The sequence below is a fragment of the Trachemys scripta genome, chromosome 4, assembly GCF_013100865.1.
Source record: "Trachemys scripta elegans isolate TJP31775 chromosome 4, CAS_Tse_1.0, whole genome shotgun sequence".
Lineage (NCBI taxonomy): Eukaryota > Metazoa > Chordata > Testudines > Emydidae > Trachemys > Trachemys scripta.
The window spans coordinates 135,742,613-135,863,544 of record NC_048301.1 but is presented as its reverse complement, the minus strand read 5'-3'; the positions used below and the strand labels follow the sequence as shown (position 1 = coordinate 135,863,544).

The 120,932-nt window shown below is 48.8% G+C and overlaps 2 protein-coding genes across 7 annotated transcripts in view; both read left to right on the top strand.

Moving 5' to 3' along the window:
- The first annotated feature begins 3,245 nt into the window (after window positions 1-3,245).
- KDM2A (lysine demethylase 2A) lies at window positions 3,246-90,691 on the top strand. 6 transcript variants are annotated; one of them, XM_034767742.1, is made up of 22 exons: window positions 3,246-3,337; window positions 4,080-4,107; window positions 7,122-7,226; window positions 48,662-48,800; window positions 50,640-50,718; window positions 53,097-53,143; window positions 53,591-53,769; window positions 55,331-55,437; window positions 56,120-56,213; window positions 60,925-61,078; window positions 63,797-63,912; window positions 64,902-65,028; window positions 66,206-66,606; window positions 77,435-77,518; window positions 79,443-79,709; window positions 79,932-80,063; window positions 80,170-80,259; window positions 81,714-82,420; window positions 83,617-83,780; window positions 84,358-84,516; window positions 84,982-85,197; window positions 86,405-90,691. In XM_034767742.1, the coding sequence occupies exons 1-22, from the start codon at window positions 3,318-3,320 to the stop codon at window positions 86,584-86,586; spliced, it is 3,597 nt and encodes a 1,198-aa protein (XP_034623633.1). In that variant the 5' UTR covers window positions 3,246-3,317; the 3' UTR covers window positions 86,587-90,691. The 6 variants fall into 6 exon arrangements, with proteins under 6 accessions (XP_034623633.1, XP_034623635.1, XP_034623637.1 ...); XM_034767744.1 differs by lacking the exons at window positions 3,246-3,337; window positions 4,080-4,107 and adding an exon at window positions 6,603-6,655; XM_034767746.1 differs by lacking the exons at window positions 3,246-3,337; window positions 4,080-4,107 and adding an exon at window positions 32,523-32,557 and having other exon boundaries at window positions 7,183-7,226.
- A 23,678-nt stretch (window positions 90,692-114,369) lies between these two features.
- GRK2 (G protein-coupled receptor kinase 2) overlaps window positions 114,370-120,932 on the top strand; it is a 20,434-nt gene continuing 13,871 nt past the window's right edge. Inside the window, exons 1-2 of the mRNA XM_034767741.1 lie at window positions 114,370-115,149; window positions 120,440-120,516. Coding sequence (XP_034623632.1) covers window positions 115,037-115,149; window positions 120,440-120,516 — 190 coding nt within the window. The 5' untranslated portion in view covers window positions 114,370-115,036. The remainder of the gene's footprint in view (window positions 115,150-120,439; window positions 120,517-120,932) is intronic.

Genomic DNA, 120,932 nt, shown 5'->3' with positions numbered 1-120,932 from the left:
TGGGGCAGTCAGGGGACAAGAGGCAAGGAGGCTTAGATAGGGAGTGGAGTCCCGGGGGGCAGTTAGGGGCAGGGGTCCCAGGAGGGGGCAGTCAGGGGACAAGGAACGGGGGGAGGGTTGCGGGTTCTGGGGGGGCGGGAAGTGGGAGGGGCAGGGGCGGGGCTAGGGCGGGGCTCCTCCCATCCTCTTTTTTGCTTGTTGAAATATGGTAACCCTACCATGTACCCCCATTCTTGCCATTCATAAAGACAGCAGAGGGTGATTCACTATCCTTGCAGGCCAGGGGAGAAGGAGAGCAGAAACATCCAGCAATGCAGATCCCACAATCCATAGATGGGAAGAAATACCCCTGCTGCTTTTCATATGGGTTTGTCTTCACTGGGTTTTTGTACCTTAATTGCCAATTAACTAAAGGTACTTAGCCCATTTGTAGCTGCTAATGTGAACACTCTCCACCCTTTTGTTCCAGGCTACAGATGGTCAGGCCCAGATCATCAAAGGCATTTACGGTCCTACCTTCTGTTGAAATTAATGTAAGTGGGGAGCGTAGGCCCAGATTTACAAAGGGACTCAGGTCATGTCTACACTGTGGGTGCTGTAGCGCCGTAGCGTAGACATTTCCTACATTGACAGAAGGGGTTTTTCTATCCCTGTAGGAATTCCACCTCCCTAGGAAACAGGAGCTAGGAGGCTGGAAACATTCTTCTGTCCAGTAGCTGTGTATACATTGGGGGTGAGGTTGACATAGCTACAGTACTCAGGGGTGCAGATTTTTCACACCCCTGAGCACTGTAGTTATGTCGACCTAACTTTTAAGTGTGGACAGACACTTAGAAAGTCACAGGAAAATGCTGTGATCCACAAAGCCCAAGTGGGGCACCTAGGCTCCCCGTACGATGAATGGGGAGAAATAAGTGCCTTAGAAAGCAATCCACAAAAGCCAGCATGCCAGGTGGGGAGCCACATTGGCAATAAGAGATACACAGTCCAGCCTGCCGGACCCGCTTGGTACAACCTCAGCTCTGGCCTTCCAATCTCCAACACTGAAGCCCGTGGAGCGCCCCAGGATCTGCCCATCTCTTGATGGGGATTTACACCCTTCCACACAGAAGGGGGCTCTGACATTTGCATTGCACCGTCCACCCTCTTTGCAAGGGGCTGGCTGGTGGCCAAGAATCAATGCACGGGGAAGGGGCTGGCTGCTGGGGACACCCTGTGGGAATCGCTACAGCCTCAGTACTGTGGGCCCTCCTGTGTGGGTGGATCTCAGGGACAACAGTCTGTGCTGAGGTCCTTCCATCGGGATGGTTCCACATCCCTAGCAGACTCCTTGGCTTGGGGTCTGTATAGCATCAGGGAATCCAGGCGGCTTTGGGACTCAACCACCTGCTTCTTCCTTCCAAGTCAGTTCTCTGACCTAGGTGCAAACAAAATGTTACAAGGGCTGGAAAATATTGATGGCACATATTTTAGGGGCATTGTATCTCAGGGACCTCTTTATGTAACAACCCCAATTTGGCTCTCTTAGCCGACTCTGGAGCCCTATGAGGCACGGGCATTTTCAAGACAATCTGAGTAAGCGTGGATGTTAGGGCACTTTGAAAAATCATCTGTTAAACAGCAAATCTCAGCTTTAGCTAAAGCAGAGCAGTTGGTCTGTTATCTTAAAGAAATCTTTAGGATACCTGGCTCTTCTATAGCACTTATCATCCATAGATCTCAAAGCACTTTACAAAGGAGGTCAGCATCATTACCCCCTTTCACAGATGGGGAAACTGAGACCCAGAGAAACAGCACAACTTGCCCAAGGTCATCCAGCAGGGCAGTGACAGAGCTGGGAATAAAACCCAGGCCCCAGATCAGTGCTCTGCTCATGGCCTCTCTGCACCAGTTACAGATAGTCACGTTTTCAAGGTTTATTTGTGACAGCTAGAAACTCTAGTTCTGTTATTTTCTCATGAGAGCTGAGATTCTGATGAACAAGAAAGCAGATTGGGAGACTTACTGGTTTCCTGTCCCAGCTCCAACTAGCCCTAGGCAAGGAGTGGGATGGGGAAACTATTCCTACATGGGTGCCTTCGGGGTGTGGGGTTGGAATCTGAGAGGGCAGAGGGGATGATACAGCGTGACCTCCATGCCAGCATCTGGGGAGGGGGAGTGATACTGTGTTTATCCCCAGAGCTCTAGGGAGAAGGGTCTCAGAGGCGTTCTACTGTGTGTGCCCCAACTGTGCGGGGAGCAGGGTCTGCAGGGATTATACTGTGGACATATACCGTGGGCACCCCAGGGCTTTGTGGGGAATGGTCTTTGGGGGATTATACAGTGGACAGTCCTAGGGCTCTGTGGGGAAAGTTCTTTAGGGGGGATTATACTGGGGGAACCCCCAGGGTTGTGTAGAGAGGGATCTTGGGGGTGATATGCTGTATGCCCCCCAGGGCTTTGTAGGGAGGGGTCTCAGGGCCACCTAGAGTTCTGTGGGAATGGGTCTTTGGGATGGGTATATCCCATTCACCCTCAGGGACCTGTACAAATAGGTGGCTGAAGGGTTATAGTGTGTGTCCCCAGAGCTGTGTGCGGGTCACACTGGGGGAGCGCTCAAGCTGTGTGGAGAGGCGTGGGGGGTCACATGGCTATGTGCAAAGCAGTGGGGTCACACTGGGGGAGTCCCATAGCTATGTGGGGAGGGGTGCTGGGTTTCTCTGGGGGCGTGCCCCAGGTCTGTGTGGGCAGGGTGAGGGGTCACACTGGAGGAGCTTTGTGGCTATGGGGGGTGTCACACTGAGGATGCCCCGTGACTGTGTGGGGCGGCGTGGGTGGTCACACTGAGAGTGTCCCAGGTTTGTGTGGGGAAAGGTGGGGGAGTCTCACTGGGGGAGCCCCTAGCTCTAGTCCACTCCCCCTCCGCTGTCACCCGCTGTGCCTTTTCTGAGCCCTTCGGAGTAAAGACTGGCTATTGCTACTACGCATGCGCACGGATTTCCGGGCGGATTAAGCTGATAGACCCAAGACCGGAGTCGGACTCGTGGCGCAGCTTTTGCGCATGCGCCAAAGTGTAGCTGCGAAGTGGAGCCAAAGCGCCTGTGCCGGCGTTCTCGGCCGGAGGACGTGAGGTTCGTGCGCGTGCGCCGCGTGGGAATGCCCGTCGCTCTCTCGGTGCCGGGGGAGGGAAGTCGCTGCGCGTGCGCGGCCAGAGGAGCCTGCTCGGAACGGGAGGGAGGGAGGGAGGAAGCCGCTTGGGAGGAGGTCGCGGTCGCGCAGGCGCAGTGTAGTGGCCGGGCCGATTCTGTGTGTGTATGTGAGAGTCTGACGGGTTCAAAATGGCGGCGACTGCTCCTGTGTGAGGAGGGGAAGCGAGTCCGGGCGGGGAGTGGGGGGATGGCAGCGGGGTGCCGAGCCCGCCATCGCTGAGGCAGAGCCGGGCGGGGCGCTGGGGACGCTCGGCCTTGGGGTGTCGGGTCTGGACGGGGAGGCGGCGGCGGCGGCCGCGGCCGGGGGGCAAGTTGGGGAGAGGGGGGAAGGATTAGGGGCGAGTTAGGGGAAGGGTACCCCCAGAGTGACTCCCTCATAGTCCTGGGGCACCCGCAGTGTGACCTCCCTTGGGGTGAGTTTAGGGGGGGAGATTTGAGGTGGGGTGATTGAGGGGTGGGGCAGGGGATTTGGGCTGTGGGTGGGGTGAGTTAGGGGGTGGGTGGAGATTTGAGGTGGGGGGCTGGGGTGAGTTGGGGCTTGGTGGTGTGGGGGGCTGGGATATGTTGGGGTTGGTGGGGGTTGATTTGGGGGTGGGGTGACTTTCCCCCGGGGCATTGCCTGTAACTGTCTGTGAGTCTGTTCACTGGGTGTGTGAGGATTTTATTGGGGTGGGGGGGTGTCTGTGTGGCTGCTCCCAGCCATGCTGAAAAGGGTGAGCGTTGCAGGCACCCTGAGACTGTCCTGATCCCCTTCTACGAGCAGAGCTGTTTTCCTGGAACTTGCCATCCCTTTTGGATACTAGGATCCTCTGAGCACCCAAGATGAAGACAGCCATGTGTGGGATTTAATTTCTCCTCTCTTTATTTTTCTGAATCTTTTTTCATCCCTAGAAAAGGACAAAGGAGAAGAAGAGACCTGGTGAGAGACTTGATTTTCTTCATATCCCCCTGCTTTTGCCAACAGTGATGAGTCTAGTGACCTCTCCAGTGCCCAGGGTCTCCCTGCTCCTCGACCCCTCCAACTTTATGTAACTCAGTGAACCACGCATTTTATTGTGGCTTCTTGGGAGCAGCCAGTCACTGGCATTATCTCTCCTTTGCCTTTCTCCCCAGAGATGAGCTGGGATTTGTATGTAGGCATTGTTTAATCTCTTTACTACATTGCACTGTTCTCATTTGTTTCATGTTTTTAAAAACATTTTTGGAGAGAGGGAGCAAGGCACTGGGTGGGGTGAGGGAAGAGGTTGGTTTTATCCCAGAGGTAGGGAGAAAGAGTTGTTGGGATTTCTTTCCCGCTTGTCTTTTACTACTCTTAAATACAAAACTTTGTAAGGGGTTTTTCCCTGACTCCTGAAGAGGGAGATTAGGTTAAGACTTATTGTTATTGGCAAGTCAACTGACATCTGTCAAACTTCTGTTTTAATAATTTGTGCAATTTAAAGCGAGTTCTGTGTTACTGAAGGATGCTGGATTGACAGTTCCCCAGAGATTGACATCCTGAATGTCTTCCCAGCACAATCAAACCACGGCAGCAGCCATGCTATCTCCTTTCACCAACCCAACCAGCTGCCTCTCTGCCCAGGCCCAAGATCGCTTCTAAGAATGAGGAGTGGAGAGTTAAGTCTGTAGGCCAATATCTGAACTGACCTGCTCTGATGAGACTACTAGGGTTGGGGGTCTGTTAGACCACAACTACACTATGTAATTTACCATGTGTTGTTGCACTCTTATTATGTACTAGTGCGCTGGTTATTCTACCGTAGCTTGTCTGTGCACAAGAAAAAAACTGACTATGTTATTAGACCACGCTCAATCCATGTAAACTGTCTATAACAGCAGTTCTCAAACTGTGGATTGGGACCCCAAAGTGGGCCACAACCCCATTTTAATGGGGTCACCAGTGCTGCCTTAGACTTGTTGGAGCCCAGGGCCAAAGCCAAAGTTTGAGCCCTATTGACCAGGGCTGAAGCGAAAGTCCAAGGGCTTCCACCCTGGGCGGCAGGGCTCAGGGTACAGGCCCCCTGGGCTTCAGCTTTGGCCTCCCTGCCCGGGGTGGTGGGGCTTGGGCAGGCTTAGGCTTTGGTCCCCACTCCTGGTCTCGTAGTAACTTTTGTTGTGAGAAGGGGATCACGGTGCAATGAAGTTTGAGAATTCTTGGTCTATATAAACTTTAAGTCACTGGTGGTAGCAGTGGCAGAAGAGTTAGTATAAACAGGGCACTGGCACTTTAACTACCGTGTTGTCTGATCTTGCTCATAATGGGTAGATATGACTTGGTGGTGAAAACATCAATTGCTGCTTGAGCTCTTTTTATGCTATCACTCCTATTGCTACCAACCGTGGGAGATTTCCCCAAACAGCCTAGGAAAGACAAGTCCATAAAGATTGGGCTTTTTAACGTAGTTATAATACAGCATTATCTTGTCCGTATAGAAAAGATGAAACAGTGTTATATCAGAGCACCTCCATGTGATAGCACTACAGTGAGGCAAATTCTGAGTTGTGGAATCTGTCCACACTGGAGTCAGTCATGTTATCCGCAAGTATGTTGAAATACTGTTAGAAGAGTTTCTGCACATTTTCCCTGACAAGAGTCCATGTGGATTTGTTGTTGAAGGGTAGGGGGGAGCTGCAGAGAACCACATTACAAACTATCAAGAGGCGGAGTCTACAGCACGATTTAGGAGACGTGCTTCTCGGACACACACATCTGATTCTCTGGGAAAACCATTCTACAGCCCTGCTGCCACCAAATATGTTTAAATATACATTTGAAGCCAGCATGGTTTTGATCCCAAAGTGGAATGGCTTAACGATGACTCTAATGTGGAGGCATCTCCCTGAACTGAGAATATGAACTCACTTCACGTAGACCAGAAAATGATAATGACTCCAGATTACTAGTCACCTGGGGCCAAGCTAGAACCCCAAGGAGTTAATGGAGAAAGGGGAACATAAGAATGGCTATGCTGGGCAATTTCAAGTGATCCATCCTCTGTCATCCAGTTCCAGCTTCTGGAAGTTGAAGGTTTATGGATACTCGGAGCATGGGGTTGCGTCCCTGACCATCTTGACCAATAGCCATTGATTCTTTTCTGAACCCAGTTATACTTTTTCCCTTCACAACATCCCCTTGCAATGAGTTCGCACATGACTGTGCGTTGTGTGAAGAAATACTTCCTTTTGTTTTGAACCTGCTGCCTATTAATTTCATCAGGTGACCCCTAGTTTTTGTTTTGTGAAGGAGTAAATATTAGCTTTCTCCACACCATGATTTTATAGACCATGAGTATATCCCCACTTTGTCGTCTCTTTTCTAAGATGAGCTGTGCTAGTCTTTCTAATGTTTCCTCATATGGAAGCTGTTCCATACACCTAATAATTGATGTTGCCCTTCTCTGTACTTTTTTCCAGTTCTAGTACAGATTTTTGAGATGCGGTGACCAGAACTGCATGCAATATTCAAGGTGTGGGCATACCATGGATTTATGTAGTGGCATTATAAGATTGTTTGTTTTATTATATATCCCTTTCGTAATAGTTCCTAACATGTTAGCTTTTTTGATTGCTGCTGCATATTGAGTGGGTGTTTTCAGAGAACTATCCATGATGACTCTAAGATCTTTCTAAAGTAGTAATAGCTAATTTATACCCCATCATTTTGCATGTATAGTTGGGATTGTTTTCCAACGTTCATTACTTTGCACTTATCAGCATTGAATTTCACTTCCCATTTTGTTGCTCAGTCGCCCAGTTCAGTGAGATCCCTTTGTAACGCTTTGCAGGAGCTAGCCCATTGCTGTTCTGTGGCCTCTATACATAGTATTTCACAATGTTACAGAATCATTCACTTACAAATGAAGAAATGAAGGCTTAAAGGAGCGTTTCTAATATCTGTGTGTAATCTTTCACTATTTCATTCTGGTTACTAAGGAGGAAGAGGAGGAAGACAGTAGCCCTGGAGTATCCTTCTCACTCTCTTCAGAAGAGTCAGAGATGGAGCCTGAGGAAGAGAGGATCCGTTACAGCCAAAGATTGGTCAGTATTCACTTTTACCCATCAAATTCTCACTGTTAATCTCTTTATTTGCCTTTCAACCCCCAAAAAACTCCCTGGCTTTATAGTGGGAGCAGGCTTGTTACCGTCCCATGTAGCAATGAGACTAGCATCTCCAGCTTATACAATGAAACATATAACCACTTAGGTGGGCAATCAATCAGATCATTTGATGTCTCCAGTTCACATCATACAAGTGTGTCTTATTGTGGGGGACATTATAACCATGGTTTTTACCAGCCCAATACATGGCTATTTAAGCTTCAAAAACGGAAAAGTCACAGGTCAAAGAATATGCTTTCAGACATAAGAAACTGGCATAGTTGTTACTTGTGACAAAACAGGCATCTCTTAGTATTTGGGGCAGATGGGGAGAGGAGGAGTTGGGATGCTGTGTACGTTAAACTGGGGCGGCTTTCCGTTGGTATTACATTGGCCCAAATCTGTCTTGAGTATACTTTGAACCAGTGACTGTCAACATTTAAAACACTACAGCAGCACAGCTGCACCACTATAGAGCTTCATTGTAGAGGCTGTACAACAACAGGAGGTGCTTTTCTTCTCACTTAATCATCTACCTCCTTGAGTCAACAGAAGAATTCTTCTGTCAACTTAGCACTGTCTACACTGGGCTTAGGTTGGCATAGCTTCAGCCTTGAGAGACATAGCTATGCCAATGTACTTTTTCGGTGTAGACCAGCCCGAAGGAAATAGGCTCTACGCTGAAGTTAGTTGGAACTGGTGGTGTGTGTTTGTCTTATTTTAGTATTCGCACTCCAGAGGCCAGATCTATACTAGGAAAGTAGGTCGCTATAACTACATTGCTCAGAGGTGTGAAAACCCAACACCCCTGAGCGACACAGATGAATTGACCTAACCCCCAGTGTAGATAGTGCTAAATTGATGGGAGAATTCTCCCATCAGCATAGCTCCCACCTCCTGTACAGGTGGAGTACCTATACTGAGAGGTGAATCTCTTCCATTGGCATAGGTAGCATCTTCTCTGTAGTGCCACAGCAGCACAGCTGCAGCATTTTAAGTTTAGACCTTCCCTTACAGAATCTGAGATTTTATTAATGGTGTCTGTGTCTGAGACATAGTTCCCATCAAGAGAAAAGAAAAAAAGCTGGTGTTCTCTTTCATTCCCACTTCATGGAGAAGTCATGCTAAGCTGCATGGTCAGCTTGGTCTCTCTGCCCTAACTCTCAGGCTTTTGACTATTGCAATTAAATCTTTATCCTTTAACGTTTTGAAATAAAATCAGTTGGCATGAAGTCTAGTGAAGTGGTGCACTGATCTCTAGGATTAGGTTTCCCAGAGAGGGGGAATGGTCACTTTCCTTGTCATCTAGTCAATCGCTACTTCTGTGCCCTAACAGCCTACAGAGAGCACTAGTGCTCATCTTGTAAAGGTGAGGTAGCAATTGTAATCTCTAGAGTAACTGATTTCATTCCCACTAAAGAATTTGTTCCTAAGAGGAAGGAGAAGTTAGGGCCATGTTTCATCTTGACTTAATGATAAAGTTCTAGTTTGAGGACTGTGTATAGCAGGGGATAGTGTCTGTTGCATCTTAAATTTTGTGGATATAATCTGCAGGCTAAACATCTGGTGCAGAAAACATCTTAGTGAAAGACACAAATTCTTCATACTTCCAGCCCCTTATGGCTTCTGTGGGAAACTCTGAAGTAACTGCTACAGGCTGTATAGTTGTCATTGTTTGCCAGCCATGCCTGTTAAAAATGGCTGTAGTCATCAAACTTAAAATTACTATGAACTATGGGCTCTTTTACCTATAGCTGTAGTAGTATTGGTGGTTTAGCTCCAACAAAATGTTATGAGCTGAATAAACAGCAGTGTTGAACTAAGTTCAGACCACAGGAGAAGGAGCATGGCTGGGAATTAGAGCAGAGGACTGAGTCATAAGCTTGGTTCTCTACCTGATTTTGTTGGTCTTCCTGTGGCCTTAGGGTAAGTAAGTGTAGTTTTGCCAGAAAAATCACACCCACAACCAACATTAGCTAGGTGAGCAAAAACCCTACTATAGATGCAACTATACCAGCAAAAAGTCCTTTTACCCCTATGGCTTATTCTGATAGCGTTAACTGATGTAAGCAAAAGGAGTTATTTTGCCGGCATAAGCTGCCTCCACTGGAGGGGGCGGCTTGTGTAGCACTACTGGTATATCTATACTGGCAAACCCTTTGTCTCACAGGGAGATCTGTTACATGGGGGTCATGATGTTTAATTTACTAACGTTTTGTAAATGTCTGCCGCTTTCTCCTCTGTAGCGACTTCCAATTTACCACGCTACCACTTTATTTGGGCTTCATTGCCACCCCCTTCCTAATCTCCTCTGCTAAAAATGATCAGTGGTTGAAGATCTGTTGGGGTTAACTCTTTATTGCCAGCATTAACTATTTAACATGTTGTTGAGATGAATGGGCTGGAAAAGTAATTCTCCTATCCCAGGGGTTCTCAAACTGGGGGTCGTGACCCTTCAGGGGTTCACGAGGTGTCAGCCCCCATGCATGCTAGGGTTTCAGCTGTGAGCCATGTGCAGGGCTGACAGTCCGAGCCCTTCAGAGCTAGGTGGCCAGAGAGCAGCTGCTGCTGGCCATGCACCCAGCTCTAAAGGCAGTGCTGCCCCCAGCAGCAGTAAAGGTGGCATGGTATGGAGAGGAGGGGGAGTCACTTTTTTGGGCCAATCATCACAGTCTGAAATATTTTCAAAGGGGATCCTAGCAAAAAAAAGTTTGAGAGCCCCTGTCCTAGCTAATGTCTCGGGCTGTAGCAGACTCAAGAAGACTGCACTTCATCAGTTAACTTTACAGATAAAACCAGAACGTAATCATGGCTGCAAAGAAGGCTAGAAACTCTTCTAATTGCAAGCTTTGATTCTGAGGAGTCCGAGAGCATGTCTGTGCTACAGCAGCCCAGCTAGAATGCTGGAGCACCATAGTGTAAATGCTTCTTACATCGATGGAAGGGGTTTTTCCGTTGCTGTAGTTAATCCACTTCTCTGGGAAGTAGTACCTAGGTCGATGGAAGAATGCTTCTTTAACCTAGCTGTGTCTACAGTGTGGGTAGGTTGACCTAACTACATCGCACAAGACACACAATTTTTCACAGCCCTGAGCGGTGGGGGTAGGTCGACGTAACTACATCACACAGGGGGCACAAGTTTTCAAAAACGCTGAGTCATGTAGGTGACTCCCTCTAACTTTTAGGTGTAGAGCAGGCCTGAATGTATTTGAGTGAGCAACATGACACCAAGTGGACGTCAAGTCTATGGGTCAGGCATTTGACCACCATGGAGACTGAACTTCCTACTTGGCGCCTGCATGGCCATGCTGGCAGGAATGGCAGTTTGAGTAGGAAGCATGAACTGCAGATGTTTAGGCTCTACTTATGAAGAATGAACTGAAAAATTCATTCTCCTGGGGCTGTGAATCCAATACTTTTCATACTCAAAGACACCGCTTAATTCTGTTTTCATGCAGACATGTACAGATGGACATTGTAGGGAGTACATGAGTTAAGGCTTTCCAGTTAGTCGTCTGGTCATTTTGAAGAGTCTGATTTGTCATATTGCATCAGAATATTTGTCCAACTAGTCGAGGATCATATCTTCAGCAGCAACCAGTATCTGATGCTTCAGATGGAAATTAAAACTCTTTCCATATTGCACTTGGCCACTTGTAGAATGCTGTATAAGAGGAAGATTCCTCTATGATCATCTTATTGGCTGAAACATGAGACTTTATTACCCTTGCATCACTATCTGAGTTCACAGAACCACAAATGTGTTTAGTTATCATGTGCTCTCCCAAAGCTGTACTTGTCTCCGTGGTCCCTTCTGATAGTGAGTTCCACAGTTTGTCCTGGAGAGAAATGGATCTAGTTTGAAAAGCTACTGCCCCTTACTCTTGTGGTATGGAGCCAAGGTATTGTTAGTTCTGGAGATTCTTTTCCTGTCAGTGGAGCATCATTGGTTTCAGTGCACAAGAGCAAAGTAATCCCAGCTTCCCACATCAGTTTGGTTAGATTCAACCATACTTTTAAATAGCATTGGTATAAAAAGAATTTCTGTACTGGCTAATGATTTATAGCAGTGAAAGGGGAATTCAGTCTCCAAGGCCTACTCAAATCTTGTCTTCTCTGATGTCAGTAAGAGCATGGGATGGTAACTGTAGTTTTAATAGTGTAAAAATGTTCCACTGGAAACACAAGTAAGTGCCTTTCGTATACTGTCAGTTGCAAAAATAGTCATTGGTGGGAGCTATATGCAGTCAGTACTAGAAGGGTGGATTAGAACCAATGTGTGAAAGACTCCATATTCTTAATCCTTTCAGCAATCTAAGGATGCTGGGGGGGAATATTTAAATCACAGGAATGAGAAGTCTCACCCTCTCATTAGTCAGTGGAACTCAAAGCATTATCCATATACACACGAATTAAGACTTGCAAGACCCTTGGGAGAGAAATTAGGGATTGATTCACCCACCGCTGAAATTGTTCTACAACCATTCAGTAATGAAGTTTAAGTTAGGAAATGAAGAGCAATAACATTGTATCTAGTCAAAGCAGTTTGACTAGAATGTAGAGCAATAAACTGTCATTACCTTAACTGGAAATTCTGCAGGTCACTGGGTCTTTTATGTTGTCAAGTCATCAAGGCCAAGGGTCTTTGTCTCAGACTATCTCTTTGTGTTTGTACATAGTCTAACACGATGGGTGTCTTGATTGCTGATTGGGGCCTCTGGACCCTACTGCAATACCTATAATTTGAAAGGCTGCATTTCCTTTTGTACATTGTATACATCCCATGCTGGCTGTTTTGTCATAGTTGAAAATGCCTCCTATTGAATCACCGATACTGCTTCCCACCTACTCTCCTCCCACTGACCCTAGGTGTTGTTGGAGGTCTCCCATTTAAGTACTGGCTTGGCCTGACCTCTTGACTAGATCCACATGTGAAATCTGCAGATGCTCTGCATGAGAGAAACTGTGTCCCCACCCGCACAAAGTGAAAGCTCTTCCATGCAAAGTGTGAACCTGCTTTGATATGTTTGATGTCCGCAGTATCCCTCCAGACACTAGTTCAGATATGCTTTACAGTGTGTGGAGTCGTAGAATAAGGGAAGGTGCTCAACCACAATTCCTGACACTGATCTCCATCGTGCTGTAGGAAGGATCATAGTCTGTGTTTTGGGGAAGCACTCAAGGCAGGGGTGAGAGACAGACTTTTCTCTAGGAAAATGCCCTTTGCAGCAGAGTAAAATATACGAGTATAGTAAGTTTTATACTTCCTGTTTTTGAGTAGCAGTGAAACTGGCTAGACCACTGTAACTCAGAATGCTATGCTGGGAGTTGGGAGCACGAAAAAGGGCAAAATCTTATTTCACCCCAAGGGAGGAGAAACAGAAATGGAAGAGTGGGCACAGCCCCATCCTTTACAACAGGGGTTCTCAACTTTTTTCTTTCTGAGGCCCCTCAGACATGCTGTGAAAACTCCATGGCCCACCTGTGCCACAATAACTGGTTTTCTGCATATAAAAGCCAGAGCTGGCATTAGGGGGTAGCAAGCAGGGCAATTTCCCAGGGCCCCATGCCACAGGGGGCACTGCAAAGCTAAGCTGCTCAGACTTCTGCTTCAGCCCCAGGTGGTGGGGATCAGGGCCCCAGGCTTCAGCCCCATGCAATGGGACATCGTCTTTCTGCCCTGGACCCCAGCAAATCTAACACTGGTCCTACTGGTCCCCCTGAAACCTGCTTGCAGCCCCCTAAAGGGTCCTGGAGCCTTTGTTGAGAACCACTGCTCTACAGCAATCATAGCTATAGGGAGTTAAGAGTGAGCAGGGTCTTCTACTCTAAGGGTATATTTACACTACCTGCCAGATCGGCGGGCAGCAATCGATCCAGCGGGGGGTCGATTTATTGCATCTAGTCAGCCCCCCGAATGCTCGCCCGTCGACTCCTGTACTCCTCCGCCGCGAGAGGTGGAGTCGACGGGGGAGCGCCAGCAGTCGACTCACCACGGTGAAGACACCACAGTAAGTCGATCTAAGTACGTCGACTTCAGCTATGTTATTGGCGTAGCTGAAGTTACGTAACTTAGATTGATTCCCCCCCCCACCCCCACTCTCCCTCGCAGTGTAGACCAGGCCTCTGTCCTCTGGAGGCTCTAAATTGATCAGACCTAGGCTAGCATCAAAATATAAGCCCCAATGGGTAGGAAGCCAAGTAGCCCTTGGCTTCCTAGCAGTGGGGGATGTTGGGGTGATCCTTCATCAGAATAATTTCTCTGGCTTCTGTTGGCCTTAGGGTCTCTTGTATTGGCCTGTACCAAGTAGTAATAGCTAGCAATTGACTTTAGATCTCAAAGTGCTTTACAAAAGAGATCAGTGTCATGGGTGGTAGCACTTCAAGTCCTGATCCCAGTTATTCAAGTGCTTGCAGCTATGGCTGTCTGGGGTGGGGGTGGGGGGTGGCTTGGATCGCCAAATGCATGCAGCTGTGGATGCTTGGGGGTGAGAGGTGCCAAATATACTTGCATGTGAATCTGGAAGGGTTGCATTCACCCCATATTCATATTCTAGGACTGCCTCCCAGTTTGGGAACAGATGCTCTGTGAGCACCTACCTTGACAGGCTATGCTTTGTTAAATTACCTAAGAGGACCAACTAAAGTGGTTCTCCAGCAAACTAGGTGAAATCTTGTGTGGCTGAATGCTCTTCAGCTGTAATGTGATCATAGCTGCTAAGCACACCTTACTTTCCTAGTCTAGACAGGACTTGTGAGACTAATCACTTCAATCAACTCACTCCTTCCCTTGGCCTCAAAAAATGGGTTTCAGGCTCACTTCACTAACAATGTGTGAGCAGCAAACTATCTTGTCTTGTAGAGACTGCTCATATTTAGCCCCAAACTTAGTTTTTGGACATATTTTTAATGGAACCTAATATCAGTAGAAATGACTACTTGGAATGCTCTGAAATGTCAGTGGAACAGTTATGTTAAAAAAGCATTTCCATGCAGCATTTGCATCCTAAACATTGCAGCCCTGTGCTAACCCATGAGAGAATCTGAAGGAAAAAGACTAAAATGTGACTCAATTGTGTTCATTTTCTCTCAGCTGAGATGTGCAGGAGATAAATGCCTTTAAACAAACCTTTAAAAGGCTCATTTGCTCTATTATTTAACATAGCTGTTTTAAAAAGCTGACTATCCCTTTAACATGATTTGTAAGCTGCAGTGCTGACTGAGCTGAAGGGTACTTCCACACTACCCACCGGATCGGGGGTGGGGGGAGCGATCGATCTATCAGGGATCGATTTATTGCGTCTGACGCGATAGATCGATCCCCGAAACGCGTTCCCCGTCAACTCCGGAACTCCACCAGAACGAGAGGCGGAAGTGGAGTTGACTGGGGAGCCACGGCCGTCGATCCCGTGCCATGAGGATGGGAGGTAAGTTGATCTAAGATACGTCAACTTCGCTGAAGTTGCGTATCTTAGATTGGTTTCTCTCTTCCCCCCCCCCCTTCCCCCCGCCCCCCCAGTGTAGACCAGGCCGAAGAGACTAGTAGTACAGCAGATAAGCACTTCCAGTTGCCTGTCCATACTAAACAAAGTTTGCAAGTAGCATCAGTATTTCTTCTTAATGAGCATGAATATTTGAATATTTTTATGGAGTTATCCCTGCTGGAGGTGTTACTAACTCGTTAGGATACCTGTTCCTCCCCATTGGCTTTTTATTATTCACTAATCCTTATTTGTTAGTCCCAACTCTGGGTCTGCAGTTCAGCAAGTGGCCCTTTGGGACAGTACTTCATGTGATGGGGCAGTGGCACTGTGTTTAGAAGAAAAACAAAAGCTCTTACCTCAGACTGAATTAGGTTATTGTCTGTGCAAACATTTGGGGCAATTGCTCCCTGCCACTGGGGAAAGCTGTTAGAACTCGTGATGCACAGACCATATTTGCTGATTCCAGTGAAGGAGAGGACGTGGATGAGCTTAGTGGAGGGCTCTAAATGGCTAGTATGAACTCTGAAAGTTAATTCAGTGGCCGTTGTTGACCTTTCAGTTCATTGGCTTTCAGAATTATGCAGTCATTGTTTTGTTTGGATTTGTAGTTAAATCCTATGATCACATGACAATGCCCAGAGATATTCATCACTGTGAAAGAGAAGGAAATTAGGGATCTGAGAGACCTGCCATAATCAGTGTTGTATATGTGCAATAATGGGGGTGGGCAAACTTTTTGGCCCGAGGGCCACATCTGGGTGTGGAAATTGGATGCAGGGCCATGAATGTAGGGCAGGAGGTTGGGATGCAGGGTGTATGGGGGGGGGGGTATGGTGTGCAAGAAGGGGCTCAGGGCAAGGGGTTGAGTCAAAGGAGGGGTGCGGGGTGTAAGAGGGGGCTCAGGATGGGGTTGGGGTGCAGGAGGGGTGCAGGGTGCGGCAGGGGGCTCAGGGCAGGAGATTGGGGTGCAGGAGGGGTGCGGCAAGGGGCTCAGGGCAGGGAGCTAGGGTGTGGGGTGCAGGAGGGGTTTGAGATTTGAGATGCAGGCTCTGGCCTGGTGCCGCTTACCCGGAATAGCTCCGGGGTGGCAGCTCCCTGCCTGTCCTGGCTCCGCGCTGCTCCTGGAAGCAGCTGGCACCATGTCCCTGCTGCCCCCGGGGGAGGGGGGAAGAGGGCTCCGCGCACAGCTTGATGTGGGTACCTCCTCCAAAGCTCCCATTGGCTGCGGTGCCTGGACAATGGGAGCTGCTGGGGGTGGTGCCTGCAGGTGATGACAGTATGCAGAGCCCTCTGCCTCCCTCCTCCCCCACAAGGGATGTGGTGCCAGCTGCTTCCGGGAGCAGCACGCGGCCCGCAGTGCCAGGGGAGTGGCAATCCTGCGTGCCAGATCCAAAGCCCTGATGGGCCAGATCCAGCCCACGGGCTGTAGTTTGCCCACCCCTGGCAATACTGAGCTCTGCTCTTATTTATGGTCTCTAATATATTAATACAGCACTATTGGCCAGTTCCTGATTAGTGTGCCGAGGTGCCACTAGACTGACATGTCTGGAATACCTCCCTTCTAGCAGTATAAGAATTTCCATAGTAGGTCAGATCTCTGGTCTATCTAATGTATTTAACATGTTTATTATGGTAGTGCCTAAGGGCAACTCAATGTAGGGGACCCATTGTGCTAGGTATTGTGCATAGAAAGTAGTAGATGGCCCCTGCACTGAAGAGCTTACAATCTAAATAGATGATTCACTCACATGATGGGAGAAGGGATATAACGCACAAAGAGAGTGTGCCATGTAATGGCAGCAAATGACAGGTTAGTCCCATGATTATTTTGGGGGTGGGTTTAACTAGAAGGGGATCATTTCTGTTGATATGAGGCTCCATTAAAGATATGCCCAAAAAACTAACTCTGGGGCTAAAGAAAACAAAAAGGGCAGAGGGGGACAGGGCAGGAGAGAAGAGGATGAGAGGACACTGTGGAGGTGAAGCTGAGGGGAAGACTCTGTGAGGAGGTGGGAGTGGGAAGGTTGGAGTAAACAGCCAATCAGCATGGGGCAGAGAAAGTCCAGTCAAAACTGTAGACAGTTCTCTGAAAGTCCAAAGGTCGCTGCTTTGGCTGCTTCTGCCCCTGCTGGCTGGAGTCTCTCCAGCCTCTGATATTTGCCCATTCTCAATACTTCAGAGCAGGAAGACAGGAATAGGAGACAGGCACCCTAATGCTAAATAGGTTTGAGGGAGAATGAGTTGGAATGGATCGAGAATCAGCTGGAGTGGAAAGGTGATGCACATAATGAACAAGTGTGGATTGTTATCTGCCTTTAGGGGGAGCATTCAGGGAAGGGCACAAGGATTTGGAAATGGGATATGGAATTTTTTTCTCTCATCATTCAGTTCCAGTATGGCCCAACTTGGTAGTGTCTGAAAGTGGTTACCTCCCACAACTGTTCAATGGTCTGAGACATGAGTCAGTCTTAGTCCAGTTCCTAGTGAAGCAATAGTTATATCGAGAGGGAAAGATGGCTGGTTAAGGCACTGGTCTGCAACACTGGCGGTCTAGTTCTGTTGATAACTTCTACCAGAGACCTCTTGCTTGACTATAGGCAAGTTACTGAATTTCTTTGTACCTCAGTCTTACCATCTGCAAAATGGGAATACTAATGGATTTGTCCTAAGCACCTCTATATGAGGCACTCGCACAATGAGTGTCAGTCTATAAATGAAACCTAAAACTACCACCACAATTGGGTTCCATCTCAGCAGAGATGCCAAGATCTAGATGGTCCTTAGGAACTGAGAGCTCCCTTCACCCTAGATGTGTGGCTTAATCCAGGGCATACAGAAGGGGAAAAGGTAGGCTCATAGAAATTCCTTTAGGTCGGTGTCTACTCTAGATCTCCTTTTAGCTGTACCCCTGCAACTGTGAACAAGGAGACCTTTGAAAGCAGTGGTGGAAAAGGGAGAGACTTCATAGCAGCCCACAGGCTGCTCATAGCACTTCTGTCGATACCTCAGATGGTTCTGAAAAACTTGGGGACAAAACCTAGCATGTAACTTGAACATCAGGAGAGAGGGAGTAATGTGTATAGGCAGCAGGAAAAGATGCTGAGTCCGCTTGATTGGATTTCTCTCACCTTCAGCTCTGAAGGCCTCTCTTAGAGAGGACTATACCTGTTCAAATTCTGTGCAGGTGTTCCCTAAAAGAGAACTGAATAAGGGCAATGTTTGTGTCTTTATGCTCTGCTTGTCTCTGTTGCTGTAGAAACTGTACTGGCAGTAAACAGTGTGAGCTCTCTGTGCAGGGACTCTGAATCTCGGTGGAGACTCCAGGAGCTTAACTAAAACAAACTGGATTGAAGTATGGTGATGTGAAATGTGCTACAGGTTACAGTATGGCAAAGCTTTGGTAGTAAATAACAGTTCTGTCAAACACAGGTTCTTTAAACTGAATAGAAGTTTTAAGGAGAGGTGTCTTTCTTTGTTATACATCTGCACAAGTTGTGCACCAGGGAGGATGCAGAATTCAGGCTGTCTCTTCACTGCCAAAATAGGTAGTAGTTATGCTGTTAAAAAACGAACGCATGTTAGCTATCCCACTATAAAATTCTAATGGAGATGAGATGCGGGTAGGTTTTACTGTGACGTAGCTAAGCAAGGCCAGTACTAATACTTCACCCAGTTGTATCACAATAAAAACTGTCTGTGCCTTATCCCCACTAGGATTTTGCAGCGGGGTAGCTTACACCCTTTTTTTTTTTTTTGGTGGCGAAGAGGCAGCTCCACAGAGGGTATGTCTACACTGCAATTAAACACCTGCAGCTGGCCCAGGTCAGCTGACTTGGGCTCTTGAGTCTGTAAAATTGCAGTGTAGATGTCTAGACTTGGGCTTGAGCCTGGGCTCTGGGGCCCCGCGAGAGGAGAGGGGGATCCCAGGGCTTGGGCTCAAGCCTGAGCATCTACACTGCAGTTTTACAGCCTCATAGCCCAAGTTCCATGAGCCTGAGTCAGCTGACATTGCCAGCCACAGGTGTTTAATTGCTGTGTAGACATGCACAGTGTGATAAATGCCTGTGGCTTTTACTGCTGCTGATCATAAAGACTGGGTACAGACTGGAGAAACTACTGTTTTTACTCAACATCCAGTCTCCTGAGGGTTTGGGAGAAGAGGAGGAGGAGAGGTACAAGGTCCTAGGCAACAGATTTGGAAGCTGCTGAATTTAACTGTTGGCTAGAATGAATCATAATATGCCCCACTTTCCTCTATTCTCATGCAGTCCTTCCTCCCTGCAGCTAGCTTCTGATGGTTGTGCTTCTGGGAGTCAAGTGCAGGAGCTAGCACTGGAAGGTTTTAGCAGCTGTAAGTAGAGAGGAGAGGGCTGAGAAGTGTGTAGCTTGAGTATTCAACTACCATAACTTCTCTAGCATGTTTCACCTGAGTGTTTCCAAGTGCTTTATAAATGCTCACTAATCTGCTTAGTACCCTTGTGAAGTAACGAAGGGATGTATAGCGAATGCTTCACCTAAAGATAAAATGCAGCTACTTCTGGGATGGAACATGACAGCTACATAGTAACACTATACATAAGGCAATGTGTGTGAGATTCTCATTCCACATGGGGGGGGAAGCTGAAGGGCTCCAACTACGTGAGTGTAACTGGCCATGTTCATGCAATTTGAATTTGACAAAAACCCTGAGGTTAGTTCCCCTACTTCAGTTAAAAAGCACCACGGATGGGCCCTTTAAGCAGAAGTGGTAAGGGCCTTGGGATGTCTTGTCTAATGGATGGACTTGATTTGGAGGGAACAGCAACCCAAATTTTCCCATGCTGTTGACATCTTTCAACATCTACTGTCCAAATACTGTCCTGGTCCAGCCTTGTCTAGCTTGTGAGATTTGAGAGCATTGCAACTTAGTTATCAAGGTGTCATGAGAGAGGACAGGCAGTGAGTAATTTAAGCTTACACATTTTTACTTCCCTTCTGGTTTATTTGGAGAAGTCTGTCTGATCACTCTTAAGGTGCTTTGTCACCAGTACAGAACAAGAGCCAACAAAGAGACATGCTGTTGATTGGGTCTAGTGCATAGTGCATATACTGGGGACACTCGGGGAGAGTAGTGATGCAAAGCCTCAGTGAGTCCTCATCTAGGTCTGAGAAATTCAGCATGGATGCTATGTCTTAACTCCAGTATGCTGTCATTCATAGACCTTCTTGTTTGGTAGTCTGGTTTCTCAGCCCTTGTTTGGTAGCACTGCCAATGAATATTTAACTACTAGACTAGGCTGAGGCATACAGGTGGGGTATTATGGAAGAAGGTTGTGTTACCTGTCCTGTTACTAGAGGACATCATCTCCAGGGCAGTCTTTCATAGTTTACTTAAACTTAAGCTGTCAAATGTAAGCAAAAAAAACGCTTCACAGTAAAGGGAGTATGTTTCCATGAGTGAGTGATTGTTCTTATTTCCATAGGCAGAATATTGTTTCTGAAGTGATAAGCCAATCAGGAACACGGGTGACATTGTGGAAGAGGGTATAAAGTACAATGCAGCCAGCAGCTTGTGCAGAGCATGGCACTGCCACGTTCCTTGTTGGGAACAGCATTCCTGTGTCAGAGGCAGCTGCCAAGAACCTGTTTTTGACCTGGCCAAAAACTCATCATGGGTCCTAGTGTTAAACAGTGTTTCCCATCAGTACACATTGTGTAAACAGCTGCTGAAGTCTTCTTCAGCCTGTGGGTACTGAAGAGCCTGACTATGCCCCGCCCCTGAATTGTCCAGCTACTCCTTGGCACTATCAGCTATAACTCCCGCAGAAAACATACAAACCACACACTCTCCTCCCCACTTGCTCTGAAACTGTGCCAGCCCTGCTTGTGATAGGAAGCCCTCCTGGAACTTTAAACCCTGGAAGGTCTCCAGGTTTTGACTATATTCCTGCTAAATCATGAGCCTGGTACTTGAGTCTGTCCTATTCTGGATAAACACCTACTGTATGAAATGCCAGTTAGCTTGTATAGGACTTTGAAAGCATAAAGCAGTAAGTAGTATTATTAGACCTCGGGAAAAATCTACGGATTAGTTCTAGGGTTCTTCATGTTAAACCAGCCAGTCAGTGTTAGTTTAATATGGCTTTCTCTCCAGAAACCCTTCTTTGGAGGATGGGTTGTGCAGTACTACTAAAATTAGCCACCTGTCTTTCCCAGTGTCAGGCTGCACTCCAGATTAAGGTCAGCATTCAGATCTATGCAGTAGTTGGCAGAGTATATCTAGGGTCACTTGTATGGAGGGTTGCATGATTTATTATGCTAAGGTTTGAAACCTTCAAGTTGGACAGAGGTAACATAACACTGCTGTATTAATAAATTCCCTCAAGGGTCCAGTCGTTTTGGTTGAGCCAAATTGCCATGGGGAATCAGGATATTATTAACCTTACAACACAAAGTTCAGCTGTATAAGGTCCTTCACACACCCTTTTGCAGCGAGAGACATAGTAGCACATGCCTTGCAGAATTTTGTGTAACTGTTCCTACAGCTAAGGAGGGAGAAGAAGAATAGAGATGGAGTTCAGGAAAAGCAGAGCTGAAACTATAAAAGCTCTAGTGCTGGAAAGAATAAAGGGTGCTTGGATGACTATACTGTCCCCCACCAAAGCTGGCAACACAAGATGTGGTGTTGTTTGGACTCTAGAAGGCAGGTCATTGTGATCAAGGAACAGTGGGTGGAGGTAAATTGTGGAGGAGCTGAGGGAAGGATTAGAGATGAGGAAAAATGGTCTTGTGGTTAAGGTTAAATAAGACTTGGGAGATTTGGGTTTAATTCTTGAAATGCCACATAATTTTTGTGCAACCTTGAGCAAGATGCTTAAATCTCTGCCTCAGTTTCCTATTTTTATAGATAATACTACTTTGCCTCATCAGAGGACTTGAGTTTAAATCTACATATATTTGGGGGTGGGTATATGGATGCCAAAGTACTGTAAAAAGATCCAAATTTAGTTAGAATGGGGTGAAAATGAAAAGAGGTGAATAGGAGTGTGTGTGGCTAATGAGGGTGTTGCTTATGAACAAAGCAACAGCTACTAGTTCTCATGCATGCTTTCTTGTAAACATCATGTGAAGGTAGAGGTGTGATGTATAGGTAGAGGTGTGGTGGTATATATATGCAGGTTAGTTTTGAAGGAGAGAGTTCAGAAAAGTATGCACAAATGAATGAAAAATTCCTTTTTGTGGAAAGGAGATATGAAGATTAAAGAAATGCAGACTGTGTGGGTGTATGGGGAAGGGAGAGAGTAGTAGGGAAGTTCATGGAATAAGTTTGTGTAGAGTTTCAAACCAGGAGAGCTGTTCTCAATTGAAAATAAAAGATAAGCTAGGGAAGGTGACATGTTGGGGGGGCGGGGAGGAAGAGAGGTGCATGTTGTGCTCCTGTTTCCTATGATAGAGAGAACTTGGGGGCAGCATTCTGGATCCCCTGAAGTTTCAAGAGCAGAGATTTAGGAAGATTATGGAGGAAATTGCAACAAATAAGGCAGGAAGTGACTAAAGCATTGTCGTGTTCACTGGCTTCATTCCTAAAACATAAGGTGGGTTGAGCAAGCTTGATCCGTTTTTAAATGTGACCTTGTGTTTAAAAGAACACAACTCATAGTTTGTTTCAAAATCTGGATTTTCAATTCTCTTCCATATTAGAGATGGGTCTGACACTTGGAAGGCGGAAATAGCCAGTAGAGGGGTGATGTGGGTATCAAAGGAAATAATGTCTGAAGAATTCCATTGTGCAGACAGGTGTAAGCCTCAGACTTGCCATCCTTAAGGAGATTAGATGGGAAGTGGAAGGATCAGCATGAGTAGGGAGAGCTGTAGTTCTGTTATCTGTGTAGAAGTATTATCTATGCTTTCCATTTCCTTAGAGTATATTACCTCTAGGAATAAATGGGGAAGGGGCATGTAAAAGGTATCTAAGAGGTGACCACTGGCTTCTGAGTGTTTGGGATTAATGGAGAATAATGTGTAATTGTCATTATTTATCCTCCTCTAACTGATTCAAGCTTGGACTCTGCTGCAGTGAGAGCTGCTTTGTTGGGCTTCAGTCCAGCCCCTCATTACATGAGCTCTCATTAGTATGAAGAACACTCAGATGATATTGTGCTAACAAAACTGAAATACTTTTACAGCAATCCTCACTTGATGCTGAGATCTGTTAAATGTCAAGGTAATGCAGCAGCTATAGGCAACATGCCTAACTAGTGAAGTTCTCTTGCTCCCTAGTCGTTGAAAGCTCTTTGGTGCGTGGTTTCTACAATCTGTATGTGTAGAGTGTCTTAGGTTTGGGGGCACCTTATGCAAAAATATGCACATGGGATCCCAAGCTGCCTGTTGTGAGTAACATTGTGGGATGGAAAGTAGAATAATTGACAACTTGGTGGGTGAGGAGAGTAGAAATCTTGCCACTGCTGGAGAGGTGTGTGGTGTGAAGAAGTGAGTAAGGCAGGGGGCTGGAGAGAGTTCCATAGACATGGAGGGGAATGACAATAGGACATGTTAATGGCTGGATGGATTTAGCTGGGTTGCTCAGTATTGGAAGGCAATTAGAAGATTGGATTGAGGGGGGTATGTCATGAGAGGTTCCTGAATTCTCTAGCTTTGCCCGTCCTATGCAATGGCTTCCAGCATGCCTGTCCACCATGGTACCATAAACATGCATTTTTGTCCCATTAAAAATTGGCCTCCCTAGTAAATTGTGAGGATTCTGACTGCCAATGGATTCAAATACTCCAAACAGCAGAGCACCAAATGTGTAGGAAAGTTTTATCTGCTTCAAGATTTGGAGCTTCCAGTCTCTGTTGTGCTGAAGCAAAGGAGTGGGCTGGCCAGGATGTATTTGATTTAAATAATGATTTAAATCACTAGTCAGGAAGACTCGATTTTAATCATGGATTTCTACATAACAGTGCATTCTTGTTGGTTGTTATAACCTTAATACATATTCTTCACAACTCAGAGATGGATGTAGGTTTCATTTTTAGAAAGTACACACTATACATTTTTAAAGTGATTTATTTTGAAAACTTTTCAGATTCATTTTCTGATATAGCTATAAAAGTAATGATTGTTTAGTTATTTCATTTACCAAAGGTAATTATTTATGAAGTCATTGGGAGGTGAACTATCTCCAATTCAACAGGTCAATCATTAATATTTGGAGGATTTTCTTGCCATGCTGTATTAGGAGGAGAACATCACCAGACAGACATTTCAATTGTTTTATTTAATTAAAACAACAACATTGTGTATTCTGGATTTTTTTCTTCAACAGCAAACATATAATTTAACAAAACAAGCATATGAATTTTTGAATTTAGTTAAACATTCAAGTTTTTTTTAAATTGGTTTGTTTTTGTTAAAATTGTTTTTAACTAAAATAGTTAAATGAAATATTAAAAAAAAAAATAGACTGTCAGCCAGGTCAACATGAGAAACTTAAAATATTGACTTCTGCAGCTAACTCCGTTGTCTTCTCCTTCATTTTCCTGTTTGTTCATAATCTGGAAAAGAAAAACAAGCTTTCCTGCTTTTTCAGGTCCCAAATGATTTCTCAGTTTGGAATGAATTAGTCCAAAAGAGGAAAATATTCTTTCTACACCAGCAGAAGAAGCTACAGCCGTTAAGTGAGATTGTTACTTCAACAGTCTCTGAATCCAAGTGCTTAAGTGACTTCCACCAGTTCACTGGTGTGACTTTCTTTAAAACATCATCAGCAAACATATATTTCTTGAATGGTTCACCCTTAGCTCAGAAGTTTATTATAGTTGGCGTTATGGAGGGATGATTGCTGGATGTCCATGTCATAGCCAACTCCTTTTCTTCAGCAGTTAAGGTTTGACCCTGATACCGAGTATTGAGAATATTTGCAAGAAAAGGAGCTGGAGATAGTGCTTGTCCCATTCATTTATTTTTAATGCTTGTAATTTAACTCTGTCATTGCATATTTCTCTCTTTAAGATCTCACTCCGTTCGTTCCAATTTTCAGCAGCGTCCGCAATAAAACAGCTATTTCCCTGCATTTTGTTCAAGACTACAGAAATAGGCTTCAGGGTATTCAGCATGTGTTCAACATTTCTCTTAAACCCAATGTTGAGAACTTTGGTTGTGACAGTGCCATCTATTTTTTCACGAATTTGTTCACAAACTGTCATCAGATTAGGCCAGTTCTTGATAAAGTGCTCAGAACATTCAACTACTGAATTCCATTGCACGTCTTGTGGGAGAGTTAGCTTGGGTTCTCCCACTTTTTTCATAGCAGCTGGTGCAAAGTGGTTGTTATGGCAGTATTTTGCAATTTCAACAACATTACTCTTTGTTTCTGGAACACTGAAGTCTTTGGCTAGGAGGTGCATCAAATGAGCACTGCAACCGTATGTTATTAGCTTGAGACTCTTCTAAAATTCTTCTCATCTTGGATACATTTGCAGCATTGTCTGTGACCAAGCTGCATACTAGACATTTGAATTTTTTTGACAGTTTGTTATAGCTTTTACTGCTACTTCTTGTAAGTATTCTGCTGTATGCGCATTTCCTGATGTATCAATTGTTTCTGTAAGGAAGACATTCCCTTCTGTTGTCACACAAGCACATACAACAGGATCATTGTGGACATTGCTTCCCTTCTAGTGACAGAATGGTATGGTAGATCTCAAATCAATGAAGGCTACACTCAGAAAGACCTCAAGATTTCTGGAATATGCTGCTCAGTTTCACTTTTGTTTCTACTGCCTGTCCCTCCCTTCTCACATTTATCTCCAGACTTCTTCTCCTTGTCCATTCTGTTCCCCCCCCCAACAATCTTCTATTCACTGAACTTTTTGAAACTTTGCACTTTTAGAGAGAGGTAAGGGATTGACTCTGTATGCAAATTTGCAGAGGGACAATAGGGTTGAGGTCTGTTATTTCTCTTTATTTATTAAAAACATTTTTGCTGTTAACAAGCATGTTCTCTCTGGAGACACAAATCCACAGTTTGAGAACTGCAAAATTAAGCATCTCTGATGGCATCTTCTAGACTGAGCACTGAGTCCCATTCGATAGATAGAAAGTTAACCTAATTAATGTATACAGAAGCCCCTGGAACTACATAAAATTGGTTCCCTAATCCATGAACTGTTGGAACTCATTTACAAAACTTTTCTTAAACGTTACATGAATATATTGTCTCATAGTATAGAATTAGAATTTATAATCCCTATTCCATGATGATACCTTTGAGCTATAATGTATCTTAATTAAAACTAGCTTTAGATAAGTTTTTTCCTCAAAAAACATTTTCTCAAAAAAATCCGATTTAAATAAAAAAAAATCATTTTTTTTTTTTTTAAATCATTGATTTTTATCCACCCTGGGGCTGGTAAGCAATACACAGATGCCCACAGCAAAGGGAGCTGGGCCACAATCTTCAGTTTAAAATGGAGAAGGGAGCGCACTGTGGAAATCTGCTGCGGTGTATTCAAAAACAGATCAGGTCACAGCATGATGTCTCCTTATTCACTACCATGTCTTGGTTTGGGCTGCAGGGTGTACTGTGCAGGCTGGTCCTGCAAAGAAACAACATCTGGGCAACCTCTTTCCCCTTGAAAAAGGGTCTGTACAACTAATACTAAGTGCATGATAGAGCAGAGGTTGACTGTGGTGTTGGTCCATCAGTATCTTGTGTACCTGCCTTTTCTTGCCCCTCCCACTTTTAAAATTCCCTTGCAATTAACAACTGTTGGCCAATTATGTAATTGTATAGTAATTATCTGGTTAGGCAGGTAAGGATCAGAATAGTATCAGGGTGAAAATGGTTTTTGCATAAAGGTCACTGCACAGGGTCTTCCAGACTTCAAAGGAACAAGTCCATGGGGCTGGATGCACTGCATCAGAGGGTGCTAAAGGAGTTGGCAAATGTGATTGCAGAGCCATTGGCCATTGTTTTTGAAAACTCATGGTGATCGGGGGAGGTTCAGGATGACTGGAAAAAGGCTAATGGTAGTGCCCATCTTTAAAAAAGGGAAGGAGGAGGATCTGGGAAACTACAGGCCATTCAGCCTCACCTCAGTCCCTGGAAAAATCATGGAGCAAGTCCTCAAGGAATCAATTTTGAAGCACTTAAAGGAGAGGAAAGTGATCAGGAACAGTCAGCATAGATTCACCAAGGGCAAGTCATGCCTGACTAACCTAATTGCCTTCTATGATGAGATAACTGGCTCTGTGGATGAGGGGAAAGCAGTGGGTGCGTTATTCTTTGACTTTAGCAAAGCTTTTGATATGGTCTCCCACAGTATTCTTGTCAGTAAGTTAAAGAAATATGGGCTGCATGAATGAACTATAAGGTGGATAGAAAGCTGGCTAGCTCATCAGGCTCAACGGGTAGTGATCAACTGCTCCATGTGTAGTTGGGAGCCGGTATTAGGTGGAGTGCCCCAAGGGTCGGTCCTGGGGCCAGTTTTGTTCAATATCTTCATTAATGATCTGGAGGATGGCATGGATTGCACCCTCAGTAAGTTTGCAGATGACACTAAACTGGGAGGAGCGGTAGATACGCTGGAGAGTAGGGATAGGATATAGAGGGACCTAGACAAATTAGAGGATTGGGCCAAAAGAAATCTGATGAGGTTCAATAAGGACAAGTGCAGAGTCCTGCATTTAGGACGGAAGAATCCCATGCACTGCTACAGACTAGGGACCGAGTGGCTAGGCAGCAGTTCTGCAGAAAAGGACCTAGGGGTTACAGTGGACAAGAAGCTGGATATGAGTCAACAGTGTGCTCTTCTTGCCAAGAAGGCTAACGGCCTTTTGGACTGTATAAGTAGGAGCATTGCCAGCAGATTGAGGGACAAGGTCATTCCCCTCTATTCAGCATTGGTGAGGTCTCATCTGGAGTACTGTGTCCAGTTTTGGGCCCCACATTACAAGAAGGATATGGAAAAATTGGAGAGTCCAGCAGAGTCGACAAAAATGATTAGGGGGCTGGAGCACATGACTTATGAGGAGAGGCTGAGAGAACTGGGATTATTTAGTCTGCGGAAGAGAAGAATGAGGGGGGATTTGATAGCTGCTTTCAACTGCCTCAAAGGGAGTTCCAAAGAGCAGGGCCGGCTTTAGGCCAATTCCACCAGTTCCCCCGAATCGGGCCCCGCGCCCAGTGGTAGGGTCACCCAGAGTGGGGGGCAAGTGGCAGAGACTCCCTTCCCTGGCTAGAGGCACCTTTTTAATTTTTACTCACCCGGCGGCGCTCCGGGTCTTTGGCGGCAGGTCCTTCACTCGCTCCGGGTCTTTGGCGGCGGGTCCTTCAGTGCCGCCAAAGACCCGGAGCTAGTGAAGGACCCGCCGCCAAAGACTAGGAGCACTGCCCGGTGAGTACAAGCCCCACGTGTTTTTTTTAACGTGGGTTTTTTTTTTTTTAGTCATCCCTGTTGGGGCCCCGTCGAAACTGTTCGAATCGGGCCCCGCACTTCCTAAAGCCGGCCCTGCCAAAGAGGATGTATCTAGAGTGTTCTCAGTGGTAGCAGATGACAGAACAAGAAGCAATGGTCTCAAGTTGCAGTGGGGGAGGTATTAAGAAAAACTATTTCATTAGGAGGGTGATGAAGCACTGGAATGGGTTACCTAGGGAGGTGGTGTTATCTCCTTCCTTAGAGGTTTTTAAGTTCAGGCTTGACAAAGCCCTGGCTGAGATGATTATGTTGGGGATTGGTCCTGCTTTGAGCAGGGTGTTGGACTAGATGACCTCCTGAGGTCCCTTCCAACCCTGATATTCTATGAGCGTCTCTTCTTTGGCCCATAAGGTTCCTGTGACTGCAGCTATGATTCTAAATTGGAAGCTGACTAAGCAACAATTCCATTCTGCAGACCTGATCCAGGGGAGGGGGATCAATAAATATCCCAGATTGTCTTCTGCTGAAAAAAATCCCAGAGGGGCAGAGGGAGAAGAGAAAACAATAACAAATTGTTTAGTTGCACAGAGGAAATACTGCAAACTCTAGGAGAGAAGTCTACTGTAAATAATTGTCAGTGCACCTGGTAGATACTACTGTGATAGAGGCCTAAAAATAACTATAATTTAGGTTATATTTGAGGTAATTTTGATTATCGCTGCAATTTAATGACCAGAGTTAGGGCTTGGCTACACTGACACTTTACAGCACTGCAACTTTCTTGTTCAGGTATGTGAAAAAACACCCCCCTGAGCACAGCAAGTTACAATGCTGAAAAGCACCAGTGTAAACAGTGCCCCAGCTCTGGGAGCCGTGCTCCCAGCATTGTAAACTAATCCCCTCATGGAGGTGGAGTACTTGCAGCTCTGGGAGAGCTTTCTCCCAGTGCTGGCATGCAACCAGACTCGCACTTCAAAGCACTGCTGTGGGAGCGCTCCCACACAGCGCTTTGAAGTTTTGAGTGTAGCCAGGGCCTAAGTGTCTTCCTCTTCCCTACTCATGAGATGACAATGAAGTGAAAGTGCTGTGGTGTTGACCTACTGTGTGCATGAGGCTTCTTGTAACTTGACAGTGAATAGCTGTTTGTATTGTGGTAGTGATTAGGAGCCTTAGTCATGGTCGAAGACCCCATTGTGCTAGATGTTTTACAAACTCATAACAAACACTGTTCCTGCCTCAAAGAATTTATGCGAAGTAAATCTCTGGGTGTGTAAGATTATTGGTTGTTTATGTTGTCAACAAAATAAAATTGGACTTCCCGGCTCTTTGAGCTCTGGTCAAGTGAAAAATTCTCTAAGTTAAATCTGTGTGTGTAATTCCAGTCTGGCAAAGAAAAACAATTCTTTCCCTCAAATGTTCTGTGAATTGCTTCGGACCATTTTGAAACAACTAGATCCCTTACTAGTTACAGTAAAAATAGGAGGGCTTTTCTGTGATCTACCTGAGAAGAGGCTATGCCAGTGAGGAGGAGCATTCTCATGAAGAGTCTGTATTGGTGTGAGAACAGGAGTGGGGAAATTGCCGACTCGAAGAAAAATATGTTGTTCTGCCGTGTTATCCTCGTAAATGGAATCTGAGCCCTTTGTAGTTGACCCTATTTGATGAGAGAGAGACACTTAGATCTTGTCTAGATTAAGATTTAAAGGTATGATGGAGTTACTTAGTTTAGGTTTCAGAGTAGCAGCCATGTTAGTCTGTATCTGCAAAAAGAACAGGAGTACTTGTGGCACCTTAGAGACTAACAAATTTATTAGAGCATAAGCTTTCGTGGGCTACAGCCCACTTCTTCGGATGCATAACTTACTTAGCTCAGTGTAATTAATACCTAAAACTCTAGTCAACACAAAGTAATTGCACTCTAGAACATACAAAACTGGTTGAGTTTAGGCTTTTAATATCTTTAGCATGGTCTGTGGCATGGTTTAAATACAGTTCTTGTAGCAGCATAACTACTTTAGTTGAATGTGACTTTTTTTATCAAAACAGTTATACGGATCCAGCACCCTGGTGTAGATGCAGTTACATTGGGGTATAAGGCACCTTTCTACCAATATAACTTATTCCACTTTCTTCATGGGAATAAGCTGTACCAACATAAGCACCTTTTGTAGTGGTACAACTGCATCTGCACTAGGGGTTATATCACTTGAACTACACCAGTGTAAAGTGTATAACTTTAGTGTGTTGACAACCTGTAAAATTTTATAACTTTTGTCTTGACTATAATTTTAGAACATATAATTTAGATCAAAGTAGGTAACTCGATCTAACACTTAAATCGTAGTCTGGACTAGACTTTAGTTCACTCTATCTAAATCATGTTGGGTCAGCCAATATGCAGAATTCTATAAGAAGTGAGGACATCTCAGGGATGGCCCACAGATATCTTTAGGTCAGGGGTGTTCTCAACAAAAGTTTTGGTGGCCTCAGAGTGCTGGTGGCTGCTCTGACAATTTCTCCTAAAATCCGTAATTAGCCTTAGGAAAAATAAACAAATATGCACATAGCTATGTCCAAATCATTATAATTTATTTATGTAGAGATTTTTTTTCAGACTCAATAATAAAAATAACGTACAGTTGTCTCTATTCTTTACTGGACCTAAACAGAATAGAAACACAAGGTGCTTTGCATGTTTGCTTTTTTGGTTGCCCCCTTTTTTTAGACTTTCTAGCTCTCATGTCTGCTACTATGAAAAGTAATATTTGTATATTAATACTGTATCGCCTTTCACAGCAGATTTACTCAGCCCTGGCAAGCTAAGGGACAAATTTAAGCCCTGGAGGGGAGATGTCTAGGGAGGCGTGTGTGATGGGGCAATGGGGAGGCTGGATGGAGGGCTGAAGGAGGCAGCAGTGGTCAGGGCAATTTGGGGGGGGTTAGAGCCTGGGGTCAGAGCCTGGGGTCAGGATGCACGGTGGGGGGGACAGGGCAACGTGGGGTGGTGAGGCCAGAGCCTGAAGCCCAGTGTCTGGGGGGTGGAGCCCACTGCCCGTGGGAAGGTGGGGAACTTGCATTGATCGCCAGCTCCTACAGTGTTTGAGGCTCCAGAAGGGGCCAGGGACCAGTCCCTGTTGATGGCCCTGGGGGAGGATCTGCTGCTACCTCCCTCCCCCAATCACTGCCCAGGAGACTGTGGCAGCAAGAAAAGCCCCTGGTCTCCACATTTGAGAGAGGCTGCTTTAGGTTCTTTTTTCAAGTGTGGGTCCCTATGTATATTCCACACATGGGTGTGCATGCATCTAAGACTGGAATATCTTGCAAGTATCTTCTGGTCCACGCCTGCTCCCTGGAGCTCCTTGTGCTCAGTACTGAAGGTGTAAGGGGAGATGTGAATCAACTGTCTCTCCAGTTCCTTCTTACCACTGCATGGTTTGAGTTGGAATCCACTGGGTCTGGAGCTATCCTCGCATAGTTTGCATCTCTGTGAACATAATTGTATGTAGCTTGTGAAAGTTATAATATTTTATGTAGTTTAGCTTATTTTTTCTGCACCCCACAGACTCTCTACTTCCCCTCCTTTCAGGAATAGAACTATGCTCAGAATTCCAGGATTTAAAAACTCTCCTGTCCTTGCTCCTTCTCCATATGTGACAGTCACTACCTTTACTGCCTTGAGGAGGCACATATCTCTGCCGAGTGCAATATCTGTTGCTCCTTTCTATCTCGGACCTTAGAGCAGTGGTTCTTAACCTTTCCAAACTACTATATCCCTTTCAGGAATCTGATTTGTCTTGCATACCCCAAGTTTCACCTAACTTAAAAACTACTTGCTTACAAAATCAGACATAAAAATATAAGTGTCATGGCACACTATTACTGAAATTGCTTACTTTCTCATATTTACCATATAATTATAAAATAAACTGATTCAAATATAAGTATTGCATTTACATTTCAGTGTGGTATTTGAGCCTGTTTTTCACTTGTGAGCCTGGTCTGCAGCCTGAGCCCCACCGCCCGGGGCTGAAGCATGTAACTTAGCTTTGTGTGGCTTCCTGGGTAATTGCCCTGCTTGCCACACCCTAACACCGGCCCTGCACTTGTGACCCATGGTTGAGAACCACTGCCCTAGAGGGACGAGAACTTCAACTGAGGAAGCACCTCATGGAGAAAGCCGGGAGACCCCAGCCAGATCCAGGCTGGGGAGACCCCCTGTACATTATCCACAGTTCTCGAGCAGAAGTAGGATCAGATAAATCTAAAAACCCACTGTCTCAGGTCTCTCATGAGAGTAAGTGGCACTCTCTCATAGACATAAAAACAGATCCCCCCTCTAATTCTGCTTACAGGAGAAGAGATCCTTCCCCAACTCCATCCAAGTCGGGTGAGTCTTCCCGTGCAGGTTCCAAGGACTTAGGTCTGCCTAAACTTCCTGATCACAAAGGGAAAGCGTGCAGGAGCAAAGCTGAAGGATCAACATCTGCTGGTACTGATGAAGAGCTCCAGACAAGACTCCCTCTCTCGCGTTCCGCTCTTCCCTTCCCCCCCCCCCCCCCCGCCCCGTGGTACTTGCCTGATCCGGTGAAGAACCATTAAGTGTCGCAGCACTGGATCTGGTGGAATCGACAACCAGGACCCCTCATACTCTGGGACGGACTGAGACAAGTACTACCCCAAAGAACATTTTTACCCTCCTGAACCCACACTCTCCTTTACTTTCATACTCAGTGCTTCTGAGGGACATTTTGAGCCCAGAAAAAGCATATCACTTCAAGGAAAGGGAGTTACTCCCCTAGTCTGGCCACGAGCCAGAGCTTCCTCCCACCAGCACTGACAGTATCGCCGATGGAGCCAGAACTGCCGTTTTTGTTGGCTGAATATGATGTTTAGGACGAACTATCTCCCTGGGTTGGGAAAGTGGTTAGTCCAGACAGGGCCTTCAGAGTTTCTTGGACCAGTCCTTTTCACAAGCAGGGTTACCCTCCAAGACATCACTGGTACGCAGTGCTTTGGGCATCCTCCCAAGCCAGCTTTTGACCCTTCATAACTTGTCCTATTGGGCTCCTAATGCATGATACCCCAGATCTGTGAACTCTCCCAGAGAGTCACACCATCCCTCTACTCCTAATGAACAGCAACTGGCTCTGCAGGAGTATGTAGAGGAGGATGAGTTAGTTGGGTCTGCCGGTGCAGACAGGTGTATTATTTGCCCCGTCTTCACCTTTCCCACCTGATCACCCTGGGTAATACCAGGAACTATTGTGGAGGATGACAAAACTTCAGATTCCATCAGAAGAAGTTCAGAATATGTGGCACAAACCCTTGGATAGCCTGGAGCCCACCGGAGCCAATCAGGTAGCTCTCCTGGTGAATGAGGCCATTATGAAACCAGCTAGCATGGTATGGCATACACTGGCAATGTGTACCCCACCTCAGAGGAAGAGCTGAGAAACATTACTTTGTGCCTGAGAAAGGGACAGAATTCTTGTTCACCCACCCTGCCCCCACCTCCCTAGTAGTACAAGTAGCCATGGAAATATCCAGGCACAATACTCTAATACCTTACTGACAAGGAAGCTGAATGCCTGGACCTTCTGGGGAAGAAAGTATTTACATTTATCAGCCTCCAATTCAGACACTCTTAACTACTAGGCCCTGTTAGCAAAATATGATTTTATGATCTACTTAAAATTCCTGGAGTTCAAAGATAAGTCTCTCCAAGGAGGATAGGATTTAATTCCAAGCCCTTGTTGACAAAAGTAGACTCGTGGCTAAAACCTCACTGCAAGCTGCAGTGGATGCGACTGCAATAGTAATATGGCAAGAGTTTGGGCTTCATTCTTTGGGGTTCCCCAGAGAAGTTCAGAACACCATTGAATGCTTTTCCCCAAAAGAAACCATTTTATCTAATGAGAACAGAAAAGTCTTTGCACTCATTAAAAGACTTTCAGACAGTCCTTCTGCTCCCTCAGCATTTTATACCCTGGCCCCAAAGAGGAAGCATTCTAAACAGGTATATAAGCCAAGGCCTTTTCCACAGCATTTGTACCACCAATAACCATATGAACCCACACAAGCATCAAAGGATCGGAGACCTAGGTATGCAGCCCCATCCACCTCAACGACAGTCACTCAACCTCATCCACCAGCTAAATGTTACCTTTTGTTGGGAGCCTCAAGAGTTGCAAACTAATAATGATGCCATCCTCACCTGTTTCCAAAGTCCACTTTGGTCTCCTAATGTACTTTGCACACAACTGTAGAGGGCTATAATAATGGACAAGTGGGTACTAGATATCATCCATTTTGGCTACACAGAGTTCCTTTCCCCATCTCCTTCAAAACCCGATTCCCAGTTCCTCTTCAGGGACTACTCTCAGAAGGAGATCCTTTGACAGTAGGTGGACTCTCTCCTCAAACGAGCTATAGAGCAAGTGCCACCTCAGCATCAAGGGAGAGTGTTCTTCTTAACTGTTTTGTAGTTTACAAGAAGGGAGGATGGAGGTTAATTTTTGACCTACATCAGCTATAAATACAAATATTTTTATTTGTAAATTAAGATTGCACATGTTTACATGGTCATCCATAATTCCCTCCTAGCGGGGCTGGGGGACACACACATGATTTGCAGCTCTGGACGTGAAAGATACTTACCTTCGTGTGGATGTTCACCTGGCACACATCAGCCTTCTGGTAGGACAGGAACACTACCAGTTCATGGCATCCCATTTGGGCTGGCAACACCACCACCAGGGTCTTCGTGAAGGTCTTATCTTATCACTGGTGTCAGCACAAATGAGATGAAATGGCTATACAGTCTTCTGATACTTGGACAACAGGTTTCTAGTAGGTAGATCTAAACTGGAAGTTGAGTTGGCAGCTTTTCCTTGTTCCACCTTCTGGTATCCTTGGTAATCCAAGGATATGTCTACACTACGAAATTAGGTCGAATTTATAGACGCCGGTTTTATAGAGATCGGTTGTATACAGCCGATTGTGTGTGTCCCCACATAAAATGCTCTAAGTGCATGAAGTCGGCGGACCGCGTCCACAGTACCGAGGCTAGCGTCCACTTCCGGAGAGTTGCACTATGGGTAGCTATCCCACAGTTCCTGCAGTCTCCGCTGCCCAGTGGAATTCTGGGTTGAGATCCCAATGCCTGAATGATGCAAAACAGTGTCGCGGGGGGTTCTGGGTACGTGTCGTCAGGCACCTCCCCCTCCGTCAGAGCAACGGCAGACAATCGATTCGCGCCTTTTTACCTGGGTTACCTGTGCAGACAACATGCCACGCCAAGCATGGAGCCCGCTCAGCTCAGCTCACCGTCACCGTATGTCCTCTGGGTGCCGGCAGACGTGGTACTGCATTGCTACACAGCAGCAGCTAATTGCCTTTTGGCAGTAGACGGTGCAGTATGACTGGTAGCCTTCATCGGCTATCTGGGTGCTGGCAGACGTGGGACTGGCAGACATGGGGCTGCATTGCACACAACAGCAGCCCCTTGCCTTTGAGTAGAAGATGGTATATTACGATTGATATCCGTCGTCGTCGTACTGCAGTGGCTGTCAATCATGGGCACCTGGGCAGACATGCTCAGTCCTATTGAACAGTCTCGACGATGATGGCTATCAGTCGTAGTATGCTATTTTCTGCCAAGCACCCAGAAGATGCCAAGGGCTATCAGTCATGCTGCACCGTCGTCTGCCAGCTTAAGATGTAAAAAATAGATTTGTTCTATATTCATTTGCTTCCCCCTCCCTCCATGAAATCAACGGCCTGCTAAACCCAGGGTTTTGAGTTCAATCTTTGGGGGGGGCCATTCTGTGTGACAGTTGTTTGTGTTTCTCCCTGATGCACAGCCACCTTTGTTGATTTTAATTCCCTGTACGCCATGTCGTCACTCGCCTCGCCCCTCCCTCCGTCAGATACTAGTTTCGCGCCTTTCTTCAGACCAGACGCCATAGCACTGGGATCATAGAGCCTGCTCAGATCACCGCGGCAATTATGAGCACTATGAACACCACGTGCATTGTCCTGGAGTATATGCAGAGCCAGGACATGCCAAAGCAAAACCAGGACCAGCCGAGGAGGCGATTGCAGCACAGCGACGAGAGTGATGAGGAAATTGGTATGGACATAGACCTCTCACAAAGTACAGGCCCCAGCAATGTGCAAAGCATGGTGTTACTGGGGCAGGTTCATGCCGTGGAACGCCGATTCTGGGCCCGGGAAACAAGCACAGACTGGTGGGACCGCATCGTGCTGCAGGTGTGGGACGATTCCCAGTGGCTGCAAAACTTTCGCATGCGTAAGGGCACTTTCATGGAACTTTGTGACTTGCCTTCCCCTGCCCTGAAGCGCCAGAATACCAGGATGAGAGCAGCCCTCGCAGTTGAGAAGCGAGTGGCGATAGCCCTGTGGAAGCTTGCAATGCCAGACAGCTACCGGTCAGTCGGGAATCAATTTGGAGTGGGCAAATCTACTGTGGGGGCTGCTGTGATCCAAGTTGCCAGGGCAATCAAAGACCTGCTGATATCAAGGGTAGTGACTCTGGGAAACGTGCAGGCCATAGTGGATGGCTTTGCTGCAATGGGGCAAGCAGGGCGCGGTGCGCATCAGAGAAGCTTTGAAAACGAGTTTTGTGACTGGCCAGGCTATGGTGTGAAACTTCTCTTTGTTTCTCCTTGATGAACCCTCCACCCCACCCGGTTCACTCTACTTCACTGTAAACCAACCACCCCACCTTCCCCTCCCCGCTTTGAGCACCGCTTGTAGAGGCAATAAAGTCATTGTTACTTCACATTCATGCATTCTTTATTAATTCATCACACAACTGGGGGGTTATTGCCAAGGTAGCCCGGGATGGGTGGGGGAGGAGGGAAGGAAAAGGACACACTGCAGTTTAAAACTTTAACTCTTATTGAAGGCCAGCCTTCTGATGCTCGGGCAATCATCTGGGGTGGAGTGACTGGGTGGCCGGAGGGCCCCCCCCCACCGTGTTCTTGGGCGTCTGGGTGAGGAGGCTATGGAACTTCGGTAGGAGGGCTGTTGGTTACACAGGGGCTGTAGTGGCGGTCTCTGCTCCTGCTGCCTTTCCTGCAGCTCAACCATAAGCTGGAGCATATCAGTTTGATGCTCCAGCAACCGGATCATTGACTCTTGCCTTCTGTCTGCAAGCTGACGCCACCTGTCATCTTCAGCCCGCCACTTGCTCTGTTCATCCCACGATTCAGCCCGCCACCTCTCCTCTTGTTCATACTGTACTTTTCTGTAGTCTGACATTGACTGCCTCCACGCATTCTGCTGTGCTCTTTCAGCATGGGAGGACATCTGGAGCTCCGTGAACATGTCATCCCGAGTCCGCCGTTTTCTCCTTCTAATCTTCACTAGCCTCTGTGAAGGAGAAACATTTGCAGCTGGTGGAGGAGAAGGGAGAGGTGGTTAAAAAAAGACACATTTTAGAGAACAATAGGTATACTCTGTCACGTTAAATTTTGATGTTCACATTACACAGCACATGTGCTTTCGTTACAAGGTTGCATTTTTCCTCTTATATTGAGGGCCTGCAGGTTTGGCGTGAGAGATCACTCACGCAGTGCCAGGCAACAGATTTCGGCTTGCAGGCAGCCATGGTAAGCCACAGTCTTTTGGCTTTTTTCACCTTCTTAACATGTGGGAATGGTTTCAAACAGTAGCGCCCTCATTTCCCATACCAAGCACCCGTTGGGTTGGCCATTTAAAATGGGTTTGCAATGTAAAAGGAGGGGCTGCGGTTCCCGGGTTAACATGCAGCACAAACCCAACTAACCCCCCTCCCCCCCACACCCAATTCTCTGGGATGGTCACTTCACCCCTCCCCCCCACCGCATGGCTAACAGCGGGGAACATTTCTGTTCAGCCGAGCAGGAATGGGCACCTCTGAATGTCCCCTTAATAAAATCGCCCCATTTCAACCAGGTGACCGTGAATGATATCACTCTCCTGAGGATAACAAAGAGCGATAAGGAATGGATATTGTCTGCATGCCAGCAAACACCGGGACCATACGCTGCCATGCTTTGTTATGCAATGATTCCAGACTACGTGCTACTGGCCTGGCGTGGTAAAGTGTCCTACTATGGCGGACGAGATAAGGCAGCCCTCCCCAGAAACCTTTTGCAAAGGCTTTGGGAGTACATGAAGGAGAGCTTTCTGGAGATGTCCCTGGAGGATTTCCGCTCCATCCCCATACACGTTAACAGACTTTTCCAGTAGCTGTACTGGCCGCGATTGCCAGGGCAAATTAATCAATAATCGTTAAACACGCTTGCTTTTAAACCATGTGTAATATTTACAAAAGTACAGTCACCAGAGGTCCCCGGTGTGCCCTCAGGGTCTGGGAGCACGCCTTGGGTGAGTTCGGGCTCCAGGTCCAGGGTGATAAACATATCCTGGCTGTTGGGGAAACCGGTTTTTCCGCTTCCTTGCTGCTGTGAGCTATCCACATTATCTTCATCCTCCTCTTCCTCATACTCCGAACCCTCTTCCCTGTGTGTTTCTCCAGTGAAGGAGTCATAGCACACGGTTGGGGTAGTGGTGGCTGCACCCCCTAGCATGGCATGCAGCTCCGCGTAGAAGCGGCATGTTTGCGGCTGTGCCCCAGACCTTCCGTTTGCCTCTCTGGCTTTGTGGTAGGCTTGCCTTAGCTCCTTAATTTTCACGCAGCACTGCTGTGCGTCCCTGTTATGGCCTCTGTCCTTCATGGCCTTGGAGACCTTTTCTAATATTTTGCCATTTCTTTTACTGCTTCGGAGTTCAGCTAGCACTGATTCATCTCCTCATATGGCGAGCAGATCTCTTATCTCTTCGGTCCATGCTGGAGCTCTTTTGCGATCCTGGGACTCCATCACGGTTACCTGTGCTGATGAGCTCTGCGTGGTCACCTGTGCTCTCCACACTGGGCAAACAGGAAATGAAATTTAAAGGTTCGTGGGGCTTTTCCTGTCAACCTGGTCAGTGCATCTGAGTTGAGAGCGCTGTCCAGAGCGGTCACAATGAAGCACTGTGGGATAGCTCACGGAGGCCAATAATGTCGAATTCCGTCCACACTACCCCAATTCCGACCTGCTAAGGCCGATTTTATCGCCAATCCCCTCGTCGGAGGTGGAGTAAAGAAACCGGTTTAAAGGGCCCCTTAAGTCGAAAGAAAGGTCTTTGTCGTGTGAATGTGTCCAGGCTTAATTTGATTTAACGCTGCTAAAGTCGACCTAAACTCGTAGTGTAGACCAGGCCCAAGTAAGCGTGGAAAAGTCTACTCTCACTCCCATGCAGCATAGGGACTACCCGGGACTCAATAGCAACAAGGGCCTACCTCTGTGCAAATAGATTCCATGCCATGAGTAGTCTGATAAACCAAGTAACTCACAAACCCTGGATAACAGTCTGGGCCTGTCTTTCCTGGCTATGCCACATGGCCACCTGTACCTACATAAAGCCATTCACCGGGCTACATCTCTTTTGTCTGCAACCTTGGCTCCAGTTGGTGTATATGCCAGACACAGCATGAACTTTGTCATGACAATCCTTGTCCAGTGTCAAGGCTTCACTCACCAGGTGGACAAACCCAGAACTCTTGGGCATTGGAGTCCCTGTCCTAGTTCCCACACCTGATATGACAGTAATCGCAGATGCATCCTTCACAGGCTGGGGAACCTGGATTGGTAGTCATACAGCACAAGGTACTTGGATACCTTTGGAGGCCATGATGCATATCAATCTCCTGAAACTAAGAGCAGTCAGACAGGCCTACAATGCATTCCTCCCATTCACATGATCTGGATATGTCGGGATAATATAAGGAACATGACAGTCATTTTCTGTGTAAACAAAGGGGAAAAATCCCTCCCAATGTGCATAGAGATGAGCAACTAATGGCACAGGTGTATCCAGAGCCACCTCAATTTCTTTGACATACCTCCCAGGCACTCAGAACTGATTGGAGACAATCTCATCAGGCATTTTGCCATGGATCACGAGTGGGAGTTGCAGAATTCAGTGCTGAATAATATATTCACTCAGTGTAGTACATCATCTTGGACCTGTTCATGAACAAGAAGTTAACTTCTATTATTTCAGAGCAGCATGGGGTCAGGACTCCAGGGGCAATGCTCTTCTACCGTACTGGACAGGCCACTTGAAGTATGCTTTCCCTTCCATCCCACTACGACCCCAGGTTCTATGGATGATTAGTCACCATGAAGCATGAGTCATTCTCAGTGCACCCTATTGGCACAGACAATGCTGATTTCCAGACTTTCTACAAATGTCAACCTGTTAACCCATCTGCATTCCGTCCTTATCAGACTTGCTAACTCAAGAGCCATGGAATCAGACATCCCAACCCAACTCTTTAAACTCACAGCTAGGTCTGACGCCCATCCTAATATCAAGAGTGTTCGTGTTTGGTGGCCATTCAAACTCTTCTTAATTACAGCAGGAAAGACTACCAGAAAATGTTGTTTGCAATGTTGTAGCAGTGTTGGTCATAGGGTGTTAGGAAAACAAGGTGGGTGAGTAATATCTTTTGTTGGACCAACTTCTGTTGTTGAAAGAGGCAAGCTATTGAGCTACATGGAGCTATTCTTCAGGTGTGAGAAAGATATTCAGGTTTCACAGATCTGAAGAAGAGCTCTATGTAGTTCAAAAGCCTGCCTCTTTCACCAACAGAAGTAGGTCCAATAGAAGATATTACTTCACCTACCTTTTCTCTCTGCCAGAAAATGTTATCTAGCCAAATTGAGGTGTGTTTACCTGTTGCAACAGAGTCAGTTATCAAGGGCAGTAGGTATTCCTGCTATTTTAGACTACCTCCTCGCTCTCAAGATGTTGGGTCTTTTTATTAGGTCACTGCAGCTTCACTTAGCAACAATCAGTGTATTCCCTCCTCCAGTAGATGGCTATTCTGCTTTTACTCATCCAGTAACAGCCAGATTCCTAAAGAGTAAGACTGACTTCCCACCAGTAGTGAACCCACTACCACAGTAGAACCTCGATGTCGTACTTTCAGACCATTGCCCATGTGCTCCATGTCCCACCTGTCTTTTGAAGGTCACCTTCTTGGTCACCATTTACATCAGCCAGAAGGGTAGGTGAGCTGGATGCCCTCGTGGATGACCCGACATACAGTGCATTTCATAAAGAGAAGGAATCCATTTGCCTCCACCTGAAATTCGTCCTGAAGGTAACTTTCAAGTTCCACATAAACCAGTCAACTCACTGGTATCTTCCCTGAAGCCTCATGCCTCAAGTGAGGAGAACAGACTTCATTCTCTCAACATCAGATGAGCATTCGCATTCTACCTGCAAAGAACAAAACTGTTTAGAAAATCACCTGAATAATTTTTGCTATGGGAGAGCAAGCAGTGGGACAAGTAATATCTGCTCCAAGATTAAGTTTGGTTTCTGACTGTATGTTCCTTTGCTATCAGTTGGGTAATCTCCCTTCCTTGGACCAGGTGAGGGACCTTTCCACTAGAGCAGTGATTTTCAACCTTTTTTCATTTGTGGACCCCTACAGAAATTTTGAATGGAGGTGTGGACCACTTTGGAAATCTTACACATAGTCTGCAGAACCCAACTAGAGCACAGGTGACCTCCGTAGCAACACTTCAGGAAGTGCTATGCTGGACATTTGTACAGGAGCAACCTGGAATTCCATTCATGCTTTCACTAAGCATTGCACTTTGGTTCAAGCCTCTTCTCCTGATGCAGCCTTTGGAATGGCAATGTTACAAACATCTGTATGGCTGGCATCCTTGCACTCCCCTCTTCCTATTTGAGTACTGCTTTCCAGCCACCCATACATGGAATAACTAGAGGGACCAGCACTCAAAGAAGAAATGGAGGTTATGTGCCTGTAACTGGGAGTTTTTTGGGGGGTATGGTCTCTCTCTCTATTCTGCTACCCATCCTCCTGCCCCTCTGCTTCAGATCATGACTGGATTCATGGTAGAGAAGGACCTGGAGAGGTGGGTCGGTCTGCACCTCCCCTTGTGCTCTCAGTGCTGAGCATGAGGAGATCCAGGGCACAAGTGTGAATCAACAGACACTATTTGCTAGATTTTTCCGGTCTCAGGCACGTGATGCGCTTGCATATCCACATATAGAATACAGATAAGGGCCACAAATCTCAAAGAACTTCCCATTACAAGTAACCTTCAATTATTTACTCACGTGCAGGTCTCCTGTTGTACTGCAGCACTCCCTGCTTTTCCAATCCTTTGCTGTCCTTGAGCAATGGTTGCTAGTTATCTTAAATAGCTGTGCTTGTTGCTGCAGACTGATTCAGAAACTAAACTCATGTAGCCAGTCATGTCACTTGCGACCAAAGTTGAATTTCAGCCTCTGCCTCTTGTGGCAAAAGGCTCAGATCTGACTTGATATGCCTCAGGTCAAGCTCATTTTATTACCTACATTTGTATAGCTTTAGCTTGGAAGCCCTGAAACACCCTTCTTTCTGGCATGGCAACCAGATTTTCCTTCTGTTGGGACTTGTTTGCAAGAAGCCTGTTTTTCCCAACACAGATGCCCCTGTGCCTTTTTAATGTTTGTCAGTTTGTACCAGTAACTGCATCGCAAGAATGAGATCTCTTTCCAAAGCATTTGAAGTGGGCATTTCAGTAATCTGGGACTAGTGATGTATCTGGAGTTGGGCAGAGTGCAAGCCCAGTGCAGCCCACAGTCTGACACTGCAGTTTGCCTCCACCCTCCTGTTCTATATGTGAGTGTGACCGATAGACTATCAAGCCTAGCATGCTGTATGCTTCAATATGCACATCTTCTATTCAGATTAAGATAGAGCATTGCATGCTGGAACTGGTAGTCTCTTCAGTTTCTGTATTTAAAGGGATACTGTCAAGTATTGTTATAGTAACCTTACGTGTTACATGTAAGTAAAAAGTAATGCTGGGGGGGGAGACTGTTTTCTGACAGGATATTTGACAGTACTTTGTGTGTAGTCAGCTTCCCTGTAGTCTATTAATAAGGGAGAAACCACTAACACAAAAATATGCTTAGTTAAACCCCCTCACAAGCAGGTTCATTCCAACACAGTGGTAAAATCACCGGAAGCCGCTGAAGTTTGCTCAGTTTCCACTGGTGCAGCTGAACTGTTGTGATTGCCACAGGGTGCTATTTCTAAAATTTCCTACTATAGATAGGACCTCAATTTCTAATGCAACAACCAGAAGAGAACCTTTGGGTTTTCTTTAATATCATAAAGAAGGGAAAAGCATCAAGTCTAACTGATTTGCCTGCTGACACAAAGAACCTTTAAACATAACTGTGAAAGACTTCTTTAACACCCTTACACTTTCTCTTCAGCCTAGGAATTATTTTAAAATACCACTCCAGATCGCCAGTGTGGTCTGACAAATAACGCTGTCCCAGTTTTTTCACTTTCAATTTTGGGCTGGGTGTGCCCCAGTCTGTATCCTTAAAATCTACAGCTGTGCAGCTTTCCCAGCAAGTGAGCAGAAATGAAACTTCCAGTGTCTGGACTGGGTTTTGGTTCTGTGTGGCTGCCAGACTATAGATACTTCCCTTGGCCTACTTCACCCCTGCTATGTAGAGTGACTAACGTTCTGGTTTTTCAGGAAAGTCTCATTTTTATAAGGATCCTGGCAAATCATTCCCTCCCTTAGCTTGTGCAAATGGCAGGGGTAGGGACAGAACTGTAAAATAAATCCTTGGGGGGGAAATGAGATGCTGTGTCAATCCTGATTCAGTGGCAGGATCCAGATTTCCATTGTAGAGATGTATCGTTATATTTGCATTGGAGGTGGGGAGGGTGTATAATAGTCTCAGAACTTGTTTTCCAGTGATACGGTTACAGACTAGGATAACGCTTCACTTCTTGATCTGGGGCTTTCCTCTTTTTGACCCTCCCAGGGGACAAGAGCCAGATCCCAAGGGGTTAAAAGGAGCTGGTCTCTTTCACTTCCATCTTGCAGGAGGTGGCACGCTGCAAGTGTGCATCTTGCAATGAACACAATGTGGTAAGCCAGTCACTATTGCTTCTTCTGACTACTGTCAAATCCTAGCATACCCTCCTGATGGGAGGCTTACCGCAGCTGGGAGGTGGGATCACAGGGCTTCTCGCTTACAGGGGAGTTGCATTTCTAAACATTTTAAGACTTGTGCAAAAAAGCACAACACTTTGCTGTGCAGTAGTGTAGCTCTGGCCTTGTCTTCACTAAGGAGCTTCTTACCTGTTTTTTCAGCTGTGGTACAGCTGCACTGATGCACAACTTCCTAAAGTACATTAACTGCTAGTGTGGTCAGAAGATTTAGGCTTGAAGCAAAGCTTTCCTGAATCCGCATACAGGCACTAATGTTTCTTGCCTCCTGAAATACTACTTCTTACCAAGCCTTGAACTTAAGACCACAGATGTTGTACCGCTATAGCTCGAAATCCTGGGCCAAAGTTGCATAGAATAGGACTCTTAATTGCTGTGTTTAACTATTAGGTATGTGTGGATTCCGCCATGACCAAAAAAAAAGGTTTAAGGCCAGAAGGGGCAATTATGATCATCTACAAATCTAATCTGTATAACATAGGCCTTAGAAGCTCACCCAGTAACATCTGCATTAAGCTCATGGCTTCTGTTTGACCTATAGCATATCTCTTAGAAAGATACCCGGCCTTTTAAAGGTTTCAGGTGATCAAGAAACCAGCGATGACATTGGGAATTTAGCCTATTGGTCTTGTCCTACAAATACATCTAGGTGTATTGTTATTAAAAACAATAGTGGAACTACTATGAGTGTTCTCACTGGGGCTAATAATAGTAAGTGCTATTCCCAGTGGCTAGTGTGCAAAATATGGCTTTGAAAGTGCGATATTAAAATTATTCAATATGAAATCTTCATTTATAACTGTTAGTATTGAGACCCTAATTTGGCCATGTTTGTACACAGCTAACTATATAATAAAAATAGACTTCCTAAAGTCTTAATTTGTCTTAAAATGGTCTTAAATGTAAACTGACTTTATCTTACTGTATTTTATAAAAAAAAATCAAACTTTTGTTGAATTAAGAATACGGTTCATGTTTGTAATCTGCTCTTGAAATGTGGCTTCTAAGACCGACATTACCTTTCACTGGAGTTGAACGCTTAATCATCGTCAAAACTATGCAAACAAGTTTGAGAACAAAAAAATTGTTGTAGAATATTTAGCTAGGTAATTTTTAAAACCATCATTCATAATTTGCATGTTGTGGCATGTCTTGCTGATAAGGTGGCTACACCCCTATTGCTTATACTAATGTGTTGGCTTTCATAAAAGCCAGTCTAAGTTAATGAGGTGTTATCAGTGAGTAAATTGCTCTGGCTGGATGGTAGAAAATACCTTATAAATTGATCAGTGATTTTGAAGATGCTCTTAGATCAAGCTTGTAAATTACTTGCAAGTTGAGGTAGTCAAAATACAGTAAAAGTGGTGTATCTGGCAGTTTACCAAGCGGAAAGCTCTATAAATCGGCATTTCTGATCTTCAGTGGGGTTGCCAGGTGTCCAGTTTTCAACTGGCCATTAAAAGTCTGGTTGGTGTGGGGCCAGCAGACGTTCTGCATGGCTCCATGGAAGCGACAACATATCCCTGCTGCTCCTAGGCAGAGGAACAGCCACGGGGTCTCTGTGCACTGCCCCTGCCCTGCCCCAAGTGCTGGCTCTGCAGCTTGTGGGTGGAGGCAGCGCGCAGAGCTGTCTGGCTGCGCCTCCGCCTAGGAGCAGCAGGGACATGTTGCCGCTTTCAGGGAGCTGCCCAAGGTGAGTGCCGCTTGGATCTGGCACCCTGAAACCCTTCCTGCACCCCAACCCCCTGCCCAAAGCTCCCTCCCGCACCCAAACTCCCTCCTTTTTAGTTAACCGGAATTTTTGAGTTAGCGGCACCCCCCATTCCTCCAGTGTGCTGGGTAACAAAGCTTTTACTGTAATCCGCTCTTAAACCACATCCTTTTGCATCATTTTAGCTAAATTGGTTTAAGAAGAGCACCTTAAGCTAATCAGTGCAACTTCCTCATTTGGATATGGCCTTAAGATTCTCCTTGTACCAAAGAGCATTGTCTAAATCAGGGGCGGGCAAACTTTTTGGCCTGAGGGCCGCATCAGGTTTCCGAAATTGTATGAAGGGCCAGTTAGGGGAGGCTGGGCCTCCCCAAACGACCAGGCATGGCCTGGCCCCTGCCCCCATCTGACCCCCCCCCCCGGTTCCCTGTCCCTTGACCGCCCCCGGAACCCCTGCCCCTGACTCCCCCCCTTTCCTGACTGCCCCCCCGGCCGCCCCATCCAATGCCCTCCCTTTCCTGACTGCCCCCCCCAGACCCCTACCCCCATTCAACCACCCTTTCTCCCTGTCCCCTGACCACCCCCAGAACCCCTGCCCCGACTGCCCCCCCCCCCGCCCCATCCAACCCTCCCCTCCTTTCAGACTCCCCCACCGCCTGGGACCCCTACCCCCATTCAATCCCCCTATTCCCCGCCCTGACCCCTTTCCTCTCCCAACCCCCTGAACTCCCCTGCCCTCTATCCACCCCGCCCCCTTACTGTGCTGCCTGGAACAGTGGTGGCTGGCGGCGCTACAGTCGCGCTGCCCGGCTGGAGCCAGCCATGCCACCGCGCAGCATAGAGCTCTGGATCAGGCCGGGCTCTGCAGCTGTGCTGCCCCAGGAGCTCATAGCCCCGCCACCCAGAGCATTTCACTGGCAGCGCAGTGAGCTGAGGCTGCGGGGGAGGGGGAACAGCAGGGGAGGGGCTGGGGGCTAGCCTCCTGGGCCAGGAGCTCAGGGGCCGGACAGGAGGGTCCTGCGGGCCGGATGTGGCCATGGGCCGTAGTTTGCCCACCTCTGGTCTAAATAGACAAGACTGAAGGGCAAGGGTGAAAGATACAACCTACAATGATAAGGGTGATGGTTGGCAAGTTAGTTGTAGCTGCTTAATGTTCTGGTTTTGTGTTTATGATCTGGCTTTATAATGCATCATGTGGTCTGGGGAGACTGGAAAAGCTGGGGAGAGTGAACCTGGCAGCAGAGAGAGTGAGAGGGGTGGGGAAGGTAGTCAAGTCAAATGGCAAATCGAGTTCAGGATCTAAGCACGTTGTTCTGATTATCATCTCTACGTCCAGAGGTGGTAGTGCCTCCTGCTGGGGGATTTGTGTCTCCTGGGGTTTGTTCTTCCCATGCGAGTTACTGCTTTTACTCCCTCATTTCCCAGCCCACTTTGGCTGGGATGGAGAGTCAAATTTGAACCTGGAGGACCTGTGGATGAGCTTCAACGCCTACCACCTATCCCACTTCCTTTGCTCCAGGTGCTATAAACCTGTTTGCAGAGCACTGTGGTCTCAGAAGCATCTTTATATTGGTATCCCCTATTTCCTGTCTGTTACTACTCTTTTGTGCCAACAAGGCCGAAGATGAAAATGTGCCTGCATTCTGTATGCCCAGTGTAATCAATAATGTGGTAGGCCTGCTGGAATCTAAATGTACAAAAGACAAAATTTGGTTTCCCACCTCAAGACAAAATACTGATGAGCTTGTAAAGCCCAGCTAACATTCTTGGTGAAAAGTGGCAGAGATAGGGGGCACTGGCCTCAGTGCCGGCTTTTGGCTGATTCCCCGCGCCTTAGGCTCACCCGGCGGTGGTCCGCTCTGGTGGCATTTCGGCGGGGGGGAGGGCTGGGGGGCAAGGGTCCGCTCCGGGGTCTTTGGCAGCATTTCGGCGGCGGGGGGGTCCGCTCCGGGGTCTTCGGCAGCGGGGGGTCCTTCGGTGCCGTGGAAGACATGGAGCGGACCCCCCGCTGCTGCCGCCGAAGTGCCACTGAAGACCCGGACCGCGGAATCGGGCCCTGCAGGTCCTAAAGCCGGCCCTGACTGGCCTCACTTCACATGAACCACTATCCCATCCCTTCCTTGTGAGTTGAGGTGTGGTCAACACTTGGGGCCAGTGAAGATTCTAATCCCATCTGTCCCCCATCTTGCCTAAAGTGTGGGAACTTATAGGCAGTGGGGGGAACAAATATGGAGTTACAGCTGCATGCTTTCTGGTAGTGGGGGCAGAGGTTGCTTAGCTGTTCTTGCTGTTGCATGGCCTGCATCCAGGGAACTGACCACAATAGTTGATGATTTTCCCTGAGCAAAAGGGACTGGAGAATAAATGTGTGCACCAGTTAGCCAGTGGTAGATATCCCAGAATAATACCAGGACAACATGTTGACATGCTAACATAGCTGTTTCTCCTTTCTGGGAGGGTGGGGTGCTCCTTTCCAATGTAATACCAGTCAGGCGATGTGAGGCCCTCTGAAAACACAAGCTAGATTTTTTTTTTTGTGAAGCTGGAATGCATCCAGGTGTCTAATTTGGGGTTATTGTGACAGTTGGAATAGGAAGTCAGCTAGCTAGCTACTTGGCACTGTCTACAGCTGTTCTCATCCTCCTCTTCGTTCTCTCCACAGCGTGGCACAATGAGGCGGCGATATGAAGATGATGGCATCTCAGATGATGAAATTGAAGGAAAGAGGACATTTGACCTGGAGGAGAAACTCTCCACCAACAAATTCAATGCCAACTTCGTCCTCTTTATGGAAGGCAAAGGTCTGTGGCCCCTCCGCTGCCCACACCCACTCTACTGCAAAGTTTCTAGAGAGAAACGCTGTAGGAAAAGTGCCCCTGTGAACAAACTGTCTGATCAGTGTGTGTCCTCCACAGTCCTCGCTCCTGTGGGAAGGGGGGAGAACTACTTCTCTAGTAGGGTATATATATATAATCTCTGGGAGGAGAGGAGCTCTTCCCCAGTGCTCAGGGCCTTAGAGGACAAAACTCACTGCTAAGTTCTTTAGCTGCCAGTTGGATTGTGGTGACACAACTACTGGTATCTAAATCCAGAGATTTGCCTCTATTTTTATTTTCTATCTTCTCCCTTCACCCCATGCCCCCTTGATATTTTGGGCCTTGTTCCCCCTTGCTATCTGTCTTGATTCTTTCTCCTCTCTGAGCTGCTCTGCTTTCCTAGCACACGCAGCAGAGTAAATATGGTCTTTCAATCCCACCTCCCCAAAAAAGCCCTGCTATAGCCACTGTTAAGTGGCTTGGAGATGGAGTGGAACATGCTAAGTGAAGTCTCAGCTCTACCCCTCACAGCTCTGTGGCCAATGAGCCAGCAGCTGGAAATCCAGTCCTAAGAATGGCTTTTGAAGTTTCTCCCTAGCAAACCTCCACCTGAAACATACTGAGTAAGAGTGGAGCTAGGTTCCTAATTTTGCATACCTAGGTGGGGTGGGATAAAGAGAGAGTTAGAGGGGCAAATATAAGCTTGCATGTGACACCTATAATTAAGGCTACATTATTGTCACGAAGTCACAGAAGCCATGACTTCCAGAGACTGCCCTGACATTTTCTGCTTCAGCCCCTGGGTCTGCCACTGGAGCTAGCAGCCAGTGGGGCCCCGGCAAGGTTCCAGCAACAGGCGACAGCCTCCTCAGGGTTCCAGTGTCTGGAGACAGCCTTGCAGGGATGTGAGGGGAGAGATCCCCACAGCTCCCAGCCACCCAGTGGCAGGGGAAACCATGGAGCTGCAGTGGCAAAAGTCACAGACAAGTCATGGCTTCCGCAAATTTTTGTTTATTGCCCCTCACCTGTCCATGACTTTTACTAAAAATAACCATGACAAAATCTTAACCTTACCTATGATTACCGGGGATCCTAGAAATGCATTTGCCACAGGAAAACATGGAATTTGCATTTTTACAGAGAATCTTTAGTTTTTATATTCTGTGAAAAAATAAAAACATGTATAGTGGAACCCCGATTATCCGATCTAACTGGCCCCAGTCTCAAATCGGATAATCAAATTCAGATAATCAGGAGAATGGGCGGAACTCAGGCTGTCAGCTTAAAAATTGTAAATATATCAATAAAACCTTGTGTTCAACTGATACCTAAATATATTGTAGCTAAGGAAACTAAGTTCAGCATTTCATTTTAATCGTGGAAAAATGTGGACTTTTGTGTATTTTATCGGAGAATTTTGGTGGGTTTTTTTTAATCATGGAAAACTAGGATCCCTGATGCTCACACAGCTGATGTGAGCTAGGCTCTAGATGCAGAGCCCTCGGGGAGGAGGCAGTCTAACTGGTTTCTTTAAGGCCTCTTTTGCTTGATTGAGTTTGTTCGGGAAATGATAAACTCTTTCCCTGTTTGTCTGACTCAGCTATAGGGGCCCACATACCCTGCCTGCTTGTGCCTGTCTGGTCCATGCTTATGGCAGACTGCCTACAGCTGATTAGGACAGTGCTTGGAGATGAAATTCTGTAGGAGAGGGTGGCTAAGCCCAGTTCTTCTTTCCATTCTTTATGCTACCTGCTCCTTCCCTGGTATCTCTGTGGTTGGCAACTTCCCCTTAATACATCCCCTCTTCTCTCTCACTCATGACAGACTTCAATGTTGAGTATATCCAGCGGGGTGGCCTGAGAGACCCTTTGATTTTCAAGAACTCCGACGGGCTCGGAATAAAGTAAGTGTTGAGGATATGGGAGGGTGGGTGACTCTAGCCTAGCTGGCCACTGGCTGTACTAGAGAAATAACCTAGCAGTCTGACAGAGCCTTTCCACCTGAGGGTGGTCTTTCTATCCCAAGCTGTATCCGTGGATGCTCTCCTAAGAGTTCCCAGTTCAGAATCTAGTCTCGTTGTCCCCCCATGTCCAACTGTGGGAAAGCAGATTCTGGTAGCTGCCCCGGTGCGGTGTCCAACTTGTTTTTACCGTGCTTTTGACATACATCTCTACCCCGATAGAACCTGACGTGATATAACACAAATTCCGATATAACGTGGTAAAGCAGCGGGGAGCGCCGGGCCCTTTAAAATGCCACCCGAGCCCCGTTGCTTTACCGGGTTATATCTGAATTCATGTGGACTCCGGCAGCCAGGCTCGGGCAGTGATTTAAAGAGCCAGAGGCTCCTGCCACTGTGGGGAGCCCCGGGCCCTTTAAATCTCTGCCTGAGCCTCACTGCCAGAGCTCCGGTGGTGATTTAAAGGGCCTGGGGCGCCCCACAGCAGCTGGAGCCCCAGGCCCTTTAAATCACCACCGGGGAAGACTGGTCCAGTCCGGCACGCCGTACCGGCCCGATATAACGCGGTCTCACCTATAAGGTGGTGAGATTTTTTTGGCTCCCGAGGACCGTGTTATATCGGGGTAGAGGTGTATGTACTCATTCTAACTGGGCGCCCATCTGGGGTGGTGGTTGTATTTGTATCACTGCAGCACCTAGGATCTCCAGTAGCAGGCCAGACCACATTGTACGAGGCGCTGTATCAGCACAGAACAAAGACAGTTGCTTGGCTTATGAGCCCTGTCTGAGAGAGTATGAGTTGGGAAGAGTTACAAGAATGGCTCAATCAGTGGAGTGAAGATGCTCTTGCCTGCCTGAGTTGCTAAAGGGAGAGGCTAGTCAATAGGTTAGGACCATTCAGAATATGATAATGAGCACACTATATAGGTCTCGGGTTTGGCTCTCCCTTAGTGGGGCTCAAATGCCCTGCTCTGAGCTCTGGTAGGTTCCTTGGGCATGGCTCTTTCCTGACTTGGGTGGAGGGAATTAACTGATACACTCCCAAGTGCTGTGCTTTCATGGTGCCAAGTGAGATGTCACTTACAGTTGTGCAGATCTGCTTAACATGCTCATCCCTCTTTCCATATATGCTGTGATCAGCTAATGCTGATGGCGTTCAAATTAACCCCTTTTTGAGATGAATGGGACAGTTAACCCTTCAGAGCTATTGTTTCAGACTCCCTGCAAATTTAGGCCTAGTCTGCACAGTTTTTAGTACTGGTATGAGTCTGCTAGTTATGGGGATGACTTATTTTTTTTACCTATTATAGTTGGGAATAAGCTGGAAACAAGCTATATCAATGAAAGCCCGTTTGTACTGGTATAACAGTCCACCCTAGTGGGGGTTGTACCACTTTAACTGGATCAGTGTAGATAAAACACCGTGACTCTGGTGTATCATATATTGCTGATTTATTCAGTTCACACTTTGAAAGGTTTTCTTTAACCATGAGGGCTAGAGACTTAGGCCCTACATGCAGTGGAGATATTTATGCCAGTGTAGCTACACCGGTACAAACACAAAGGGTAGATGTGCTGTGTCAGTGTGGTTCAGCTTGTATTGCTATAGATACACTGATACCCATCACCAGTATAGACAGGCCATTACTTTGACTTTTTTTTAAATGACAGCTGAGGCTTATTCTACATTAAAATTTAGTTTGACCTAGTTACATTGCTCAGGGGTGTGAAAAAAATCACACCTCTAAGCACTGTAGTTAAGCCAACCTAACCCCTAGGTTAATGGCAGAATTCTTCTGTTGATCTAGCTGCTGCCTCTCGGGGAGACAGATTACGTACATCGCCTGGAAAACCCCTTAGGTTGCTATAGGAAGCGTCTGTGCTATGGTGGCATAGGTGGAGCTGTGTGGCTATAGTGTCCATAGTGTAGACGTGCCCAGTGATTCTCAAGTATAGGCTGAACCTTTTCCTAGAGCTGCTATACAATGCGTGTACTTGCTGGTGACAATTTATCCTATTCCTAAACTATCACTACTCCCCTTGTGACAGTTGTGCCCAGCGTTTGCCTGTTGAGGCACCTGAGTGGATTTATTGTTTGCAGAAGAATCTGTTTGCACACATTGGTTTGTGTGCTACTATCATGGCTTTCTTGGCTGCCCTCATAGGTGGAGGGGGAAGCATGTAGTGTTCTATAGGGGGGAGGAAGGCAAATGTGGAGGGATGGAGCCTTTGAGATGCCTATATGAAGCCAAGGGCTACAGGAGGGAGAGAGGCCTGTGGCAGAGACTCTGATTTGTTTTAGTTAAGTGTCTGTCTTGCAGGATGCCAGATCCTGACTTCAGTGTGAATGACGTGCGACTGTATGTAGGTAAGTGTCTCTCCTGCTGCCTTGTGGCATGGTAGTAACTGGCCACGGTGACTTTCAGAAGGGGTGGGGGAACTAGTTCAGGCTGTTGAATCCATGAGCTACAACAGTCTTTATGGCTCCCTCAACACATTGCTGGCTGGGTTCTAACAGCCCCTCCAGTCCAAATAATCAAGGATTTTTACTGCCTGAGAAGAAATCTAGTCTGTGACCAGGAGTAGCTGAGCCATGGGCTTTGTTCAGAAAACTCTAAACAGTTTCTGGTTGCCCTGGTGTGGATGAGGACGAGGGCCTTGGTACACTCCTGCAGGAGAGGGATTGACCTTGCACATAGATGGGTGATGCTTACAAGTTCATCCCTCAGAAAGGGCTTGTCCCCTCTTGTGCTCTGGCTTGTCTGTTCTTAGTAGCTCCTTGTGCACAGCAGTGATGTCTGTTTTGCTCTGGCAGGGAGCCGGCGGATGGTGGATGTCATGGATGTGAACACACAAAGGGACATTGAGATGTCCATGGCACAGTGGGCACGCTACTATGAGACCCCAGAGGAGGAGCGGGAGAAATTGTATAACGTCATCAGCTTGGAGTTCAGTCACACAAGGCTAGAGAACCTGGTGCAGAGACCTGCTACGGTCAGTAAAGTTGTTGTCTTCTCCCCCCCTTTCCTTTCATTTTGGTAAAGGTAGAGCACTGAGCCTGGCCCCTCCGTACTGAAGAAGAGAGCAACCAGAGGCCTCCCTACAATACTTATGGGGTCAGACAGGGTTGCTGCTCCTTCTCCAACCCCAAAGAGCAGCTGGAGCTCTATGTAAGTTTTGAGCACCTGCGCCATTGCAGACCTTGCTAAATTGGTGAGAAGTGCAGAAAGGAATGGGTAGGCTATTCTGTCAGAGGAGGCCACAGTAATCCTATCTAAATCCTCAAGACAGTCACTGTGGAGGCAGAATTATTTGTAGCTAATGAGGCGGGGGGGGGGCAAAGCCGCAGTACAGAGAGACAGCCTGCAGGTGAGAGAAATGTAAGCCATTCCTAATGAGGAAGTTAACTAGACAGCGGAGTAACCTGCTCTGCTGGAAGGGGTTCAAGAACAGATACACGGTAGCGTACATCCAAGTCTGAATAAAGGATGCATTTGGGCTAGTCCAAGTTTTAGTCCCTGGACTGGATCACTGACTCCCAACCTCATCCTGTTTAGCTGGTTCCACTGCTTGACAAGACAGTGTCTGTTTTCCAACCAGTGCCTGCTTCCGCATTCAGTTGCGTGCACTGAACTGTTATGAAGCTTGGTAGAACCCCTTCCTGCATCTTGGGGGAAGCCTCAATCCCATTGTTAGTGAAAGCACAGGCAGCCAAGTAGAAGGTGGGAATACCAGCAAAGCTACAAAGTAATACTTCTGTTGCATAACATATGAAAATAACCCAGCCAGGGCAGCATTTCCGTGTTCAGATTATTTATGCTGTTCTTAAACCTTGCATGTGCTTCAGAATCTTGTGTTACAAATGCCCATTGCTATGTAGAGGTTGCGGTGGGGGGAACTGGAGATTTCTGCAGCTTGGGTAAAGGCAGTGTGTGGGGAGGGGGTCTTGAAAATATGTAAAAAACAGTTTGGAATGTGAGAGAAGCACATAAGCAGGATGATGTTAATATGGAGTAGTGAATGTTGACAACTAAATTAACTCTTAAACCTAAGGACAGGGTCCCATTGAGATAAATGCAGAGTGGTTCATACCTCAGCTATTGTGTCCAATTCTCTGCAGACTCGGACACTGGTGTATTACGTACTCTTCATTCACATTTGGAAGATTTCCTATGCAACTATAAGAATTAGAACAGTTTGCTTAAATAAGTTAGATTTCAGAGCACAGTTTTGTGGCAAGGGTGATCTTCATACTGGATTCTGCAGAGCTGTGGAATGCATGAAATCCTGGATTCCAGTCCCAAGCCTGAAGTAGCAGTGCGGCAAAGTGGCTAGGAACTGTGACACCTGTTCATCCTTGTGACTGTGATCATCCCTGGGAGGCAGTCTCACTATAGCCATAAATAGTATTTCTACTTCAGTAGTCCTGTTTGTTAGTTACCTGGCCATTGCAGATGTCAGATTGGCCACAGGACCTCCTAGAAATACTCAAGCATGCGAAGAGAGCCATGGACCATCTTACCGAGACTTGGGCCTAATTCCTCTCTGGTTGCAGGTGGATTTGATTGACTGGGTCGACAACATGTGGCCAAGACACCTAAAGGAGAGTCAAACGGAGTCTACAAATGCCATTCTGGAGATGCAGTATCCCAAGGTGCAAAAGTAAGTGGCCTCATGAAGCACATGTACCCAGCTCCTCCTCCTCCTGGTGGATCTAGGGGGTGAGGCAATCACGCAAGTAAAACTGAATACCAGGCAGCCTGGTATTGAGGTGAGATGAGGGAGTCTGTGTCCCTCTATACCTGCCCCCAGGTACTGTTTAAAGAGCAGAGCTGTTAACTCCTCCAGCCTCTGGACAGTTGCACAAGTTCCTCTTTGTTGCATTTGGTAAAACTTGCTTGGCTTGTCATTCTAATACAACATGTCCAATTCAACAAGTTGCCAAGTATTTACTGTCCTGCCATAGCAAGCAAGACTAGGCAATGACAGACTTCAATGATCTTTTAGAATCCCAGAGCTTTTAGGATGAGGAGGGAAGGTCTTCCTTTTCCTGCCTGGGCTAAGGCTCCTCCTGTGTATTTTATTTCTTGATGTAAATGAACTCTCCTGCCATTGCCAGCAATCTGCTATCACTGTAGTATTTAGACTCACGTGCTGCTCAGTCTGCATTTCCCTGGAGTCTAACACTACTATTTGTCCCTGCACCCCCCTCCCCCCCATCTTGCCCCTCCACACCCCTTGAGTATGCTGCAGCTGTTGGGGGTTTCACAAGTGACAGCTTTAAAACAGAGGTATGTGCTACTCACTTTCATCCTGCTCATCTCTTCTTCCTGTCTCTGGCTAGGTACTGTCTGATGAGTGTTAAGGGCTGCTACACAGATTTCCATGTGGACTTTGGCGGCACCTCCGTATGGTACCACATCCACCGAGGGGGAAAGGTATGAGGGCAGCCCCTGTGAGGACTGCTAAAGATGTTTTATGTTGGTCTTTAGAAAGCAACCAGGGTAGAGCTAAATTTACAAAGCCATGTGCTTCAGGGGAGATCTGATCTCTAAACTGGGATGCTGTTCCATGGTGGGTGTGACATAACTATCAGCATTCTGGGACCAGCGGTAGAGACTATCTGGGGTTCCTAAAGACTAACTGGAGTGCTTTCAAAAGTGCAGCTGTCTAAAGATCTTAAATTGCAAACAGGTACCCTTAAAGTGACACATGGGTTAAAAGTATAAGGATCAGAGTTCAGGATGGGTGGCGATGGGTTTGAATATGAAATCCTTATCCAACTCTGAGCTTCTCCGCTTTAGTCCATTTCTTGTAACTGAACCCAACTCTGTCGTCAAGGCTTGGATGGATTTGGATGCAAATTTCTCTGGCTCATCTCTGGTTAGCATTAAGTCTCTCAACTTTGTATAATAGACTTCTGATGATTTACAATTAAGGTTGTGGGATGACTTTGAAAGCCTAATGTGACTTTCCACTGGTTTAGACTTCTGTGCAGTTCATATTTGTTGTTGTATTACAGTAGAACCTCAGAAGTTACGAACACCTTGGGAATGAAGGTTGTTTGTAACTCTGTACAAAACGTTATGGTGGTTCATTCAAAAGTTTACAACTGAACATTGACTTAGTACAGCTTTGAAATTTTACTATTCAAAAGAAGAAAGCTGCTTTTAACCATCTTAATTTCAATAAAACAAGCACAGAAACAGTTTCCTTACCTTATCAAATTTTTTTAAACTTTCCCTTTATTTTTTAGTAGTTTACATTTAACACAGTACTGTATTTGCTTTTTCTTTTCTCTGCTGCTGCCTGATTGCATACTTTCGGTTCCAAATGAGATGTATGGTTGACTGGTCAATTCGTAACTCTGAGGTTCTACTGTGCTGTCTTTATTAACAAGAATGTTAGTTTTTTGTAACACTTAAAGGTACAACGCAACACAATAATAATAAAGAAACTACCCAAGCATAATCTTCAAGGTATATTATAAAGCATAAACAAACTTCAGTACATAAAAATTTTATATGCATAACTCAATGTGGAAAAGCCTTCCTGGGCTATTGATATCTGAAAGACATATAGGCATTACATGGACTCCTGCATATAAAACTGCTCTGAATAATCCAGGTTTTCTTCCCTGTACAAACATCATTGTGTCTCATCCCTGGTCTATACTCCGAGATAAGAACAGGAGTACTTGTGGCACCTTAGAGACTAACAAATTTATTAGAGCATAAGCTTTCGTGGACTACAGCCCACTTCTTCGGATGCATCCGAAGAAGTGGGCTGTAGTCCACGAAAGCTTATGCTCTAATAAATTTGTTAGTCTCTAAGGTGCCACAAGTACTCCTGTTCTTATCTCGGAGTATAGACCAGGGATGAGACACAATGATGTTTGTACAGGGAAGAAAACCTGGATTATTCAGAGCAGTTTTATATGCAGGAGTCCATGTAATGCCTATATGTCTTTCAGATATCAATAGCCCAGGAAGGCTTTTCCACATTGAGTTATGCATATAAAATTTTTATGTACTGAAGTTTGTTTATGCTTTATAATATACCTTGAAGATTATGCTTGGGTAGTTTCTTTATTATTATTGTGTTGCGTTGTACCTTTAAGTGTTACAAAAAACTAACATTCTTGTTAATAAAGACAGCACAGTAGAACCTCAGAGTTACGAATTGANCACTTCTTCGGATGCATCCGAAGAAGTGGGCTGTAGTCCACGAAAGCTTATGCTCTAATAAATTTGTTAGTCTCTAAGGTGCCACAAGTACTCCTGTTCTTTTTGCGGATACAGACTAACACGGCTGCTACTCTGAACTCCGAGATAGAGGATCTAGTCCTTGGTAAAATGGACAGAGAAGCCCACAGAGTTCTGACCACATCAACACCAATCTATAGAGGAATTGTAGGTCTGGAACCACAGACTTAAGATAGCTGAAATCAGACACATCTGAAAGAGAGCTGGATCTCCCAGCTCCTGCAGTCTCTTGCATAATGTGTTGTAGCAAATCTGTGGCTGCTTACATCTTCCTAGCATGATAGATCTCCCTGTCTACTCATCTTGCATAGAAAGTGTTTTTAAATGTTTGGGGTTTTTCTGGTCCTGAAACTATACTTTGGCTTGATTCAGGCCTGGTCTTAACACTTAACATGTGTTAGCTTCTTGTGCTGAACCCTTGTGGGTTCATATAGGAATTGTCTGCCCCAGTGTGACCCAAGATCCATCTGGGCCAGCACTCTGCCTGATGTGTGTTAAGTACCATCTTACCCTGTCTACACTAGGACTTAAAACGTGGAATCACAGAAGTGTAAGGACTGGAAGGGACCTTGATAGGTCATCTAGTCGAAGCTTCTGCACTCAAGGCAAGACTAAGTAATAACTAGACAGCTGTTTGTCAGACCTGTTCTTAAAAACTTCCAGTGATGGAGCTTCCAGAAAAGCACTGGACAAAACTGCCTAGGAATCAACTATCCTGACAGGAAGTATTTCCTAATGTGAAACCTAAACCTCCCTTGCTGCAATTTAAGCCCATTCTCTGAGGTTAATGAGAACAATTTTTCACCCTCCTCCTTGTAACAAACTTTTATGTACTTGAAAATTGTTATGATGTCCCCCCTCCATCTTCTCTTCACCAGACTAAACAATCTTTTTTGTTTACTAGTTTTTTGTTTACAGGTTTTCAATCTTTCCTCATGTTTACTAAATCTTTAATCGTTTTTGTTGCTCTCCTTGGGACTTGCTTCAATTTATCCATCTTTCCTGAAACGTGGTGTCCAGAACTGGACACTCTGTTCCAGTTGAGGCCTTACCAGTGTGGAATAGAGTGGAACAATTGCTCCTTGTGTCTTGTTTACAACACTCTTGCAAGAATGATGTTCACTTTTTTCCTTCTGGGATGTATGTTAGCTATCATGTTTTAATAACACACCATTTTCCCTAGTGTAGACAGTGCTGAAGAATTGTTGACACACATTTGCACTGTTTGAGTTTAAACCAGTGCAAAAAACTTCTTCAACAATATTTTAGGTTAAGAGAGGCTCAGATCAGGTCTAAGCTATAAAGTTTTGCAGACATAGCTATGTCAGTTAAGGACATATGGGGAAAAATCACACCCCTAACTGAAACAACTACGCTAATAAAAGCAGAAAAGTAGATGCAGTTATTCCAACAAAGTTCTTTTGCCAGTATAGCTTACTTCATTCAGGGAATTTGGTATAGGTCAGGGGTGGGCGAACTTCTTGGCCCGAGGGCCACATCTGGGAATAGAAATTGTATGGCGGGCCATGAATATTCACAAAATTGGGGTTGGGGTGCGGGAGGAGGTGAGGGCTCTGGGGAGGGCTAGGGATGAAGAGTTTGGGGTGTAGGAGGGTGCTCCGGGCTGGGATCGAGGGGTTTGGAGAGCAGGAGGGGGATCAGGGCAGGGGCAGGGGGTTGAGGTGTGGGGAGAGGCTCAGGGGTGCAGGCTCGAAGCAGCGCTTACCTCAAACGGCTCCCGGAAGCAGTGGCATGTCGCTTCTCCAGCTCCTACGTGGAGGCGCAGCCAGGCGGCTCTGCATGCTGCCCCATCTGCAGGCACCACCCCTGCAGCTCCCATTGGAGCACCGGAGGGGGCCATTGGAGTGCGTAGGAGCCAGAGTGGGGCCATGCCGTGGTTTCCTGGAGCTGTGTGGTGCGGCCCCCAACCCAGCACCCAGGCTGAGCCGCATGCTGAGACTTGCGGGCCGGCTTAAAACGGCTCCGGCCTGCAGGCCTTAGTTTGCCAACCCCTGTTATAGGCTCTATGAGCAAAAAAAAACTTTTTTGCTGGTATAAGCTGTCTCATTTGGGAGGTTTTAACCCTTTCTAGTGTAGGCTAGGCCTCAGTGTCATGGATGCCAAAGATTTGTGATAGCTTTTTGTAAAAACTATTTTAATTATGCACAACACTTTATGGAGTTTGACATGTACAGGAAGAGGGAGATCTTCTAACACCCAAGGCAGCTAAGGCATCTGTCTGCCACGGAAAGGTACACTACTCTCATCTTTGCCTTTGAAAGTCATCCCAAGGTGTTCAGTTGTAACAGGCAACTTGCTGTTTATTATAGGCGCACAAAAATATGAGCCATTTTGGAAAAATTTCCCTAGAACCTAACACCCTGACTCCGTTTACATTAATTCTTATGGGGAAATTGGATTCGCTTAACATCATTTTGCGTAAAGTAGCATTTTTCAGGAAGGAGTTATTGTCTTTGTATACTGTAGGGCTACACAGAGGCTAATAGAATAATCTTAGGCATTTTCAATAGTAGAACTGCACTTCAGAAAACGTTACTATACATCTTGTGTGTGTCTAAGGATCTAGAATTTCCAGTGGGTTTTGTATTCTTGTCTCGTTGGTTTGCCTGTAAGGTGATGAATTTCCACATACCCTGGATGCTTGCAGTACTCTTCACATCATTCTGATATGAAGCCTCTCTTATTAGTTGCTGTTATCTCTAACGGAATGCCTACTGATGGGTCTGTTAGAACCAGCATTTGTGTGGATCCTATTGTGGGTGGAAAGAGCTGGATGTTTGGTGCTTGAAAGAAATAATAGAAAAGGAGTGAAGGGAGTTTTGTCCACAACCGTTAAAGGATCTCTACCCAATGAACCTTGCAGATCTTCTGGCTGATCCCGCCAACACCCCAGAACCTGGAGCTCTACGAGAATTGGCTGCTGTCAGGGAAACAGGGGGACATCTTTCTTGGTGACAAAGTGTCAGACTGTCAACGAATTGAGCTCAAGCAGGGCTACACGTTCGTCATCCCCTCAGGTATAAAGGGCTGGGGGGAGAACCCTGGAAGTGTGCATTTGTCCTTGTCTTTGAAAGGAATATGATCTGTGCTAGGGGTCAGGAAGTCTGAGGCAGTGGGGAGAAGAATCTCTGGGGGGGACACCCATAAAATTTGGGCAGTTCAGAGCAGGGTGATTTCTCCCTGAACTACCTGGATAGCAAGCCTCTGTGAGAGAGGAAAATAGGATATACCTCTGTTCTCTCTAGCATCTTTCATACAAACTCCCATAATATATCACCAAGTTAACTAGATACTAAATCTAAAGAACAAAGCAGGGGTCAGTAATTAAGAGGCAGCGGAGAAAGATGTGTTCAGCTGAATATTTGAAGTGAGCTGGACAAAGAGAGGCTCTTCCAGATGGCAGAAGCTGAAGAGAAGGTGCTTGGTGGGAACTATTGAAGGTGCAAAATGGAAGCTAGTCCTGATAGAGGAAACAAAGTAGGGGAGTATGGGGGAGGGTGTGTGGTTGGCTATAATAACTCCATGGACATTCCTAAAATAAGGACAGTTTTGACCTGTGTCCTGTAATGAAAGGTTGGGGGAGGAGAGTGCATGTATTTAGGAAATGAGTAATGTGACTGCACTGCTTTGTATGTGTGAGAAGGTGGCAGCAGCATCCGGCAGATGCTGGAATCTGGAGAGCTGGAAACATCGAGATGGGAGTTGCAGGAGTGAAGGTCAGAGGATCTTGAGACTTTGAGGGCTAACTGTGTAGTGACTTGTAGAACAAACATGTGGCAAAAGGGAGTTCATAGCCAAGGATGGTTCCAGGGCTAGGAACTGTGGAAGCACTTTAGAGCTCTAAATAAATGAGAAGTGGGTTTTGAGGTTGGTCCATCTGTCCAAGAGGAACCCTTCTGTCCTTTGAGACATTGGGACATTCAGCTAAAGGGAGCTGAAACAAAGCTTCAGACTGACTTTGCCAAGGCAGGCAGAGGATAAACAGAAAGGTGTCAAGAGTCCTTAAACATACCGCTGAATATGATCCAAGTAAGTGTTAGAGAAGGTGAAGAGAACTCAGAAAAGGTAGATAAAGCAGAAGATAGGAGTTGATCCTTGTGGAATCTATAGATCTGAACACTTATCTTCAAGACTCTTAATGATTTTGAGTCTGGTATGTCTTGAAAATTAACAGTCAACTGGGTTGTGCTGGCAAATAGAATGGTCTACTGCAAGGCAAAGCTTGTTTGAGCAAGAGAGCTTTCTCAAGAGCTGGTCCAAGGCTATGGAACTCCTGCAGGATCTGGGGGTCACTACTTTGTCCCAAATGCCAGGCACACTCTAGCCTGCCTTCACTAATAAAAGCACATAAATTACCATATGCAGCTTCCTCCTCGGGCAAGGAATGGACAATACCACGTGTCAGGATTTTTCAACTGTGCTCATAATGCCTAGCATTTAAGTTGTCTCAGAGGGCTCTTGTTGCAGTGAAACCCATGCTGAAATTTGTCAAGGGCATGGTTTGTAAGAGGTGGCTGGAGAGATGAGGATTGCTAACACCTCTTTGGTGAAAGCAAAGATTACAAATAAGTAGTAAGTGAGAGAGGTTTTTTAAAGGAGAACAGATCTGAAAGATACCTGAATAAAAGAGCTGAGTGGCAGGAATATGGAGTGTTAGGGACAAATGTTGCAGAGGTGGCTTTCCTAAGAGATTGGATGATAGGAAGTATGGGGAAAGAAGGAGATAGATACTTCCCTGAACCATGGCTGCCGCAGCTTGGAAGGAAGTAAATTTCTCTCTGCTGGTTGTGGGAAGGCTTCAGCAAGGAGAGAGAGTTGTGAGAGTGAAGAGTACTAATGGTATGAAAGAGTGAGAATTACATGCACCTTTGGAAAAGATGGGAGGATCAGGAATTAGACCACTGTTTAGAAGGCATCACTGCCGATCATATCTGTGCATTCTAGATCTTCTGGTTTAGTAAACAGTGCATACCCCATCTCTGCTTTTTCTCAAGGCACTGACCTGTTTGACTTAGTCTATTATAACTGGCCTGCATGCAAAACAGAGAACTGCAAACTTTCACTGGAGTGAATTGATTAAAGGCAGCTATCGAGCTATCCAAGCCGAGGAAACCTATGACCAAGATCACATCCTATTGGAGAATCTAGTGTGATCAGAAACACTTTAATTTCTAGATGGATGAGGTAGACTGCCTGCTATTTCTTTGAGACCACAAGTGTGCTAGGTGCCATGCAGATACAGACAGGCTCTGCCCCAAAGAGTTTAATCTGACTAATATGCGAGGAAGAAGTAGAAAAAGGAGAGAAGGTGCTGTTGGAGGTAAAGAAGTGAGTGACAAATGAGAAATTTTAGACATACATGAGTTGGGGTGGCTGGAGCAGCTAAGATTGGGATTAGCACCGCCAGGCACACACTATCCACATCCTTGGTGTGTGTGAGGATGCTTCAACCATGCATTTGTTAGACAGAGCTAGTCTATGAACTCTCCATTTCATAGAATCATAGAATATCAGGGTTGGAAGAGACCTCAGCAGGTCATCTAGTCCAACCCCCTGCTCAGAGCAGGACCAACCCCATCCCAGCCAGGGTTTTGTCAAGCCGGGCCTTAAAAACCCCCCTAGGTAACCCATTCCAGTGCTTCGCCACTCTCCTAGTGAAATAGTTTTTCCTAATATCCAACCTAGACCTCCACCACTGCAACTTAAGATCATTGCTTACTGTCTTACTCTGACAGGTTGGATCCATGCTGTGTACACTCCCACTGACACTTTGGTTTTCGGGGGCAACTTCCTGCACAGCTTCAACATCCCCATGCAGCTACGGATCTACAACATTGAAGACCGCACACGGGTAAGGACCATCAGGAGGCCCTGAAGGCAACCTCTGAATCAGAGACTCTCCCTCAATGCAAGGGAAGAAATACAGGTTACCAAGCTTCCAAAAGGATCTGTCTCCAGCTTACTGTGTCTAAGAAAATGGGAGGACTGACTGGTTTGAGATATGGGGTATTAACTTCTAGGGCACTGGTTCTAATCCAGCTCCAGGTTGGGGAGAACCAGGGGGAGCAGGGAATTGGATACAGTGAATCTGAGTGTGGGGCTCTCCAAGCCTTTCTTCATAGGAAAAGGAAGATTACTTGTAACTGGAGTTGCTCAAATGTGGTGCTTTTGCATTTTCATTTTCCTTCCTCTGCTGCTTTGGAATCTTATGCAAGTTTTGACCAGGCAGAGAGGGTTATTGAGGCCAAAGGCCTCTTGTGACCTTGAGTGAGAGTGCTTGGATCTGCAGGCTGATGCATCCCCACCAGTTAACTGCTGTGAATTGGGTTCAAGACTTGCCAGGCGTAGCTCACAGCTCCTAACATGAAGCTGCAAAAGCACTACGCAGACTCTTATTGGCAATAGCCTTCCCTTCTCTTAAGCATCCTTCAGAACATGCAACTTAGTTAGATTTTAGCTTGAGGTCAAAGCATGGTACTCACAGCTAAGATGTTGTGTAGTGTGCTTGCCTTGCTACTATCCCTGCAACAATGCGGGGAGTTTGTTCGATGTTAAATGTAGCACAGATCTGTGACCCTAAACAAGAATAAAATGTGAATGGCCTGGGAGTGAGCTATGCCTGAACTGCCTGTGGGTAGCTTCCGACCGTGAGACGAAACGTCGGGATGCTGGAAGCACTCCCTGTATAGGCTGTTCCATGTACTTGCAATTCCCACCTCCCACAAGAGGCTCATTCTGGGACCAAGATCGCTGTGCTTGGAGTGCCATCTCTGTGCTTTCCTATTGAGTGTAACTGATCTCTTCCCTTGGCTCTGTCTTGCCTCTTTCACCCCATGACAGGTCCCAAATAAGTTTCGCTACCCCTTCTACTATGAGATGTGTTGGTATGTGCTGGAACGCTATGTTTACTGCATCACCAGCCACTCCCACCTGACCAAGGACTTCCAGAAGGAATCACTCAACATGGGTAAGAACAGCTGCTTGGCCCCCATCTCTTCCTTGTCATACTGGAGGAGTTTCTTCCACTTCCCTCACTGCCAATACATCAGGGTGGAGTGGGCATTCAGAAGATTCACTTCCTTAAATTTCACACTTCCTATCTTTCCTGTGTTTAAGGGAATCCGTGGGGAGAGGGCAAATAGGATTAGGAGGTATGGTTTTATCAATGAGTCAAAAGCAGCAGTTTGTCCTGGAGCTTTCCTTTACCCCATGAAGTGCTAGCCCGCCATCTTTGCTCGAAAGGGCTGCAGATAATCTAGCCCAAGTTGTCACCATGTAAGTGCACAGTGTAGTGGCGTGCAGCTTCTAGTGAATTGGAAAGGGGCGATGCAGTCCCTGCTGCTGTGGTCAAGGGTCGGCTCCAGCTGATGATGCGGAAAATATTTCCCGTGGCCTAGAACCTCATGATGTGCTAGATTAAGTTGCTATGTCTGTGAGTTTTTATGTTGACGGTTGCAGGGGCCTCTTGCAACATAGCTGGAGCCAGGAATCCAATACAGGGTGATGTATGAGGTCTTGCTCTCAAAAGGGATCCGAAAATCATTTGCAGGATGCCTCTCATCACAGCTGTAGCATTTCCAGGGCTCAAATTTCTACCCAAAGAGCTCCAGCAAAGGCAAAGCCCTGTGGCTCCTCCTCCTCCTGCATCTGTATTTTCTTTAGAAGCTTAAGATGATCAGTTCAGGGCAGCCTGCTGCTCTCAAACTCCTGCTCTTCTACATTGTGACTCCATGTCCGTTTGATCAGCTTCCCCCAGCAGGGGAGTGTGGTGAAATAATGAACAGAGAGGTGGCGTTAATGGGACAGCTATAGGACCAGCAACATCTGCAGCCCTTCTCTCTCAGCCTTGGTGGGGAGGGATGTTTTACATTTGCACTCATTGGAAATCAGGCTACTCTTCTGCCACTCCCGCACAGCGGTCACTCTAGATCAGCCCCACTGGTGTATCCATTCAGTGTCTTGCTCTGTCCAGGTGCTTGTTTTCCTGGCTTTACATGCCATTCTCTGGTGGTTGAGGGAGATCCCTTCTTGTCTCCTTCAGATGATTAGCCTGGAAACCCTCAATCTCCTGTAAGCAGTCTGCTTGGCAGGCCTGCGATTCTGCTTCTCTCACTCTCTACTCTTTCCCCTCACCCTCCTGGCAGATATGGAGTTGAGCTGCTTGGAGCCAGGAAACATGGATGAAGAGGACGATGCAGCAGGCAGGGAGCCCAGGCGCCCAGTCACCAGACGATCAATCCTCACAAGCCCTGTGGCTAATGGTGCCAACCTAGACTATGATGAATTAAGCAGAAGTTGCAGGAGCCTGCCAGGCCTCAAGAGAACTCTATCTATGGACTCCTCTGACTCCAGCCGGGGCTCCCACAATGGTCAGGCCTGGGATCCCCATGGCAGCAGTCCTTTCAAGTACAGGAAGGTGCATCTGACCCAGTTCGAACTGGAAGGTCTACGCTGCCTGGTGGACAAGCTGGAGTCACTGCCTCTGCACAAGAAATGTGTCCCCACGGGCATAGAGGATGAGGACGCCCTCATTGCTGACGTTAAGGTATGTAGGAGCTGAGAACCTCTGCTTCACGGAGTCCCATTCCCACTGCCTGACATTGTCTGTATACAAAAGCAAGGAATGCTAGGATGCTCCTGGCTTGCTGTAGGCAGCGCAAGAGGCTCAGGGAGGAATTCCCCCTGCAGCTGACCAGCTTGTGCCTGAAACCATGAGGTCTGGCTACATGATCTAAGCTGGCACATAGATATCAATGGTTATAAAACTACACCTTCCATTACTGAGTCCACTCTGTCTTGGGGCACCTCTCACAGAAAGTCACCAAAAGTGTGCTTATACCCCCCCAAAGGCTCATTTAGTTCTAAATATGCTACCCTCTAACTTGGTCCCCCGCTTTTCCGGTGGGGACTGATGGTCTTTACTCATATTTCAGAGATAAAAGGTAGGTATTCAACCTACCAAATGATGTTTAGAGGGTCTCTGGGCCCAAAGGGGAAAACGGAACTCAACCTAATTTTGATTCCTTTAGGGGTGTAGAGATGCTAGTGTGACTAACAATCTCTACCAAGGCAGTTTTTTCTGGTGCCGTCATGGACACAAGTTCAGAAAATCAACTTAGGACCCATTTGGTCCATTTTCAGGTGCCCCTGCAAGATTGTTCATGGCACAATGTATTCTCCATACTAGCCTTAATCCTCTGTTAGTGGTCAGCAGAACAATCTCTTCTGTTCCTTATTGCCCAATACAGATGGACTCGGTTGTATTTTGTTTGTTTGCCCAGGATATATGATCTCTTGCAGAATTCGTTAGGTGGGTTATTATATGACTGTTTCTCCTTTTCACCCTGTATCCCACCATGCTTTGCAATAGGCAGGCCTGTAAAGATGGTCACCATGAGCCAGGTCTCTAACCCTTGCATTACTGAAGGAAGAAGGGAATTCCAGCCCACCCTTTTCCCAAAATATCAGCTTTGGATCCTAAAACCAAGGTTAGAAGGCTGGGTTTCTGTCCCACCCTTCCTCATTGTCCACTCCTATCTTATGCTCTCTGTCCCTTATGAAGCAGATGAAGAGGCAAACTTAGCCTTACCTCTCCACAGGTGGCACTGCCAGCCTTCTAGCCAAGCTTTGCCCATACTCCTGCCATCAGCACAAGTAGACCAGATTCCCACCCATTCCTTCTGTACAAAATTTAGAAAAAACATGCCCCTTCCAGTTTGGGGAAGTGAGCCAAGGCTGTGGTTTATGGTAGTTACGCGTGTGGAGAGGTGTGTCTGCATAGAGGAGTGTACTGTTGGATGGTTTAACTTTTTTTCTTTCGCTTTTGTGGCTTTGTCATGTACGTTGTGTCGCAACCTTAACCATACACAGTATAGTGTTGTATGATACAAGAATTGTGAAAGTGGTGTCTGCACTCTTAAGCTGAAAAAGGGATCCTTGCTGCGTACCCTTACCATCTGACTATTAGGTGTACTGCCTTTAGATCCCTTCGCAGCTTGCACCAATTGATGTTGTATCTTGTGAATTACATGGTACATCAGGCACATTCTAAACGTCAGTTAATGGATGCTCCAGAAGGAGTATAGGAACTTCTTGGCCACTTTCCTAGGTTTTGTAATCCACAAAACCTGGTGGATCATGCCTTGCAGATCAACAGAAAGGACTGTGGGTGAAAAACAGTACAGACTGGCCAGAACATGCAATAGAACTCCTAAGCCAATAGCGAACTTCCACAGAGATCCTATCTCTTGTGAAAGAACCTCTTTGAAGCTTGCATATAAACTCAATCCATATTTTCAAGACTTTTTCTCCACAGCCATGAGGGTTAGAAACTTATGAACGCTTTGATTTCTGGAGCAACTACTTGTCATCAAAAATATTAGTCAATAAACATTATGATGGAGGAAAAAAACAGCTCAGGTGAATATTGTTAAATCAAAATAACCGACTAAGAAACTTTAAAGTCAGCTTTCCCTTAGATGCACTTAAAATCTACAAGGTAATCATCTTTTAATCTTAAATGAGTAACTTTTTACCAAAAGTTTGAGACATGAATAAAGTTAAAGGGACGATTTTAAACAAATTATAATTCAATCTCTTGATCATTTTGGTAAAATCCTCAACATTAAATCTTCTCTCTCAGATTACACTGCTCTGCAGCCAAAATGCTTCTGAAATAAATGTAGTCAAACTTGACTAATTCTGGGTCACTGAGAACGAAAATGATGCTTAAAATTGTTGATTGGCTCTAGTTTTCAAGATATACTATTGGGTCAGTATATACGACCCTTGACTTGGGAATGGCGGAGGATAAGTGAGTTATAAAGGGAAGGGATCTCAATTTAAACCAGAAATGACTAAAATACATCTTTGACTGGATCTATGAATAAATCTATGACTGGGTTTGGACAGTACTTGCTTTTTAGGCAAAACAATGAATGATGCAATCTGAAGCTGGTATTGCGTCATACATGATATGAATTGCATCATGTTATTCCTAGAAGTCATGGATGATGCAATCATAACGAAGCTTACATCACTCTGCTGAACAAATTGCCCTATATCAGCTCTAGAAATCATACAGTGTCGTGCTCTCTTATTTGTCAGTGTTTGATTTTGCAAAAGGACACATTTCTGTTTAGCCAAAGTGAGCAGAGATGCCTCGTACTTGTGAGAACAGTGCAGATAACGTCTGCTATGTTTGTGGTGAAGTGACTTTTGCATCACAAAAGCGCAGTATAACCACTATGGTTAAGAAAACCTATCACCTTTATTTTGGCTGCAAAATTGGAGATCAGGACAAGATGTGGGCCCCACACATATGCTGCAACGCTTGTGCAACAAATCTTCGCCAGTGGTTGAACAGGAAAAGGAAATCTATGCCTTTTGCAGTGCCAATGATTTGCAGAGAGCCAACAGATCATACCAGCAATTGTTACTTCTGCATGGTGCCTCCAGTTGGGAAAGGTGTGTCAAAGAAGAAAAAATAGACTGCATTATCCAAACATTCCATCAGCTATACGCCCAGTACCCCACGGAGAAGGACTGCTGGTTCCTGATGCACCAGAATCATTCTCACTTAAGTCAGACGAGGAAGAGGATGAAACTTCTGGTCCTGAACCATCCATGTCACAGGACCCACATTTTCTCCCATCCTCCTCCTCTGAACCACACCTCATAACACAAGGTGAATTGAATGACCTTGTCAGGGATTTGGAACTACCCAAGAGTAAGGCAGAGCTGTTGGGCTCCAGACTACAGCAGTGGAATCTCCTGGCAGGTGATGTTAGGGTTTCCATGTTCCGTGACCGTCAAAAGGATCTTGTCCCATTCTTCTTCATGGAAGGTGATCTTGTAGCCTGCAACAACATCGATGGTGTGATGGCAGCCCTCAACATCGTTCACGATCCAGATGAGTGGAGACTGTTCATTGATTCATCGAAGACGAGTCTTAAAGCTGTTTTACTGCATAATGGCAATGTTTTGCCATCAATTCCAGTTGGTCATGCAGTCCATATGAAGGAAACCTATGACAACATGAAACAACTTCTGAGGTGCATAAACTATGACCAACATCAGTGGCAGCTTTGTGGCGATTTGAAGGTTGTTTGGTCTGCAGACTGGATACACAAAGTACTGCTGTTTTCTCTGCAAATGGGATAGTCGTGCAAGAGATTCCTACTACATCAAGAAAGCTTGGCCACTCCGACAGTCATTGGAGCCTGGGAGGAAAAGTGTTCAGCATCCACCACCTGTTGAATCAAGGAAGATTTTGTTACCACCCTTACACATCAAGCTGGGTCTGATGAAGAACTTTGTCAAGGCCATTGACAAAACACAAGCAGCTTTCAAGTACCTCCATGGAAAATTTCCAAGGTTAAGTGAAACTAAGATAAAGGAAGTGTCTTTGTTGGTCCTCAGATTCGTGAACTTCTTCGAGATGATGCATTTGACCATGCACTGAGTGGCAAGGAAAAGACGGCATGGAAAGCCTTCCAGTTAGTGGCAATAAATTTTCTCGGAAACAACAGGGCAGACAACTACAGGTTGTTGGTGGAAAATCTCCTCAAGGCTTACAAAAGCCTTGGTTGCAACATGTCACTAAAGATACATTTTTTGCACTCTCATCTAGATTTTTTTTCCACTGAACTGCGGAGCAGTGAGCGACGAGCACGGCGAGCGATTTCACCAGGACATTGCAACAATGGAGAAACGCTATCAGGGCAAATGAAGCCCATCAATGCTTGCAGACTATTGCTGGACAGTGACAAGAGATGCTCCATTTAATGAATACAAGAGACAAGCCAAGAAACGCCAAGTAGACACTGAATAGGACTAAACTATGTACATAACAGTTTTTTGCCTTTTGTTTCATAATAAATTTTATTTATATAACCCTTTTGCTGCTTTTTAAAGTGTTACATAAACAGGACAGGTGAAATATTATCATGTAAAGCAACCATAAACACATGAAAAGACCTAGGTTTACAATTTATGATTCAAACTCTACTATCTACACAATATACATAGACATAAAATGTAAAAACTTAAATATCTTAGAAACAGTAGCCAATCAGTTGTTTTAATTGTCATATTTGAATTCAGCACATCAAAATACATAATAAATAGCACATTTTATCTCTGAAGCAGATGACTTCTCAAAAATTGTAGACCAGTGATATTTGCTGAGAACTTGGACGAGATACGCTCCATTACTTATGGAAAACAAAGGGGTTTTGCTTTATGTATCAAAATTGAACCAAACCTTATCTTTGGAGCTGCTGTCGATGCCTCCATAATTCAATACATGGCATAAAGGATGGATGAGACTTAGATACTGTGTTTAATTGCAAATATCCCTGAAGATCTTCCCATCTCTCTGGTACCAGGACTGTGAGTCTTACCTGTTTGCTGTTGGTTGGTTCAGTAACTCCCATATTTATCATGGTTTGTATTTCTTCCTGCAGAACTGCAGCCATCTTTTCAGAAATACAGCAATAATATCATTGTATCTGAGTGGAGTACTACAGTGGTGATATGTTCTTCTGACTGGTCTTTCTGCTAGTAGTGCTCAGTCTTCCCTGGCAGTTCTTTTGTTCTCTGAGGTGTGGCTCAAATGAGGTTCTTCCTGGTGTAACCCTAGCCTGTCTAGATCTTACATCTTCTCCATCCTCCACCCTTGTCTGGCTCATTGCTCCACTCCCAAAGAGTTAAGATATATTCTCACCACACTTGACATTTGTCTGGGATAGCTGTCTGGTAACTTAACAGCCTTGCTTTCTTCAAACTTGCATATTGTCCTTCCCACTCTGCAAGTAACTTATTCTGTTGCAACACTAAGGGTATGTCTTCACTACTGGCCAGTTCTGTGGGCTGCGATCGATCCAGTGGGGATTGATTTATCTTGTCCCCGAGTGCTCTCCCATAGACGCCTGTACTCCAGCTCAGCAAGAGGCGCAGGCAGAGTTGATGGGAGGGAGTGGCAGCAGTCGACTCAGATCTAAGTACGTCAACTTAGATCGATTTCCTCCCTCCCTTCCCCCCTCCCAGTGTAGACCAGGCCTAATAAATAAAACCCTCTGCCCTGGTATTGGTAGGTTTTGCTTCCTCATTACGCTGGAACTGGGGGCTTCCTTAAAATGTTCTTGTGCCAGCTTGCTCATTTGGAAGAGTCCGTCGCTCACCTGAAGTTCTTGACTTGCTTTACTTTCCAGGCTTAGCTACGGTTCCCAGGTTTCTTTAAGAATGTGTAGCAGTCCTCTCATCTGTCAGACATAATAGAACAAAGTAAAAGCTATAGATACCGGAGGTATTTGCACATGAGCAGTCACCTATCCCAAACTGCCCATGTAGCACTTCCAGATTCCCACTGCATCTTTTTAAACCTTTCTCTAGGGCAGTCAACCAATGGATGCAGTTGAATCCCTTTTATTTCCAATTGTCTGTACAGTGGCTACGTAACCCTGGACATGACATTTCTTGTGTTTGTGGTGTGCCCTGGATAACAGTTGAACAAATGCACTCACCACCTGCTGGCTTTTTAATATCTTCTTTGGGAAAGGCTTCTGGATACGTAGTCATTAACAACCACTAGATACTGGTTATCCAAATAACTGCATTCTAGGGGTCTTGCAGCATCCATCATATGTGGGGAAAGTGACACCTCCTACAACTGGAAATATCACAAGATGTGTAATCACCTTTTTTTCTTAGTGAAGGCAACTTTCTGGAATTTCAGGCCAGGCTTGAATCCATTCCTCTACTTGTTGATACAAATCAGGCCAATAAAATCTTAGTGCTATCCTGTCCTAGGTTTCCTCTTGTTGGTGCAGAGGGGTCCTGCCTATTGAATTGTATGTCAAAACATTAGGACCATTCCTCTACAAGCTTTAGGGATTACTGGATTCTTCCTTTTGTGGGCCATTCTGATACATACTTATCTGTGGTCCCATACTTGGACGTAGTTTATACCTTCACTGGTATACCCCTGACTTCTACACCACTTGGGAGTATAAAGGCTGAAGAGTGAGAGGGTTGTACCACATCCACCTTCATCTTTCTCTTAATCTCACCTCATCATGCCCTACCCTCTTCTCCAAGGCTTTGTTTTTAGCTTTTCCTGGCTCCTCAACAAACCTCTTGGTGTGATTCCAGGTCTTTCCTTTCTTGTCCCGTGATTGAATCACTATGCAAGCTGTAATGGTTTCACTAAGAAGGCTTATGAGAACTGGAAAACCTTGTCCTCCATACCCTATTGGAAGGGAGTGTTCCTACTTTAACCTGCATCATAAAACAGTGATGTGTACTGCTGCATAGATCCCTCGGTCCTCATACATACAACCTGAACGTGGCAGCTTGGTCCAGATCTCTTGCAAAGAACAAACTTCTCAGAACTCCCTTTATCCAGTAGCACTCTTACCTCCTGACTATCATGCAAAGCCTTGTGCAACACTTACTGGTGCATAGCTAATATCTTGTTCCTCTTGAGGTACCTAAGCTGGCAATTGTGGGTTTTTAACAGGGCAGCCATTAGTTTGTGCCTCATCTGGTCTCAATAATAGAGGCTCCTTCCCCTCCCTCCCCCTGCTTTATGGTCTTAAAACCTTAAACCTTAAAACCTTAAAACCTGCTTCACACACACCCATTTTTTCCAGTCACCCTTGTCCCTCAGTCTTCCCACACCCAATGCTCCCCAAAGTCTTAGTGGGGACTTGGTTTCTTAGTGGTGTAGCTTTTCAGTGGGCCATCAGAGAACTCTGTTATATCAACTACCTGCTCATTGGGCTTATGAACAATCTAATTCCAAGTCTTGATCTCTTAGTCATTGCAGTAGTAAATGTTTATATTCTGGTAGTGCCCGGAGGCCCAACTGGGATTGAGATCCCATTGACCTGGGTGCTGTAAAAACACAGACTCCCTACCCTGAAGGGTTAACAATCTGAAGTTCCCATATCCAAGATCTCCTCTCTGATCTGGCTGCCGCCAGTGTGTAGCTGAGCTAATTGTTCATGGCAGAGTCTAACTGCTTCCCAGAACTGCGCCATATGTCTGTTCACCAATCTATTTTCTGGTTTCAGAGTAGCAGCCGTGTTAGTCTGTATCTGCAAAAAGAACAGGAGTACTTGTGGCATCTTAGAGACTAACAAATTTATTTGAGCATAAGTTTTTGTGGGCTACAACCCACTTCTTCAGATACATCTGAAGAAGTGGGCTGTAGCCTACGAAAGCTTATGCTCAGACCTATTTTCTGTTACCCCTGCAGTCACTAACTAAATCCTCCTTCATTGAGGGACAGGAATGCAGGGCATGTTTCACAGGAGGTGCATGTGATTGGTTGGTGAAGGTCCCCATGTACTCCATGATTTGCAGACTTCTGCAGAATTGTGATCTAGCATCTCGGCTTTTTATTATATGAAGCTTCTAACCTTTATGGGTGCAGAGATGTCTGCCTGAGTCTGCGGACAGCCTGCGGACAGCCACTAAGATGGTCAGTTCACCATGGTGTTAATGCTGATGCCTAATATGGATGGCAGTTCAAACCACAGCCTTGTTAGCTACTGGATTATTTTAGTGGAAACGTCCAGCTAATCTGTGCATCCCTGCCACATCCTTCCCAAACTGCTCCCTTGGGTGCAAAAAAAATTAAACTGTCCCCTGCTCACCTGCCAGTCTATAACACAATTTAAGAGATCTTAATTAGTACCATTTTCCTTGTATATTTCATACTTAAATAACATCCTCTATTTTTAGCTGAAGCTGTCCCACACTGTGCTATGTTGAGATTCACCAGTGATGGGAACGGGATGGGTGCACTGGGATATCTTGTGTAACTCAGGTAAACCCAGTATGGCTCTTTGACGTAGCCATTAGAGGGGGACCTATAAATTGGTTCGAGGCTGCAACTGCCTCTAAAAGTTAGTGGACGTGGTCTCTTAACTGAAGTAATGGAGGTTCATGTTTGTAGATCCCGAGGTTCCCGGGTTCAATGCCTGCAGACTTGGTTTGTGTTCAGTAGAGTCTGCAATCGTCCCTGACCACCACCTTTCTCATCCGAATAATCCCATCTCTTCTCTCTCCTCCCCCCCCCCCCCCCCCCAATGAGATGCTGTGCCCGTAAAACAGCCTGATTAAGACAATGGGAAGGTGGCTAGCCAGGGCGTGTAAGACGAGGACAAATACAGGCCAGCCGCAGCGTACACAAGGGGCTAACGCTTTTCTGTTGCTCTCTAAAGTCTACCACACTGCCGGAGCCCTCGGGGGTCTGGCCCTGGGTTCTCCGATTGCAGTGGTGAGGGGAGGGGACAGGGAAGGGGGACTCTTTGGACAGCCCTGTCTGCCAATCAGCGAGCCGCCAACCGCTTGTCCCAGCCTCCTCTGACTCTGCAGCAGAACGGAGCTGCCCTCTGCGCGCTGCCTCGCTCGCTGGCTCTTTCTCTTCTGCCATCTTCCGCTGCAAAGCATTGCTGGGAACCGCATGTGGGTGACGCAGCAGCATTGTCTGCAGGCACAGGAAGCTGCGGACGGGGTCTGGAAAGGAGCGAGCTGGGTTCGGGGGCGGCTCTTGGGAACATGTCTCCCGAAGAGCGGGGGGGTTTGCCGATTTACACACTGTAAATCGGCAGGAGTGGAGCCAGGGAGAGCTCCGCAGCTCGCAGAGCAGGCAGCGAAACAAAGGGGCTCGGAAACTTCACCCCACCACACAGCCTCGGCAGCTCCAGAGGGACTTGGCACACAAGGTCAGGCAGCTAGCAGAGCTTCCTTGGGGAGAATGGATGGGAACCCCCGGGTGGGGAGGCACTCAGCTGCCATCCACGTTTCCGCAGAACAATGCTGTTGGCACTGTTCTGTGAGATCCTGCCCTCTCAAAACAGCTCCCTGCTGGGGCTCGGGCTGTCCTCTCTCATCTGACTGGGGTTGGCTTGCTTACGTGGGGTCCCTGCACCTTTTTCGGGGCGTCATTCTGGGGTAGGAATCCCGTTGCCCGTTCCCTCTATGGGAGCATTTTCCGTTTGTGCTAGTGATCGTCGCAGCGGGGTGTTACAAGGCTGGGAGTTGGCGTTCTCCCTTCTGAGATGAGAGCAGAGGGGACACATTTAGGGTCCCCCACCCCAAACTGCCTTGTTTGGTTAGATGGTGGATCAGGGTGTGCCCCCTCCCACTCAAAGCAGGGTGTGCATGCCTGAACAGCCAGCCACCCCCTGGAGTGCCCGGGGCAGGGGGAGTGTGCATTTTCCCCCTCCCTGCTCTGATAGGCATTGAGGCGTGTGTCTAAATGCCCCCAGACCCTGAGCTTTCCTTTCAGTGTGTGCTCATGGGAAGGCTGGCTGAGGAAGGAAAGTCTGGTTGTGGACTATGCTTCTCTGGGAGTGGAGGTAGCCACTTCCGCCCGCCCGCAGTCTTCTCAGAAGGGCGGGGAGTAACGGGAAAGCAGCCCTCCCCGGCAGAGGCTTCCTTTGGGGGGACGTGCATCCCCTGGGGAGGGGGGGAGGTGAGCCCAGCCCATGCCCTGTTTCCTCTTGGCAGCAGGAAGCACTGCACTCGCCTGGCACATGGGAGTGCCAGCAGGAGGCTCCTGAAAACGTAGCCATAGCAACAGTCAAGTAAATAAAGCACATCTGCAAGGGCAATCTGGGTGGGTGGGGTGGAGAGCAGAGGCAGGAGGCTTGGCACTGGTAGCCCAAGAGCCCTCCTGGGGATGCAGGTGCCGGTCGCTAACACCTGGCTGTAGTATGTTGTCCTTGAGTTAAAGGCAGGTGGGCCAGCCCTGGGAATATTCCCAGAATCCGTGAAGCTCTGCCGCCTTTTGGAACTGTTAATTACTGTGAAATCCAAACTGGAAGGCAGAATAGGAAGACACTGCTAGCTACCTGGCACCCAGCACAGGGCTGTGCGGTTTCCCTGTGAGAATGACTGCCTCCTACACCAGAGCAGGGACTGGCTGTCCTGCACTCTGTCTGCTGCTTCGAGCATTTGAATTACAGGGAAGCATCATGCCCCAACTCGGCTCCTCGGGGAAACGGGCCGGGCTTCCTCTCCTCTACCCTACACTGTTTCAAAAGAACTAGTCCCCATATATGTGCACACTCCTCTCAGCATGGTCTGCCAGGGACTGCTGGGCTGAAATGGCTAGATAATATCACTTGTGTATCTCAGCTCTGCTAATGATGAACAGGTGTCTCTGCTGGGAGTGGAGCAGAGCAGCTGGGGGTGGAGTGGAGGACATCTCTTCCCCAGCTACTGCAGCAGTGTGTGAAAGAAATGTTCTCTCCCTCGCATCTGGACAGATCCAGGCTGGCAGCAGTTTCTTGTTCCCTTGCTTATGTATCTGTGCTTATGTTTGTCTCCTTCTTTTTCTCTTCCTGACTCTCCACTAGTTGCTGCTGGAAGAGCACGCAAACAGCGACCCCAAACTGGCACTTACAGGAGTCCCTATCATCCAGTGGCCCAAAAGAGACAAGGTAAGAGATGGGGCTGTACCATGGCCCAGCCAACTGCTGATGGTTTGGGTTTCATCTAGCCTCAATCCTCCCTGTTGCATCTTCTGCGGAGAGATTCCAGTGGTGGAAGTGGAGAGCAGACCCTGGAGTCTAATTGCCCCATGACCCTCCATAGGGGAGAGAAGTCATGTTCCCAGCAGCCCTTCCCAGAGCCACTTAAATGCAGGAATGTGGATGGGAGGAGGCAGCAAGATACAGGATTAGAGAGAGTGGTGCTGTCACATTCCCCACTTCAGGTGAAATGCAAAGTGCAGAAGTAAACGTAAACCCAAGTGCGCTTCTGTGTACAAGTCGGCACCCACCAGCAAGCACCTCTAAGCCAGTGAACTTTCCATAAGGGGCTGTCTTGGAGCAGAGTTTGGGCCTCCCACAGATATGCCCTTTATCTAGTGTCTGCTCTCTTAACAAGCCCACAGCAGGGTGAAGCAGGCAGCTTCCCCACGCTCATGAGGATCAGTCCCAGCTATGCTCCTGCCTTCCTGCGAAGGAATGCTTCTCAGAGGTGGCAGCTAGCTAGCGATCCAGAGTGACTGCTTCAGACTCTGCCCTCACACCCTATCCATGAATCTAAGTGTGTTGGTCTGAATACCAGTCATTCACATGCAAATGGGAGTCACCACTCTCCGCCAGTTCCATCCATAGTTTGCCATCCAGTCGTGGAGCTGAAGTGATGCCATGTGATTTTATTTGTCCAGTCACTTGCCACTAGTGGCGAATAGCCACAGGGAAAACTTAGTGAAAGGTCCCATAGGATGAAATGTTTGCCTAACTTATTCGGCAAATATATAGGAATAAGCAGTGAGGCCTAGATTTTAAAAGGTACATGGGAGTTAGGTACCTAAATACTTAAAAAAAAAAAAAAATTGCCTGTACGTTCATAAGTCAGAATTTGTTCCCCAAAAGGGAGTGAGCATGCTGGATAATGGGCTCCCTCTAACAGAAATTATTGTGTTGGCAGTTGCCCAAGGAGTTTTTCTGCCTTCCTACCTCTTGACTTGGAGAAAGGGAGATACAATAAGCCCCCCCACCCAGGCCCTTTGGCCAGGTGGATCTGCAGTTTACCCCAGCTGGAGATTAGTTTATGCCCCATAGCTCTGTGAGGGTTAATAGTCTGTCCCTTTTGTTCTGGCTGCTCTCGCCATGGGTGTTGCTCTTAGAAATGTCAGAGTAGGATGCCTCTTGGAGGAGAATTTGGGAACTGTACTGCTCCAAGGGGCAGTGTGTCAATATTCAGGCCTGGACCAAAAAGCCTTCCTAGATGAAGAGACCGTTGACTAGCCCTAACAGGCTGAGCTTGGATCCCAGCTTCCCAGTGATATAAAGCACTGGCAGTTGGAGAATTTGCTGCAGTTGTGTGGAGAAGACTGTTGCGAAGGTGCTTAGCAGCTGGGCCGGTTATAAACAGTTTCAGATTTGGCATACTTTCCCAGCCACTGTCCCTGGGTCAGAAACAAGTCTCACCAGGGGAAGGCTAGAAGGGAGCAAGCCACTGTCTAAGATCATAGTGAGATGTAGGGGCCCATTTGCAGCTCTGACTGGACTGGAAGAAGAGATTGGGGTATGCGTTGGGAAGGAAGATAAGTGCTGCAAACAGTCACTTCCCTTCCTTGGCTCATGGTATGAAAGTGCTGACTTCCCACTCGACTCTGGGGTGTAGCAGCTAGTGGCTAAGGATCTAATCCTGCCTTCCCTTGGATACATCAATTCCCAGTTCTCTAAAATGGGGAAAATGCTGACTGGGCTGAGTCTCTGCAGTCCTTTGAGATCCAAATGAAAGGTGCAAGACTGGGGCTTGCTGAGATGCTCCTGCTTCCCGAACATGACAGAAAGCTGTGAGCCATGAACCTCCCAATCTTTGACCTCTCCTTTGTGCTTCTATTGCCAGCTAAAGCTCCAGGCCCGACCGAAGGTGCGCCTGCCCACCATCCCCATCACCAAGCCTCACACCATGAAGCCAGCCCCACGCCTGGCACCTGTAAGGCCCACAGTGTCTCCGATAGTGTCAGGAGCACGACGGAGGCGAGTGCGGTGCCGTAAATGCAAGGCCTGCATGCAAGGCGAGTGTGGCATGTGCCACTACTGCAGGGACATGAAGAAGTTTGGGGGGCCTGGTCGCATGAAGCAGTCCTGCGTCCTCCGGCAGTGCTTAGCGGTGAGTTCTACGGCAAGTTACGTTTGGGAGGGAGCGGTGGCTAGCCACTTGGGGCCAAGGTTGGAGGGGAATTTGTTTGAGCCTTCCACTCCAAATCTGAATTTAACAGAGCAGAATTTGGGGCAACCCAAGGGAGCTCCTGGAACTAGCCATCCCCCAAGCTTGAGGGCACTTCCTTTGGGGTGCCCGTCTCCCTGGTTTCACTCTTGGCTTCCTTTGTAGCCCAGGCTGCCTCACTCGGTCACGTGCGCGCTTTGTGGGGAGGTGGATCAGAATGAGGATTCGCAGGACTTTGAGAAGAAGCTCATGGAATGCTGCATCTGCAATGAGATAGTTCACCCTGGCTGCCTGCAGGTGAGGTGGGCCCTAGGGACATGGGTTTTGGGTCCACACTCATGTGGGAGGTGGGGGCAAATGGGTGAAGGGTGGTGCCTAATCACTTGGTATGTCCTGTCTGCAGATGGACGGGGAAGGGCTGCTGAATGATGAATTGCCCAATTGCTGGGAGTGTCCAAAGTGCTACCAGGGTGATGACTTGGAGAAGGGCCAGGTAAGAGGAGACCCACTCGCCTGGACAGCACCAGTGTGGGGAGAATGGGAGCACTTGGATTGCCCTCTAAACACACACCCCACTCAGATCTTCTCAGATGGGGAGGTATGTGGGGAAGCGGGGAGCCCAGCTGGTTGTGGGGATGCTACTCACTCTGGACACTGAGTTGCAGGGAGAATTGAGGAGGCTCTGATGTCACCATGCCATGGAGCCAGGCATGTGTGCGTGTATGTGCATGGCCACAGGGGGTCAACACCATCTGATGCTCTAGAGGGCAGTGAGTGCCACGTCAGGCAGGTGGGCACTGGTGGAGCTGTGGCACCTCGGTGTGGCCAGGTGGCTTGCAGGCACTGGTGAAAGCTGCGCGTTGCTAACTTCAGTGGAGCTGGTTCATAGCTCTTCCGTGTCCACCCCCCACGACGTTCACAGAGAGCCCGTCAACAAGCAAACTCCAACATCCTGCAGAAGAAACGACTCCTCAAAGGGCACTGGCGCCCAGACCCTGCCACCAAGCAGCGAGCAGACTATGTGCGGCGCAAGCTGGCCAAGTGGAGGCTGGCAGCGCTGCCTAGGCGGCAGAACTACAGTTACCAGCTCATACGTAGAACTGTGCCTGTTGCCCCAGAGAGCAGTGTCCCAGCAGAAGCAAGCAAGGTGGGGGACCCTCCTGCAGGGAGTGGGCCTGCAACTCGGGAGGAGATGAATGCGCCCAGCCTGGGTGCAGGGCTCAGCAGTGGGAAGGGGGCAGGTTTCCCATTGGCCTCAAGGACATAGCAAAGTCTTGTGGCTTAATCCTTCCACCACCACTCCCTTAGGCAAAGGACCTCAGTGGGTACTTAGCCATCCTGAAAGTCAGGCTGCTTGTTCAGGTGACCAGGTGCTGAGCTCTGATCACGTAACTCCTAAAAGCTGGTGCTGTTCCCAGCCAGCCTTCAAATCTCTGCCCCTCCCATCAGTGTGACTCCCAAGAGTTTGACTGAGTTCTCTGTGCAGGTGGGTTTGCAAATGGTGGAGGGGCCAATGGCCCCACCCTGGAGACCAGTTGTGGGTGAGGCCTGGTGAACTTGCCATGGCCTGGGTGCGAGGCTATTGTAAAGAAGATGCCCGCAGCCTGGATGGTTTGCTCGAGCCCCTCTGCCCTTTATGTTGTAACACCCTGCACTCCCTACCCTGGTTACTTCAGGTCTGTGTTGGGAGAGCAGACTTGCCATATGGACAGTGCTGGGCAAACTCTCCTTAGCCCCTCCTCCACATACTGGGCACTGCTGGTGCGGACCCCGCTATTCAGTGCCCAGAGAAAGTGGTCTTGCCCAGGTGACTGGGGCCCTGTATCAGCACAGTGGCGGTGTGTTTCCCCTGGAGTTTTGCCTGCTGTGCCATCGGGGGGTTCTGTCTGGGCCTGGCACTGTTGGTAGGTGAAGTGTTAATTCCCCTCTCCTCTGGCTGCTTTGCAGAAACGGAAGATGGAGGAGAGCGATGAGGACACAGTGCAGGCCAAAGTCCTGCGACCCCTGCGGAGCTGCGAGGAGCCCCTGACACCCCCACCGCACTCGCCCACCTCCATGCTGCAGCTGATCCACGACCCGGCATCGCCGCGGGGTGTGGTGACGCGCTCGTCCCCAGGGGCCGGCCCCAGTGACCACCACAGCGCCAGCCGGGATGAGCGCTTCAAGCGGCGGCAGCTGCAGCGGCTCCAGGTCACGGAGCGCACCATGGTGCGGGAGAAGGAGAACAACCCCAGCGGCAAGAAGGAGCTGTCAGAGGTGGAGAAGGCCAAGCTGCATGGCTCCTACCTTACGGTCACACTGCAGAGGCCCGCCAAAGACCTGCACGGCACCTCTATTGTGCCCAAGCTGCAGGCCATCACCGCCTCCTCCACTAATCTGCGGCACTCTCCCCGTGTGGTCGTGCGCCACTGCCCAGCCAGGACGCCCCAGCGGGCCGGGGAGGAGGAGGCAGATGAGGAGGAGGCAGCAGACGAGGAGGAGGAGGAGGAAAGCACGGAGGAGGGCGGGGCGGCCCGGCTGAATGGCAGAGGCAGCCGAGTGCAGGACGGCGAGGAGAGCTGGATGCAGCGCGAGGTGTGGATGTCCGTCTTCCGCTACCTCAGCCGCAGAGAGCTCTGCGAGTGTATGCGGGTGTGCAAGACCTGGTACAAATGGTAAGTGGGGCATAGTGCCATCCCCGCCCTCATCAAAGGCAGTAGACCCCTGCCAGCTGGTCAGTACCAAATAGATGATCAGAGCTGGGAGGGTTGTTTCAGGGTCAATTGCAGCCCCCAATTGCAGCTGGTATGTATTGGGGCCCCTGGCAGAGGTGCCATGTCCCTCTGGCTCTTGGCTGAGGTATGTTGATGCTAGAAGCTTGTCATGCTGCTATTTGTGCCGTACCTGCTCTTCCAGTCTCAAGAAATAACCTTCTCTGCATGGCTCTGTTGGGCTGTGATCAGGGGGTTGTCTTCTCCATCAGAGAGCATTTCCTGAGTTCCAGTCCCCGCCTTCCATCCTTGCTAGTGCCCAAGGTGACTAATCCTGCACTCGCCTTACCTTTCCTGTGGTTGATACAATGTCCTGTGTCCACCAGCCCTCTCCTGGGGGCTTTGCAGAGCTGTCTCCAGGCTGTACAAACTAACTCTCTATGGAGGGCACTGTACAAAGACACTGAGGACTGGGGACTGTCTCTGGGATCTGCACTGTTGCAGTGATGTCTCCCATGGGCTCCTGAGTCTCTTACCCCCTCCAGTCCCCAGTCGTGATGGGCATGTGGTGATTACCTGTTCCACCCAGGGGCCTTTTTCTCTCACCTCACGCTACCTGGTGCTCTCATCAAGGCAATGGAATTACCTGTAGCTTGTGTGAGGAGAGCTGGCCCCTCAGGCAGAACATGCAGCCTCCTAGCTAGTGAAGTGGGAAGCAGGAACCCATCTTTCCCTAACCCCTCAGCCTTAGCAACTTCAGTGCCCGTGAAGGCACAAGCACACTAGCTCCTACAGGCCTGCAAGCTGTTAGCTGCTGGCCCAGCATAGTTTCTCTTCCAGGCGTTCCCTGGTCCTTATTGTAACCAGCAGTGCTGAGATAACCGACTGCCCTGTTGCTGGTTCCCGGAGCAGTCTAACCCCTGTTCTGGGGCATGAGCCGCATGACTGGCATCAGAAATGGCTCCTCCAGCACAAGCTGGAATGTGTCTAGAGACAGACTGGTGCTGAAGAGCCTGCAGTAGTCTGATTAGCACAGCGAGCCCCCCAGTCCTTTGGAGCATGTTATCACTGGAGCTCCTTCACTCCCTTGGCATCCAGCAGTCTGTATCAGGTGGGGTCGTGGGCTCTTCCTATCCAACCTACGTGTCTTTGTGCATCAGGTGCTGCGACAAGAGATTGTGGACGAAGATTGATTTGAGCAGGTGCAAGTCCATCACTCCCCAGGCCCTGAGCGGCATCATCAAGAGGCAGCCGGTCAGCCTCGACCTTAGCTGGACCAATATCTCCAAAAAACAGCTCACCTGGCTTGTCAACAGGCTGCCAGGTCAGTGGGGCTTGTGCTTGGGAGGATGCGGGGGGGCTTGTCTCTTCAGCGTGTGGGTTGTAATGCTGAGGGCAAAGCAGAACTGCCCTTTGTCTGGTAGCCCCACCACCACTTTGAATAGCCAGCCAGCCCATGGGTGCCATAACCCTGTGCCCCTTGTGGATGTCAGAGGTAACCTAGGATTGTTGCCATGTTCATGCATCTTCAGGGTATCTCATGGTCCCACCCATTCCCAGGAGTCCTTTTGGATCTTCCTGAGTCACATGAAGAAGCCGGCTCTAGCAGTAAGTTCCCTGTGTCCTCCAGTCTCCCCATCATTGAAGAGGAGACCTCTTCAGTGCTGGGTGGGGAGACCTCCCCATGCCTATCCTGCCAGGATGAGGTGGGAATTCAGGTTCTGTGTACATCTCGTCCTGGCTGTCTCTCTCCCACAGGTGGGCAAGAGGTGAAGTCATTAGAATGTGTTGGCGGGAGTGTGGACAACAGGATCCTTTGTTCTCAGATCAGAAAGGAAGCTACAGGGGTGTCTTGGAGTTTGGGGCTCTCTTGACTCACTGGTTCCCCCTCTTCCCGGCAGGCCTGAAAGACCTCATCTTAGCAGGCTGTTCCTGGTCTGCAGTCTGTGCGCTCAGTACCTCCAGCTGCCCCCTTCTCAGGACCCTCGATCTTCGGTGGGCAGTAGGAATCAAGGACCCTCAGATCCGGGACTTGCTCACACCCCCCACAGACAAACCTAGTATGTTGGTTCCTGGGTCGTATGAGGGTGGGCGGTGTGGTTGTGCAAAGAAGGCCTGTGTTCAGGTTGGATGGGGTTGTGGTTACCAAGAAGAATCTCCAGGGGCCAGTGTTCAGGGAATGTGGTGAGAGCTGTGGTTGCCATGGGATGGGGGTATTTCCTCAGGGATCCATATTTCTGGGAGCGAGATGGGGGCTGTAGTCTCCAGGTAATGTTGCAGGGTGGTTGGGCTGCACTGACTTAGAACAACAAGGAGTCCGGTGGCACCTTAAAGACTAATGGATTTATTTGGGCATAAGCTTTTGTGGGTAAAATCCTCACTTCTTCAGATGCATCCCCTGATACTTGACTTATTAGAAGTTCATCTCTTGGTGCAGGTGATAAAGTTGGAGGTGCTAGCATGTAGCAGGCGGGAATACAGCTGGGGGTGGCCATGACATGGTTGTTTCCCACACACCTCTGCAGGTCAAGACAATCGCAGCAAACTCCGCAACATGACAGATTTCCGGCTAGCTGGTCTGGACATCACCGATGCCACACTCCGGCTCATCATCCGCCATATGCCCCTGCTCTCACGACTCGACCTTAGTCACTGCAGCCACCTTACGGACCAGTCGGCCAATCTCCTAACGGCTGTGGGGTCTTCCACGCGGAACTCGCTCACTGAGATCAACATGGCAGGTGCCTGCAACCTCTGCACCCCTCCACTGGCACCTTGCGTGATGCCAGACAGCGCCATTGCTCCACCTTCTTTACCCTAGCTTTGGAGGGGTTCCATGCTGCTGGGGGACAGTGGCGGGGTGGGGGTTAGTTTCCATGTTGGCTCAGTCGTGGCCTTCAGCACAGTCCTGCTCCAGAGGGATGAGTGAACTGTGAGTCTTCGACAATACCCGGCAGCTAGGAATCTGCTCCCAAGGCCGAATGGTGGGCTCATGTGGCATTGTCTCCAGTGCCCCAGATGTTCCTCAGCATCTGCTGCAGGGTTATGCTCTGAAATCGGCACTCTTTCCTTTTAAACACATTAAGTCGATAGCCCTTATGGCCTGTAGGGCTGATCAGAACCCACAATTCCCATCCTGTGGGGAAACGCTCAGATGGATGAAAACCTTCATTCCACATGAGGGTGAGATCAAAACTGTTTCATAACTGAGACCCTCCGAGCCACCCAGACGCCAATCAGCCCTGCTTTCAGGGTCTCTGACATACAGCCAGGACCCCCAGCTTGAGCCAGGGCTGTGCTGGGCTCCAGTTCTGTGGCAGCTGACCTAGCAGGTGCAGGGAACCAGGTGAGATGGTTGGGAACCAGGCAGGCTTTCAGAGCACAACTGGAAGAGTGGATGAAGTGAACACATCCCAATGGAACATTTTGATTTCGTGAAATCAGCCTTTTCTGACAAACATTGTCTGACAATTTCCAGCCAGCTCTACATTCCAGACCCAAGGGTTCCCTTAGCTATCAGAACACACCGTCTCCCTCTTGACAAGTGCAGGGTGAATGGTAGAGACCCAGTCCATGGCAGGCGGAAAAGGTTAAAATCTAGGGGCTGCTTAGACTGAGGTTGACATCAGATTAAATTCCATAGAGGGTGCTGGCTGGGGTATTCATAGGGCTGAGGGGCAGAGGCAGATGTTAGCCGGAGGAAGTGGGAGGGGGTGTGCTGTGCTGACTGGGATATTTAGGGGGATATTGCTCTGGCTGGGATGTTTTCATATTCACTATAAAGCTCAATGTGTTTTTCCTCTCCTCTAATCTACCCCACGTTCCCAGCTGGTTGGCCCAGCTCCCTGCCAAACTTGTCCCAGCTTCCTGTGGGGTGTGCAGAGTCGTGTGGGGCATGTGGGTGGTACTGCGTGCTCTGCTGTAACCCCTTCCTCCTCTTCTGCTCAGGTTGCAATAAGCTGACGGACCAGTCCCTGCTGTATCTGCGGCGCATCTCCAACCTCACCCTGATCGACCTGCGAGGCTGCAAGCAGATTACCCGCAAGGCCTGCGAGCACTTCATCTCAGACCTGTCCATCAGTAGCCTCTACTGCTTGTCCGACGAGAAGCTGATCCAGAAAATCAGCTAGAGACCAACCCCAGGCAGACTGAGGAGAAGGAAAGATCCCATCCCACCCCCCTCGGAGAGGCGCTCCTCCTCCCCAGCCCTGTCCTGCTGTGAGGCCAGCATCCTGCACTCCTCCATCCCCAACCTCCACAGGCAGGGCAGTAGCCAGCCCCACTCCACTGGGTCTCCTCCTCCTCCTCCTCTTCCTGGGATTTCAGCAGCGGAAAGGGTCCTGCCAGGCTGATCCATAGCTGAGGAGAAATGGGCCGTGGCCAGGGGAGCTCGTTCTGGAGCCTGGCTGCTCTTAGTCTGAGGTTGTGCAGAGGTGTCTTCACAGGGAAATGTGCCCCTCTTTTCTCCCCGCCTTGGCACCCCAAAACAGATTTCACTTCCTACTCAGCAAGGGGAGCGCCCTGGAAAAGGGATTGGAGCTGGATGGTATGAAGCAAGCGTGCCTGGGCTCTCCTGTACCACTGCTACTGATGTGGCTGTTGGCCCTGTGGCTTGTCATACTTGGCATTCATGCCACATCTCTGCCCCCTGAGCTTTTCCTCCTCTTAGCCTTGCCTCACCAAAGTGACGAGGGTTTGCCTCCTGCAGCTTGTATGAAGAGGGCGAGAGCCCTATGGCAGTGGGTTCTCAAGGCTAGGTGTCTCCCTTGGTTAGGCAAGCTTCCACTCCAGAGCAGCACTAGACTGCTCACAGCACCATATATCCACACCCCCATGAGGATGAGTGTGTCCAGCCCTTCTGGAAGGGCTGGGGGTGGGTGTCTGCAGGGGGCCAGGTCCATCAGAGCTCAGGGAGGACTCAGAAGGCATCCAGAGGGGTTTCTAGATCCTGCACAGGGTGGGATACATGCTCTCCCCACCCCTTTGGGCAGGCTAGTATAATTGAGCACTCTTGGGATGCTGCGGCCAGAGGAGAGGATGCTTCTCCATCTTGTCACCCAGTGTGTAGCTGTCAGCTCTCGAACTGGGAGATGTGGAAGGGGATGTGAAAGTCCCCATCCCCCTACCCCTTTAGCTGCCACTTTTCCTTTGCAATGAATGGTCGGTCCAAAGAACCCTCTCTCTTGGGCAGCAGAGAGCTTTTTGCACTTTAAAAAGAAAGGTTGGAATCTTATTTTGGGTCATTATTTCCCCCCCTCCCCTCCCCCAGTGACTGGACGCTCCCTTGACTGTCTGAGCTTGTTGATGTTTAATGCACAGTTTGCACTCTGCTCTCTTTCCCCCTCCTCCTACTGCCCCCCAAATCCCCTCCTTCTAAGCATACTGATAGCACAAAACCAGCCTGCCACGTGTTCCCCCAGCCCCTTTCCAGCCTTACGGGGGAGAAAGGAACTCTCTAAGCAGCAGGGAAAAGGGGGAGGGACGAGCGGTTGTGAAACCTCAAAGGAGAATCGACCAGATGCACCCTCACTGCTTCAAAAGCAATAAGGGAGGCAGAAGCAGCTGTCACCCCTCCAGCTCTCCCCATTGCCTGCTGGCTCCGAATTCTCTGGCACCAATGACTTCTGCTGCTGCAGTGTTGGCTGGGGGTGGGGGATGTCTTTGTTTAGATCCACTGAACCCCCAGTGGGGGGGCTCAGGTCCTGTGCTTCCCCTCCCCCCCTCTGGCCTCCATATTGTGAGCCTGCTTGCTTGCTGACTGGAACGTGCAAGTGTGATGAATTCCGCAGTGCCTCGGTACATGGGAGTTTTGCTACAATGGATTGTTAGAGTTTTGAAAGCGGGGGGGGGGGGGGAGCCCACTTTGTTATCACTGACCTAGGAGTGGAAGCTTTCTGCCATTTTGTTTTTGGTTACTCCTGTGGAAAACAGAAGAATCAAACTACTTATTTTTGTTTATTTTAAAGGAAGGCAGGGGAAGCTATAAACAGGATATACAAGTGCATCCGACCTGGGGGACACTCCAGCCCCGAGGATTTCTGGGCTGGCTTTTCAGTTTGAAAAACAAAAGCATCTTAGCTACTGTCACATATGCATTCAGCGCTGAGCAACAGTGGATCAACGTGCCAGGGGTGTCCATGGTAGGCAGGAGGAGGAGTCGAGCTGATTGATGGGTGAAGGAAGTGGTCAGTCTTTAAGTTCGCTGTCCCACAGCCTTCTCAGACGCAGCCTTCCACTGAGTCTGTGGCTTCAGAGACTTAAAAAATTAAAATAAAGGTGTGATACTCGTTCCTGTATCTGGCCACCACCTTGGAGGGCGAGGGATGAAAATCCACAAAGGAAAGAAGAAATATATATATGAAATCACTTAGTGATTTAAAAAAAAACAATCCTGCTCCCTAAATAAAACTCCCTGAAGAAAGTCACTATTGGTTTAAAGGGTTTTGGTTGTGTTTTTGTGTTTTGTTTTCCCCCAGAGAAATATTGTAAATATATATTTTTGTTGGCGATTTAGAGCCCATCTCCAACATTTGTGCTTTAAAGTTAAATGTAAGCATTAAGGGTAAAAGAAAACAAGTCTTATGCTGTTTGGGTTGGGGGTTATTTGGGGGCAAAGGGAGGGGGAGCTAGTTGGAATTTTTTTTTTTATTTTCTCTTCTAAGCATTCTCCAGTACTGGTTTTAGAGAGAATCTTTGCTCATAACCTATTACCACATGAACAGGAGAGACATTTGTGGGGGAGGGAGGGGAAGATACCAGCCTCTGAAGGGAAATATTTTGTTTCTTGGGGGTGGATTTTTGGAATAAAAATTTAAAGAAAACACTGTCGGGTCTGCACGTTGTTTGTGTGGGAGTTGGACGTCCCGAGAGGGGGAGGTGAACTCAAGTCGATGTACGACTCAGATTCCTAGTTTCACTGTCGTCATCTTGCCACCCTGCCACCCCTCAGGTGACCAGAAGAGTATAACAGTCCTACCAGGCGATTTATTGTGCATATTTAGCTCTTCCTATTTCAGTTAATGGTGGTTTCCTTGTGAGACCCCTGCTTGTTCTCTGATTAGACAGTCTTCAGACCAATATTTCTGTTGGAAAAAATGATGGTCTAGAGATCCTGCCACTCTTCAGGCTCTTGTAAAAGATGAAACACCCATTATGCATGTTCTGTTGGATGTCATCTTTTGACTGATGTAGGCACCTCTAATGCCATAAGTCCATTGGGAGGCTCAGTACACTGGGTCCTTTCACAGGCTCCTTTGTAGCTTTGGGTTTTACTGAAGAAAAGCCTTTCTGAAACTTGATGGGGTTTTTAGCAGAGAAGCAAAAGCTTTTCAGACCAGCTGCAGTCACTATATATAAACAGCCATTGAAGCAGGGAAGTGCTTTGAGAGGCTCAGGTGAAAGGAAGGAGAGAACCAAATGCTAATGCTATCTGATTTAAAACCTCCATCACCTCCCAGGAGTCTGGGTTCACAAGCTGAAAGATCTCACTGCCGGTATGTGTCTTCACAGCAGGATGTGTCCCTGGCCTTTCCTTCTATATCTCCTTGTTATGCCTGTTTTGACCAACTCAGTTTCTCTCCACTTAGCTTGCAGCCTTCATGCTCTTTGCACATTGGGTTCCCTAGGTGTTTGTAATTTAGGGCTTCCATCCTGTTCTCTGCCTGTGGCCCACAATAGTGTAGTTTTCTGAAGGCTGTAATACTTTAGTCTAATTCTGGTTGTTGGGCTGGGTGATATTTATTTAGCCTGTGTTGTACAGGAGGTCAAACTATATGATACGGGTGGTGCATTCTGGTCTTTGTAGCTCTGCATGCAGAAGTTATTCTGGAATCGGGTAGGGTGCCTCTGTGTATCCTGCACTGATCTCTGCTACCATGCAATATTGCAAACTCCATTTAAGTTCTCTGCTTCCACCCCGAGCATCGTTCAGAGGTATCAGGGTAGCCGTGTTAGTCTGTATCTACAAAAACAACAAGGAGTCTGGTGGCACCTTAAAGACTAACAGATTTATTTGGGCATAAGCTTTCGTGAGTAAAAACCTCACTTCTTATTAGCTGATAATGTCCTGCTCAACTCTTTGCCTTTCCTAGCTGGTGTATTGCACCAACTTGGCATCATCTCCCTGTTGAATTTTTAATAGTGAGTATAATTAACCATTAACAACATACCAAGGGCTGTGGTGGATTCTCCATGACTGGTCATTTTTAAATCAAGATTGGAGGTTTTTCTCTGCTCTAGTTCAAATAGGAATTATTTTGGGGCAGTTCTCTGGGCTCTGTTATACAGGAGGTGTCGGCAACCTTTCAGAAGTGGTGTGCCGAGTCTTAATTTATTCACTCTAATTTAAGGTTTCGCGTGCCAGTAATACATTTTAACGTTTTTACAAGGTCTCTTTCTATAACTCTATAATATATAACTAAACTATTGTATGTAAAGTAAATAAGGTTTTTAAAATGTTTAAGAAGCTTCATTTAAAATTAAAATGCAGAGCCCCCCGGACCGGTGGCCAGGACCTGGGCAGTGTGCTTGCTACTGAAAATGGCACGCGTGCCATAGGTTGCCTACCCCTGGACTAGATGATAACAATGGTCCCTTCTGCCCTTAAGATCTGTGACTGGACTTAAACCAGGCCTAACTGTGTGGCCATGCAATCATGCTAATACCCAAGTATTTTGAATGACTTCCAAATAATGACCTTGGAACAAAAAGTTGGAGTATGCTGATGAGACACAGTTGGGAGGCATTGTCAATACAAGAAGACTGGAATATTATGCAGGAAGAAGTGGATGACCTTGAGGACTGGAGTAATAGAAATGGGATGAAATGTAATAGTACAAAGTTCAAGGTCATGCACTTGGGCACTAATAAAATTGCTATAAGCTCAGGACTTCTCAGTTGGAAATGACTGAAGGAGAAAGGCCTAGGTGTATACTTGATTGCAGGCCAACTGTATGATGTGGCTGTGAAAAAGGAAAATGTGATTGTAGGATGAATCAGGGGAGGTATTTCCAGTAGAGAGAAGGAAGTATTAATACCACTTTAGGAGACAGGGGTAAGACCGCTCTGGAGTACTGCACCCAGATGTGGTCATCCAGATTCAAGACCAATGAATTCAAACTGGACCAGGCACAGAGAAGGGCTGCTAGCATGATTAGGGGTGTGGCTTACAAGAGGAGACTGAAGAGCTTGGCTATTTTGCCTGACAAAACAGAGGCAGAGGGAGGGGGATCTGATTGCTCTCTCTGAATACATCGAGGTTGTAAACACACAAGTGAGGGAGAAGAGCTGTTGAAGCTAATGGCACAAAAACAAATAGGGATAAACTGGCCATGAACAAAGTTAGGCTGGAAATTAGTAGCTTTGTAACCATCAGAGCAGTGAGATTCTGGGATGGCCTCCTAGTAGCGGGGGTTGGGAAGAGGGGAACAACTTGACTCATTTTTAAAATGGAGCTTGATCGGTTTATGAATTATATGGATTATATGACAGGGCTGCCTGTGATTGCATGGAACCAGAATTGATGACCTGGGATGGCCCTTCCACTCCTATGTCCTACGCTTAACTGAAACCCAACCTTTCCCATCTGCTCCTTTCATCCAGTCACTGGGGTTTGGATAGAAAAAGCAAACAAGTAACTGACTCAATGTCTGACTGCTGCTGCTTGGTTCCGTGAGCTCTTCACATATTTATTTCCTTCCTCTTAACATCTATTTCATTCTAGCTTTCTGGCTAAGATCATGTCTGAACTTTCCTTCCAACCCTTTGTCTCCCCATGCTCCTGACATCCTGAAAAACAAGCTTTTTTTGCATTGAAATCTTTCTTGCCCGAGCTTATCCAGAGCTAACTTGAAAGCTAGCTTGAAATCTCACGGCTCATTGCACCCATCTGTATGTTAAGACTGACTTGTCTAACAGCACAGTGGATCAAAACATGTTAGTGATGGCTACAGGCCTAGACTCCCTCTTAAGGTGGACGGTGGAAACAATGAGGGATTGAAAAATGAGAATTCACCAACCCATCCCATTCACTTTAGGATCATTTATTGGGGTGGCACTTGCAAGCCCCAGTTATGGACCAGGACCCAGGGCGCTAGGTGCTGTACTAACAGAACAAAAAGATGCTCCTTGCCCCAGTGTCTACAGTCTAAATCATCACTTGTACCAATGTACAGGGGATGATTTTAGTCATCTCTCCCCCCCCCCCCTTATCTGTTTTAATGTCATAGTTCTGGATAGTGAATATCTAGCTGTATGTGCTTTTCCAGACAGCTTTTGCCTCAGGGAGCCCTTGGCCAGAAGCCTCTTTTCTTCAGAAGCAGCCAGTTCCCTGTTCTGAAAGCCAAATCAAGCGCAGACGGGTTGTATGACAGTAGTGCCTGGAGGGGCCCTGTTGCATGATGCACTGCAGATACACACTGCAACAGTCCCTCCCCAAAGAGCTCAGTTGGAATAGGCAAAGCCAAGAGAGGAGAAAGCAGGCCCAGCGATGGCAAGTGACAAAGGAATGCTTTCTAAAGTCAATGGGATTTAGAGTATGAGGTGTCTAAATCACCTTGGAAAAGGAGACGGGATCCTCAGTCACTTGCTACTTCTGAAAACATTGCCTTTGCTCAGTGTCATCCACTAGGGCAGTATGCAGTGCCAATCCACAGGGTCATCTGCTCTCTCAGTAACTTGAACTCGGCGTCTTGTTCCTTATTCTTTTGCAGGGCAAGTTGTTGTCTGCCATGATCATGGTGACTCTTCATATTCCCCTGCCACCTGGTGTGGGCTCCAGATCATCCCCCCTTAAAATCAAGTGTGCTAAATGCAAACTCTCGTTGACTATCCGACTGCTGATTGCAACCTGGGAACAGAAGCTGGGGAGTGAAAGACCTATTGGGAATTCCATGAAGCTATCTGAATGACAAAAATGGAGCTGTCCTTCCTGGCCCTGTGCAAACCAGTGGGGAAATAGGATTCTCAGCCTGGCAGGAGTATAGAGACATCTTGCTAGAAACACAGATAGGAAGATGTGCATCAATTTGAAGAGAGGAGACAGCTGTAAACAACTCAGTGGGCACTAGCCACCTCTCCACTGAAAGTGGATCCACTTCATGAAACTGCCATCGCTCAGACTTTTTCCTGCAGAGACATTTGCTCTATCAATGGGGGTAGCCCTTTTTCCACCCCATAGGCAAGGTATAGGTATAAGGAAATTGATCAGAGTGAAATTGACAGGGTTCCTGCATGGGAGCTGCTCTTTCCAAAAATGGCCAGGTGAGGGCAGTTTAACCCTGGCAATGAGAAAAGGGGCTGGGTGCATAGATCCCTTTTGAGAACTATCGCAACTCCACTCACTGATGAATGGGGGAACTTCTTCCACCTAGCTAACAGCAGATGAGGCATTAAACCCAGGGGTTGCCAGCCAGGAACAGGCCATCTCTGCTGGGCTTCCGGCTTCTGCTAGTGTCATGATTGCACACGGTGCAGCGCAATTTCAGGCCATTGGAGACTAACCTATGGGGTTGCCAGTTTCCTCTTGGATGCCCTCTCCCCACCCCTCTGCTTTTCCCTGCTCAAAGTGACTGTCTCAGAAACCCAGGCCATGTTCCTCCTCCCTGCTCCCTGCCATGTCTTGCTGCCCGCACCCTTTCATGTGGCCTATGCCCTGCAGGAGCTGCTCCCCTGGTATCCTTCACTCCTGCAACCTCCTCAGCTTCACATTCTGCCAGGCTCTAGCCCTGGTTTCTCCTTTTGATCCCTCCCCCTGCAGAGCGGGGAAGGGCGGGGAGGGAGAGTTTTTCCTTTCACTTTCTCTGCCCTGCAAAGTCAAGGCTTCCTTTAATTTCTCCTCCACCTTCCCTAGTTTGCCCCACAACCCAGTTCCTGACATGTTCCTTTCCCCTACCCCCATTCCTGGGGTCTCTGTCTGCCACAGGATTCTCCTATCACCTACCTTCTGGCTGAGATTTCCCCAAGTGACTCTTCTGGGTGGCCTTTTAAAGAAGCCTGATTTGTGGATGTTCAGCTTGGAGGCTTGAAATTAATTCCGGTCCCTATAAAGTGTGTCAAGTAGGTCACCCCAAGCCACCTTCCAACCTTTGGCTATCAACCCAACTCTAGCAATGGGGTCTTGGCAGGCCCAGCAGGAGGTGTCACGACCTGCCATTCTATCCACAGCACACTGCTCTTTCCTTTGCTCCTTGCTTTGCCTTTAATGGAGCTGAGCCATTTAAGCTCAGATGTTCGTAGGAATTTAGGCTGCTAACTTCCGCTGCAATGAATAGGAGTTAAGTGCCTAAATAGCTTTAAGAAGCTGGGACCTGGAGACCTCACCAACTTCTGGAGACCCTTTGAAACGTGCACTGACCTCAGAACAAAGAGCAAAGGACTCCAAAGGCAGATGAGGTCATTCAATGTGCTGCCCAGCTGTTCCCTTCCACTCAGGAGTTGTGCCTCAAAAAGTGGCGCAGGTGAGATGGCCATATCAGACAGACGATTATGAAGAGCGAAAGCCCCATCCTAGAAGTGACCTAAAGAACCAAAATGGCCAAAATCTCTGGATGCCAGAAAGCAACATGTCTGGTACAGAGGGTTCCCAGAGGGACTGGGCAACCCAAATTCCCAGATGACCGAGCAATGCTGCAGATTAAAAAGCAACCTGGAGACAACTGCAACAACGATGATGATGGTGAAATTGCGCTGGAGTCAAACCCGAATTATTGGAGTCATTACAGGAGTAACTGGGTGACACTGTCTGACCTGTGCTCTGCAGGGTGTCACACTGAAAGATCTAATGGTCCCTTCTGGCCTTGGAATCTGAGACTAGGCGAGGAAATGTTCAAAGGGTTACAGGATTCCTTGAGGGCACTGAGTCCTCTGGGTAGAGGTAATCTGGACTTGGTGGAAGCCTTAAAACTGAACAGGCTCTTAGCACCTTGGGAATCCCTCTCCCCTGAGAGTTAGAACTTGGCTTCAGGAGAAAATTGCAGATTTTTAACATACAGTGTCAATTTAAACCAAGGCTAATCCCTGCCGGGAGAGGCTTTCCCTTTGGCTTAACCAGGCTCCAATCAGTTTAAGTCAATAAGGAACCAGTTTAAACTAATCTCCAATAAGCCACTCTTAAAAAAGAACTGCTTTCCCCTAAAAGCTCCTGGTGACATCTGGCATGCCCTGAGCATGGGTCTTCCTTCCGCTCCAGTGGCAGGCATAGCCCCTCTAGCTAGGCTCATGCCCAGTTTGTGTCTGGTTAGATACATCACCTGTCCTTCTCAATGGAAACATTCTCACATAGAGGTTTTTTTCCTCGGCGCTGGATAAAATGCTACTAGTGGCGGCGGGGTTGGCGAAAATAATCCCAAATTGATAAGCCACGTCGTCACAGGTATTTGTGTTTATCATTCTGATCTACACCATGCAAAGGCCCAAGCACCTGCCACTGGGTCTTTGTGGGAATCTTTACTTTTCCTTTCCAAATGAGACAGTTCCTCCAGTCTGCCAAGAGTTGAAGCATACAAATGAGGTGTGTGGTGGAGTGGGGGGCGGGGTTGGTGCAGCACCTAGCATAGTGGGCTCCTGCTCCATTGCTGGGTCTCCTAGGTGCTACCACAATGTAGATAACGTGCTTAACTTTAAGCACATGCTTAACTTTAAGGACATTGGAACCCCATTGCTTTAAATGCCTTGTTAGATTGGGGTCATAAGGGTTGAGGTGGGTTAGTTCAGGGGAAAATCGCCCACCGTTGCTTCTAAGGAAAGCCAGAGACCTCTGGCTGTGCTGGGCATACAACAAACATAGTTGCCCTTAGATGGAGGGTTGGAGTCCAGCTGTCAGGCTTTGAGATCCTGCCCCAGGTCATCAGCCTGGTCCATGCATCATCCTAGTAAATGCTCGGCACCCATCAGACTCTTGAGGGTGCAACCTTATTGCCTTTCAGGGAATTGCACCATCTCTAAAACAGATCTTCTGCCCAGGCGTGTTATCCACCACCCCGAGGGCTGTGAACGGGTGCATGTTTGCCCACCAAGCTCTGGATCTTGCAGCAGACACATGACGCAGAGATGTGGTGTCTGGCATTATGCTGCACCGCTCGAAGGTGCCTACTGTACCCAGGGTGTGGGCCAGTTGGCCCATCTCCCTTCGGTGAAGGTTTGCATGGGGGCAGAGCTGATGATGTTCTGAAGAAGATAGAAGAGGGTAGGGCCTGGGGAATTGGCCCCATTGAAGTCCAAGGCAAAACTCCCAGCCCCCTCTAGCCTTGTTTGCTGCACCAACTGTAGAGGAGACAGAGGGCAGGGGGAGAAACTCTGGCCTCCTGGTTCTCCTGCTGGCCCATCCTTGGATCTGATGGGTTGTCCAGGAGCCCTGTCCCACTCTGCAATCCCTGTCCTTCCTCTCCCTTCTGGAAGCTCTCTGGTCTGTTTCCTTGACATGTGGGACCTCCACAGACCATCGAGTTCAGTCTGGAGACCCGACCCGTCCCATGCCCCCTCGCCTGCCCCTTTTTGGGGAACCCTCCCCTCACCCTGCTCAGAACAGACCTGGTTTCCTTATTCAGGGTGAGTGCTGAAGAGGAGATGCCAGCAGCATGGAGGGGAAAGCTGCTCCTGAGAGAGACGCCTTTCCCTCAGCAGGTGCCATTTGCACCTCCCCAGATTTTCAAGGCAGGCCAGACACCATCTCGCAGGTATCCTGCCCCCAGAGCAGTAACTTCCGGTGGAGCCAGAGTCTGTCCTTGAGCAAACCCCTAAACTTGCAAAGTTCCACATTCTGATTCTGGATTCCTCACCCTAAAAGACACAGATTTTTGCTTGCACTCACTCACTCACCCAAAGCACCCTTCTTTCCATCCACCAGTGATCCCAGCCCACAGCGGTGTCGCTGCAGCACCATGTGTTTTCCACAGGAGCCTAGTAGCGGTGACAGCATCGTACCACTGCCAGGAAACGCATGGGTGCCATACATAGATAAACTTGTTCAGCACCATCCTCCAGAAATGGGCTCCATCTGCACCAGCTCCCTCATCTGCCATTGCAAACCCTGAAGCTTGTATGCGGGAGGTGAGGCTGTGTATGCAAAGGGCCAAGGAGGAGCATGGTCTTCAGGAGGGTCCTTGTCTGGTAGCATTGGGAGATCAGCAGGGGGTGGAGGGGAATGACTATGCTGCCCCCACCTGCCGAAATGCCTTAGTCCTGGTCTACACTATGGGTTTAGGTCGACTTTAGCAGCGTTAAATCGAATTAAGCCTGGACACGTCCACACGAGGAAGCCCTTTCTTTCGACTTAAAGGGCCCTTTAAACCGGTTTCTTTACACCACCTCCGACGAGGGGATTAGTGATAAAACCGGCCTTTGCAGGTTGGAATTGGGTTAGTGTGGACGGAATTCGACGTTATTGGCCTCCGGGAGCTATCCTACAGTGCTTCATTGTGACCGCTCTGGACAGCACTCTCAACTCAGATGCACTGACCAGGTAGATAGGAAAAGACCCGCGAATGTTTGAATTTCATTTCCTGTTTGCCCAGTGTGGAGAGCACAGGTGACCACGCAGAGCTCATCAGCACAGGTAACCGTGATGGAGTCCCAGGATCGCAAAAGAGCTCCAGCATGGACCGAACGGGAGGTACGGGATCTGCTCGCCATATGGGGAGATGAATCAGTGCTAGCTGAACTCCGTAGCAGTAAAAGAAATGGCAAAGTATTAGAAAAGGTCTCCAAGGCCATGAAGGACCGAGGCCATAACAGGAACACACAGCAGTGCCGCGTGAAAATTAAGGAGCTACGGCAAGCTTACCACAAAGCCAGAGAAGCAAACGGAAGGTCCGGGGCAGAGCCGCAAACATGCCGCTTCTACGCGGAGCTGCATGCCATTCTAGGGGGTGCAGCCACCACTACCCCAACCGTGTGCTATGACTCTGTCAATGGAGAAACACACAGGGAAGACGGTTTGGGGAACGAGGAAGATGAGGATGGAGGTACTGTAGGTAGCTCACAGCAGCAAGGAGGCGGAGAAACCGGTTTCCCCAACAGCCAGGATATGTTTGTTACCCTGGACCTGGAACCAGTAACCCCCGAACTCACCCAAGACCCTCAAGGCACACAGGAGACCTCTGGTGAGTGTACCTTTGTAAATATTTGTAAACATTACACATGGTTTAAAAGCAAGCGTGTTTAATGATTAATATTCCCTGGCAATCGCGGCCAGTACATCTACTGGAAAAGTCTGTTAACGTGTATGGGGATGGAGCGGAAATCCTCCAGGGACATCTCCAGAAATCTCTCCTTTATGTACTCCCAAAGCCTTTGCAAAAGGTTTCTGGGGAGGGCTGCCTTATCCCGTCTGCCATGGTAGGACACTTTACCACGCCAGGCCAGTAGCACGTAGTCTGGAATCATTGCATAACAAAGCATGGCAGCGTATGGTCCCGGTGTTTGCTGGCATGCAGACAATATCCATTCCTTATCTCTCTTTGTTATCCTCAGGAGAGTGATATCATTCACGGTCACCAGGTTGAAATGGGGTGATTTTATTAAGGGGACATTCAGAGGCGCCCGTTCCTGCTCTTCTGAACAGAAATGTTCCCCGCTGTTAACCACGCGGTGGAGGGGAGGGGTGAAGTGATCATCCCAGAGAATCGTGTGTGTGTGTGTGGGGGGGGGTGGTTTACTTGGGTTTGTGCCGCATGTTAACCGGGAAACCGCAGCCCCTCCTTTTACATTGAAAACCCATTTTAAATGGAAATGCGCTGCTGTTTGAAACCTTTCCCGCATGTTAAGAAGGTTAAAAAAGCCAAAACACTGTGGCCTACCATGGCTGCCTGCAAGCCGAAATATGCGACCTTGTAATGAAAGAGTGTACCCATTGTTCTCTAAAATGTGTCTTTTTTAACCACCTCACCCTTCTCCTCCACCAGCTGCAAATGTTTCTCCTTCGCAGAGGCTAGTGAACATTAGAAAGAGAAAACGTAGGACGAGGGACAATATGTTCACGGAGCTGCAGATGTCCTCCCACGCTGATAAAGCACAGCAGAATGTGTGGAGGCAGTCAATGTCGGACATGAGAAAAGCACAATATGAATGAGAGGAGAGGTGGCAGGCTGAATGGCGGGCTGAAAAGAGCAAGTGGCGGGCTGAAGACGATAGGTAGCGTCAGCTTGCAGACAGACGGCAAGAGTCAATGCTCCGTTTGCTGGAGCATCAAACTGATATGCTCAAGCGTATGGTTGAGCTGCAGGAAAGGCAGCAGGAGCAGAGACCGCCGCTACAGCCCCTGTTTAACCAACAGCCCTCCTCCCCAAGTTCCATAGCCTCCTCACCCAGACGCCCAAGAACACGGTGGGGGGGCCTCCATCCACCCAGTCACTCCACCCCAGATGATCGCCCAAGCATCAGAAGGCTGGCCTTCAATAAGAGTTAAAGTTTTAAAATGCAGTGTGTCCTTTTCCATCCCTCCTCCCCCACCCATCCCAGGCTACCTTGGCAATTATCCCCCTACTTCTGTGAGGAACTAATAAAGAATGCATGAATGTGAAAAAACAATGACTTTATTGCCTCTGCAAGCGGTGCTCGAATTGGGGAGGGGAAGTTGGGGTGGGGTGGTTGGTTTACAGGGAAGTAGAGTGAACCGGGTCGGGGGGGGGGGGTTTGGAGGGTTCATCAAGGAGAAACAAACAGAAGTTTCACACAGTAGCCTGGCCAGTCACAAAACTCGTTTTCAAAGCTTCTCTGATGCGCACCGCGCCCTGCTGTGCTCCTCTAACCGCCCTGGTGTCTGGCTGCGCGTAATCAGCGGCCAGGCGAGTTGCCTCAACCTCCCACCCCGCCATAAAGGTCTCCCCCTTACTCTCACAGATATTGTGGAGCGCACAGCAAGCAGCAATAACAATGGGGATATTCTTTTCGCTGAGGTCTGAACGAGTCAGTAAGCTGCGCCAGCGCGCTTTTAAACGTCCAAATGCACATTCCACCACCATTCGGCACTTGCTCAGCCTGTAGTTGAACAGGTCCTGACTCCTGTCCAGGCTGCCTGTGTACGGCTTCATGAGCCATGGCATTAAGGGGTAGGCTGGGTCCCCAAGGATCACGATAGGCATTTCAACATCCCCAACGTTTACTTTCTGGTCCGGGAAGAAAGTCCCTTCCTCCAGCTTTCGAAACAGAGCAGAGTTCCTGAAGACGCGAGCATCATGTACCTTTCCCGGCCATCCCACGTTGATGTTGGTGAAACGTCCCTTGTGATCCACCAGGGCTTGCAGCAGCATTGAAAAGTACCCCTTGCGGTTTACGTAGTCGGTGGCTTGGTGCTCCGGTGACAAGATAGGGATATGGGTTCCGTCTATGGCCCCGCCACAGTTTGGGAATCCCATTTCAGCAAAACCATCCACTATTGACTGCACATTGCCCAGAGTCACTACCCTTGATATCACCAGTTCTTTCATTGCCCTGGCTAATTGGATCACAGCAGCCCCCACCGTAGATTTGCCCACTCCAAATTGATTCCCGACTGACCGGTAGCTGTCTGGCATTGCAAGCTTCCACAGGGCTATCGCCACTCGCTTCTCAACTGTGAGGGCTGCTCTCATCTTGGTATCCTGGCGTTTCAGGGAAGGGGAAAGCAAGTCACAAAGTTCCATGAAAGTGGCCTTACGCATGCGAAAGTTTCGCAGCCACTGGGAATCGTCCCATACCTGCAGCACGATGCGGTCCCACCAGTCTGTGCTTGTTTCCCGGGCCCAGAATCGGCGTTCCATGGCATGAACCTGCCCCAGTGACACCATGATTTCCACATTGCTGGGGCCTGTGCCTTGTGAGAGGTCTATGTCCATGTTAATTTCCTCATCACTCTCTTTGTGAGGCTGCAATTGCCTCCTCGGCTGGTCCGGGTTTCGCCTTGGCATGTCCTGGCTCTGCATATACTCCAGGACAATGTGCGTGGTGTTCATAGTGCTCATAATTGCCGCGGTGATCTGAGCGGGCTCCATGATCCCAGTGCTAGCTATGGCACCTGGTCAGAAAAAAGGCGCGAAACTAGTATCTGATGGACCAGGAGAAGGAGGGAGGGCGGGAGGGAGGGAGGGCTGAGTGACGACATGGCGTACAGGTACAGGAACAGGGAATTAAAATCAAGAAAGGTGGCTGTGCATCAGGGAGAAACACAAACAACTGTCCCACAGAATGGTCCCCCCAAAGATTAAACTGAAAACCCTGGGCTTAGCAGGCCGTTGATTTCACGGAGGAAGGGGAAGCAAATGAATACAGAACAAATCTAATTTTTACATCTTAAGCTGGCAGCCGACGGTGCAGCATGAGTGATAGCCTCTGCAGTACGATGACGACGGTTACCAATCGTAATATACCATCGTCTACCAAAAGGCAAGGGGCTGCTGCTGTGTAGCAATGCAGCCCCACGTCCACCAGCACCCAGATCGCCCTCGGCCTCTTCTGGGTGCTTAGCAGACAATACTGGGCAATTGGCAGAAAATAGTATACTACGACTGGTAGCCATCCTCATCGAGACAGTAGCATATCTGCCCAGGTGCCCATGATTGACAGCCACTACAGTACGACAACGACGGATACCAGTCATAATATACCATCGCCTACCAAAGGGCAAGAGGCTGGTGCAATGCAGCCCTATGGCTGCCAGCCCCATGGCTATTACTCATGCTACACCGTCTACCGCCAAAAGGCAGTTAGCAGCTGCTGCTGTGTAGCAATGCAGTCCCACGTCTGCCGGCACCCAGAGGACATATGGTGACGGTGAGCTCAGCTGAGCTGAGCGGGCTCCATGCTTGCCGTGGTATGTTGTCTGCACAGGTAACCCAGGTAAAAAGGCGTGAATCTATTGTCTGCTGTTGCTGTGACGGGGGGGAGTGGCCTGACGACATGTACCCAGAACCTCCCGCGACACTGTTTTGCATCATCCGGGCATTGGGATCTCAACCCAGAATTCCAAGGGGCGGCGGAGACTGCGGGAACTGTGGGATAGCTGTGGGATAGCTACCCATAGTGCAATGCTCCGGAAGTCGACGCTAGCCTCGTACTGTGGACGCGGTCCGCCGACTAGAACACTTAGAGCATTTTTGTGGGGACACACACAATCGGCTGTATACAACTGATTTCTATAAAACCGGCTTCTATAAATTCGAACTAATTTCGTAGTGTAGACATACCCTTAGATTCAGCCTTGAAGGGACATTAGCCAATGCACTGGCATCACTGACTTTGACCAGGACTTAAGCTTGGGTCACTTAAGCCAAGATCCTCAAAGGTATTTAGGCACCTAACTCACATTGATGGGAAATCAGCCAGAGATGAGCACCTAAACATCTTTTGAGGCTCTGGGCTTTGTGCTTTGTCCAGTGCTCCCCAGAGCCCTGTTCTGCTTTCACCCCAATGTCAGGACCTTCCTGGGGTTCCTGCTGTCTCCAGACCTCCAGCATTCAGCAGAAAGAACCAAGGTGGTTGGGGAACCTCTTAAACCTCAGCTCTGATGGCTTGGGGGCAGGGGGGGCCTTCAAAAAGTATCTGACGCTCACTGGGGCTGCAATCTCACACGTGTCTCTGTGCAGAAAGGCCACTGTCTGAAAGAAGAAATGCAGCACAATTGGTGGCAAAGGACCTCTTTCCCTGAAACCCCTGGGGGCCTGAACTCTGAAATTGGTCAGCATCCTCCCTTCTTACCGTCCTGATCTAGGGAATCCCATTCCACCTTTAAAGGGAGACTTTTATTGAAACAGGTAATGACACAAACAGGCTTTCCCCCCAGCTCACATCCCAGCTTTGTCTCTCTTGTTTATCAGACACCACACTGGGCCTAGGTTTCTCCACAGCACCTGGAGACCTCTAGTGGCTAGATCATATACTGTAAGTAACTATAGTACACCTAATATTTGGGTTTCAGAGTAACAGCCGTGTTAGTCTGTATCCGCAAAAAGAAGAACAGGAGTACTTGTGGCACCTTAGAGACTAACAAATTTATTAGAGCATAAGCTTTCGTGGACTACAGCCCACTTCTTCGGATGCATATTTGGGAACGCTTCTTTAGCATGCAGCCACAGATTTTTCTGCTGCTTGGCACAGCACAGAGAATTGTATCTGTGCTCTGTGGGGAACTGGACCGATGCGCTGAGACCCGAGTCTGGCAGTCTCCTGTGCAGAAGTCTGGGGATTTCCCCAGAAACTGCATGGAGGTTTGAAAAAGTGGATGCTTTAATAGAATTAAATGAAAGTGACCCATGCCTTCAGCCCCGTGTCCTACTTTTCCCACATTACCCACCCCATCCGTGCTGTTGGCCTGTGTTTCATTTGATCTTGGATCTAGGTGATTTGATGCTGGCCCTGAACTTCCAGTGTGCTGTCCATGCATCACTGCACCACCGAGGTGACTGGGATGACGGTTGGACTTGATAGTGTCCCGAAGTCCCTCTCCACCCAATGTGGCTAAGATTCTCCGGCCCATGCTGTGCAGGAGGGCAGGCTGGGGAGAACAATGGTCTCTACTGGCCTGGTAGAGGCTGCTCTAGCTACAAGCAGACTGGGGGTAGCAAGGGACAAGGCTGGGAGGGGGCAGTCGCCAGCTGGGACTCCGAGGAAGTGGCCCCCAGCCAGGCTGCTGGGAAGCATTTTCCACCCCGCACGACCACCACCATTAGTAGGGGTAGGATCATGGCCGGGGCTGTGCCTGGTGCTACCGTAACTGCTGCCTGAGCTTTGGCCACAAGCACAGTGGCCCATCTGTCCCCATGTAGGCACCAGGCCTGCCACTCCACTGCACACCTTGCTGGCCGGGCAGTTCCCTGCCCTGGCCACCACTACATCAATTACACCATGTGGCCAAGGAGCCTGGCAGCAAGAGCTCATCCATGGGTAGGGTTTTCTGGGGGCCAGGCAGGGGGTGTGGGCTCAGAGTGTGAGTGGGGGGAGCCAGGTGTGAGCTGAAAGTGTAAAGCATGCGGGGGGTGGGTGGGAGAGGGCAGGCTGGGATGAACTGGGAGTGCAACATGTGGGAGACCGGGTGCAGGGATGAGCTGGGTGGGTAGGGGCTAAAGGTATGGGGTGGTTAGACTAGGGCTATGGAGTTGGGGGCTCAGGAAGGGGGCTTGGGCATTCACAGTGCAGGGGGATGGAATGGTGGTGTCGAGGGCTGAGTTGGAGTTGCATGGGGCTGGGCTGGGAGGTGCACCAATCCCCTCTTGGTCACCAGTCTGACTCCAGCTCAGCCCACGGGTGATCAGGAGTAGCTGCCCAACACACCCAAGCTTCCATCGCCAGCAGCAACTTGCCAAAGCCAAGAAGGAACCCTCTGTTTTTGCCAGGAGAGTGCATGGCGCCTGTACAAGTGGAGACAAAAAGAGTCAGAGCTGGTTAAAAAATGTGGGTGTCACAGGCAGCTGGATTCCACTGGGTAGCTGTATCAACTACTCCCACCAGTCAGGAGCTGGTCCTGACTTTTACAAGGGCTGAGCCATGTGACACTCCAGGAGAGACAGAAAACCCCATGGAAGAGGAAACTGAGGGAGGCAGCCCCACACTTGGCCGGCAAAACCTGTTTTGGATTTTGATTTTGATTTTTTTACTTTGGATAATTTTGACAAACTAAAAAATAAAAATCAATTAGGAAATACTGCCTCTGGGCCTTGTGGGAGTTATAGTTTGAGTGCCTTGTGCTCCCATTTTTCACTGAGCTAGACTGCCTGGTTGGACTACATCTCCCATGATGCACCACAGTCCTGTCTGATTGGAGAGGGGAGGCAGTGCATCATGGGAGTCCTTAGCCATGGTGCATCCTGGGAGATGTTTGCCCAGGGATCCCAGCCCATAGAGGAAAATGAGGACATGAGAAAACTGACCTACACCTCCCATGAGGCATCACAGTGGCCTTTCAAAATCAAAATATTTCCTTTTTCAGGCTCTGGGCTTTTGGATGAAAATGCTGCTTTCCACAGAAAATTTAGATGACACATTTCACTAAAAGCTTCATTTACTTAAAAATTCAATTTGCCACTGAAAAACATTTTGAATGGAAAACTTTCAACCAGCTCCAGTGAGATCCTCCCATTTCACACAAACCTCTATGCTCGGCAGCATGAGATTTTTGTTCAAGCTGCAAAATGGAGGATGACACAGCATTGCTAATTCTTGCAATATCTGGTGTTTTCCCTACAACCCCAGCTCCGGGACTCATGGGATTTACCTGACAACCCCAGCTTTGTTCAAATGAAAGTTTCTGGAGTGGGGTGGAAACTCCCTGTAACTGAGGGTGCTGAGGGGTAGCAGGGAGAATGAGGGGGGCTACAGAGACTGAAGCATGGGTCAGTGGAGGGGCAGCTGGCTCCAGGCTGGGAAGGGGCATCCAGTAGTTCCTGCTGCAGTTCCCATGGCAATTCTTCAGCAGCTGGCGCCCAGTGGGTCAATGCCCCCTGTCCCCCACTCAGTTGCTAAAGCCTTGTCCTGTCCTGCACCTTGGCAACTGGTGCACGTTTCTTCTTCGAGTGATTGCTCATGTGTATTCCACAGTAGGTGTGTGTGCTCGCCACGTGCACCGGTGCTGGAAGTTTTTCCCTTAGCAGTTCCCGTAATGGGGGAGCACCACTGCAACCCCTGGAGTGGTGCTTCTATATCGTGCCATAAAGGGCGCTGCGTGCTCCCCCCACCCTCAGTTCCTTCTTGCCGCCAGTGAAGGTAGTCGGAACTTTTGCTCCAGCATTGCTGCAGCGTCTTCCTTAGTAGTAAGATCTTTGACCGTTAATAGTTTCTACAGTTAGTAGCCTGGCTCGGGGCATGCCCCGAGCCCCAGGCTTCAAGTCGTGCGACTCCTGTCACAATTCCATGCTCAGAAGCGATCCACACTCCGAGTGTCTTCGCTGTCTGGGCGAGGCTCACATAAGTGAGCGCTGGAAAATCTGTAAATCCTTCAAGTCCCGGACTAAGCGCGAATGTGAGATCTGACTCCGGGCCCTGTTTATGGAGTCGGGACTGGCCCCGGCACTGGCGCGCCGAACCGACCCGGCGCCGGGCACCGCGTCTTCGGTGCGGAGTGACGCCCCATCCACCAGTCGGCACTGCTCCCCTGTTAAGAAGCAAGGCAAGACCCAGCGGCGCCGAGATAAGGACAGGGGTGAGGCCGGACCCAAGTTGGGCAGCCCACGATCCCCCTTGGATCCAGACCTCGGACTCGTGTAGAGCAGAGTAGTCCGGCCCCGTCAGTGCGTGCCTCCCCAACGATGCGGATTCCATCTACGCCTGAGTCATCGATGTCCTGCTGGTACCAAGCAGGCCGCCCGAGTCGGGCCCCTGGTCCCGTGGGAAGCCACCGCTGGGCGCCCACCAGCCATCACCGGCCAGGTCGGAGTTAGAGGTCTCTGCTCGATCTGCAGGCCTTCCTGAAGCCCGCGACAGATCTCCACTCATTTGTCGGGGTCGCCTCGGAGCAAGTCGCCGGAGTCCTCCTCAGCCCACAGGAGTTGCAGATGCCGAGACAGGAAGTGTCGACTCTCCTCGTCCAGTCGAAGTGATAGCAGGTCTCGATGCCATCAGCACCACCGACCATACCAAGGCACGTGCCTTGCTCGGGGTGTATCCAGACAGTCACCAGCACCGAGGCATCGTAGCCGCGGCCATCGACGGGACACCAGAGATAGCACCTCCGACGTATATGTTTCATTGTCGTCGAGGTCTAAATCCCGGGGCCAGACCTGACGTGGACGGGACTGGTCGAGCCGTTCCTACGGCACCGTGTGCTCCTCGGCCACCTCTGCCTCGGTGCCCAGCCGTCCTTCCCCGGGCTGCACCGTTCCCCAGGAACGTGTAACCCTGGTAGGCGCAGACCCCAGATGACTCAGTGGCAAGGGGCGCCATGGCAAAGACAGTGGTGCCAGTGGGCACCGTGGCCCCAGGCGCCTGCATCGCCGGGGCCCGCTCTATGGCCGGGGCATCCCAAGCCCACTCGGCCTTCCCGCCTTGGCACCGGGACCAATCCTTGGGGGCTGCACCACCGGTACCGCACCTGAACCAGGACACGGAGTGCGACATTCCGGCACCGACCGATGCCCTAGGGGCCGTCCCGGTCGCCCTGTCAGCACCGGATGAGTCCATAGCGGCACCACCCCCTCCTTCTCAGGAGGACTTCAAGGCGCACCAGGAGCTCCTCCAGCAGGTAGCCACCAACCTCCAGCTCCAGACGGAGGAGATGGAGGAGCCGTCGGACAATTTGTTTAATGTCCTCTTCTCCTCAGCACAGGGCCGTGTGGTGTTACCGCTTCACCAAGGGGTAGCCTACATTTCCATTGGCCTATGGCAAACCCCGTCCTCTCTACCGCCCATTTCCAAAAAGGCAGAACAGAAATATTTTGTGCCAACAAAGGGGCATGAGTACCTTTACACTCATCCTACCCCGAACTCATTGGTGGTGGAGTCCATCAACCACCGTGAATGACATGGCCAGCCCGCACCAACTCCCAAGGACAAGGAGGCCAGGAGACTGGACACTTTTGGGAAAAAAGTTTATTCCTCTGCCAGTTTCCAGCTCAGGGTGACAAACCATCAAGCACTCCTGAGCAGGTATGACTTTAACTTGCCAAATTTCGAGCTCTCCCTCCAAGAGCAGGACAGGAAGGAGTCCATGGCTCTAGTTGATGAGGGTGCGACGGCAGCGAAAGCAGCTCTCCAGGCCGCCTCGGATGCAGCTGACACAGCGGCTCGTTCGATGGCCATGGCTATGTCCATGAGACGAGCATTGTGGCTTTCCCTGTTGGGGCTGTCAGTTGAATCCCAGTCCTTAATGCAAGACTTGCCATTTGACGGCAAGGCGTTATATGCAGACCAGACAGACACTCGTCTGCACAGGATGAAGGACTCCCGCACCACCCTGCAGACACTCGGTCTGTATGTCCTGCTGGCCAAGGACAAGCCTAGACCACAGCCTTTGGTTCTCCCTCTACAGGGCAGATACGAGCCCCTGCCCAAGAGGCCTAGGGACCAGAGGCGCAGATCACAGCGTCAATCCCACTTGGCCCCACGCCCTGGACTCTCGAAGGGCAAGAGGCGTTTCTGACTGTTTGCGGGGGGGGGCCACCCAACCTGTTGCCAGGGAACCCCCCCCCCAGTTAATAAAGTTGTTTTTTGGCAACCGTTTATCTGCCTTCAGAGTACATTGGTCCCGTATAACGTCGGACCGGTGGGTCTTCAGTACCATCTCCGAGGGGTACAGGCTGCAGTTCGATTCAACCTCACTGCACCTCCTTCCGCCCCGGGAGACCCGGAGCACGCCCTTCTGTTAAGTCAGGAGGTGACTCGCCTCCTCACCCTAGGCGCGGTGGAGAGGGTATCTCAGGAATTCCAGGGCAAAGGGTTTTATTCCCGGTATTTCCTGATCCTGAAGGTGAAAGGTGGGCTCAGACCCATCCTCGACCTGCGGAATCTCAACTAGTTTCTGGTTCGCTGAAAATTCCGTATGGTGTCCCTGGCCTCTATTGTCCTGTCCCTGGACCCGGGAGATTGGTTCGCAGCCCTGGACCTCCAGGATGCGTACTTCCATATCCACATTTTCGAGGGCTACAGGCGCTTCCTCCGCTTCCTGGTGGGGACAGACCACTACCAGTTTACGGTCCTCCCCTTTGGACTGTCCACGGCCCCCAGAGTTTTCACCAAGTGCATGGCGGTAGTGGCAGCCCACCTAAGGAGGAACGGGCTGCAAATCTTCCCCTACCTGGACAACTGGCTGCTCAAGGGCAAGTCTCAATCCCAGATGCAGACGCAGATGGAATTCCTGCTAGATACATACACAAGTCTAGGCCTAGTGATAAATGAGGAAAAGTCTACGTTAGTTCCGGTTCAGCGCATACACTTCATAGGGGCGCTGTTAGACTCGATGGTGGCCATGGCCTCCCTCCCCTGGGACAGATTTGAGAGGCTCAAAGGTCTCATCGCCTCGGTCACGGCCTTCCCTGTGATGACGGCATGAGCGTGTCTTCAAATCCTAGGCCATATGGCACCTTGCACCTCCGTGATGTGACACACCAGGCTCAGGATGAGGCCCCTCCAACTCTGGCTGGCCTCCTGTTCTTCCCAGGCCAGGGATGGCCTGGACAAGGTCGTCACATTGCCACCTAACGTAGTGGCTGACCTGCAATGGTGGTCCCTCTTGAGCAATATGCTTCAAGGTATCCCTTCCGAGAGCCCCCTCCCTCACTAGATCTGGTCTCGGACGCCTCGGACCTGGGATGGGGAGCCCATGTGGGGAACTTCAAAACCCAGGGCAGATGGTCGCCCCTGGAATTGTCCCTGCACATAAATGTCAGGGAACTCAGGGCGGTATGCCTGGCGTGCGTGGCCTTCCATCAGCACCTAGGAGGGAAGGTGGTCAGAGTCCTCACGGACAATACGACTGCAATGTATTATATCAACAGGCAAGGGGGAACACGTTCCGTGGCCTTGTGCCAGGAAGCCCAGCTCCTGTGGGAGTTCTGTATAGCCCACGACATCCTTCTGAGGGCCTTTCACCTGCCCGGCAAGCGCAATACGTTCGCGGATCACCTAAGCAGGTTTTTCTCCCAACAACACGAGTGGTCCCTACACAGGGAGGTGGCCAGGTGGCTCTTCCTTCAGTGGGGCACTCCCCAGGTAGATCTGTTTGCCACTACCCAAAATCGCCTATGCCCACGATTCTGCTCCAGGGCGGGAGAGGGTGAAGGGGCGATATCGGACGCGTTCCTAATCCCATGATCGGGCTGCCTGTTCTACGCCTTCCCGCCCTTTCCCCTGATAGGCAAAGTCCTACAGAAGGTGAAGGCGGACAGGGCTCGGATTATCCTCATAGCCCCGGATTGGGCCCGTCAGCATTGGTACGGGACCCTCCTGCAGCTTTCAGTGGCCCCCGCACAGGCTGCCGCTTCGACTGGACCTCGTCTCCCAGGAGGGAGGACGTCTCCTCCATCCCAACCTGGCTGCGCTCCACTTGATAGCGTGGCTGCTCCGTGGTTAAATGAGGAAGAGGGGAGGTGTTCTGAGGATGTTAGACAGGTCCTGCTTGAGAGCAGGAGACCGTCCACACATCGTACCTACCTGGCCAAATGGTATCAGTTTTCCATGTGGGCGAGGAAGAGGGGTTCCTCCCCCTCCTCTGCATCTCTCCAGCTCATCCTCAACTACCTCCTGTCCCTTAGGTCCCAGGGGCTGGTGCCCTCCTCAGTCATGGTGCACCTGGCAGCCATTTCAGCCTTCCACCCCAGTGCAGGGCCACTCAGTGTTTTCACACCGCATGACGTCCCGGTTCCTAAAAGGGCTGGATCGGGCTTTCCCTTACGCTAGACCCCCAGTCCCACTCTGGGACCTGAATCTAGTGCTCTCCTGCCTCATAGGGCCCCCTTTCGAACCCTTGGCCATGTGTTCTTGGTCCCACTTGTCGTGGAAAGTGGCGTTCCTGGTGGCTATCACCTCAGCCCGCCAGGTCTCAGAGCTTAGGGCCCTGACCTCCAAGCCCCCGTATATGGTCTTCCATAGGGATAAGGTCCAGCTCCGCCAGCACCCGGCTTTCCTGCCGAAGGTAGTCTCAGTTTTTTACATGGATCAGGACATTTTCCTCCTGGTCCTCTGTCCTAAGCCCCATTCCTCCAATGAGGAAAACGCCTGCACATGCTAGATGTGCACAGAGCGCTGGCCTTTTACCTAGACAGAACCAGGCCATTCCAGAAATCCCCTCAGATTTTCATTGCTTTGGCTGAGCGCATGAGGGGGCGACCGGTTTCCACCCAGCGGATCTCCCGCTGGATCACCTTGTGCATTCGCACGTGTTACAACCTGGCAGGGGTTCCTCCACCTAATATAGTGAAGGCTCATTCGACGAGAGCTCAGGCCTCATCAGCGGCCTACGTGGCTCATGTCCTTGTTCAGGACACCTGCAGGGCTGCTACATGGTCCTGTCCACACCTTTTCATCGCACTATGCGATCGTCTCCCAAACACAGGATGACGCCAGGTTTGGTAGGGCGGTTCTCCGCCCGGGTAACCCTTAAACTCCTACCCACCTCCATCAGGTATAGCTTGGAGTCACCTACAGTGGAATACGCATGAGCAATCACTCAAAGAAGAAAGGACAGTTACCTGTTGTGTAACTGGCGTTCTTCGAGATGTGTTGCTCAGCTGTATTCCACATCCCGCCTTCCTTCCCCTCTGTCAGAGTTGTCTGGAAAGAAGGAACTGAGGGTGGGGGGAGCACGCAGCCCCCTTTATGGCACGATATAGAGGCGCCACTCTAGGGGTCGCAGCGGTGCTCCCCCACTACGGGTACTGCTAAGGGAAAAACTTCCGGCACCTGTGCACGGGGCGAGCACGCATACCTACTGTGGAATACACCTGAGCAATACATCTCGAAGAACGCCAGTTACGGAACAGGTAACTGTCCTTTCCTGCACCTCCCCCAGGCCAGATGCCTCCACCTAATCTTATGCACTAGGGGGGAGGGGGTAGCAGCTGCTCCAGCAACCCCTCCTCCAGCTCCCACTCTCATCTCTGCCCTCTTGTGAGTGTGTGGAACATAGATGGGTCCTACTTTGCTCTCGCCCTGGTGAGATGTTGTGGGGGTGGAAACATAGATTTCCCCTGCCCAATATTTCCATCATGGGGGCACTAACTCTGACACACACCCTGCACCCCTGTCCCTCGTTCTGCCACCCCTGAAAGTTTCTGACCAGCTGGCTGTGTAGAAAAGCTGGAAAATGTGACCCAAGTGCAACCTAGCTAGCAGGCAAATTAGAACCCAGGTTTTGTTGTTTTTAACGATCATGGTTTTACAAAAGCTGACTCATGAGTTTTGAACACTTGTGGTTAACATCATGGATGATGATAAAACGCTTATCTTTACAAAGCAGAGCTACTAAGGGCTTGTCTACACCTAAAATGTTGCAACTGCATCACTGCAGTGCTTCAGTGACGATGCTACCTACATTGATGGGAGGGGTCCTCTGGTCAGCAGTGGTACTCCACACCCCCCAGAGATGGGAGCTAGGTCAACAGGACAATTCTCCTGTCGACCTAGTGCTGTCTATACCAGGGGCTAGGTTGGTTTAACTGTGTCACGTAGGGGTGTGAATTTTGCACACGCGAGTGACATAGTTATACCGATCTAACTTCCTAATGCTGACCAGGCCTGATGTCAGAAAGGGACATGGTGATCACCTAGTCTGACCTCTTGCATAACATAGGCCAGAGAACTTCCTGGAAGTAATTCCTGTTTGAACTAGAGCAGAAAAAAACATTCCGTCTTGTTTTAAAAAATGCTGGTGATGGACAATCCACCACAGCCCTCCATAAGTTCTTCCAATGGTTCATTACCCTCACCGTTAAACATTTACACCTTACTTTCCAGTCTGGATTTGTCTAGCTTCAATTCCTAGATAGTGTAGGCAAAGGCACCAGTGGTCTCCTTGAACACTTTTTAGCTCAGTGTTTAGTATACCCTCTCCAGGATATGGGAGATACAGGTTCAATTCCTGCTTCTTCCTGATGTGGAGAAGGGCTCTGCACTTCGGTTGCCCACCTGGCAGCAGCATGCCCTAACCAGTGGGCTGTACGCTAGTCTGACTGATGTCTTTGGACAGAAGTGTCACCATTCTGACAAGTGATGGGATGCTTTTCATCATGCACCCTGTTTGTTCTTTGCAGATTAGCCTGTGCAACTGAGCTGGTCAATTTCATTATTTTCCTAGTCAATTTCACTTCGGGCTGCTCCTGCTCTTAAACACATGCCATGGAGAGGTGAAATCAAAGCCAGGAATTTTAATTAATTTTTTTTAAAGGACAAAACTTAGTATTAACAAACACAGTCCAAATCTTTTGTCTCACCTACCTGAGAGCCTCTGTTTGAACTGTGATCAGTTTATATAATATAATATAAACTGTGATCAGTTTATATACACATTTTAAATCAGTGGCCAGACACATTTTGTATGTGAGAAGAAAACTGATATGGTTTAAAAGCTTGACATTTCCAAATAGAAGGTTGACCGGCTGTGCCTTTATCCTTAGATTGTAGCAATTTGGGGGGTAGATTCCAGCTTTCCATTTCACATGTGTACAAGGCCTAGAACTATTTATTTGTTTATATCATAGTGGTGGCAGCTGTATATATTACAGATTCATAGATTTTTTTAAAGCCAGAAAAGACCACTGAGATCATCTAGTTTCACGTCCTGTATAACCCAGGCCAGAGCACTTCCCCCACTGTTTCCTGCATCAATACCAGAACTGGTGTTTGAGCTAGATCTTTTGGAAAGACACCCAATCTTGATTTAAAGACTCCAAGCGATGGAGGAATCTACCCTGTCCCTGGGTGAGTTGCTCTGGCCTCTCAAACAGAGCAGTGATTCTGGGCACTGTACATTCACACAATGACTCTCACTCCCTGCCCCAATGTGCTTACAATCTCGGGGTATGAGCTGAGATAACAAGGGCCCATGCCCAAGAAAGGGGGCTCATGGGCTGACAGATTTGATCAGCGTAGTAAGCCGCTCAGCTGCTCCCTAGACAATTTTTTTTTTTTGCAGGCATCACAGCCAAGGGGGTCTCAAAGGAGAACAAAATATAAGGGCTTTGCAGGTTTTTATGGGGCACACCTTCCCAAAAGGGACCAGTCCCTGTTCCTTTCTTGGGGGCCTTTAGATGCTACTGTAAGTTCCCTCCTACTATCCCGCAGGTGTGCAGGCCGATTGGCTGGCAGGTGCATGCAGGGGGCCAGATAGGCATTCAGTTGTGCATGGGTGACACCTGACACACAGGCATGCTGGAACCTTGCTTCTGCCAACCTGCCCCCATTGGACGCACTGCGATCACAGGCGCCTAAAATGCAGTGTATGTGTGTGTGGGCGGGCGAAGGGCTAACACAAAACCTCCAGGGGGCAGCGTTCAATCTTTTGCTTCCCTTTTTCAGGGCAGTGTTGCTTTAAGCTGCAGCCGGAGAGAGACCCAAGCTAGCCTGTGCTGTAGCCAGTGTGGCGGCCAGGCAGGGCAGGAGGAAGCATTGTGGAACCAGTCGATCCTGCCTCTCTCTCTTTTCATGACCTAGTGACCTGATACTTTATCGGATTGTTATTTTTTTGCGGTGGCTTTGGCACAGGTTTTTTTTCTTCCCCTATAACGCTCGTGCCCCTCTCCTGGCACTCCCCTCGGCTGGCCCTGCCCGCTGCTTGCACCAGCAGAGCCACACACAGACACACAACTCAGAAAACAGAAGCAGTTGTCAAGGGGGTGGGAGACAAGCAAACCCTTAGCCGCATCCACTGCAAGGCAGGCCCGCCTCTCCTGCAAACACGCACAGCGCCTCAGAGAGGAAGGGGAGCCGCTAGCAGAGGAGGTGAAGTCGATCAGAAATAAGGAAGAAGTGGAAGGGGCTGTCGCCGCAAGGCATCATGTGGATCTGTTGGTGAAAGGGGTGGGGGAACAACACCCCCCTCTTTTTTCCCACCCCAATCCCCCCGGCATCTAGAGGGGCAGAGAGGGGGCTCGGTCGGCAGCTGAGGCCGGAGACTCAAAAAATTAATAATCTCTTAAGGTATTAAAAAAAAAAAAAAGGAAAGGAGAAGAGAGAAGATTGCCTGGCAAGATGGCCGACCTGGAAGCAGTGCTAGCGGATGTGAGCTACTTGATGGCTATGGAGAAAAGCAAATCCACCCCTGCAGCCCGGGCCAGCAAGAAGATCCTGTTACCTGAGCCCAGGTGAGCTGGGGGCAGGTGTGGGGCAGGCGGCTGGGCCTTGCTGGCCCTTTGGTTGGAAATGGACCTACTGCCCCCCCCCCCAACACACACACAGCTCCCTGCAAGGTGTCTTGACCTGAGCAGAGTGGGCACCCAGGCTGGGCATGGTGGGCAGCGAAGTGGCATGGTTCTGAGAGTCTGTGTTGGGGGGAGCTGTGTGTTACTAGGGAAGGCTGGCACACTCTGCCCTGTCCAGGTTGTGTCTTCCTGATTGTTTCCCCCTGTAGCCTGGATAGTTTCCCATTATTCTATTTTCTTCCAGGCTCCTGTGTCTTGCTTTCCAACACCAGGGAGATGGGAGAGGAGGGTCTTGAGTTGGCCCCCACCCCCTTTAAAACCCAGAGACCCTTCCCCACACCACCCTCTCCTCCTTTGTATCTGTCAGTTCCCAGCACCAGGGTTGTGATCTCCCTGCGCTTGGGAGGCTCTGAAGAACAGCCCCTGCGTGCCCAACATGATCCTGGCAAAACCTGTCATGGGCTAATCTGCACAGCTGGCTACATGCGGGCATGCATCAAACACAATGGTGCAGCAGGGCTGCACTAGCGCCTGTCTAATGGTTGTGAGACACACGCAGCAGGGTTCGAGATGCAATCTGTGCTAAGGATCATCTGTGCCCAGCACCCTACTTCCAACCCCATGCGCAATATCCATGCTATTTAACGAACTAGTGGCACTTAACAAGTGCCCGGGGATCAGGGCAGCCTGTGGCGCAACAGACATGTACGATGGCATGCATGGCACCTTTTTTTGGCCTTCGCCAATGCCGGGCATCAACCTGGCTTCGGGGAATGGGGCAGAGAAAGTCATCGAAATGCAGCTGACTCTGGGGTGGGAGGGGAGAGCTGCAGAGTGAAGAGCCCAGGGCCGATCCCCTCTCCTATTGGGCTGCTTTCCTGTTCTCATGGGCTGTAGATAGCACAGCCCCCTGCCCCAGCACAAAGCTCGACTCAGGGATGCTCCCATCCCCACCATCCATCCCCTGCCTGCTGAACTCCCTCTGCTCCCATGGCCTGGGGAGAGCAGGCCCTAGGACCAGCCAAGCTCCAGTCACCTGTCTCCAGCTTCTCCAAAGTGGGCAGGTGCCCATGGGGATGGTAGGGAGACCCTTTTGAGCTAGGAGTCCCTAGAAGCACCGGAGGCTGCCTGGACTCCAGATTTCTCTGTGCTGGGCCCATGGGGGGCCGTGGCTGGATGGGGCCCATGGGGGGCAATGGCTGGATGGGGCCCCCTGCCCTGCTCCCTGGAGCCAGGCCTGTCTGACCCCAGACCTCTACTTAACTGCATATTCCCCCACCCCAACTACGCTGCCCCATGTCACTGTGTGGGAGCAGGGTAGGCCTTCTGGGGACTGGGCCTGTGTGCTGGGGTGCATTGGGGGCAGGGAGGGGCCAGGCCTGTGTCCTGGGGTGTAATGGGGTGGGGAGGGGCCAGGTCTGTGTGGTGGGGGGCGTGGGGAGCAGAGGCGTTTCCCGTAGCTATGATAAGATGTCTGGGATGGTAGCCTAGGGACCCCCGTCCTGGAGAGGGGTTACAGCTGTGCCTTACCCAGATGCCCCCTCTGGGGATGGCTGTGGACAGAGACTGCCGCTGAGTCTTGGCGCCGCAGGGAGCTGGCTCCCTGCACTCCCCTACCCCTACTATTGGGGGCTCCCTGTACTGCCCTACCCCTACATGGGATGGCCATCCCAGTGCTGTGTAGTGCCCTTACTGTGGGGGATGGACCTGGGGAGGTGCTGGGGGCTGACCATCTTTGTGCCCGAGGGAGCTTTAAGGGGTGGGGTGGGGAATGGATCTCTAGGGGAGATGTAGTTGTGGGGGTGATATCTCCTATGTGGAGGTGACCTTGGGTTTGTAAAGTGGATGGGGGGCTGGGTGAATGGGGGGTGGATTAGGGGCTAGGGGCCCCCTCCCTTTGATCCCCACAGCGCCCTCCTCTGTATTTTCCCTTGGGAGCCTCTGGTGGCTCACACCTGGGCCAGCCCACCCCTCCTTCTCCCACATCCCACCAGCCAGGCCTGTGGGAAAGGCACTACCAGCTGCTGCCTCGGGCCTGGACCCTGAGGGGATGGCGCAGAGAGCCAGGGACTAGCAGGGGCGTGAGGGGCAGGGCCTGCTGCAGGGAAGGGCCATGATGGGGCCCTGCCATGCCGAACCAGCTGTGACTTCCATGGGGCCAGGAACTTGGTTGAGAGGGATGTGCTGCCTCACATCCGATCTGGCTGTGGGGTGGAGAAGGGGGTGCAGGGGCTTCTGTGTGACCCCCCCCCCACACACACACATCTGCACATGTCCGGTCACCTTACTCTGCTCCCCCACCCCTTTTGGTTTCGGGCTCACACTGGCCACAGAGGTGCTGGGCGGGGCAGGGGGGAGGGTCGAGCCTCCTGCCCCCCAGGCACTCCTCCCCCACCGTAGGGCCCAGCCAGAGGGGTTCCTCTTTTTTGCCTGCCCCTCCGGATTGATTTGGAGAGGCTAGAGACTAAAATCCTGGAGCCAGAGCCAATCAGGGAAACAGAACCCTGCGCCATGCTGGCATTGCTCACAGCAGCTGCTGGCATGCAGCAGGGCACTGCCTGGTGTGTCTGGGCGGGAAGCCCAGGGCGAGGGTAGCAGGTCGCTGTAGGGTGGGATTGAGGGACATTGACAGAAATCAGGGAGGAGCCCAGAGCTGGGATAGCAGAGGGGCTGCGAGGTGGGATGGAGGGGCAGTGGCAGAGCCCAGGCCTCTGGATTGGGACCCTCCGTGTCATGCCAAGACTGAGGCCCTCCTCCATCATCGAGGGAACCTCTGTCCCCTGGCCCAGCCTTGGGGAAGGTTCCGCCCATCTTCCCATTGGTCTACAGGACAGAGGAGAGTTTTCGGTTCCAGGTTTTGGTGAATTCTCCCGAGACCTGGGAGGCTGGAAAGATGAGGGGCCGAGTCCCCCTGGATGTCCAGTAAGGGGGCAAGGCCAGAGGGCAGCAGTGCAGTTGATTGGGGCTGATCAGTGTTGGGGCCAGGTTTCCATTCTCTTTGGTGTCATCAAGAGCAGCCTCAGGGCTGCTCCAGTACCCCACAGGGCCTTGACACCAGCTCTGGCCACACCCTCAAAAACCCAGCAGGGAGACACACCACCCACCAACCCACGCCACCCCAGGCCAAAGGAGCCCTTGGCTGCCCCAGCACGAAAGGCCTGGCCAGGGCAAGCACCTGGTCTTAGTTCTTTGGCCCATGGTCTGTTAAAGGGTCAGAGTGCTGCTGCCCTTGGCAGGGCCAGGGGAGGATGGCACCTTCATGATCAGGGCTTCACGGGTCAGCAGGGACTTCAGAAAGGCCTGTAGCCATTCGGGCATGTCCAGAGCAGGGGCCCATCTAGCCTGGTATTCCATCTCCAACAATGCTCACGTCTGGCTGCTTCATGGGGAGGTGCAAGGAGCCTTCTAGTGGGCAGTTCTGGACCAGAGCTTTCACTTTTATCCCCCTCCCAGTAACCAACTGCAGCCAGGGCCCTGCTGTGCCAGGTGCTGCACGGACATTTGGTGAGAGAGCCTCTGCTCTGAAGCGTTCAGTCTGCATAGACCTGGCAGACCATGCCAGGGTAGTCATCCCCGCTGTACCAATGGGGAATTCAGGCACCAAGAGACGACGGTCGCACGGAGTGTCTTCCACGGAGCCAGGAATAGAATCCCAGCCCACTCTACTCTAACCACTAGACCCCACTCCCCTTCCAGAGCTGGGAGAAAACCCAAGAGTCCTGGCTCTGAACCCCCCCAGCTCTAATGACTGGACCCCACACCCCTCCCAGAGAACCCAGGAGTCCTGCCCAGCTCAAGTTCTTCTCTTTGTCCTGAGCACTGTCAGGCCCTATTTGTGCAGATCCCAGAGGAGGATGTTGCAAACTCCCACCCCTCCTGGTGGGTGGGAATGGAGGCAGCAGCTTCTCTCCATCTCCCCATTATCCACCAGACTTGACTTTCCTGCTGGTCTGAGATGTTCCTTGTGGCACAAGGCCTGGTGTCTTCCTGCTCAGGTCTGCCGGGTGCCAGCTGCTGTCTTGCAATGGTGTTCATGTCCCTTGGGGAGCTGCCCATGGATATGCTGGGCAGGTGGGATGTTCCCTAGGGTGAGATTTTGGCGGCCTGGTCAAGCATCGTAGAAGATCCCAGTGGGCTTTAAGACTTCAAGGCAGAGCTGCTGAGCCCCACAGGACTCCAGCCACTCTGACTGTCCTATGGCAGAGGTCTCTGGCCCAACCCCTGCAGGGACTAGCTGGATTGAAGGACATTACACAGCCTGCAGGTCTGGCTTGGCTGGACTGGGCCTCATGTTGAACTCAAGGAACCCGCCCTGACTCAGTGGCCATGCCACTGAAAGAGGGAATGGCTCAGGTGTTAAGCTGGGGGGCAGGAGACCTGCTTTCAATTCCTTCCTCCTCCCTGTGTGATCTTGGGCACATCACTCAGCCGCTCTGCGCTTCAGTGTCCCCATCTGGAACATGAGGCTACCAGCACTTCCCTCCCTCCCAGGGGCATTGGGACACTAAATCCGTTAAAGATCACGAGGCTGTCACCTGGAGCAGCGATGGGGGCCAGATGAGCCTGAGACAGATGGAAAACGATGGAGTTATGCTGGAGACCCGGACCCAGTTTTGGCACTTCTCAAAAACAAACCATGATGCGGCCAGTTCACGTGTCAGCGTCAAGAGGCAGCGGGTGCCAGTGGGTGGGGCTGGGTGACCTTGGGCCAGTCCCTTCCTGTTTCTGTGACTCAGTTTCTGTTCCTGGCCTTTGTCCTGTGTAGCTGAATTGGGAGATCCTAAGGGTAGAAGCTATTTCTTTCAAGAGTGTACTGTGCCTGGCATGATGGGGCTCTGGTCTCAACTGGGGCCTTTGGATGACTACTTAATGGATGTGCTAGTGAGTGACTGATGCTGCCATGTGGCTGTTGTTTAAACAAACAAGGAAATTTTCACCCAAAAAACTTGGTGAAGCTGCAGCTGAAGGGAGGGAAGGGTCTTAAAGGGAGCTGAAATTTAACAAACCAATAAATATTGGAAAGTCAAAGAAGGTTCGGTTCAGGGGGAAAAGCAAATATTAAAATCCCCAACATGGGAAAGCCTGGGGTTCCGGCGGGGAGATGCCTGTTCCGACACCCCCAGGCATGTAGATCCAGAATCCAAATGGGCCCAGGTGCTTTATACTGGGGGAGGGAACAAGAGTGAGGGGTGGGTATCCCGATTAATCCCTTGTGTGCTGCGTGTCTTGCCAGCATCCGCAGTGTCATGCAGAAATACCTGGAGGACCGGGGCGAAGTGACCTTCGACAAGATCTTTTCTCAGAAGATCGGTGAGTGGAGGGGGTGGGGGTGAAGTGCTGCAGGGGATGCACAGACACACATACAGGTACACCCATGCATATCCCCCTCCTCCCAAGCCCTTGGTGTAACTGTGTGTCTGGGAGGGTTGGGATTGAGGGACAACAGCAGGATTGTGGGAGGGAGCCCAGCGCTGGTCTAACAGGGGGCTGCGGGTCAGGATTGAAGGGCACCACTAGAGCTGTGTTTCAGAGTAGTAGCCATGTTAATCTGTATCCGCAGAAAGAAGAGGAGTACTTGTGGCACCTTAGAGACTAACAAATTTATTTGAGCATAAGCTTTCGTGGGCTACAGCCCACTTCATCGGATGTAGCCCACGAAAGCTTATGCTCAAATAAATTTGTTAGTCTCTAAGGTGCCACAAGTACTCCTGTTCTTTTTGCGGATA

What these genes read in the sequence shown, in the direction of transcription:
- KDM2A (XM_034767742.1), top strand. Translation starts at nt 3,318, where the DNA reads ATGGCGGCGACTGCTCCTGT. An exon ending in CCTCTTTATGGAAGGCAAAG is followed by an intron (nt 48,801 to 50,639) that starts GTCTGTGGCCCC and finishes CACTCATGACAG; the next exon opens with ACTTCAATGTTGAGTATATC. An exon ending in CAGTATCCCAAGGTGCAAAA is followed by an intron (nt 55,438 to 56,119) that starts GTAAGTGGCCTC and finishes GTCTCTGGCTAG; the next exon opens with GTACTGTCTGATGAGTGTTA.